Genomic DNA, 144179 nt, shown 5'->3' on the forward strand with positions numbered 1-144179 from the left:
TCGCTCGGCATTGTGGTTAGTTACACACATACATACAAACACACACACACACACACACACACACATATATATATATATATATATATATATATATTATATATATATATATATATATATGTGTGTGTGTGTAATGTGTTGTGTGTGTGTAAACTTACCACAATGCCGAGTGAGGAAAAAATTAGATAAAAAAAGAACAAGAAAAACGAAGTAGGAAATCAAAACTTGCTTCTAATCTCTGGACACACACACACACACACACACCACACACTACTACATACATACATACATACATATATATATATATATATATATTATATATATATATATATATATTATTATTATATTACATAATACTAATATATATAAAAGTATAAATACATGTGTATTTATTTTTTATTTTTTATTTATATATTTATTTAAATCCCACAGGGAAGAAATGAAACACGGACATAGACCCAGACCGGTTTCGGCTTTATTGCTAAGCCATCTTCATAGGACTAGTAAATAAAAATAAGTGTATTTATTCTCATTCAAATCAGTATTCAACTTTTCACCAAGAGACTTACTATATCCGTCTAAATAATAATAATGATAATAAATAATAATAATAACATGGCCTTCTCAAAAACCGAAGCAGTCTTAACACAAGATTATGCTGAGTCAGCGCCTTGTGTCCACAGCGAATAAGATGTCGACAAACATGACGTTTGTTTTCTCTCTCTCTCTCTCTCTCTCTCTCTCTCTCTCTCTCTCTCTCTCTCTCTCTCTCATTGTGAGTCTCGTCACCTGAGCCAAGATCTTGGCTAATTAATTAGGCGACAGTCTTGCTCATTATGGCAGCGCGGATTAATATTGTTTTCTGATAAGGGTCTCGTTCAGCCACGTTCCGATTGTTAGACACGTTCTTTTGAGCCTCTCTCTCTCTCTCTCTCTCTCTCTCTCTCTCTTCTCTTCCTTGCTCTCCTCGTCTCTCTCTCATCTCTCTCTCTCTCCTGGTGGTGTTTTGCATAAACTAACTATTTATGTTTTTATACGTATGGTAATTTTGCAATTATTCTCTCTCTCTCTCTCTCTCTCTCTCTCTCTCTCTCTCTCTCTCTCTCTCTCTGGTGTTTTTCGTATCAGTTTGAATAATTTATGTCTATATTTTCCTCAGTTGATTATTCTCTCTCTCTCTCTCTCTCTCTCTCTCTCTCTCTCTCTCTCCTCTCTCTCTCTGGTGGTGTTTTGCATAAGACTAGCCATTTATGTTTTTATACGTATGGTAATTTTGCAATTATTTTATCTCTCTCTCTCTCTCTCTCTCTCTCTCTCTCTCTCTCTCTCTCTCTCTCTCTCTCTCTCTCTCTGGTGTTTTTCGTATCAGTTAACTATGTATTTGTATATTTTTTCAGTTGATTATTCTCTCTCTCTCTCTCTGGTGTTTTTCGTATCAATTAACTATTTATGTATATCTATATTTTCTCAGTTGATTATTTTCTCTCTCTCTCTCTCTCTCTCTCTCTCTCTCTCTCCTCTCGTGTTATTTCTTATCACTTAACCACTTATGTATATGTATATTTTTTTCAGTTCTCTCTCTCTCTCTCTCTCTCTCTCTCTCTCTCTCTCTCTCTCTCTCTCTCTCTCTCTCTCTCTCTCTCTCTGGCATCATTGCTTACAATAACCACAGAACTCATGACTTATCAATAGAACAGTATTGTTTATCTATATTATCTGTTGATAAGGCTGGCAAATATAGAAGATAAAGTCCCACGAATGAGAATTTTCAATACCTAATAATCCCACAATATTGCCATTTAAGATTATTCCTAATAATCTCATAATTTTCCATTTAAGATTATTCCTAATAATCTCACGATATTTCCATTTGAGATCAATATTAATCTCTCAGTATTTCCGTTTGGAAATTATTACTAATATCACAATTTTCCATTTAAAATTATTCCTAATAATCTCACAATATTTCCATTCAAGATTATTTCTAATAATCTCACTATTTTCCATTTAATATTATTCCTAAAAATTCACAATTTTTCATTTAGTATTATTCCTTATAATTCACAATTTTCCATTTGAAAATTGTTCCCAATAATTTCACAATATTTCCAATTGAAAATTATTACTAATAATCTCACAATTTTCCATTTAAAATTATTCTTCGACTAGATTTACCTATTCTGCTAACAGACATTTAATGAAGAAAGGTATCTCTATTTAATTCCTTGAACTGGACGAATACATTAAAAAATGGACGATTCAAAAAAAGAAAGAAAAAAAAAAGTGCCACTTTCTTGAGGACATGCCTTGAAGAATTATTGTCGGCCAGAGGGACAGAACGGCTTCCTGGGGGAATTTGTCACATAGGTTCGTTCGGGAACTCGTATATTATCGTTCGGAGGAGGGAGGTTGAGGTGGGTGGGTTCGTACAGAAGAAGCGTGGGTTGGAAGGTCTCTCTCTCTCTCTCTCTCTCTCTCTCTCTCTCTCTCTCTCTCTCTCTCTCTCTGTCCATGTTTGGCTTCAAGAGAATATTATCCACAAACCGAAGATGTGTTGCCATTTCACTTGCTCCAAGAATTGTTGCCATTTCATTTGATCCAAGATGTGTTGCCAATCTACTTGATCCAAATGTGTTGCCATTTCACTTGATCTAAATGTGTTGCCAATCCAATTCTTCCAAAATCCTCTCGCACATAGTCCAGTGAAAATGGCTTAGAGGATAATGTTTGACAAGTGGCATTTTATCGTAAGAAATATTGTATTTAGGTATTTTTTTTCTTTCTTTTTATTGGATTTTAATATCGTGAGAAAGTTCCAGTTTCTGATCGCGTCAATGTGTACATTTTTGTTAAACCAAGTTGAAAGTCGGATTTGATACATTCAAAGCAGTCACCTATCGAAGTGCAGTTGTGAAACCCGATAAAAGGGAAAAAAAAAAGAGGAAATGGAAGAATGCGGAAAATTGAATAGCTCGGTCGATAATTAGCTCTGCAGTCGATTTTATTTTATTTTTTATTTTTTTAAGACAGCGTGTTTGTCAGCATCTCCCGATCTTGTGCATCAAGGTTGACCAGAACTTTTTGTTTACATTTTCTTCTTAATTTGTAGAGAAAATCACAGATTTATTTATTTATTTTATTTTTTATATTGTGAATGTTCTTGTTTACATTTTCGTCTTAATTTGCAGAGAAAATCACAGATGTATTTATTTCTTTTATTTTTTTAAATATGAATATTCTTGTTTACATTTTCGTCTTAATTTGTAGAGAAAATCACATTTATTTTTGTGAAGTAATGTAAAAAAGAATATTTACATTGTCGTCTTATTATATTGAGAAATACTTTTTTTTTTTTAAGTGGATTGTGATAGTAATCTTGACAGCACACCTAAAATGGTTCCAATGGGTCCTGTTGTTTCATTTGATTGTAGATCGTTTTAAAGTAGGGATATTTTTGTTCCGATAATGTGGCCTATATCAATACGTTTTTGTAAAGTGTGGGAATCTTGGTATCATTATTAAAAGTATTCCAAGTGGTGATGGACTCTTATTAACAGTATCGTCGATGTCTTGTGACTGACGTCTTGTTTCTTTAATAGTTTTATTATATATTCTGAAATCTTACTTTACTGGTTGATTTTGCGTTTTGATTTGTTATATTTTTTCTCTTTACGTGGTCCTTTTCATTTGAATCTAAGAGGGGATGATTGATTACTTGGTAAGGGCGTTCTCTCTCTCTCTCTCTCTCTCCTCTCTCTCTCTCTCTCCCGCTAATCTCTCACCTCTCTCTCTCTCTCTCTCTCTCTCTCTCTCTCTCTCTCTCTCTCTCTTATGAAAATGACTTGTATTGCTTAGAAATTATGAATCTTGCATCATTTTCTTGTGAAGAATTGAATCGTTGACACTTTGTTTGATCTGCCTTTTTTGGTTTTTGTGTCAAAGCTTGAAAAAAATAGGTTTTTAAGCTTATGAATATAAATATGAAAAACAAATCATTGTTTAGAATTTTTAAAAAGAAGGAAGAGTTTGATGACAACAGTAAAAAAAATATAGATTTTTTTATGGCAGACATAGATAAGTTATATTTTGTTAAAATAAATTATTTTTCTTTGATTTGGTGAAATTAGATGATAATATATTGTTTTGAAGTTTGTAATGCTCAATATTTTTTCTTCATTTCTCCCTCAGGGTATTATGGGCGGTGCGGGGTTGAGCCGAGGGGGGGCGAGGGCGTGATGGTGGGTCGCCCGTAATGCGCGAGACACCCCTGGAGGGAGCCACCGCCCCCCGGAACAAGCAGACGCCCTCCACCCTCAGCGGGGCGACTGCTGGCTCCGCGGGTGCTTCTACAGCTAACACCCACCCACACTCTGCGCCCATCCACGCCCACACGACCAACCACCCACCCGCCACTCACCCCACCCCCGCCCACCACTCGTCGACTTCTTCATCGTCGTCGCCTTCTGCGGGAGGACAACCGCCCTCCATCGGGAGCCACCATCGAACGTCCTCTTCTTCGTCTTCTTCGGGGGCGCCGCCCACGGCCGCCGCCGCAGTCGTCTCCTCTCACCACCACCCACATTACCCTCCGCCCCACGGGAAGGTCGCCGCCGCCGCCGGAGGCGGACCTTACCACCACCAGTCGCCGAAGCACAACGCTTCCTCGTATCCGACGAAGGCGCACTCGAAGAACGCCGCCTATCCGCAGGGCAAGCAGCAGCAGCAGCAGCAGCCGCCCTACGCCCAGCATCACCAAAGTAACAGCAACGCCCCCGCCGCCCATTCGGCCGGCCAAAGGAACAGTAGCAGTAGCAGCTGGGAACAGCAGTAGCAGCAGCAGCCAGCAGGGGCCGCCTTCACAACGAATCCCGCAGCCGCAGGGTTCCGCAGCCTCTGCGTCGTCGGGGGGCGTGTCCTCTGGAGTAGGAGGAGGAGGAGTGGGGGGAGGAGGAGGAGGAGGAGGAGGCGGAGGAGGAGGAGGCGGAGGAGGACATCATCAGCATCAGCAGCAGCAGCAGCAGCCCAACTTCGAGTACGATGACCAGGAATGGGACGTGGGCGTCGGAGACCTAATCATTGACCTCGACGCAGACATCGCCCAAGCCGACCGCGGGGGAGGAAGAATGAGCTCCTCCGCCGTCCCCCCGCCCCCCCAACAACACCACCACCACCACCATCACCACCACCATCATCACCACCAACACGCCTCCAACGCCAACAGCAGCAACGCGTCGGCGACTTCGTCAGGCACATCCTCGACCATTTCCGCTTCCGCCACGGCCCCCACCACGCCTCAGCAGGCGGCGGGAGGGGGAGGGGGAGGAGGAGGAGGCGGGGGAGGAGGGGGAGTAGGACCGGGGCACCACCAGACTCCCGAAGACAAGCACAGCCTGAAGATGAAGATCAAAAGGACGAAGCCCACGACCAAGAACAGCGAGGCAAAGCACGAGATCGTCAAGCCCGACCTGGTCCCTGGACCACCCCCGCCCCACCCCCCACCCGCCTCAGCAGCAGCAGCAGCAGACCACCCACGGAAGCCCTGGGGCGCCTCTGCACCTCCATTCCCAACAGCAGCAGCAGCAGCAGCAGGGCCACAGCAGCAGCAGCAGCAGCAGATACCCCAGCGTCCACAGCCGCACACGCCGCCCCCTAGCCACCATCACAATGGCGCCCACATCAAACTAGAGAATAGCGAAATGAATGGGCGTGCTGGGCCACGCCCCCCTCAGCAGCAGCAGCAGCAGCAGCAGCCCCCGGGCGACTCATAAGAAGGAGAAGAGGCGGCAGGACATCAACGGCACTGTCTCCCCGCCGCCTCCTACCCAGCTGAACACGCCCCCGGGGTCCGCCGCTTCGGGGACCATAGGCCCGCCCGCGGGGGCGAGCAGCGTCGCTGCCTCGCCCCCGCCGCCCTCTCTGGCGGGAGTCAAGTTGGAGCCGAGGGGCGCCGGGGCTTCTCCGAGTCGAGCAACGACGCCTCTCGGGCCCTTCGCCATCAAGAGCGAGACGCCGCCGCCTCCTGCCAAGAGGCTCAAGGTAAGACACGACGCCCTTCAGTCACAACAAAGATTTAATGTCACTTAAAAACATGGGATCGTTTCTGTATTCCATTTTATGTCACTAATTAAAAAATTTTGGGTTGTTCTGTATATTTTTATCTTAATTAAAAAATGGGTTTCGTTTCTGTATCATTTTTATGTCAATTCTTAAAAAATGGGTTCGTTTCTGTATCATTTTTATGTCACTAATTAAAAAAAATGGGTTAGTTTCTGTATCATTTTTATGTCACTAATTAAAAAGTGGGTTCGTTTCTGTATTATTTTTATGCACTAATTAAAAAAATGGGTTCGTTTCTGTATCATTTTTATGTCACTAATTAAAAAATGGGTTCGTTTCTGTATCATTTTTATGTCACTAATTAAAAAATGGGTTCGTTTCTGTATCATTTTTATGTCACTAATTAAAAAATGGGTTCGTTTCTGTATCATTTTTATGTCACTAATAAAAAATGGGTTCGTTTCGTATTCATTTTTATGTCACTAATTAAAAAAAAAAGTTCGTTTCTGTGGTCTATGCCACTCTTAACATTTTTTTGGGGGGGGAATTGGGGAAAAAAAATTTGGGTCGTTTCTGTGTCGTTTTTATGTCACTTCTTAAAAAATGGGTTCGTTTCTGTATTATTTTCTAATTAATGCCTTTACATTCTAGGTCACATGAATATTTCATGTCATCTTTACCATTTCAATCATTTTTCTGCATTTATTGTATATAATTGTTTTAAAAAGAAAAATGTACTATGCGTTTCACCCGAATATTTAAAATTATTTCCTATTCTTTTCTATTTCCATAATTTTCATGCAATTATTTAAAAAAGATAATTATGAATTAAATTGTATAAAGATCTCGATCATACGCTGATAGCTGTTTCCTGTACAAAACTGGTTCTTGATCTTTTCAGTTGATTGCACATTAGCATTTTGATTTCGAAAAACCAGATTTATTCATCCCTTAACCGTATATTTTCGTATATTTTTACGCTAGTAGCAGTTTCCTGTACAAAACTGGTTCTTGATCTTTCAGTTTTATTGCGTATTATATCATTCTGATCTAGAAAGACTAGATTTATTCGTCTCTTAACCGTATATTTTCACACATTTCAATCCTTTAACGAGGTTGTGAACGTCACAATCAACTCGAGGTTGTAAACGTCACAATCAACGTATGTTAAATGTTAACAATGCAGTAAATATTGCAATCAGCTGAGCTGGCTGGCTAAAAGATAGAAAAAAAATATATATATCCTTTCTGTTACCCTCCATTTATTAACAGCTTTCTGTGTGGCTCTTTGATTCCCACAACCAATTTCTAGAAGTAGTTCTTTAGGAGCGGCTGGCTAGTCGGGTGTTACGAGTAAATAGAAGCCCGCGAGGATAGGAAATGTTCTTTCGTCGTAGTTCTCAATTATTCCCCGGAATCGTTAATGGGAGTCGTCCCTTTTGCTCTCTCTCTCTCTCTCTCTCTCTCTCTCTCTCTCTCATTTCTTTGTCGATTGTCTATTTCACTGTTTCCCTCTTTTATTTATTTTTTTCCTCTTTTACCCTCCGCTACTGCTCCTTTGTTCTCTGGTAATATTTCCCCATTTTCCCTGTCCTGTGTTTTCTTCCCCTTATACTTTCTCGTTCCTTTTATCAAGTCTTTTTTTCTCTCTTTTTTTTATTGGCCCGGTGTTTTCCCCTTCCCCTATCCTGTTTTTATTTCTACCTCATCATCATCATTCTCTCTCTCTCTCTCTCTCTCTCTCTCTCTCTCTCTCTCTCTCTCTCTCTCTCTCTCTCTCATATTCCTTCCCATTCTCCCTAGTCCTTTTGTTCTAGGGAAAATCAATGGAACATACGTTGTAGATACTTTTTATTTTTTAATTTTTTTTTTTTTTTTTTTGTGTCCCTCCTCCAAACACACACATAATACATATATATATATATATATATATAATATATATATTTATATATAATAACACACACACACACACACACCACACATATATATATATAGTATATATATATATATATATATATATATATTATATATATTAAATTCATTAGTTTTGAAATCTTGTATTATTTTTATTTCACCTTTCATAACATGATTCGTTTTAACTATGTTTATCTTATTAATACCCGCTGGCAAAATAAGTAGTCCAGTTTAATTATTTCTTTTAATTTTTTTATATTTACATTTTGAAAGCAGGTATATTTATCGTTATTAACTGAACTGTCCACCAGCTGAATTATACAAAAACAACAACTAATTAATAAACCAATAATTATAGTCTTTGTCTTTCCTTAAAAGCACGATGAAATCGCCATGATCGAGTCAACTAATATCGTCTTTTCTTGAAAGCGCGATGAAATCATGATCGAATCAACAATCATAATCCTATTTTTTAACACGACGGAATCGTCATTACCAAAACAGTCATCATCGTCTTTTATTAAAAGCACGATGATATCGTCATTATCGAATCAGTATCGTCTGTTCTTGAGAGCACGATGAAATCATTATCGAATCAACAATTAACCATCGTTTTTTTCTTAAAAGCACGATGAAATCGGCATTAACAAATCAATTATAATCGTCTTTTCTTAACATTTAGCACGATGAAATCGGCATTATCGAATCATCGACTAACCATCGTCTTTTCATAAAAGCACGTCGAAATTCGTCGTTACCAAAACATTAATTATCATCGTCTTTTCTTAAAGCACGATGGAATTGTCGTCATCATCGTCAATTCTTAATAGCACGACAAAATTCGCATTGCAACAACCTAGACAGAAACGTTGCTTTTGTCTAGAGTACTGAAGAGGGTGTTGTTCTCTTCCCTTCTTCTTCTTCCCCCTCTTTGTTTATGATTGGGCTTTGTGTAGTTTTAGTGCGTGGGCGCACTGATGTTTTTTTTTTTTTTTTCTTTTTTCTCCGTCAACTCGCTGAAGATGCAAGGGAGGACCCCCCCCCCCCCCCCCCCCCCACTCCTAACTCCTTCCTGTGCTTGTTCCTTTGTGTGGAAGGCACTCGACTATATGGTAATGAGTTGCCGATATAGACTCATGGTGAGACTGAGATAACTACATCGTGTTTGATTAACATTGTAGAAGGGAGATTTATTGCTAGAGAATATTATTATTTATTATTATAATAATAATTTATTAAGCTTATGACAGACACAGGCGAAACGGCGTCTTACTGTAAGGGAAAATAATTGCAAATTTAAATATAATAGAATGACAATATTTATTCCAAAATATTCTCTCTTTATACCTCATTATTTGAGAAAGTGGAAATAAACGTCATATTTCAAAGACCTCTCGGGTCGTAATCGAAGAGAGAGAACAGAGGAGAGAGAGGAGAATAGGAGAGAGACGAGACGAGAGAGAAGAGAGAAGAAGCAATTTTATTTATTCAGAAATAGAATGGACAAGCTCTTTAACATGCTTGTTCGAGTGTTTAACGGGTGTCGAGTGTCCGGAGCTAAAAGGGCGTACGTGTGACCTGCTACATTATTCAGATACAAGACATAAAACAGCGAAGATTCTCTTTCATTTCGTCCTTTCGTTTTATCAAATGACAAACGTTCCGACCCCATCTTGTTTATGTTCTGGAGAGAGAGAAAAGTATAATGAATTAACGTGAAAGGGGCCTTAGGATAATGTGTATAAACTTTTAGACTTAGCGTTACTTGAAGAGGAGGAGGCGGAGGGTTACGGCTTTCATCCAAGGCCGGACGTGCGTAATTGGCGCTGGTGGCGTGTGTGTTGGAGAACTGGCGATTTGGTTTCGCTGTGGATCGGACGCTTTCCGTTTTTCTTCGTTCGGAATTCCCGCCTCTTCTGTTTTAGACTCATACTCCTCGGCTCGCATCCCGTTGGTGACGGATCTCTCTACTGTATTATGTATATTATTATATACGTCAGATTCTTTTAAAAAAATTCCCACATTCAAGGATAATATATAACACATTTGACTGGATTTTACGAAAACCTCGAAAGACATTGGTTTGCAGAATCGTATCCTGAAATGGTGTTGGAGGGGGGAAAAATAATGCAGTGTTGCTGGAAAGATTTCCAAGTCTTCACTTTTTTAATTTTTCTTTTTTTTTAATACATAATCTGCACTTCCCTTTTTGCAGGTAAATAGGGTTGAATGTGTTAGCAGATCTGATGAGTCATTGAGTTATATAATATATATACAGAGAGAGAGAGAGAGAGAGTTTAGAGGGGACTTGTAGTTATTTAAAATGACATAGTATATACGTATCTGGTAAAAGAAATGACCAGCATGCATTAGATATATATATAATCTATATCATATATATATCTATATATATATATTATATATATATATCAGTGTGTAACCAAAAAAAATGAATTCTGATTCTGGCTTAACTCGTAGTGTTTTGATGCCTCATTTTCCTTCATCTAATTAAAAAAAAATGCGAATAAATTAGATAGAGCCCAAAGCCCGAATTCTCCCCACAAGATAAGACCCAAAATTGTCACCCCCCAAGATGACGACGGGTTTAAACTGAAGGTTCCATCGAGCGGGGAAAACGACTTAACGATCGGGGCATTTAGAATCGAAAATGGTTTGCTCTGTGTGACAGGGGGTTACGCCCAACGTCTGCCGGAGACGTTGCAGAATATGGCCAGATGATAGCAATTCTCTCTCTCTCTCTCTCTCTCTCTCTCTCTCGTCATCCGGGACTAGTCAGAATGGTTGATAATGACAATTATGTGTGCCCAGTGGAAGTGTATTTCCGAGAGATGTGTCCCAGCCATATGTGGATCAAATTGGAGTTTTTTTTTTTTTAACTATAATTATTTTTCTTGTTATTTTTTTTAAATCTTTTTATTCTTTTTATAAAGTATTATGCTTTTCCATGTGATTTTTTTATTTTAACGTTTCCGGCGTGCTGGCGCAAGTTGGACTTTTATTTTTTTATAAGAATTTAATTTCTCGGTATTATTAGAACACCAATTTTCTTTTTTGTTTTTATCTTTTATTTTTTTATCTGAGTTTAATTTCTCGCGATTATTGCCACCGCAGTTTTTTTTCTGCCCTTCCTTGAAAATGACAATTTTTTTTATTTATTTTTATTTTTTTTATTTAATTTTTTATTTGAATTTTATTCAATTTTTATTTTGTATTTTGGATTTCTCATAATTTTTTGTATTTGATTTTTTTTTCTCATTTTTTCTCGTTTATTCTTTGTGGTCAGTATTAATATAGAAATAAAATACACCATGCCCTTTTCAATAAAAATTTTAACAAATTCGTTTCATTTTTTTATTACAGATTGCATATTAAGTAACGTATTTTGTTACTTTAATTTTCATCGCAATTTAAATTTTTTGGTAAAAATGCCCCGTTTACCTTTAATTATACAGATAATTATTAAAATTTCAAAATATTTTTCTTTATAGGGATAGTGAACCCCCCCCCCCCCCCCCCCCCCCCCCCGGCGCTTTCTTTCTCGTTCGTTCATATTTTTTAGAATTTTTTTTTTATTTTTTTTGTTATATTATTGCAAGAACCTGCTAAGAGTTGGTTTATTATTGTTGTGGCAACGCCACGAACTCGTAAATCAATCAACCTCATTGCGAGTATGTAAGGCACCACCTGGGGGAGAGAGAGAGAGAGAGAGAGAGAGAGAGAGAGAGAGAGAGAGAGAGAGAATAAGATCCCGTCTATACGTGTGAAAAAAAAAATGAAGATAATGTAATTTTTTTCAGAGCCAGTCAAGTTCGAGTTTCTCCAATTAGTGTTCAGAATTCCATAACAATTTTGTTTTCATTAATTTATTTTTTCTTACAGCGCGGCATTCTTGCTTCTGGGAGACTAGCATGGAAGTCTCTTTGCTTTTTTTTTTTCTTTGCTTTTTTAATTATAAGTGTTGGTCACTCTTGTGTACATACATAAAAATTGGAATATGTTCTTTATAATATTTGTTTTATATTTTTTTAAGTTTTGCATTGGGAAGTAACACATTCATAGTGACGTCTAATTTAGTAGTATGCAATTAACTAAATTCATCTTATAGACAGTGTGCATTTTGAAGATTCTATATTATTATTATTATTATATTATTATTATTATTATTATTATTATTATTATTATAAATTGTTATTGTTATCAAGTTGAAACCTCATCACACGTTAGAAAATTTTAATGCGGAAACCAAACTCATTTTCTGTCAGAAAAAAGTCGAAGTATATTAGAAAATAAAAATGACTGGTTGTGAAGAGAGAGAGAGAGAGAGAGAGAGAAGAGAGAGAGAGCCAGCAGCCGGTACGGTGGTGGTACCCACCAAGATGGTGGTAGGAATTATGACCCTTGGGGAAGAAGTAAATAAAGACGGGTATCTCGAGACCAATTTTTTTTTTTTCTGGTGGGTTAAGGTTCTTTAGCCTTCCTTCTTCCCTTCCCCCCCTCCCCCCTCCCTCACCCCCTCATTCCATCCGTGGACGAACCCCCGAGATTGGGGTGGGGGTCGTGTTGCCAAGACTCCAGACGTTTTCACTCGATTCCCAGATTGTTTCGTCCAGTTTCTCAGAGGAACTCGGTTTTTTTTCTTTTCCCCTCGAAATATTTATGTGAATTCACTTTGTTTTATAGCTGTCGTTTGAGAGACAGCGAGAAGGGTTGGGGAAAGAGAGAGAGAGAGAGAGAGAGAGAGAGAGAGAGAGAGAGAGAGTTTATTCCTCTCTCCTTGCCCCATTTCTCTTCCGTTATTTATTTCTGGAGTTTTAGGAGGAGCTGAAAGATGATAAACATACTTCATTTTCCCCAAAATGAAGAGAGGAGATTATTTTTGATTAGCGCGAAGGAGACGCTGTGGAAAGAGAAGACTCAAGGAAAATTATTACTTATGATAATAATATTATTTTCATTATTTTTTTTTATAAACCAGTTGACAGGAAATATTGCCAAAGAAATTTAGTTGTTGGTGATGTATGGATTATAATTCTATGAAAGTATTGACCTCTTCTTTTATTTTAATTAGAGACATACAAATATTCAAACCATGTGAAATTATACATTGAAAATTTTTTTATGTTTTTATATGTGATCATCTTAGGTGTATTGAAAACCTTTATGGTCAGACGTGTGTAGTTTTGACCTAGTTGTACATTAGATGTGGTAAGGTTTATTTTTTGACAGAATGACTCCATTTGCCAACAAAGTTTGGTTTTATGGAATGTATGAAATCTTGTCAAATATGTTTTAATGTATGTCATATCATTTTATAGTTTTGTATATGAAAACCAACAATAGTTTTGACAAGAACTTGTCTGGAATTAATTATAAGTTGGTCTTGTATGTGCAGAAAGTTCTACACAAGATATTCATTCACCCTTTCTACTATAGTCCCTAATACCAGAATTAGAACAAAAATAAAATAAAAGTATGCTTACTAGAGAATAAATATTGTCGAATTATGTACGGCAGAAGGCAAAGTTGAACGAGATAAGACCTCAATTTAAGAAATAATCGTGTGGCCTAGATCCATTGGATAGTATCTTACAGAGACATTCTCTCTCTCTCTCTCTCTCTCTCTCTCTCTCTCTCTCTCTCTCTCTCTCTCTCTCTCTCTTCGAGGATGGACTAATAAAGAAATCTTTGAGACATCCTAATCCTTGTAATTCTCTCTCTCTCAGGATGGACTTAATAAGTCTTTGAGACATACTAATTCTTGTAATTCTCTCTCTCTCTCTCTCTCAGGTTAGACTAATAAATAAATCTTTGAGACATCCTAATCCTTGTAATTCTCTCTCTCTCTCTCTCTCTCTCTCTCTCCTCTCTCTTCTTTCGGTCTGTCGGTGTACGTGCGTACGGGTTCTCTTTTCTCCTTCTCTTTCTCCTGGGTTCAGTGTAACGTGCGCTGGAAGCATGGTAATCTATTGAGCGGAAGTTTAAAGCGTCAGAGCATTAAATTAATGTTATTTTTATTCATTCATAAAAAAAAAACACTTTCGTAGTTATAATAAAATACCTCAGGTATTGGAAACGAATTTTAGGTTGTAATCAGAGGATGAAAAATTACTTCTAAGTTTTTTTTTTTTAAACTTCATCCGTTACCATTTTCTCTTGTGTCTCCCCTCCCCCTCCCCCCCCTCTCGTCTCGCATTCCCGGAACTCCCCCCCTCCATTATTCACCCCCTCCACCAAATGTAGAACATTCCTCCCCTCTTATTATCCACATGGAACTTGATACTTACAGACGCCAGAAGACACTAGGGATATATTTTCACGTGGATATATATATATATATATATATAATATATATATATATATATATATATATATATATATCATATATTTTATTTTATTTTATTTTTTGAGGAACCATCTTATATCCACAGGAAACTTGATACTTACAGAGCCAGGAAGGACAATAGGGTTTTCACGTGCTATAATATATTAATATATATTATAAGCTATATATCTATATATAGATACTATCTTATATACATATATATTATATATATAATATATTTATTTATTTTTATTTTTTTGAGGCCATCTTACAAGGAATACTTCCATTCTGATATAGCATTCACTTTAACAGTCTGTCACGCCGCACATACTACGTAGTGCTGAACATACATATCATGGTAGATATCTATTTGCAGAGGCAATGACACATTTCATGCAAGTGGTAAAAGTGCTTTCTGCAAACCCTCCCCCCTCCCTTTCCCAGTGGTATACTCTCTCTCTCTCTCTCTCTCTCTCTCTCTCTCTCTCTCTCTCTCTCTGAATATTCCAAAATGGTTCTAATTCGAATATAAGTATTATTGACAGTCCCTGCCTTTATTTATTTTTTTTATTTTTTCGTGCAGTTAAAATGGTTGAGTTGCGTGCTCGCACGCGCGTATTTTAGTCTGAATTTGACTGTTTGATGTCAAAAGGTCAACGGTTTGTCTTTCGTATTTAAGAACTTGACCAAATGTTGGTTTTAGAAAAATTATATGTTAATGATTTTAATTTTTTAAGAATTCAGGCCATTCAAATGGAATATTCTGAAAATTTTGTATATTATATCAATAATTATTTATTTATTTCATATTTATTATATATATTTCTTAGCCGTGATTGCATGCGTTGTTTCACCTTGAATTTTATTATGTATAATGTATACAGCTATGATTTCACCATAATAGTTACACTCTCACTCTTCAACATGCGTTTCCCATTATAATTCATTGTATATTACGTGCACAGTTATTATTATTATTGTTGCCATCTCTCTCTCTCTCTCTCTCTCTCTCTCTCTCTCTCTCTCTCTCTCTCTCATAATCTATATTTTCTAATCTTCGATTTTTTTTTTTTTCATACAGAAAATGAGTTTGGTTTCCACATTAAAATTTTCTAACGCAGTTTGTTACAATCTCTCTCTCTCTCTCTCTCTCTTCTCTCTCTCTCTCTCTCTGCGGTATCAATTTAGTTTCCCATCACAAAACATTGGTCAAGACTTATTATCGGTTTCACTGAATGTACGGCAGGCATTCTCAGCGGCAGAAAGAAGCAGCGCTCGACCGTAAGGTCTTTGTTCGAACCTCGATGCGTGAGACAATCGACCTTACTGCCTCAGGAAGATTTACGAGTCGGGAATGTAGGATAAAACAGATTCGTGGAATCTTAAGTGAATTTCATTTGTGTAAACGTATTGTTCTCTCTCTCTCTCGTTTCTATTTGTCTCCTGTTGTTGGTGGTAGTAAAGACAGAGAAAGAAGAAAGAGAAAAGTAAAGAGGAGTTTTTGTGTGAATGGTGTCCGTATTGAGTGGAAGATACGTGTAAAAGAAAAAGGAAAGAATATGACATTAACGTTCGGTGGTGGAGTGGCAGAAGAGAGCTTGGTGCGTGCGTGGAGGTGTCTGACAACTACTGCGCGGTAGAGTTGTTAAAGGCGCCCAGTTTATTATTATTATTATTATTATTATTATTATTATTATTATTATTTTGTTTTATTAATTATTAAAATGCTCTCTCTCTCTCTCTCTCTCTCTCTCTCTCTCTCTCTCTCTCTCTCTCTCTCTCTCTCTCTCTCTGTACTCGTAAATATTGTTGGCTGGTTAATTATGAGTTATTTGCACTTATATGAAGGTTGCTCATAAGAAAAGTATATACATTTAAAAGGAAAAATATGTCTCGTGGGTTTGGAAACTGGACTGCATAGTGCTTCCGTTCTGAGAGAGAGAGAGAGAGAGAGAGAGAGAGAGAGAGAGAGAGAGAGAGAGAGAGAGAGAGAGGAATAACCCGGCTTTAACTTCCGCCCACCCAACAACTTCATGATAACCAGGCCTCCTCTGTTGGTGCTGGAGTAGAACTAGTACTATATTGGTTAAGGAAAATCATGCATAGCTATTTCAGACTCATGTCTATTTAGTTTCCAACTTCGCACACCTTCTCGATTGACTGATTGATTGATCGACTCACTCTTCTGTTGGTGCTGGAGTAGAACTAGTACTATATATATTGATTAAGGAAAATCATGCATAGCTATTTCAGACCCATATCTATTTAGTTTCCAACTTCCACACCTTCTCGATTGACTGATTGATTGATCGACTCACTCATCTGTTGGTGCTGGAGTAGAACTAGTACTATATTGACTAAGGAAAGTCGTACATAGCTATTTCAGACCTGTTTATTTAGTTTCCAACTTCTTGATTGAATGATCGATTAACTTCCCAACTCCAATACAGCTCTACTGCGTAACCTTGGAAACAAAACTTCTCTTTCTTGAGGTAGCGAAAGAGCGGTTTTTTTCCCACGTTTTTTTTCTAGACTTTTTTTCCCGTAATTTCTTGGCGATCGTAATTCGTCAGGAGCACTGGGATAACGTGTGTGTGTAATATATCCACAAACACTTAAAAGATAGTAATTGTTTAAAAAAAAATCCAAAACTCCAACTGCCTCACGACGCGTTCACTTATAACACATTAGTATTAGCTGAATAAGACAATTTAAATTCAACAGCACGAGAGCTTAACCCTTATTATTTGTTTAGGACTTCCATTTTTTTTTAAATTCAGTTTTCACATCGTCCTGTAATCGGATATCGATCAGCGCTGAGTGCGTCCTATTGTAATGTGCTGTCAGATTCTATCGGCTCAGGCCTTTTGTATGTAAATAATGACACACACACACACGCGCGGTGACTTTGGAAGCCTGGTCCGGTATATACACAAGTAGTGTAGGCGACTGTCAACATTTTGCCGTTTTATGAATCTCTCTCTCTCTCTCTCTCTCTCTCTCTCTCTCTCTCTCTCTCTCTGTGTGTGTGTGTGTGTGTGTGTTCGTGTGTATTTTCGTTCTCTTCGTCTATTGCTTACTTCCATTTTCAGTCTTGTGCATTGTTTTTATTATTCGTGGTTTATCAAAATGGCTACACACTCTTACTCTCTCTCTCTCTCTCTCTCTCTCTCTCGCTCTCTCTCTCTCTCTCTCAGGCGCCTGTCAGCATTTTGCTATTTTATGATCTCTCTCTCTCTCTCTCTCTCTCTCTCTCTGTGTGTGTGTGTGTGTGTGTGTGTGTGTGTGTGTGTTTTTTGGTGTTTTTCGTTTCTCTTCGTCTATTGCTTACTTCCATTTGCAGTCTTGTGCATTGTTTTTATTATTCGTGGTTATCATGGCTACTTTCTCTCTCTCTCTCTCTCTCTCTCTCTCTCTCTCTCTCTCTCTCTCTCTCTCTCTCTCTCTCTCAGTATATTGCTTTTGTATTGAAATTACGAGCAAATGTTTATCTGAAAAAAAGTGTCCCTATTTATTTTTTTTATCGAATATCGGCTCCATTATTTACAGGCTTTTCTGCTGCTTTTGTTGAGAAAGGATGAGAAGAGAGAGAAAAAATAGATGGGAGAAATAAAAGCCAGAAAATAAGAAGCAAGTCTCGTGCAAGCACCGAATCCATTTGAAAAAATATAAAAAGATTCCCCTCCCCCCCACCCCCCCTTGTGTGAAACCCCGTTCCCCCGGGGCCATCAAGCCGTCATGAGATTTACATACCAGATTATAGTTTGATAGCATTAAACGACTAATTTCAGTCTTGTAAATTGATTAATGATATACATCTGCGATTGTAAACAGGTGGTTTGTTCTAACGGGGTCGGCGGTGACTCGGAGTGTTGCTCCGAGCTTTGCGCGCTAAAAGGGTCTAAGCGGAGGTCGGGGCGCGTCCTTAAGAGCGGGATTCCTATGCGAGTCTCATGGAGGTTCTCGACCGTATGGGAGAAGCCTATCTCTGGAGCGACGACTTCTCGGGTCAAGAAGCGGCTTAGCGACGTGTTGTTGGGCGAACGCGTAGGGGAGGAAATCCAATTGAGTTTTATCGTAATTTCCAACTTTATTGATTTCGGAGCCCGTTTTTGATGTGCCAAGCCCTTGCTAGCTAGCTAGCTAGCTAGCTAGAGACCAGCTCTAGAAAGGGCACATCGCGAGTTTGTTAGAGACCTTAAGGGCGAAAGTTCCCCGGTTAACGAATAGGAACGTCGTCTTCTCTCGTTTTCCCGCGAGTCGCTCGTGGATGGTTAGTCCCGTGTGGTATAAGTTTGTCATACCATTTCTTCTGGTAGAGAGAGAGAGAGAGAGAGAGAGAGAGAGAGAGAGAGAGAGAGAGAGAGAGAGAGAGAGAGATGGGTCTGGTGGTGGTAGGTATGTGACGGAGGAGCGTTGAATTCTGGGTTCGTTGTGGATATCATGGTGGTGGTGGGTACGATAAGAACGCCGTGCCCCATTCTTTGTGGTATTGTTGACCAATGTTATATTCTTAGAAAATGCCAAGGGAAGTTGTGCGTGAAGCTGACGGGAAATTCTGGGGAGATTATGATAAAAAACAAAAGGGGGGCCTTTTGATACTGTTTTGAAGACCGTGATAAAAATATGCACTTAAATTTAGATTCAAGGTTAAAAAAGACGTTCATTTTGAAATCGTGTTTTGATAACTCTTTAAAAACTTTATTTGTATAAAATCATACTTTGTAGATATTTTAAAAACCTATTTTTTATTTTCAAAGCTACTTAGATAAGTAAACACATTCTTGAAGAGATACAAAATGATTTTAATAGTTATTTTGAATACCCGTTAAAAAGTATATTTAAATTTTATGTGTAACAGACGTTCATTTAGAATTCGCGATTTGATAACTAAAAAAAATATTCCGTTAGGCAGAAATCGAAATTACATACAGGAATTTGAAAACCTGATCTTTAGACTAAAAAGATTACATTATGGCTTGTCATGCGTGAAGAGGCGCCTATAATTTTGATAACTTTCCATCACTTTGTCGGACCGAGGAGGAAGAGGGGGAGGAGTAGGAGGGGTCATAAAGTGATAACTTGTTCATTAATATTTAGATGATGATGTGGTTTGGTGAGCTAGTTAGACCGATGCTTTATGCAAAACTGGATAAGCACAAACAAGTGGTCTCCTTTTTTCCAGCCAGAGGTTTTATACTCAATCATAATAAATCTGTAAAGTCACATTTTACGAATATAATGGAATAGTTTATAGACGCGCTTGCTTCTTTGACTTCCTTTGTTAGCCGTCAGGATTGGTTGAACCGTACGTACAATTATGGAAAATGGTCTTCGGTTGTGGAAAATGGCCGGAAAGATCTCTTCCGGGCGCGAGTTTTACTGTCTTTCGTCCCTTTTCCTGTTGGTTTCGTTCTCTGCGTCGCCGCTAGTCCCCGTTGGGGGGGAGGATTTTGTACGGATTAGGCGAACTTTGATCGCATTTAATCATGCAAGATCAGAGGCGGATTGGAAAGGCACAGCTTTGTCCGTGGATTTGCATCGCAGAGAGGATGGATCTGCGGATCTCTGCGTTAGAAAATAAAAATGGGAAAAATAAAAATCTCCCGACAAATTGAAAACAGATAAAATAGAGCGATAGTTAGCCGAACTAATCGCCCGGCTTTGTTTAGCCATTAGATGCGATACAGCGCCAATGCCAATGATGGCAGTTTGAACGAAGATATTTAGGACGTTGAGCGATGCTTTCTGCACACGACGAAGCCTTACGTATACATATATATGACGAGCCGATACGAACCTTAATTGCAAGCGGTCGAATATCAGTGGGTGGATAATACTTAATCTTGTGATTGCTGGCAATTATTTTATTTAAGTAAGGGGTGGGGGGAGGGGCGGAAGAAGGTGGGGGGAGGGATCGTAATTAAGTCGTCATGTTCGGATTGATTTGGGGACTTCTGAATTAATCTGCGGCTAATGGGAGAGCGAAAGAGAGAGAGAAAGAGAGATAGAGTAAGTGGGATGTCATGATGTGTGGTTGATGGAAGCGCTAATTATATAGAACCTAAGTGGAAGAGTGACATGACTCCTGTGACGAGACGAGACATGCTGGTGGCACATTCTCTTCAACGTCTCTTGAAGTGAAGGGCTTACCAAAGAACGTATGAAAAGACTTGGGGACATACTTGTTTTGTTTTGTTTTTTTAATAATGTAAACGAGAGTTTTCTCGGGACATGTTTATTTTTATAAATATCTCAATATAACGAGAGTTTTATCGAAATTAAAAAGGCGCACTTAAGAGCTTAACCATGAAGTTAACCATAATGTTTATGTTGGTAACTTTTTCATATCGAATTTCGTATTTTATGTGGCATTTCCTTACCGTCTTGTTAACCACGCTATTTTCACACTCCAATATGTTGCTATTTCCTTTATCTTGGTCATGTGGCGGATTCTCTCTCTCTCTCTCTCTCTCTCTCTCCTCTCTCTCTCTCTCTCTCATTCATCAGCCAGGACCTGATTTCATGTTGCACGATGCCCCACGAGATGAATGACTTGACGGAAAAGGAAGAGAAAAAGATCACAGACGGAAATCACCCGAGTCTTGCTTTTTTTCTTTTAAGCCAATGAAGGAGTTGGAATTTCCTACATAATGGAAGAAGTTTTCCACTCCTAGGGTTCTCCGAGAGAGAGAGAGAGAGAGAGAGAGAGACTCGACACCCTGGCGTTGGTTTGGTATATTGTCTCCCCTCTCTCCACCTCCCACCCTAGCTAGGCCTGGTACTAAGGGATACATTATATTAAGAAGGGTCCTGTTGTATGCCAATGGATGCTGGTGGTGGTGTGGACCCCATGGATACTGGGATGGGTAGAATGGGTGTGTGGGGTTGGGGGGAGTATCCCTAAGGGGAATGGGAGTGAGTCTGCGATGAAGAGCTAAGCGCCCTGTTTATTTTGCTCTCTATTTATTTTCGTTAACCCGTAACGTTGGATCCCTTTTCAAAAGGAAAGCTGTGGTAGTGAGGAAGATTATATGAATCAACGTGGCTTTGAAGAGACGCCAGCGATAATATATATTATATCTTGGTTTAATCTAATGCTGATGGATCCTAAAGGTTGGTTGCTTGGACTCGCGCTCTCTCTCTCTCTCTCTCTCTCTCTCTCTCTCTCTCTCTCTCTCTCTCTCTCTCTCTCTCTTTTCTCTTTCTTTACGACCCAAAAAGTAAATCTGTTCTTGGACGTTCTCTGAACTGTAAAAAGCGTTGATTGATAAATGATACGTCTTCTGACGTGTATATTTATGGGGTTTGAAAGAGCAGGCGTTTACTTTTAATTTTGTTATTGTAGTTCAGTTTTTTTTTTCTTTCAAGATCGTCTTGAATTGAACTCGTAAATTATCCGGAGAGAGAGAGAGAGAGAGAGAGAGAGGAGAGAGAGAGAGAGAGAGAGAGAGAGATCGTGTATACGAATATATTTAGCAGAAAAGATAACGGGGCTCAGTTATCGCGCATCTGACAAGACACGGACCTTATCAGAAACTGTGATGATCTGTAATCTTAGACGCATGTGTTATTCCGCCATTATCGTTCGCCTTCATTTCACGTTATCATATCGGCGTAATGTGGCGCTGATCTGTTGTTCCATTTCTGCGAGGTTTTTGGTCTTAGTTTCAGCGGCGTATAGAGGCCATGCTCTAGTTTCGGGTTTATTGGTCTAGTTATCAGATAGACCACGCTGAATCTTACCTGTGGCTTTATAGAAAAGTTTTATGAGAGAGAGAGAGAGAGAGATAGAGGGAGACGAGCAGAGAGAGAAGAGAGAAGAGGGGGGAGAGAGAGAGAGAGACTTTAAAGGGGGGAAGGTGCACGGTTCAGCCTTGCTGCATTTTTTTTTTTTTCAAACTTGTAGGCCCCGTTACTTTAGACTTTCTATACTCTGTTTTTTTTCATCTGTCCATCCGCCTGTGGCGTTTTTGTATGGTAACACTGCGTCCCGGGCTTAAGATAGTGACGTTCAGCTTACATTCAACGATTATAATAATATCCTATTTCGAATATTAACGGTGTAAGTCGCATACAGTAAATTATTAAAACACTTTTCAGTTGCAAATGTACACCCAGATATCCTTTTATTTTCCTAAAACTTACACATAGCGTAACGATCTAAAGCCCGGGACGCAGTGTTACCATACAAAAACACCACAGGCGGATGGACAGATGCAAAAAAAAAAAAGAACAGAGTATAGGTAAGTATAATATTTCCTTAAAGCAAGTTGGAATTTTCAGGGATTTACGTAGGCGGAGTTCGCTTTTATTTTTGGTTCACATTCCTACTTCCGTTTCCGTTGGAGTAGTCTCGCTATACGTGTAGCTTAACTATTTATTTATTTATTGTTAGTCTCATATAGCCTCAAGCGTTACGGATTATGTTTCAAGAAGGCAATTCTTATTGACACTATTATTATTTTTTCCCCGCAAGGCCAGGCGATGGAGCATGAAAGGTGATGTCAGCCATCAGTGTTGGCGTGCGAACAGACAATTAAGGAGGAAAATTTGTCATGGGGATTGATTAAAAAGGCTCTCTTGCGCGCTGTCGTATCGGTCTAAACCCTTCGTTTCACATGTTTGAGAGGGGTGAAGAGGATTGTGGAGGGGTTGGGGGGGGGGGGGGAATTAGATATTTGTCGAAGCTAGGCCAAACCGTCACTTCCATCAGGTGTTCAGTTAAGTACTCAGAAAAAAAGTGTTACTATATGGTATTCAAAGACCCAAGGTCTGTGTATCACACGCTAGACCTAGCTACTAGCATTCACAGGAACTCAAGTGTGCTCGAGTCTCTCTCTCTCTCTCTCTCTCTCTCTCTCTCTCTCTCTCTCTCTCTCTCTCTCTCTCTCTCTCTCTCTCTATGAATAATATTTCAACCGAGAGTTGAGATGTTGTGGACGGCGGCTGGCGCGGAATCTGTTCTGTATTTTTATTTTTTATTTTTTACGCCATTTCCCGCTTTTTCGCATGTGTGAAGGCAAAGAATAGGGCGGGGAATTAACTATATTATTGTTTAACCCCCCCCCCCCCTTCCCCCAACCCACACCACACACGCACGCATCCCTCATCAAGCTCGTTAAAAATGAGGTATGGATCTCTCTCTCTCTCTCTCTTCTCTCTCTCTCTCTCTCTCTCTCTTCTCTCTCTCTCATTATCATTTTAACTTCGCTTTTATCCGTCGTTCAGGGTTTGACGTCCAGGACAATAGGAGATCAGGCGTGAGTTATGAATTGACCCTCTGTTACCCCTTTCTATTGTACAGAGAGAGCTCTCTCTCTCTCTCTCTCTCTCTCTCTCTCTCTCTCTCTCTCTCTCTCTCAGAGCTTTCCATCTTCTGATCTTGTCCTGCGATGTGTCATTGTTTTCTAGAGAGAGTCTTCTGTCTCTATTGTATGGTTTACTGTACTATTCTGGTGTTGTGGCGTTCGTGTCTAACTTGATATTTGCAGAGAACCTTCTGAGAATAACCGAAGGAATTTAACTTTAGACCTTTAGTCATAATATCCGTTATATCTACTGTTTAAGGGATGATAAACTTGTGTTTTTAAAGGATACGAAGCGTGAACATTTTTATTTTCCCTTTGTTTTTTATTTTTTATTTATTTATTTATTTATTTATTTATTTTTGCTCTGTAGGGTCATACTGCAGCGGTGTACGTGGCGCTTGGAACGCATGATTGCTCTCTCTCTCTCTCTCTCTCTCTCTCTCTCTCTCTCTCTCTCTCTCTCTCTCTCTCTCTCTCAGCTGCTATATTCAGAAAGTGGCCTGACAAGCATGTTCATGCTTGGTAAGTTAGATCAACAGACATTTAGAACACACACACACACACACACAGAGAGACTTGTGAACATGTAATTATCATAGCTGTAAAATGTCAATATTAGGATAGTTTACCCTGGGAACGACGAAATAGAAAAATTACTTCTATCGTTTTAGATTAAAGCATGTTGAGTCTTTAAAAAAAATTAATAATACAGGTCCTGAAGAAATCGGAGCATATTCTCGACCTAAGAACAAGGCTTGTGATAGGCCTATTCCCCCACCCTCCCTCCCCCCGAATAGATTGGAATGTAGGAAGGGAAGATCAACCTCATTTTTACCAATCAACTCGAATCCTTGTGAAGGCTGAACTGGACCGGGTTTATTAAAGCGCAGGACTTGTGAAACAGATGATTTAGCGGTTTGTAAAGAGCTTGTGATTGATTTAGTGTTGAGATTGTGCTATAAAACTGTGTTGGTGTATGAACACGTACATTGATTTAGTGTTCAGAAATTGTGATATAAAACTGTGTTGGTGTATGCGCACGTAACATACGTACACTTACAAATGTGTTTTCTTAGTCTTATCGACTTCATAGAGTACGTGACGCGGTGGTGTATTATGGAGCACAGCCGTCAAGCCAAACTAGACTTAGAAAGGGATCCATCATTTGCAATTTGCCAACTTCTTCACAACTGCTCTTTGGTCGATGCGTGTTCATTAGGCATAACGAGTCGTTCCAGCTATTAGACGCAATTGTGCTTTTAACTACCAGGTTTTTTTTTTTCCACGGTTCAGCTACGGCGTTGTGGCCACTTGTACCAGCAAAAGAAAATGTAAAAAGATCAAATAAAACAGCGGAAATGGCAGTTGCCTTTTATTGCATAGGAGGAGAACCTGTTGTGTTTGACGGTACATATTCCGTTTCTCGTGAATTCTTATGAACGAACCTCCATTGGCCTTAGACCTACAGAGGATAGATTGTTATGCTTTCCATACGTGAGTAAGATTTATTCCCCATTTCATGACAGTAAATGTTAATGTAGACTTTATAAGTGAATTCCATATGTAACGAGCTCTATTTTCTTGGAGCTAAAGGCTTATAATTATATTGCATTGCATGTGTATAATGTGTACAAATGTTAATTTTCACCATTGCTATAATGACAATCCCACAAGTATTATAGACCTGTCTCCAGAAAGAATATAAAGTGGGTTATAAAGATAAAGTCGCCTATTTATAACCAAGGAGGATTTTTCCCTTAGTTATTACGAATATTCCTTATTCCAAGTGTCATAAAATTATAAATAAATTTATCAGAAATAAAATTTTTATGTCGTATGAGATTTTACTGCACAATGGAATCAAGTTATGAAGAGAAGTAGGAAAGTATTTTCTGAGAAGCTAATCGCGACCCCGTCTTAAGAAGGATATCTAAAGAGAGAGAGAGAGAGAAGGATATCTAGAGAGAGAGAGAGAGAAGGATATCTAGAGATGTCCTAGACCTAATGCCATCCCAACGGAGTGCTGTTAAATAACATGGTTTATACTGCTAACTTAGAGTTATCTATCCGAATAAGGGGTTTTCTCACAACTAATTTGTGTTGGGGGTGTTGTTAGTGATAGCCCCCTTCCCCCCTACACACCCCTCCCCCTCTACCCCCCTCCCCCTTCGTCATCCAACGTTCTCCATCTCATCCACACAGCCCCAACTCTTACTCTTCTTGTTCATTTCGCACGCAATTTCGGTGGCCATAATTTTTATTATTATTTTTTACGTGCACGCGCGCGCGTGTTAGTGTGCGTTTGTACGTGCGCTGTGTACCTGCTCCTCTTTACCTTTTTACCTACGGGGGTACGAGAACACACCTGCAGTAGGAGCTGATAATACCCTGATTACCGACACAAGTTCCATCTATGTAGTGTATGTCTGGCAACCATTGGGGGGCTTACGGGATGGGGGGGGGAGAGGGGGTGGCGAGGCCCTTCGGTAGGGAGTGGGAAGCCGCGGGGAGGGAGGGAGAGAGTGATATCGGCTGGCTGAGGGGGTGAGGGAGGGAGGGTCGGTCGGGAGGAGGTATTGGGGGTGGGGGGAAGAGAGAGAGAGAGAGGAGGAGGAGGGTGAGATCACTAGATTTTTCTGTTTGTATCATGTCGTTTCATTAATCGCTTTCGACGGCTTTTCGTTCGTTTTCGCGGTGTTTTTTGATTGCAGTCGCTTGGGACGCGTTTTGTTTTAGTTTAATTTCAGTTTTGGGGCGGAGTGGAGCCTTGCGTGTCGGCGATTAACGTTTATTAAAGATAATACCGGATACGCAAAAATCGGCAGTGTGAGGAGGAGAGTTCCCGACTAGCGTTTTTCTGGCAGGACTAAAGAGATCGTGCTTTCGGAGGGCGCTAGGGTGTTTGTGTGTGTGTTTAGGCGCGATAGTTTAGCGATGCACTGCCCTCTGCAGTCGTGGAATCGCTGTGGAATAAATGGAAGACGGAGTGGGCTTTTTATCGGAGGAGCGAGGGCGTGCGTGAATGGCTGCTGGCGCCGTGTGGCAAGGAGAAGCCAGCGAGGTAAACGTCGCCGAAACTTTCTCAGGTACTCGAGTACTCCGCTCTTGACGAAGCGCAGTTTCCCACAAATGATCGTCGCTCTAGTGCTCTTTTGAGAGGGAAAACGGCGAGCGTGCCCTTCCACGATGACTTAGTGGGCCACATCTAGTGCCAACCTTCGAACTGAGTGCCTTAGAATCGCAATATGGCTGGGAGTGTCGGCCTGGGACCAGCTTTTCCTCGAGTGTGATGTGGGCTGAGACAAAGCGAGAGAGAGAGAAAGAGAGCTCCCCTGAGCCGTTTGTGAGCTACCATGGTACGGCCATCTCACTCACACACCACGGTTTGTGTGTGTGTGTATGTGTTTCTGTTTGTGTGTGTTTCTGCTTGTCGCTAAATAGTGTTTTGGAACCGTTAGGCTGCAATGCAGCAACCTGTTGAGTAGGAGAGAGAGGCGTATTTATTGCGTTTTGTGTCAAAAATCAACCGCGCAGTGCCTCAGTTTGTGTTGTATACAGACGCGCTGTGTTAATACACTTGTGGCAGTGCTTATTCAATACGTGTTTATTCAATACGTGTGCTAGTGATGAAGTTCGGAATGGGAGTCCTCGAATCCCCCCTACGTGAAAGTTGGGAAATGCTAGTACGTGTTTGTTGCTTTGAAAGCAAAGCTAGTTTATTGTACGTGTTTATTGTGTAGGAAATAACACGGCATTGATGGTGTGGTTTCGCGTATTGATTGTGCTGGAATTACTACCGTATTTTTTTTATTGTGCTGGAATTAATACCGTATTTTTTTATCGTGCTGGAATTAGTAACGTATTTATTGTGCTTGAATGAATACGCAGTGGTGTTCTGGTACGAATTTTCCTCCTCGATCTTCCGAAGTGGATATATTATAGTCAGGGGGTTTATCTGAAAGATTCTTCACACCATAGGACACGATGAGTAACGACATGTGCATTTCCTTTGATGATGATGATGGCATTCTGTATTCTGTGAGAGAGAGAGAGAGAGAGAGAGAGAGAGAGAGAGAGAGAGAGAGAGAGAGAAAATTTAACTTGTTCAAGGGCGTTGTGATCATTGTTTTGTCTGCTACAGTATGCTTATCCACGTATCTGTTGGCATTGTATGCTTACTAATATCAAAACAAGCTTCTTTTTTTTTTCTGTCACTCTGGACACACACACACACACACAAAATAAACTAACTTATTCCCAGCTACAACCAAACCACTCACAAATCTCTCTCTCTCCCCCCCAGTCACACCCCGGCGATAATCATCTTGAGAAGTTAATGACAAACCGTCATTTTGCCTTTTACTCATCCCATTTTTAAATCCCTCTTTCTTCCTCCCCCTTATCACTTCCCTTTTCATCTTGGGGCTAGACCTAGGTCGTGCATGTATACACTATAAAGGCAGGGGTCACTGTCGGCAGTGTTGGTTGGGCCGAGGGCAAAGATTAAAGAAAGTTCCTTGTTGGGGGGGAGGGGGGTCTATGGATATCGGGAACAGTGGGGGGGAGATGGGGATAGTGGTTGGGCACTCCCTACACCTCCACCCACACCCCCCATATTGTTTCTTACATGTGATTTCCTCTCTCTCTCTCTCTCTCTCTCTCTCTCTCTCTCTCTCTCTCTCTCGGCAGGTCAGTTAAGATTTCGCTGTATGCAATAGTTTCCCATAAAGTAACTTGCTTTTTATTCATTATATTATTATTATTACAAATAATAATTATAATAATAACTATACTTTGTAACGTTATTTATATGGAACAAGCCTAGAATAAAGAGCTATTTATAAATCCGAACTCCAAATATTATGGTGTTCATTAAGAAGTAATTAGAATGAAAACTGCATTGCTCGCTCTCTCTCTCTCTCTCTCTCTCTCTCTCTCTCTCTCTCTCTCTCTCTCTCTCTCTCTCTCTCTCATGTTTTTCCCTTAATCTTATCAGATACTGCATTTCAAAGAGAAAGCCTTTGTGTAGCCTATGTGCGAGTGTGGATATCTCCCAACTAAGAGAAAGATAAGGCTGATGGATATCTCTCTCTCTCTCTCTCTCTCTCTCTCTCTCTCTGTCGGCTTATCTCGCCGTAGACACTTGTCGTAGCGATACCAATGACGAAGATGTAATGGGCGATACCACATGTATCAATACACTTTGACTTTGCGTTGTATGAGGCTTCCATGTATTTCGACTAGATGCTGAGTCATCGTACTCTCTCTCTCTCTCTCTCTCTCTCTCTCTCTCTCTCTCTCATCGGATTTCGTAGTTTCGTGACGTAACGACAATTTCGCCTTACCGTTTCCTTTTAGCGATGATTTTATAATTTTAGAGGAAAACATGAAGTTTAAAGGTCAGCTGTTGTATACATTGTATAGTCTCTGATACTTCATACATACAAACGTTCATACACACATACGTGCATGCATACGTTCATACACACAAGCGCTTTGCTGTGATTTCATTTAATCTCGTTCCCAGAAAATTGGAATGTTTTTTTTGTGGCTTTTTTTCGTGGCTGTTGTACTCTAATGGGATCTCTCTCTCTCTCTCTCTCTCTCTCTCTCTCTCTCTCTCTCTCTCTCTCTCTCTCAGTTTTATCGAATTAAATTTCCTGGTTAAGTTTATATAAGGCTGTGGGGATCTGATATTGTTTCATGCAAGAAACGTTATAAATTAAAATTATATGGTATATGTTTATAATTATTGTGGTATGATGGGTATTTGTATTACATTTCATATCTTTATTATATATCTATATATTATATAATATAATATAATATTATACTTGTATGTATATATAATATGTATTAATATATATATACCTATTATATATATATTATAACTATATAATTATAATTATAATATATACTTATATCCAATTTCCAATTTTTTAGGTGGTGGTTAGGTTTTATTACCAAAGGACGTTTAGTACTTTCTTGGAATCTCCCATACTGTTGTCGGAAAAAGAAAATGGTTTTATTTTCAGAATTCCGACCAATTTCCTATTTGGGCCAATTCGCTGCGAGCTCGCTTTCTTGAAGAAAGGAAGGTAGGGCAAGGAGCCCCCCCCCCCCCCCTCTCTCTCTCTCTCTCTCTCTCTCTCTCTCTCTCTCTCTCTCTCAGAGCTATCGATGTCGACAGCAAGCCAGCGACACTTCCCCTTTCTTTCTAAGTGTATATATAATCCAGTTCACCAACCACCCCCCTCCCCCCATCCCCGCACCATTTGTCCCTGGTATTAATATTTGGTAATGGGATTGTAATGAGTTCACCGCCCGGTCACGAATAATGGCCGTTGGAAGAATTAATGGAATCCATTTTGTGAGCATCCACCGTTTGGGTGAGAAAATGGCGAGGTATGTGGCTTAGGCCCTTTTCCCCCGTCCCCGAGTCATCGATGTCAGGAGGAATTCATAAGGAGAGAGAGAGAGAGAGAGAGAGAGAGAGAGAGAGAGAGAGAGAGAGAGAGAGAGCGTTACAACGGTTGGAGATGAGATTATCATTGTCAGGAAATTGAAGAATACGTGTTTATTGTCTCCTTGCTTGTTTGATATTATGGTTAAGAATGGTCTTCATTCGTGTTACTCTGAGAGAGAGAGAGAGAGAGAGAGAGAGAGAGAGAGAGAGAGAGTTACAACGGTCGAAAGTGAAGAATCTTCACATGTGTATTCTCTTCGTTGTTGATGATTTGGTCGAGAACGTTTTGTTATTCGTGCTAATCTGAGAGAGAGAGAGAGAGAGAGAGGTTCCATAAAAATATAACAGTTCCCAAGAAAACACTTGTTATTCTCCTTCCATGGTAGGAAATCCCATTGTCTCCCGATAGGAATTCGACGCTTAAAGGATTTCTCTCTCTCTCTCTCTCTCTCTCTCTCTCTCTCTCTCTCTCTCTCTCTCTCTTCTGCGTCGTCTCTCCATCTCTCTCTCTCTCTGCGTCCGTTTTCTGACCTCGAGATTGACATACACACTCACACACAGGACGCTTGCACGCAAACGTACAGCGGAAGATATAAACACAACCTTATAAAACCGTTTGTATTCATTGTATTGATAATTCACAGAAAATAACTTATATATGAATTTTATATAAACAAATCTATTATCACTTCATTCACTTGACTTTCTATCATCACTTAATAGATCCACGAAGAGCTGATACGTAAAACGGGCAAAAAGGGCGCCAACTTGTTATATATATATATCTGTATAAAAGAAAAAAAGAAATCGCATATAAGCCTAATTGGCAACTCGAGTTATGGGAGCTGGGAGGTGGTTGTCACATGACGATTTTTATGGCGATCCAGGTTTTTTTTTTTTTCCAGTTTTTTTTTTTTCTTTTTTTTTCCCCGCCGGTCTCCCGGTGGGAGAGCAGGGACCATGTAGATTGTTTTTGTGGTTTATTGCTCTCTCTTCTCTCTCTCTCTCTCTCTCTCTCTCTCTCTCTCTCTCTCTAACATTTTGTATCTAATACGTCTTTTGTTTTGGTTAATATGGGTCCTTTATTTTCCTGTGTTATTCTCAACATCACTATGGATTTATCATGTTATCTTGGTTCTTTCATCCTGTTTTATAGGTTAAATTCCATCCCGTTTTTCTGCGTCCTTTATCAGTGAGTTTTTTTCGTTATTGCAGTATCTTAGATTTTAACTTCTTACTTTTATTCCATTTTTGCTATAGTTCATGTTGTATTGAACTCAGATACTTTGTGTAAATGAACCATAACTTTTGACGCGATGGAGTCTTGATTTGTTTGTGCCTTTCGCTTTGTTTGAACTCTTTATTTTGATTTGTTTTGAGTTTAGCGACATTTCTATCATGCAAGGGCGGTAATGGATAATAATATTGTGAAGGAATGGAGAGCAGTTTTGGAACTGTGTATGCTTAGAATACATAGTATGTATGTATGCAAAAATGATCTAATATATATTACAGTTGCATACGTATATGGTAGGAAAAAAGTAACCAGTAGATTCTACATTATATATATATATATATATATATTATATATATATATATATATATATATTATATACACTCCATGTCATTTTGCATTATGTTAATTGCACTACTATGAGAATATAAATTAAATCAAGAGATGGTTATGCTATACAAGTAACATTACAAAGTATTGGCTAAAACGACCATTAGCGTTTTTGTTCTTCTTCATAGTAGAAAAAAAAAAAAAATGAGTTAAGAATTCTTAAAAAATAAAACATTGGCTTAAGTCTATTTTTTTTATCGCGTTATCAACTGGCGTTACTTCCATCGTTGGGGGAAGCGATTGTGTGTTCTGATACTGTGTCGATGTGGTTTCAAAACGGGCTTGGGCTCTCTCTCTCTCTCTCTCTCTCTCTCTCTCTCTCTCTCTCTCTCTTCCCCGCCTCTTGGTGTCGTGTCAAATAACCTCTTGTGTTAGTGTCACTCCCCCAGAGAATTAAAAGAAAAAAAAGATATACACAAACAACTTAGTTTAGTTTTTTTTTCGTATTATGATGAATTTTGTGTGGTATGCGAAATTTTTTTAATACTATAAGTACGTGACGAATTTCTTTTAATTTTTTATTCATTTATAATGGTGAAATTTGTGTTATATGCGAATGTTTTTTTTTAATGTTATAATTACGTGACTAATTTCTTTTTAAGTTATTTTTTATGCTGGAAGTATTAAGTTTCTTATAGTAAGTACTTGACGAAATTCTGTTAGTTTTTTGTGTGTATTTTGTCAGACAAAAGTATTAAGTTTCTTACATTCCAGTCTTGGGAAAACGTGATATCAAATATTGCTAATTGAACAAAAAAATTCATCTAAATAAAAATATGAGAAGTTTCTACATACAAACATACTTAAAGTAACTTGAATGATACTCGCGAATGCGTTTTTGTTCTTGTAGTTTTATAAAGAAAAAAAATATGGTGGTTTCATTACATTTGTATTCCAGTGATTGTAATATTGTAGCGATATTTGTTATTTGTGACGTTATGGCTTGGTAGGCAGTTAGTCTTTGATTCCTGTTCTGTTTTTTTTTATTTAAAATGTTCGTATGATTTGTGAAAGTGTTTTTTATATGTTGATAAGTGCTGGTTGTTTAAAAGTATGAAAGGATATATATTTACATATAACGCCACTTATTGTTGGTGAAAAAACGTTTATGCTGATATGTGTGTTGAGTTAAACATGTGTTGTCTTCAAAGTATGAGATGTAATTAAATGAACAAAGCGTCTTGTGTCTTACATGCTTAATGCAGTTTACGGTATTTATCGAAAGCAAAATGCACTATAAATATGCCATTGACGACCAAAACAGATTCAAGTCAGAACTGATGACAGTGACAAATAAAAACAAAGAAAACGAATGTCAATAGATCCAGCGTTTTGAATAGTTTTGCTTTCTGAGTGCACTTGTGCCACAGACGTTAATTCTAGAGAGAGAGAGAGAGAGAGAGAGAGAAGAATTGGATATTTAATAATAAACGCACATTGAAAGTGAACCACTCTCTCATCGTTGGAATGTTAAATGGCAGCTATTCCCCACAATACGTGCCGTGTATTTACATGGCTGCTCTCTTGCTGTGCCTTGTCCAGGGTTGTCGGACAAAATGACATAAGTTGTCTGTCACACGCGATTGTGTGTGTATATATGGCCTGATGATTGTTCGGTAGTGAGAGACACACATTCGTGTTGATTTTTTTAATTTTTTTATTTATTTTTTTTTTTTTTTGGGGGCCTTTGGGGGGGTTCCTTTGATCGGAAGGCTGGGGTGTGTACGAGTTCTTATTGATTCTCTTTTGTTCCTGTCGAAAAGAGAGAGAAGAGAAAGAGAGAGAAGAGAGATAGAGAGTGCCCTCCTCCTCCAACCATTTAATTTTTAATTTTCGCGACGAAAGTTGAAAGAAATTTATCACCTCCCCCAGTCCTTCTTCCTTCCTAACCGATGGGCTGGCTCTCTCGTATTCTCTATCCCTCTCCCTCTTCCACTTACCCCCCCCCCCACCCCCCCCCCGCCTTCCCATTTTTCCTTCCCCCTTTTATTCCCCCTAGGCCCCCTCCCAACCCAAAAGCACAAACACCAGCAGCAGCTGTACGGGGGGGTTGTTGATACCATCATGAAGTTGGCCCCTTTTCAAGCAAGGCAGCAGCGTGTAAATTGTAGCTGTGATTAATAGGCGTGGGGAAGAGGAGAAGAGAAGCGAGCGGAGAGAGAGGTTTGCCAAATGTCAGTCAAGGTCCATGATAGAGGAACGAATTGAAATATATATAAAAAAAAATATATTATCCAGAGAAGAAGACTTTTGCTTGATGATGTTGGTCGTTAGACCCTTTTGGTATAAAGTCAGTTTTTTCCTGTTTTCTTTTTATAAAGATTAAAAATCAAAAACTATATCTTATCAATTGTTTCCCTACAGAATTATCAGAATCCTTCATTTATAGATACCGGAAAACCTTGAGAATTTTAAATTTCATGATGGATGGAAATACATTTGTATGATCATTCATCTTTTTTATTCCGACCGACGTTTTCTTGTGAATTTATCGTTGGAGGTTTCTGTTCATTCATTTTTCGTTTGTTGTCGCTGATATTGTGTGGAAGAAAATGTTGAGGTGTTGGATCAAAATATGTATTTTTGTATTATGATGTTTCGGGGAGTGGTAGCGGCGATTTGAGTTATTTGTGAATGTGGGTTTTGCTGTTTTTTTTTTTTTTTTTTTTATTTTTATTTTAATCCAAGCATTCCTAGCAAAAATTGGTTTTATGTTACTTAAAGCATAAAAACTCTCTCTCTCTCTCTCTCCTTTCGTCTTCTCTCTCTCTTCTCCTCTGGTCTCCATCCTCTCTCTCTCTCTCCTTTTATAATATTATAATACCATGCGGTGGTAAAGAGTGATTCACGAAGCATCTTGAACGAATTTTGTTTGTTCAGGAAATCGCCTTGATGACAGAGACTGATTAGAGTTAAGATCCAAGCGATTATCTCCAGCGAATGAGTGTTGTGTGTGGTGTGTGGTGTTGTGTGTGTGTTTTGCTTTGGGGGTTGGGGTTTGGTTTATTTGTTGTGGGATGGGAAAGGGGTTTGGGGGGATGATTGTTGGGTCCAGCATTTTTGTTTGTTTGCTGTTTAAACAAACGGAGGGACGCCTCGTTGTGTGATTCAATGTATGTGAGGATGAAGCTGTTGAGCTGAGGATTTCGTGTAAGTGTTGGTGCGGTTTGTAATACGACGGGGTGCACGTTTGTGTGTTGGTGTTTTTTTTTCTACTTCTTCTTCTTCTTCTTCCCGGTGTTTGTGGTTGTATATTTAATTCCCGGTCAGGCGCGAGTTATGGAAGTGTGGTGTGGTGTGTGTGTGTGTTCTGCCAAGCCTGCCATTGATGTCGGTTGCCATTTATCTCGGTGTAACAAGTCACCTTAGATTTTTTTTATATGATTTATTTAAGTCATCAGTTTTATTTCCTTTTTGTTTAGTAAATGGGAAAGGTCCTTTCTTTTAAATTATTCTGAGTTTAACCTATATTTCTAAGGAGGACCTTGGGTATTAACCTAAATAGATTTTTTTATTTATGTACCAGTTGATGTACTACTGAATATTGTTTATGCTCAAATTCCTTGTGATTGAGAGATATGTTATTACTTGTGAGAGAGAGAGAGAGAGAGAGAGAGAGAGAGAGAGAGAGAGAGAGAGAGAGTGGTGGTTATGGCTATATTCGTAGCGTGGAACAGAAAGATGCAATGGTTAGAAGTGGACGTTATTAATAAGGCACAGACTTGTAATTATAAAGGAAAAGGTGACGTGTGTGTGTGTGTGTGTATGTGCAGGTGTGTCCGTCCGTTTGTTTGGTGTAGGTGTAGGTGTTTAGTCAGTTACCACATACAGCGTTATGTATTTCTGAGAGCGGGGTCGTCCATGTGTGTGTGTGTGTGTAGGTATAGGTGTTTAGTCAGCTACCACATAAAGCGTTGTGTATTTCTGAAGAGCGCGGTTTTTCGTGTATTGCCTTCAATTATATCGTACACTTAGAAGCTTTATATACGTATGTATTTATCCTTAGTTTTTGACTACATATGTAGAAGATTATCGGTGGAAGGACAGGTAGTATTTCACGTGGTGCGTCGTCGGGGGGGGGTGCAAAATTTGAAATAACTACGATGAATCGATGAACGTTTTTCCCTTTTTCCCCGAAAATTTTAAAGACGCTGCGTGACCCATTAAACACTAAATGCATCGCATATAGCTGGATGGTAACTTCTAATCATTCACTTTTTGCCCTCTGTGAAAGTTTATATATACTTGTTCTTTCAGTAAAACGCCCGAAAACATTCACACGTATATATTTTTCTGGTGTGATTGTGTATTATTGTGTAATTGTTTTGCTACGCCTTTTTTTTTAAGGTTGAACCCCTTCGCAAGTTTCGACCGCTTAAATTAACGACTTTGCGAAGTAATTGCATTTTTTTTTCAGTAATAAACCTTTTTTCTTTTTTACGTGTACACGTGCGTTTCCTTCCGCTGTTTAAAAGTGATTTTATTCAGCATAGATATTATTAGGAATTAAGTCAATATTCATGAAGTGTAGGAGAGAGCAGGGCAATTGAACACGTGTTATCCAAGTCGACTTTTTGTTTTTGTTTTTTTAATAAATAAAGTCGTCCCGGTAATTGGAACATATTAGTGTAAGAGCGAGCAGACCTTACCTTACCTTAGAACCGCTTACAATCTTGTTCGGGTTTTGCCCCCAGGTCCCTCAAGTGTGGGGAAGGCACCTCTAACTTGTCTACCAATAGCGTTGCTAGTAACATCTTCCGGTATATTTTGTGTGCATCTTCCAACTCTTGGATGGTGGGTTGTGGATGCAAGTTTTAGATATTTTGTCGAGCTTATTCCTTGTAACATCTACTACGACGCTCACTTTAGTTCCTGATAGTGATTCCTCAGGATGAGGCTGGCGAACCGCATTTGAATAGGACGACTGCATTAATCGATGCTGGTGCGTAGTGGATTAATTCCTGTCCTGTGTGCTTTCCTTATTTTTCCTGGTTTTTTTTTATATTTTGGGGCACTATTAATCTACCTCTGCTTGCTCTTTCTGATATTTTATATCATGTGAGCGTTCTCTTTCTCCTTTCCAGACTATATAATTTTGAAGAATTGTAGTTCTTTCCCTGTAGTTCCTGGAAGTCCTTTTAACATTCTTCTATTCCTAGCTGTAAATGGAACCTTTGGTACACTCTCTATTTGTGCAATATCCTTTTGATTAGTTGTGTGTTACCATAATTCATATTGCAATTTCAAGTGACTAACGAACATAGGTTTTTATAAAAGCAATAACATGTGTTTCCAGCTTTTTCGTTGTTTTTGGAAGTGCCGTAACAACATTTCCCTCATTTTTTGCTTTAACATTTTGCCAACAGAGTTTGCCTATTTTGATCATTGCATAACATTTTGTTTCCTATTCATCAATCACAACCAATAAGGTCTTTAACTGCTTCCTTATTTGTGGATGGTCCTCATTATTAGGTTCCCCTTTATATGCATATAGCTTTCTTTTTCCTCTGTCCATCCAGTCAATTTTAATTTTTATTGATTCAAATTTATCAGAGTTAAATACCATCCCTCTATTTTACCTCTGCCCGAATCATATACTTTTGTTAAGGTCTTCTTTGTAGAGGCGTTCCGTATCTTCATCACAAGGTAATTTTTCTCTACTTATTCTTGTGTCATCTGCGAAACTACTCAACTACCGAATCCTTAACAGTTATTGTCTAATGTCTTTCAATCATAATAACGAAACAGTTTATTGCAGCTAACAGACACCAGGGTCACCTTGCGGCACACCGGTATATTACCTTTGGCTTCATGCCGATTTCTCGTCGTTTGCAATAACTTCTCTGTTTTCTGTTTGTTTGTAAAAATTCCTTTTAACCATCTTCCTACTTTAATTCCACGATATTGTGTTTTCTAATTTTTCTTTCCTTCAGGGGGCTAAAGAAATATATTATGGTCCTAACTTTATCAAAAGCTTTTGCAAAGTCTAAATAAAACCCACATCTGTTTTTCATTTCCCGCTTTTCATATTTTTTTGAATATGTTTTCCACACAGGTGGACTAACATGTTTTAGGGTTTGTTGGCTTTTTTCCGGGTACGAAACCATGTTTGTCCTTTATTTAAACCAAATTAATTTTTTATTAAATGTTTCATAACTATTTTTTTCTTTCATTACCCTTTCCATACCTTACTTTCATTATATTGTGATGTTAGACTCACAGGAGACCCTATAATTACCTTTGCCTCTAGTCCTTGATCCCTTTTGAAACTTTGAAGGGTAAGGGGTAATTACGCTAATTTGTGCTCATCATATATTCCTTGCCTTTGTCATGCTACCTTTGTTCCGTTAAATCAATATTGAAAGTGGCTTTGCGATAGAATGAAAACTTACTTTCTTTGTAACAAAATAGCAGGAATTCCCATCAGGCCCTGCAGGCAGCATCCATTTTTAATTTCCATTAATATCCTGCCCAACTATATCAGCTTCATTAATAATATCTATGTCAGCCTAAATATTCACTATTTTTCATTCCCTTACTTGTCTATATCATTATCTTCATTATCTATTTCTAGGGGTGAATTCTCTCTTATTATCGTTCTGGGCCAGGTAAATGTTGCAAATTTCCTTTTTTTCATTTCGTTAATCCCCTTCCCTTCAATTCTCCAGAGGCCTATTTCTAATTCTTCTTTTATTGCATCCTTCCTTCGCATATGAGTATAATAGTTTTGGGGTTTTGCTTGATATTTAATAGGGTTTTTTTCTTCCAAAGTCCCTTTTTTCCCTTTTTTTTTTTTCCCTTTTTTGTTTTTCAATTTTCTTTTGATTGTATAAGATCTTTTTTTTCCTGCATTTTATTCTATCCTTACTTTTTTAGTTTTCTATAACTTTTCCATGCATTTTTTTTCTTTTGACAAGGTGTTTTTACCTTTTTTCCACCTTTCCTGATTTTCTGGCAACAAGATTCTTCTGTCTCTTGGTATGGCATGAATGATTTTGTTTTACATTTTTTCTTCTTCGGTATATATTTGGTCCACTATTATCTCCAATATTTTATATAATATTCCTCCGTATTTACCCGCCTTATGTCCATCACTTACGAAAATGTTTATCCCAATCTTTGTTTAGTTCTTCAATTAATTTCTGACCTCGCATTTTATTTGATTTTATTTTTACTGTAAAGAAGTTGTATTTTTCCCATATCCTTCCCACTTTTTTGATTTCATTTCTTGCTTATCTTCTATTTTCGCTTGCTTTGGAATGAACATGACTTGTTTAATTCTATGACCATTATGGTCTGAAATACTCGCATTATAAAACTATTATTTCTTTAACATAATTCATCTCGTTCAACAAATACTAGGTCTAAAGTATTTTTTTCCCTTTCTTGTTGGCAGGTGTTTATTTGTTTGTTGAATGTTTGTATTCCTAGTAGCAATATCTAATAGCTTTTGTTCAAATTGCCCTCTTATCTTCTGCACTACTATTCCTATTACTCTCTTTTTTAAATTATTGTATAAGTGACAACCACAATCTCCTATTCGTTTCTTTCCATTCTAACGAAAGGAAAAGTTTTGAAGTCACCAGATAGGAGGAATAGTCCAGGATCCTTGTGATTTTCTACATGATATTCCACATTCCAATTTTTCAATTATTAAGTCAAACTCCTTTAGTATTAGGAGGGTCTATATAGTTACTTATGGTTCTATCAATTTTTCAGATTTCCAATTCTACCGGCTATTAGTTTCCACATTCTGAGTTACCTATATTTTCTCATATATTTGTTTTTTCCTTGTTTTTTGTTTTGTCTTTCCCATATATTGGCGGTTACCCCACCCTTGATTCCTATTTTTTCTATCTGATCTATAATTTTGGAACCCTTTTAATTTGATCATCATTCCCAGTCCTCTTGGTAATACCAGGTTTTCCACTTATATTCATTTATATCGTATTTTCTTTTCATTTTGGGTTGTAGTTCTTCCTAAAGTACTCTATTTTTCCTTTTTGGGAGTTACTGCGTACTCTCAAACCCTGCGCATTCATTCCACTATGATGGTTTGCGTGTTTTTCCAAATCCTTCATTTAATACCTGATAGTAAGTAAGGATTTTTGAAACCCATGTCTCTTTCCTTCCTGTTCTGGTATGTTGTTCTTTTTTTTTCATTTTCCAGAAATTCTGACAGGTTAAAAAAATCCAACTTTTCCATCACTATTTTGGATCTTCCTTCATATAACTTAATTCATTTTGTGTTCTGAATCTGGCCAATTTTTCTCCGTTTCTGCAATAGTCCTCTTGCATCTAAATACATTATTTTAATCTCTTGAGTATAAATTTGTTCGGAAGCTGATGCTTTGAAATTCTTTGCTGCACCGACCTTCTGCATATCTCATTGGTGGTTTGCTTTTTCCCTCTTTTCCTCTTTTACCTGATATTCTTGATTTCTTTCTCTTTCTTTAATTTGTTTCTTTCTTATTTTGGAATTTTATTACGTTGGTTGGTTAGTTTATTTGATTTAATGATTCATGGCTACAGGGTGCATATATTTGCATTTTTTTGTCGAAACTTGACAATCCTTTTCCTTCGTTTTTCGGTTTTTACATATTTTTTGGGATGCAGTATTCTCTGCAATCATCCCCCATAATCCTCCATCTAAAGTAATTAAGCACATTTACCATATAATTTCATAAGTTTTGGACATATCTTAGGATGTTTTGTAGTCACATCTTTCCCTCCAAATCTGCAATTCCCTCTTTTGCAAAAGGTTGCAGATTTTGTCTTTCTTGTCTAATTTTTTTTTTTCCTCTTTCCCGTCATTGTATAGACTTCTGGGTGTAAGCCTCCCTTCGGGATTTTTGCTTTTCCTGTTGTCATATCCGTAATTTATTTCTTCGTAGGGTATGGCTGCCTTTATTTGATTGCCTCATATGTAATTTTGTATCAATGAGTTTACCTCTGCATCCATACTTTTATCTTGTTTTTCTTTGTTTTTCCGTTTTCCTTATTTTTTTTCTGTCATTTCATTTTTGTTTCTTCTTACTTCTTCCGTTTTGCCTCTTCTTCTTTTTCTTCCTTCTTCTTCCTCTTCCTCCTTCTTCTTCATCCTCAACTGTTTGTACATTCAATCTTGATTTAACTAAACATTGTCTATCCATGATAGACCATGTTGAACAAAAAATTCTTGTATCTTTTCCTCAAAATCTTGTATTGCCCCACCCAGCCACACTGTGGATGGGTCGGAAATTGTTGCCATGACAGCACATTGTTTTCTGATTAGGTTTTGTTGGTGGATTGACTATGGCTAATACCAAACCTTACCAAAGTTTGCATGCCTTTTTGGCATTTTCTTTTTTCCTAATGCATCAAATTAGTATATATTCACAAGATTCCCACCTTATTCATTTTCTTTGTCGGAATATTTGGTTTTTGGTTTTATGTATAATTTTCTTTATTGGAGTCCTCTTGAACCACTTGGATTTTACTTTGGAACTTCATTCATTATTTTCAAGATTTTTGTTTTCATTATATTTGTTTCCAGTTTTGAAAGGATTATCCCTTCCTCTAATATTCTATGAATGCTTTTGTATCTTTTTTGGTTAGGGACTGTTGCTGATTTCAAATCGATGAGAAATGCCAGTTCCCCTTCCTGCTTAACCTCATCGTATTGCGAATCTGCTAGGTACAACTCCAAATTACGCCACCTTTTTTCCCGCCAGTTTGGAACTTACACTGCCATCTTTTTGTTCTGATTTTATAGTAATTACAACTTGAATAAACTAAACTTAGAAGACGCTTTATCCTAACTATTTCATGCCACTAATCTTATCGACCGATAGTTTCAACGGAACACGTTTCTAGATATTTTCTTTCTCAAATTCCTTAGGTCGATATGGTTAAACTTTGTGATATCTGTTTTGATTATTTGGGTGACTTCGCGCGGGTACGTCTCCAACCAAGCCAAGATGGCTAGCTACTACGAGAATAAGAGAGATAGGAGAGAGAGAGAGAGATAGAGAGAAGAGAGAGAATTAAAGGGAAAGATTGCTTATGGGCATGTTTAGCATACCCAAGAGCACACAAACTCCCCCACCCTAATTGGCTCCCTTGGTTGTTCCAAACAACCCGTGGTGGTTGGTTTTTTTTTTTTTTCCCGCTATAGTAATTCAGACCCAAGCAAAGAGCGTCCTCTTGAATCTATGTCTTGGCAGGTGTGGATGTTCACCAAGTTTACCCAACATCCCAGCTTTTTGTTGTTGCCAGCATCCGCTTGGGAGTGTTCTCTCGTCTCTCTCTCTCTTCTCCTCGTCCTCTCTCTCTCTCTCTCTCTCTCCAACACGCCCTAACGTACAGTCTACCCTTTCCCCATCTCGCAACCACACACGGTTCTAGCGACTCTCTTCCCTCCTCCTCCTCCTCCTCCTCCGTGTACCTCCCCCACCGCCCTCCCCCATAGTGGGTGCGTTCGCGCGCGCTGGGAGAGAGAGAGAGAGAGAGCGTACGAATGAACGCACGCTGCGACTCACTTGAGCGAACTCAAAAGAAAAATAAAAATCGTATTCTCAGCGTTCACTCTCTACATTTCATTCAGACCAGAATTGTCTCCTCGTTTCTGGAAGGAAAGCATGCTGGCCGACCCAACACACACACACACACACACACACACACACACACAACAGTGATAGCAATTTCCTCCTTAATAGGAAGGAACTTTGATACTTAATAATAGATATGTATTTTTCTCATTATCCTTTTGGTATGGGTAAGGTCATTCAAGTTTTTTCCGGTGGTGCAACTTCGTAAAAAATGAAATAAAAGTTAAATTAAAATAAAACTTGAATTTCATAAGGGAAGATTTTCCTAGTTTTATATTTCTTTAAGACCTGGCCTACAGCGTAATTTGTCTCTGAGAGAGAGAGAGAGAGAGGAGAGAAGAGAGAGAAGAGAGAGAAGAGAGAGAGAGAGAGAGAGAGAGAGTGAGAGTTTTAGTCTCCAGTATATAAACAAAAATAGTAGTCACCTTATATGGCAAAATGTTTTTTAAGTATTATTTAAAGCGCCCTTCCCTGTTATTCGGGGAACCTGGGTTCGATCCCGAGTCACAAAAGTATAGTATACATATGCATATATAATATTCTTACTAACGCCACTTTTGTTAGTCATAGCATGTACCCCAATACTTTGGCTTAGTGAGGTTATTTTTGTCGAAAAAGGATCATATGTTATAATATTCCTTATATCTTTTGTACTTCCTACACACACACACAACACACACACACACACACACACACGTGATTCATATACATACATCGAGCTACAAATGTCCTTTATTATCTAATTCACTCTACCTCGGAATTAATATATATTTTCATATATGTTAACCGACGAATTTCTTATCCCTAACCTAAAAAAATTCCCCTTCGGCTAACTAATGATGAAAAGTATTTATTCATTCCTAGGTAAGAGCGAATTGGATATTAAAGGAACATTTTGTTAGCTAGCTCTCCTCTCCTCTCTCTCCCTCTCTCTCTCTTCGCGACATTGACCCTAATGAACGCGTTCAATTCGTGAGATTCGCGTATCGTTCCAAAGTAGAACAAGCATAGAACAAGTATAGAACAGGTATACACACACTGCTATGCCGGGAGGGAGGTTCTGCCATGTTGTTGCTCTTCTTCTTCTTCTGCCCCTTCCCGACCTCATTCCAGATTCTGACCGTCTAACGTCAACCCCCCTATTCTCTTCGATAAGGGACGTCAGATAAAAAAGGAGAGAAAAGAAGGAAGTGGCAAGGGGAAAAAAAAAAAAAAACAAAAAATCCCTATTGGTGACTTCTTGGATTGTGTTCTTTCTTCTTCTTTCTTCGTCCCTCCTCTGAACGTCATCGTGCCGAAGGAAAAAAAATGCCGGTGCGGTCGGAAGGGAGCGGGGAAAAAATAGCGAGGCGAACCGTGCGAAGGAAGCGAAAAGCGGGTTGCGAAGAATGCCGCGGTTTGCGAGAACGGAAAGGCGAAAAGAAAATTTTTTTTTCGTGGCGAGGCCATCTCGGGGGGGGGGCGGGGCGAGGGCGGGGAGAGGTCGTTATCCTTTAGAAGAGGGTTTTTTTTATTGGGGGGGGTTGGGGGGTGTGATTTCATTGTTCTCACCTCGGTGACGAAATAGGGACTTTGGGTATGTCTAATGTTTTTTTTTTTTTTTCTTTTTTTTCTGTGGCGAGAAACAAAACAATGTAGCTACTGTATCTTCAGAGTGCTATGTCGAGTTTTTTTTTTTATTCTTTATTTATCTTTTTTTTTTTCTGTTGTTGTTGAGGTCCCTGTGTTAAGGAGGGATCATTTGTAAATCCGATTTAGGAGCGTTTTGTCAAGATCTTGAATTTAATGAGTTTTTTTGTTTTTGTTTGCCCGTGAATTTTTTGAATTTTTTAAAGTATATTATTTTGTAAGAAGTCCCTAGATTTAAGGAGCTTTTTTTGAAATCCTCCCTGGTAAGGAGGGCGTTTTTGTATAATCCCTGCATCAAGGTTCAAAGGCGCTTTTTTGAAGTCCTCTGTTAAAGAGCGTTTTGTAGAATCCTGTATTAAGGAACTTTTTGTAGAATCCTGTATTAAGGAGCATTTTTGAAGTCCTCTGTTAAGGAGTATTTTGTAGAATCCTGTATTAAGGAGCATATTTTTTAAGTTCCCTGTTAAGGAGCATTCAGTGGAATCCTGCATCAAGGGCCTTTTTGTAGAATTCTTTTTGTGAAGTTTGCTATTCTTTAGAACTCGTGTCAAGAAATGTATCTTTCAAACCGTATAACAGAGATTTAGTGTTTTCCCTCGCTAGATATTTTATTCTGAAAAATCGTACATTATGAAATATTTTTTATTTTGAATTTTGTGTTTGTTTATTTTGAAGAATCCAGCGTTGAGAATAATGTTCCCTGAAATTGCATATTGAAGTACTTTTGCATAAGATTCTGTCCTTTTATTCAGTATAATCTTGAAGGCGATGCATACTTTAGAATCTTAAATTATTAAGTAATTTAGTAAAGGAGACCCATACTTTAGAATCTTAAATTATTAAGTAATTTAGTAAAGGAGACCCATACTTTACAATCATAAATTATTAAGTAATTTGATGACTTATTTTCCCCTCCAGAATACCTACGGGAAAAAAATGCACAATATTTTTAAGATGAAAAATTTGAAATGGTCTTTGCTTAAAGGGTTATATCCCTCGAAATCATATTAAAAAACTCCACGCTAACTGACAGACATATTTTCTTGTGGGAAATGTCGACACAGCTGTGTAGGTTGCACCATGTCTTGTAAGACTTGTTTTTAAAAAGGAAAAAATGAATTATATGTTGGCGAGTTTTGCTTGTAAGTTGAAATAAGAAAAAAAAATGGACGCAAGAATTTAATTTCCAAGTCATTACTGTGAGTTGCATTTCAAAACTTGAGCTTTTAGAACGACTAAACACACACACACCCCTTCATGTTCGAACCCTCCAGTATCTCAAATGTAATGTGAAATGCCAGGGCAGCTACCAGTTGACCCACAATTTGAGAGACTGGTTTGGTGTTCGATTCCGATGTGAGTCAGAATTTGATTTGATCGTGTGAAAGGACGTGTTGATAATGTATTCATTATTTATTTATATATTTATAAAGTAAAAATAACTAGCTATAATCACTTAACACGTGACCCCGTTGTGCAAAAGGAAAAAAGGCCAAGTAGGAAGTGTTGAAAAAAATATATGTATATTAACGGCTTTAGATTACACCGTTCCCCCAACACCGGAAATTAGAATGTGCCAAAGTCATGGAGAAATTTAGCAGAGGTGGGAGTTAATAAGCGTCTTTGTATCCCCCCCCCCCCCCCCCCCGTCACTTGAGAAGGAATGTGTATCCCCCTGAACAAACAGTATGTGTATTGTTACTGGCCTGTTTGTGATCGGACGTTGAATCGTTCTTAATACGTATATTTCCTAATGAACAACTTATTCCTTGGAAGCTAGAAATTCAAGTTAATAATAATAATAGTAATAATACGTTTTGGCTGTATCTTGTTAATATGTATCTCATATGGTCTCAATTATGAAATCCTCGTCAGTTTGCCTTGATTCTCGTATACAGTTACAATCTGGGACAGGCTGCATAAAGGCACGCGGAACAATGAAATAATGATATATACACTTTAAATTTCTTGTTGAATCTAAATTTCTTGTTGAATCTATTGTTACAGTCACTGGGTTTATGCTGAGTGCAACGTGAAGAGCGCGAACGACTAAGTATTTTTGTTCCACACTTTCTCTCCTCAATTTGTGTTATGTTAGTTTATAATAAGTTTTGTGTGTGTGTTTGAGAGAGAGAGAGAGAGAGAGAGAGAGAGAGAGAGAGAGAGAGAGAGAGAGAGAGAGAGAGAGAGAGAGCTTTCTGTACCATTCTTACGCGTGTTTGTATATGAAGAGTGTTTGTACCAGTCTTACGCGTTTCTGTCATGAGTTTTTCTACCACTTGAATGTGGGTGTATGAATTTTTTTACCTTTCATACTTGTGCAGTTATATTATAAATTTTGTATACTAGCCGTACGTGTGTATATGTTTGAGATATTTTATGCTGTTTTGACGTGTGCTATGAGCTTTTTGTACCATTATTATGTGTCTGTGAGATTTCTGTACCATTCTGAAGTTTGTTTGTTTTTTTGTCATGAGTTTTTGTACCATTCTTACGCTGTCGAAACCGTGATTTTATGAATTTGTAGTACCAGTCTTTCATCCATGAAAAGAACCATCGTCTTTAAAAAAAAAAACAAAAAAAAAAAAAAAAAGATTAAAAAAGAATCTGCCATTTCTAGAATACCTTCCAACTCGTAAAGTTGATTGTGGGCGATTTACTTAAAGAAATAGTTTCTCCCCATTTTTATTTTCTTTGCTTTGTTTGTGTAGTCTCTTCTTCTCCTTTTTATCCTCGATGCGACTGAAAGCAGATCAGAGAAACATGGAAGGTCTGTGATGGCGTTTCTTTTGTGCTAGCCAGAACACCGTGTCAAGAGTGTGACTCTCTCTCTCTCTCTCTCTCTCTCTCTCTCTCTCTCTCTCTCCTCTCTCTCTCTCTCCACCACACAAACGGCGTAAAAAAGGAAGAGGGGAGAGAATCTCTCACAGTACAGTACACAGTTAGAGAGAGAGGCGATGAGAAGAGAGGAATGAAAAAGAGGAAGAGAGAGTGGAGGGATGAACGAGAGAGAGAGAGAGAGAGAATGTCTCACACACAGTAAAAAGAGAGAGAATCTCTCAAACACAGTAGAGAGAGAGAGAGAGAGAGAGAGAGAGAGAGAGAGAGAGAGAGAGAGTCTCACATACACAACAAAATGGAAGCGAGAAAAAGAGAGAAAATCTCACACAGCAAAGAGAGAGAGAGAGAGAGAGAACCTGCAACAATTTATCTGTTGTCGAGTCTTGGTAAATTCGTGATGTGGTACAAGAGATGATGGCGGCTGGTTTCCGGCGTTACCTTCCCAAGTCAATCAGCGGAACAAGAGAGAGAGAGAGAGAGAGAGAGAGAGAGAGAGAGAGAGAGAGAGAGACTTAACTGACTGACTAGAGACGTCTTGGGTGTTCGCGGTGTATCGAATACTGTCTTTTAAATTGAAACATAAAAATAAGGGTTTTTAAGGGTTCGTTGCTAAATTTAGTGTATTTTGCTGATACCATTTTAAACTTGCATCAGTTCTTGTTATTGTTTTTTCTTGTATTTACAAATTTCCGTTCCAATATTATTTATTTTCATTTTTTTTTATAATCAGTTTGGTCATATCTTTAAAGGCGTTTATGTTGAAGGGGGTAATAAAGGGCTCTCTCTCTCTCTCTCTCTCTCTCTCTCTCTCTCTCTCTCTCTCTCTCTCTCTCTCTCTCTCTCTCTGAGCCTGAGAATTGTCTGACTTCATTTTTGGAGCTGTATCTCATTGTATTTGTAACACGTACGTATGTTGTTTCTCATTGTCATTCTATAATTATAACACGATGAGGAACATCCAGGTTTGACTATTTTGTTGTTGTTGTTTGTCTTTGGTAAAACTATTTATTATTATTATTATTATCATCAGAAAGATAGAGAAGACTCTTTGTAAGATTAATAGTGCTGAAGCAGCAGTCATTTTTAACAAAACATGTCTACGAGAGGGTCTCCTTCCGAAATGTTATTATTATTATTATTTATTATTATTATTATTATTATTATTATTATTATTATTATTATGTGGGGTAGCTTGAGAAAAAAAATCGTCGAATAGTATTGTCTGCAATCATGCTGTTAGCACCTAATATATTAATATATATATATATAATATATATATATATATATATTATATATATATATATATATATATATAAACTGAATCACGAAAGTTTGGAACGTGATAAATCCATAAATAAAAGGTATAAGCCACGAAGGAAAAAAGATCTTGCAGAAAATCCGTAGTTTATTTTTCCTTCGTGGCTTATACCTTAATAATATATATATATATATATATATATATATATATATATATATATATATATATATATAATAATTTTAATTTTACAATTATATTAAGACGTAGTGATTTCAGAATAAAGCAGAGCTGACAATCACGTCCAGTTAGTTTTTCCAAGCGTTAAAGTTAGAATGAAAAAAAAAAAAAAAAAAAAAAAATCTCCGGAGGCAGAATGAAACAAACAGCTTAAGGAGGTTGTAGATGCATATAGTTTGGGGTTGGTGGCCCGGGTTTGCTGTGGGGGGGGGGGGCTTTGGGGGGGGGGGGGGGGTACGTGTCCTGAACCTCAATCGTTGGCCAAGTCGGCTGTGAATATATACATTAGAATCAGAACCGAATGCTTTAATCGGTAATATCAATGCTGAGTGCAGGGTTGATAGCTCTCTCTCTCTCTCTCTCTCTCTCTCTCTCTCTCTCTCTCTCTCTCTCTCTCTCTCTCTCTCACACGTGTTAAGCAGCGTACATTTTTTACCTTGTTTACAACCATTAAGTTTTGCCATCTGTTGTGTCTCTGAGTGTTCAGATAAATTATTTTGTAATTTATATATATTATTTCCTTTGTGGAATTGTTTTTCATAAAATATCGCAGACTACAAATAATCACTTTAATTAATTACATTAATAATTTCAGCTAGACTTTTGCATATTTTGTTGTAACAAGACGTTAAGTTTAAAATGAGATGGCAAAGACTGAAGCATTTAAAAAAAATGTCATAGGTGAAATTTACCTCGTGGTGACAAATCCACAAGCCTTCCTTACCTCAGGTCATATTTTGACCCATTACTCGTATAAAATCCATTGTATAAGTTTCTAACCAATTCATCTTAATGACTTTACCCTTTGATATTTGAGTTGAGTGTGAGTGAACTTTATCCTTTTTATATTTATTTATTTTTTTCATAATATTAGTTGGAGTTTCTCTTTGTATTTTCAGGTTTAATCTTCACAGGTTCGATAATAGAATATAGCCTTTGTATCAAGTGTTACAGGTGATTACAAAATGCTGTTCGTTTTTGCCCTGGTATTACGCCGTTTATGACGTTGTCTCATGACGAATCAATGGCTCCCCTAATACGTTTGTACCGTTATCGATAAGCTTTTTTATTTAATTTTAAAAAATCTTTTCTTAAAAGAACCTGTCTAAATGTGATGCGAGAAGCATTTATATACTTTTCGCATGGAAATCTTATTGTTCGTACAATAGGAACCTCTGTACGGAAATCATATTGCTCGTACCTACAACAGGAAATTTGTCTTCTCAACTCAACGGAAATGCATTTGCTCCTACAATAACTTCTGTACGGAAATTCTCCCGTTGGTACGGCAGGAACTTTGCATTCTGTACGGAAATCCTACTGCTTCTCGTACAATAGAAAATTCTGATAACGAGCTGTACGGAAAAAAAACTCATCTTGCTCGTGCAACGGGAACTTTCCTGCATTCTGTGCGGAAATCCTACTGCACGTACAATAGAAACATTAACATTCTGGACTTGTGACGGCTCAGATCCGAAGGCCGGTCTCGTAATGGAGAGGGAAGGCAAGTAAGGGGGTTTGGGATGTTGGTGGGAGGAGTCAGAGGAAGGGATAAGGGGGGGGGGGGGAGTCAGAGGAAGGGATGTGTGTGGTGGACGTTATAATTCATAGCCAAGGTGTCATTAAACCTCTTCGGTTAGATGTGGCGGCTAAGGGTTTTAACTAGCCATAACTCCACCTGTCTTGATATTATATAGACTCTCAGGCTTCAGAAAGACCTTCAGTCCTGCCTGTAATTGGTGTTGCGTCTAATTGATAAAGTTCGCTCCTCAAGAATTCTGGGTGATTATTCGTTTTTTTTTTTTTTTTTTTTTTTTTTTTTTTTTTTTTTTTTTTTGTTTTTTTTTTTTTTTTTTGTAGGAGTAATGATAAAGGTTGTGAATCTCTCTCTCTCTCTCTCTCTCCCTCTCTCTCTCTCTCTCTCTCTGTCTCTGGATCTATATATATAAAATATATATATAATATATATATATATATATATATATAAACTACTGATAAAAATTTTGAACAGATACCTACGTCATATCTCTCTCTCTCTCTCTCTCTCTCTCTCTCTCTCTCTCTCTCTCTCTCTCTCTCTCTCTTCATAAATAATAACCGCAATGGTCATGATTTTGTTACTGCAATTTGTAAGCGATTCAGCGTATGCTATTGTTTTTGTGTGGAGGAGGATTCTCTCTCTCTCTCTCTCTCTCTCTCTCTCTCTCTCTCTCTCTCTCTCAATCAATAATTCAGGAATGGTTGTATTTTGAACTCCTCAAACGTATACGTGATTTTTGTTGTTGAGAGAGAGAGAGAGAGGAGAGAGAGAGAGAAGAGAGATTTCTGTGGTGACACCAGGAATATAAAATCCCGCTAATTTTAACTGGCAATTAAAAACGGAAACCTCAAAATAAATAATTAAATAAAAAAAGATACGGCGATACAAGGCAAGAGCTTTTATCCGGATATACAACACAGCGGCGCCCTTGTTGTATGACGGGGGGAGGGGGAGAGGGGGGGGGGTTGAGGTGGAGCAATTCAGCCTTATAAGAAAGAAAGAGTCTTGGTTTCGGAGGAAGGGCGAGGAAATAGACCGGTTTAATAGCTGAGGGTCGTTCGTTTTGCTGGTTTTAAGTAGACATTCGGTGGTCTCCGTTGGTCTCGTAATTATGACGCTGATGGAGGTTTCTTTCCCCTCCCCCCCCCCCACCCCTTGGTGGGGGTGGAGGTTTAGGGGAGAGGAGAGGGCCTTGTGGTAGACATTTAATAAGTGCCAAAAGATTGGTGTGAATTGGAAGAAGATTACATTTGATTATCTTGGGGGATTGTACTTTAGAATGGTACTACACAAGAATTTAGATAGAAAGTATGAAGTGAGTCTAATAATCTTCTGTATCGTTTCAGCTGAAGTTTTACTGTATTTTGAGAGAGAGAGAGAGAGAGAGAGAGAGAGAGAGAGAGAGAGAGAGAGAGAGCTCTTGTTGCTAAGTGTGGTTTAACAAGCTATCAGTTTTGTCAACTTTATGTTTCGTATCCTACACCCTTTTTTTTCTAAGTGTTAAGAAATTTTATAGAATGCGCATACTATCATACTTATTTGTATATATATATTATATATATATAATATATATTAATATATCTATATATATATATATATATATATATATATATATATATATATATATATAATTTTTTTATATCGCGTATCACAGAATGTAAACATTAAACCCCTAAGACACATCGGAACACCCAACAGATAAAGAAGAGGAGAGAGAGAGAGAGAGAGAGGAGAGAGAGAGAGAGAGAGAGAGAGAGAGAGAGGAGAGAGAGATTTCCGTCTCACGAAGAAGTCAAACCATCGAAAATTCAACTCAGGCGGGGAAGGGAGAGGGGTGGCAAGGGGGGGGGGGTAGGAGAAGAGGAGGGACCGAGCATCGTCCGACCCCGTTAGAGCGACCTCCCGAGAGTCACATGTCACCACACAGAGCATAGCATCTTTCTCTCTCTCTCTTAGTCAGTCAACGGGAAAAAGAAAAAAATTAAAAAAAAAGGAAAAAATATAGAAAATGGTGATGACGCAGCTGTTCGCCAAGCAATTGCCCATTGCACGAAACACCTGCGTCAAGATTACCATACACACACACACACACACACACACACACATAAAACAAGTGTTCTACGGTCTATCAGCGAGGGAGAGGTTTGAGAGACTGGGTTTGGTGGGGTGGAGACTGTAAGACTGGGTGGTGGATGGGTTGGTGTATTGGGAGTGGAAGGGGGGGTGGAGGGAAGGAGAGGTTGTCAGAGAGAGAGAGAGAGAGAGGCAAAGGCTTAAGCGAGTGCAACGTAATGGGTTGATGTCAGCTGGCGAAATTAACTACCATTTTCGTTAGGTTGGCGTGTCCCGTGCTGCAGTTATAGATCAACTAAATATATATATATATATATATATATATATATATATATATATATATATATATATATATAGCGTGTCTATTTGATAATAACATTTGAAACCCCTAGTACGGAAGTTTAAGCCACTAATAACTAAATACTATCGATTTTTATCTTACCTTGGGAATGAATAACTTACACCAAAGGGAATACACACTCATATATATACAGTATATATTATCATGTGTCTGTGTGTATAATTATCGTTTATTGCTCAGGTGGGCTCCCTCGCAATTATTTTTATGAGGATTTTGTTTTCTTTTAAACTCTTAGACTAGAAATTATTTTTAGTTTATTATATTGTTCCAAATTTATTTTGATATATTATATTGTAATTGGTTTTTTTCCAGTAGCAGTAGAGTATCAGAGGAAATATTTTTTGCAAATATTTTTCAAGTTGCAGAAATACGAATATGAATTATATTTTGTTCTTGACGAGTAGTTCATAGGCCTAATTGTAATACTTGGAAAGCTAACTAAATAATGTAACATTGCGTAACTCGCATTTGCTCATATTTATGTAATTTTTTTCATTTTATCAGTTTGGTTGTTGTTAAATGTATATATATAAGAACACCTTGTGAGCTTCCTCTAATCAGACCATATTTGGTACATACTTGGGCCATGTTTCTATGGCCTCCTTATAGGCCTATGTGGCTCTACATAGAAGCAGCCTCCTCAGCTTCTAAGGAAGCGCTGTTGTAGCATTCCCGAGACTTGTAAAAATCAAACGCCTAGTAGTAGTACTACTTTCCTACCCCTGTTTCACCCTAATACTGATATGGGTCTCTGCGTTAATTGACGGGTCTGCTGCAGAGGCCCAGAATGTTAAACACACCAACCACAACATTCAACATTCCTTCTCGTCTTCGTACTAGAAGTCTTCACGAGGCGTCTCTTGTCACACAGTTCCTCTCGTGATAAGGTATCACACACACTTTTAGGCCTGCCTGCGTCTCTCTCTCTCTCTCTCTCTCTCTCTCTCTCTCTCTCTCTCTCTCTCTCTCTCTCATAATCAGGAGACGGTAAATGTCTCTATGGCAGAAACTTTGCCGTAGATTTTATGATTTTCCCGCCAAACACTTTTACAAACTCATTTAATGAGTTGCGGTATCGAAGTGCAGTAATACGGCCGTGTTTTTGTCTTAATTTTGCTTTTCGAAAGTGAAATAAAAACTAATATACACGTTTTTACTTATAAGGATTCACCATCCGATTGCTTCTACGTATGTTCCCGGCCATGACAAAAACATCATTATTTTCCTTTCGAGTAATTTGTTCTTCCTGACCAAGCCACGATTTCTTCTTTCCTTGATGGCGTTAATTAAGATAATGGTCGTTGCTGCAAATGGCTGCTGTTTATTGTCGTAGTAACGAGGAAGATTATCATTATATTTTATTAGATGTTGTTGTGGAAATAGTACTAAAGTCGATGCTGACAGAGTGATTATTTTGTGTGAGCATTTTCGGGATTGTATGTGTGTGTGCGTGTATGTATGGGAAGTATGCGTGTATGTATGGATGTATGTGTGTGCGTGTATGGATGTGCGCGTGCGCGCACTAAAAGGGAACATATTGAAAGAAACGGTCCCAACAAAAGCCCGCTCCCGCTGATGTTATGGTTATGGCAGCTGCTGGGAGTCTCTCTCTCTCTCTCTCTCTCTCTCTCTCTCTCTCTCTCTCTCTCTCTCTCTCTCTCTCTCGACGAAGTCCAGCGTGAAAATAAAGCATGATAGATTGACGCTTTTTCCGAATACGTCATTTTTCATTTCATTTTGTTCCTTTTCTGGCGCCTTTTTTTTCCTTTTTGTTAAACGTTTGCAGTGGGAAATATCGGAATGCTCACTGAGTGGCCCCCCTCCCCTTCCCCTTCCCCTTCTACAGGGCTCTACCAGGAAATACACATCTCACCCCCTCCTTCCATCTCCCTCCTAATTCCCCACCCATCCTTTCTCGCCCCTGAACGAGCGTGACGATTTGGGGGAAAAGAGGCGGAGTCTAGATTATGCGTGATGATGTCTATCAGGCATCTGCATAACTCTCTCTCTCTCTCTCTCTCTCTCTCTCTCTCTCTCTCTCTGGGGCTTGTTGTGGTTCGTGTCGGGCAATGTAATATTCATTCTCGAGTTATGTTGGGCTAATAAATGACGGTAATTACTTTGAATGGAAAGGTCGCTTCATTGTGTAGTCCTGGACTTGGAGGAAATAGAATCTCTCTCTCTCTCTCTCTCTCAAAAGTTACGTTACATACTGATCTTGAATTGTAGCATAATACATATTATTTTTATGTACCTGAAAATGCACCATCATCGTATACGAAGATCAAATCGATAGGCCTAATTTTCACGTGATAGACTGATATAGTATAACCATTTATCTCCCATCTTCTGATAGCGAGCAGGAGATTATAAAGTCTTCGTGTTACTCTTATTTCGACGCGACCTTTAGTCGCCATGGAAGAATTTATCGAAGTAGTAGATTTCGTATATTTGGTTTATCACCATTTGATAAAAGTGGGTCACGAGATGCAGGGATGAACTGGTGTCTGTGAATTGGTAGAGGGAATTTCGACCAGTTCTGATAGAGGGAGGAAATATGATGGAGAGGAGAGGATAGTTTTGCTATTAATAAGGTTCATTAGACCTATAGTAGAGGCATAGTCTCTCTCTCTCTCTCTCTCTCTCTCTCTCTCTCTGTAAATCCTTTTGTATTCTCTCTTCCAGCCTCTTCTAACAGTTAATTCGTAGCGCAACTGCATCGAGGTTTTCCTCCTGTTACACCTTTCAATCTTTACACAGTCAATTTCCTTTTCAACGCTGAATGACCTCGTAGGTCCCAGCGCTTGGCCTTTGGCTTAATAAGTTCTACATATTCAGTTCAGTTCATTTCGTTCTGCAAAGTAGATCCAGTTGCACTTGATTGCATTTAAATTATTTTCACAACATATAGAAAGCATATAAGTGGGTTAAAGTTGATGCACTCTGTGTGTAGAGAGAGAGAGAGAGAGAGAGAGAGAGAGAGACTCTCTCTCTTCTGGCCTTCGCCATTTGAGAGAAACCAAGTCACACAGGCAGACCCGGAGGTTGTTTGAAAGCAAGGCGACCTTCCTTCCCCTTATACTTCTGACCTTTTGCCAGTGACTGAGGTCACCTCAGACCATTCATGCAGTGTCGGATTCGTGCATGATTAATTTGTACAAATGTCACATGCGCAAGCAATCTTCAAAACAGTATAATTATTTACTGGTGTGTGTGTGTGTGTGTGTTACCAACCAGTATATTATTTACTTTTTTGGGGGGGTAGGGTCATAGGATTCTATTTAATGAAAGTTTTAAAAGGAGACTTTTAGCATTTATTTTTATATGAGGCACAAAAGTCTATAAACACAAGCACAAGCAGAATATATGTTATATATGATATTGTAATACAAACACAAGCAGAATATATGTTATATAAGATATTGTAGTGTAGCCTTTTGTTTAAAGTATGTGAAATATTTTAAAGGTTTCTAAGTTAATGAATTTTTTATTCACATTTACCTTTGATGTAAGGAGCATTTTATAAATCATTATATTATAATGTATTTTGTAAGCATAGTGGAATTTTGTATTCACATTTACCTTTGATGTAAGGAGTATTTTAAATCATGATATTATAATGTATTTTCATTAGCATAATGTTACTCTGATCCTATAATGCACATTTGTATTGTTACTGATGTGTTTTCGAACCCCCATCTCTGCACCAGTCTCACGGTCCTCCTTGTGTCCACAGGGTGATGAGGGCGTTTCCAGGCGTGACGTGTGCGTAGGAACCAGCGTTGCTACAATCACTGACCCGGACTGTCTTGGGCCGTGTGAACCTGGCACCTCTGTCATGCTTGAAGGCATCGTCTGGCACGAGACCGAAGGAGGTGAGATAATAGACATTTGACCTCTTCCTTGATCGTTGCAGTGATTTCGAGCTGGTTCCTCAGGCAGGAAGTGACCTCAGAGGAATGAGAAAACCTTGCTCAACACGAGACACTACACACCCCACACAGAAGGCTCATTAATGGCATGTTGAACCTCTGTACTCTCATGCACCATTTGTCTGTGTTATTGCCATTATAATAGCGGCTCGGTGGCGTGATCGGTATGGTCTTGGCCTGTCACATCGGTGGCTGCGAGTTCGATTCTTGGGCATTCCATTGTGAGATATGTGTATTTCTGGTTAAAGAAGTTCACTCTCTGGGGATGGTTAGGAAGTCACATAAAGCAGTTGGTCCTGTTGCTGAATAACCACTGCTTCCATGCAACGTAAAAGCACCATACAAACAAACAGTATTATTACGTATAATTAGCTGGTTCCCTGGTATATATAGTGATTAGTGTTGTGGAATGTCACATGTTGGACAAGTACGTTGTATGTTTGCTGAACAGCGGCACCAATATGCAGCAAATGTACCTCACTATCTAACTTCTTAGTTCGAGAGATCCTTTTTTGCCTCACATTGTTGGACTGGAACAGCCTCCCAAGGATGTTGTGCAATGGGACCTTAAGAAGTTCAAGCAAAAATGCAATGCATTACTACTCTAATACTAATCTGCTTGCGTTTTAATAAATTTTTAACTATATTTGCTTTTATAGATCTGTGCTGAAGAGTATTTTGTGACTGTTCTTTTATACTAAACCAAATTCATGGTATACGAGTTTCCCAGCTGATTGACTTTTCAGCTGAAATATATATTTTGGGTTTTATATTGAGAGAATATAGCTAGGCCTCTTTACATTGAAGATGTGTAACAACAAACCTTTGGTTATAAAGGATATTTATACTTTCTTTGCTTTGTAAATCGTAAATCAGTATTGTGACTCCATATTTTTGACAAATCTTATTTTATTAGAGAAAAATTCCCAGATTTTGTGTAACCCCATCAAGTGAAACTTTCGAAATAGTTGCAAATTGCTTCCAATGTCTCAGAATTTTATTAATATTATTCATCCTTTGAAATAAAATAATTTCCACATTGAAATTAAACAGGCTTATTTTACCGTATATGTAGTAATCAATTTGTTATACTACTTGATTTAAGGAGTACTTTTGGAGTTAGTTACCACTAACTCCAAAAGGTCATCAAGGTCAATTTTTTGCAGTTGTCAAAACATATGTTATTCTTAATATAAATTCGATGAAAATGTACGAACAAGCCCAATACCCAAACCAAACACGATAAGAGAAGTTCCGTCTTGCCTCTGTTTACCAGTCATTTTCAGTCTGACTTACATTTAATGTATACGTTTAATGTTGTCATAACCAATATTCTAAAGATATTTGCCTTCCACAGGAGTGCTGGTGGTCAATGTAACTTGGCGTGGCAAGACTTATGTGGGTACCTTATTAGACTGTACCCGGCACGACTGGGCACCTCCAAGGTGAGAAAGCATACTCTGTTGGATACTTGCATGCTGAGCTACAAAACATCCTCATGGAGACAGTAGGGTATCTTTTGAGTAAAATGTGAAACAGCTCTTATATTGTGTCAGTCTTTGGATATGAAGTTTTTATTCTTCAGACTTAGAGTCATTGATGTGATTATTCTCATGACATACTGTAATTAATTATATGTAAAAGACTTTCATGAATTTTGTTAAGAATTATATATTGATATTTTTAATGTCTCCAATGCCCATTGACTAGATTGCATTAAAACTTCCAATGGAAAAAGGTTTCAAGGTAAATTTGTGGTATATTGTATGATTAAAGAGATGAGGCAGTGGAAAGGTGTGTTTTGTAGCTCTCCTAAAGATCTTGCTCTACCTGTATCTGTAGGTGATTTCTTTTCCTCTGACTGAGCATAAAGAAAGGTATTTGTGGTGTGTGGGGCGAGTGGCTACTGTGTCAACTGACCCGCCTCTCTCCCCTCTCTTCCTGGCAGGTTCTGTGACTCGCCCACCAGTGACATAGAGTCTCGCACGCCCAAGGGTCGGGGCAAGAGGGGTCGTGCCTCCGTCGGCACACCGACTGCCACCACCACTACAACTACCACCACGACTACCACCACCACAACTATAGACAGTGTTGCCGAGACACGCAGTGGTAAATTACGGAATGCCAACGTTCCTAAAGGACGGAGAGGGAATGTCACTCCTGTGCTGAACCCTCCTCCTAGTCCAGTTAAATCTGAACCAGGAGGAACAAAGCGCAAGGGTAGGGAGCCCGAGACAACCGACACTAAAAATTGCAAGAGGTCGCGCGGATCATCACGAGGAACACCAACCAATGGTACCACCAGTCCTGGGCCAGAACAGCCTTCATCTCCTCAGCTGATAGAGTGCCCCGAGCCTAACTGTAACAAGAAGTACAAACATATCAACGGGTTAAAGTATCATCAGAGCCATGCTCACAATAGTGTTACTAATGACGACGAAACAACCAGCACTGAAGGTAGAGCGGAAAGCGAAGTGGAGGAAAGCAGACCGCCTTCACCCTCCCCAGTCGCTGAGGCTCCAGTTGACAAGACAGATCAGGATATTGTCAAACCTTCTGTCTTGAGATATACAGGTCCTCCTAAAACACCCAGTCCTGGACCTACAGAAGAATTAGATAAAGGACCAACTCCCTCTCCTCTTCCTCCTCCTACTTCTTCTTCCTCCTCTAATTCCTCTTCCTCATCAACCCCTTCTTCCTCCACTTCTTCCTCATCCTCTTCTCAACCAAGTGTTATTCAGACCCTCGTTCCACAGCCCCAACCCCAGCCGCAGCCGCAACCTCAGCCAAGTCAACCCTCTGTTTATATGTACACAGGATCAGGTGGAGTAGTGAGTCCACAGCATCCTCAAGTAGGATCTCCAGCTCTAGGTGTGTCTCCAGTCCCTGGCAGTATCCCGCAAGTGAGGCCTGGACAGATGAGACCAGAAAATCGACCCGAGATGATGATGCGTGTAAATCCCGTAGGTCCTCGGCCACCAGTTGGGCAAACTCCACCTGGGGCTCCAGGGACTCCAACTATGCCATTGCCCCCTCAGGGCACTCCCTTATCCAGCCTACCGGGCAATTCCCCTGGCTTGATCAAAGTCAAACAGAATATTGTGGAACCTGAGAAGGGGAAGCCCAAGGAACTAGTTAATGGTTTGGTGAGTAAAGACAGTAGAGAGGAAGAATCCTCTAGAAGAGAAGATGCTCGTAGTCCAGCATACTCTGATATATCAGATAATGAACCGGCATCTGTTCTAGATGGTGAGAACGATAATAAAGATTTACCAGACGATAAAAAACCAGAATTACCTTTGGGTGCACAGCCGTACCCTCCGTATGGACTGGCGTATTATGGGCATTACCCGCAGCCCACTCCCTTATTTATGCCTCCATTACAGCCCCCTCCTCCATCTACAACTCCTGGTAAAGAAGGTGAAAGTAAAGACTCTAAAGATAAATGTGATAAGGATAAAAATATACCTATACCTGGTGGTAGTGAATATTTAAGTAAAATTCCACCTCAATATATATATGCCCCCCCTCCTTACTTATATAATCCCGCCTATCCTGACCCTTATTTACGAGAAGCACCAATATACAAAGAAGCAGAGAGTAAAGAACTACCTCCTGGGTTAAGAGAAGGAGACAAAGGGCCTACAGACTTATCTAGATCGGCACCAGGTATTATGAGTGGTGTTGCACTCTCTCCTGCGTTACCCAAAGAAAAAATAAGTATAGTTAAAGATAAACAGTCAGAAAATCATGCAATAATCAAAGAAGCCATTGAGCTGAAGGGTCAGTTACCGGGAGATAAGAGGCCGTACGAACCCAGCATTGCTTATCGCTATGCGTTTGATCAACGGCCTCCTCCGCAGACACTGCCACCTCAAGAAAAGCCCAGTGAAAAGCCAGCTGGGTTACCAAAGCCATCACCTCCCATTTCTATTTCTAGTCCGAGAGTTGAGTCTACTCCACCTGCAGGCCCAGCAAACAAAGATGATAGAGGGGAGAAGAAGCCTGAGACCAAGAGTGAAGGGGTGAAGCCTACCATGGAAACTACTGGCCCACCACCGCCACCAACGTCGTCTGCGTATTACCCTCAGTTTCCTTATGGGGCACTAGCCTACGATCCCTATCGACCCCCAATGGTCCCTCCAATGTCTATGACGACTGGTTTTCCCCATTATCTCGCTGCCCCAGGAATTGTACCAAGATTTTCTCTTGGTCCAGCTGTAAATAATGCACCCGAGGACCTTTCCCGTGGAGGGTCTAGCGGTACCATGATTCACCCGTCACACCTTTACACCAATCATAAAATAGTTGAACTTCAGGAACGAGCATTGAAATCACCATTGTCGCCTGCTGGCTTGGGAATGACGTCTCCAGTTCAGTCAACTCCCCAGAAGGTTGGATCTCCTTTGACAAACAAAGAAGGTTTGACCTCAGTGGCCACAACAAGCTCCTCCTCCTCTTCCTTGGCCCATGGAGGGGTTATGGCCGTGGGAGGAGGGGTAGAGGGGCGGTCTCCCCCCACAGCTCGGCCCCCCACACACCCACACCACCTGCATGATAGCTACTCTCACTACCCGCTCCTCCCTCCGTATCATTATGCAGGTAAGAATTCGTATAGCTTTGCACTTCTCATGCTTGTTTTGGTGTTGGTAGCGTGACAGACAGTTTTAGAACAATTTTGAAGAACTCCTTTAACATATTAAACTCAGTCCCGGTGTTGATAGCGTGACAGACAGTTTTAGAACAATTTTGAAGAACTCCTTTAACAATTAAACTCGGTCCCATAATTTTGTCGTTTCAATTTTGGAGAATCGTTATCAGTATCCCTTCTTAGTTCTTAGTTCTGTATCAGTCAACTAAATGCAAGGCTGAGCGTTTGGTACATCTCTGAAGACTTTCTGGTTTCAAGTTTAGATTTACAATGAATTCTGAGATTTTATCTAGCTGTTCTGTATTGAGAATGCTGTATATTTATATTCATATATTTTGCATGCTGATGACTTCTCTATTTGATGGGCAGTAATAAACGGTTCTTTGGGTTTCTTTGGAGTCTCTGGCCTCAGCTCCTTTGCTGTCTTACTTTTTGTTCATTTCCTGTAGTTTCTTCTCACCTAGAAATCCAATTACGTTACTTTCCAATCTTCACTCATTTAAAAAAAACTCTTTTAGGACAGTTCAGTGAATCAAAAACTAATTCCTTATTGGTAAGCAAACTCCACCATTGTCAGAAATAATTGCTTGAATGGGGTTAGTTCCTTTTGATGTAGTGTGTTTCTTTTGTCCTTGTTAAGTTTTATGTCATTCTTTATTAAAATGTTTAGATTAGTGCTTATACCCAAAAAGTGATCTCATGAGTCATAAAACTGATAATAGACTTACAAAACTCAGGAACGAGTACTACATGTACCAAGAAATCCAATGTGGCTGCTTTTTGCTAGTTTTCTTAACCCTTTTAACACTCGTATGCCTACAAATGTTTCCTGACCTTTTTGACAGACTTATAAGCATGGCAAGAATTTGTTTTACGTAGTTTACAATCACATGATTTTGAAGAATCTAAGGGCTTCAACAGCTGGAGGTGACAGTTTAGGTAGTTGAGGGTAGTGTACCATTCACAGGTCCCTATACAGCATATTTATCCTATACAGCACATTTTTTTAAGTGATCAGTACTTGCATTGAACATGCATCAATACAGTATACTTAGTCTGTTTGATGTTAAATGACCAATTATTAGGCGTGATGAAAATTATTGTTACATTTGTGGGTGAATGGGAATCTCTTCATTATTAATAAAGTTCATTTTTGCCAATTTGATCATTTGATTTAATTCTTTGCCTGTCAAGTTATGTAAAACATTCATAAGGAAAAGCTGTTCAGTATTAACTATAATCTTCCAAGAATATACTGTAGATTTGTCAGGCCTCTTTTGTGTTTGTTTAGTCAGTGGCTTTAATTACTTCTATTGGCAGGATTTCATCTCATGAAGTGTATTTAAGTTTAGTGCATTTTAACTTTAGCTAATGTAAAGGGAACATTGTTCATTCAAAAAGATAATTAACCATAGTGTGGCGTCGGTGCTTTTTTATATAAAGAAATAAAAGCATTTTAAATTCCCTCTGCTGTTATTATTATTTTGCCTTGACTTTGCATCAAATTAAGTTCACAGGTCAAGTATGTCTGATTGCTTCTAGAAACAGTAGCTCCTCACCTTATCAGAAGTTTTTACTTATCTACTGCATTAATGTTTTGGCTTTTTACCTGGCTAGCTTTTAGAAGTACTATAGTGTATTGATGGTCAAGTTTCTTGGAATTTTAATGGTAATGTAAAGTACAAATTGGCTTCGACAACAAACTATAGACTGTTGGCTGTAGGGATATCTTAAATGAAGTGAAAGTTTGTTATAAGGGTCTTTGTTAGTAGATTTTTCATTTATTAGGTCAGACCCTGAAATGTCTGATAAACTGAGAGGTTACTGTATTTTTAAGCATACCACATAACATTTGGAAGTTGCTTATTGATGTTTTTTCTTTTATATCTTTTGTTTACTTTTCTATTCTGGTTTAGTATGTTATGTTTGCCTTCATTTATTGGACTGGAAGGTTGATGTGGTGAGCCTTGAAATATTTATTTTTTTTGTAAATTATAGAGAACTATTCCTCTCTACTTTAAAGTAAGATACTCTTGTTAAAACATAATCTTATTTGTATGTTTGCTAGAAATAAAATTTACCTGGCAGACAGAGCCATCGTTTGGATTTTACTGACTCACGTTAGTCTTTTGCAGCTCTGCAGGCGGGACAGACGCCAGTACCAGCGGCAGCACCCTCAGGTCTACCTCCAGCCAAGTGAGGTTGAATAACCTTAGTCGCAGATGACCCAATGGGTGGATTTGTCAAGAGCCGAGACAAAGAAGAAATCGTGCCAGCCCCGTGTTAAAAGATGAAGGGGCTTAGACGTGGCATATTTCATGTTTGATTCTCGTCGCATTTGTTAAGATTATGAAGACGGACACTGTTAATGTCAGTGAAGTGGAGAATACCTCTTGAAACAAGAGATTTCTCCCAAGTGACTTATATATGTATATGGATTTCCAGAAGGCATTCCATTCCTTTGGAACACAAAACGAGTCAGAAGGCCTCCTAAATGGTCTGATGTGGTGGTTGACCGAACTTTTAAAAGTTAACAGGATGGTTGCGGGATAGTACAAAAGCACACAGTGATGAAGTTCGTGAAAGCGGGTGTAGATTATCAGTGACAGGAAGAGACCTAGTGAACCTAATTAGTGATAATTGCAGACATGGAAGTAAGCACCAGCAAAGTCTTTTATGCATCGCCAAAAGAAAACTAATCAGAATCTATGTGACAAAATTCTAATTGGTGTTATAGAATCGGAAAATAATCGGATGAAATTTGGATATTATTTCTGTCGTGATTGGCAGGTATTTTATGGAGTCGGTAACTGTGGGTAGAAGGAAGGTCACTTGTGGCGTCGGTGACAGAAAGACTTGATGTAGTGAGAAAAATAAACAAGTGACTGCTGGAGCAGATTCTCTTATTACTGAATCTGGTTTTACCTCAGAGTCATTCTAGGGGGTGTGGTTTTGCCTCATGTGATAATTAATCTAATAGGCCTATGGACTGATGAAAATAATAGGCAACATTCGGACTGGCATTATGCTTGTGATTTAATAGAACTGTGTTAATTACCTTATTTTTATAGATAATTGGTGACAAATTGGTGTCTTTCATTACGGAAGCTGTATTGGGTATCGTGTAGGTGAGTTTGATATGCAGAGTTTCGAGAAAAAACAAAAAAGCAGTACCTCCCATAAGTGTTCACACCATTAGCCTTTGTGCAAGAAATTAGTATTGTGTTAAGCTCAGGTATGTCATAGGGAACATTATGAAGCAAGCTTAGGCTAGGTGTAGTACAAGTGACACAGCTCAGCTGTAGTAGGGTGACACTGCATTGACTTTTTTCATAGTTATTTCTCTGTGGATGGACAACTAATTGAAGTGGTTTGTAGTTTTGTTTAAATCTCTTTAGGTTTGGTGTGTTGCCTTCATTTGAGAGAATGACTGGGAATGCTATTACGGATGAGGCTATTATTTATATGGGAATGAAATAGCAGCTATTTTTTCACTTTCTTCCAGGCAAAATTTTGAGCGTTTAGACCTTTTCTTTCATTTTGGTTGTCCTTCAGCTGTGATCACTTCTAACCCAAAACATACGCTGGTCCAAGGCAGAGTAGTTGTCTGTAAGAACATTGGGTTTGAGGCTATGGTCTGTAGTGTGCACTGTAGGGATATTGAGCAGTGGTTTTTTGGAATCTGAGCTTGAGAAGTTACTAGTGAGGTTATGGAATATCGATTAGAAAATTTAGTGAGTATCTGGTGGTGATTTTGGTACCATTGACTTGAGACAAATTTCTGTTGTACATCAGGAATCACTAGTACCTCTGTAAGTCATTATTTGAGATTCCTCCGTCACATGAAGACTAGCTGGTGTGTGTGTGCGTGCATGTGTATACACTGTGTTCACCGTCATCAATCATCATGATCATCTGTACATGTGTTCATACTGTGATCACCATTCTGTGGAACCCATTTCGTACTCTTTTTCTGGCCAATCTGTGATAGGGTCAGCAAACTCAGGGGCCGACACGTTGATAGTTACTTGTACGAATTTTACAACCCACCAATAGGCAGTGTCGTTTCTTGTAAGGTTATGAAAAAGAAATTATAAAGCGTTATTAACTGCACTCAGTCCCTATTTTGTTTTTCTCCTGTGAGCAGAGTTGGTACTTGAATGAAGTAGAAATTTCATCAGCATTCATTCCCATTTGGTCACCATTCCATTACCTGATTATTGTACTGTAGTACTTCTTTGCAGAACATGTCTTTGTTGAACTTAATCTGTAAAAACTCTTTAGTCTCTTTTCACTTAACTTTGAGTGGTTAGAAATTTGATTCTTGGCCTCTGATTTTATCATAAAATGTCATTTATTTAATAATGGCAAATCATTCAATAGACTTAATTTAAATTAGAGCGGTTTATTGTTGTTATTGATGACGTTCAATACTGTATCCATTTTATTTCCAAGTGTAATCTTATAAAGTAACAAAGGCAGTTTTGCAGCGATAGTTGTCAGATGTGGAGGATTATTTTTATATTGAGGGTAGGCTGTAGGGTAGTAAGCCAGTGCCATGGCAAAGTTAGGTCTTCATTCATTCTTGTTACCAAATGCTGTGCTGCAGTGAAATTGTGAAAGATATCATAATTGATCATTTACATTTGGCTCGCATCATTAGAAATACGGTGGAAAATTTTTAGCATTTGTATAATGTATTTGGGAAATGACGTCAGAATCGTACTGAAAGGGTACATTGCATATTGTCTGGTTACATAGTAGTGGGTTTTGGGGATATTTATGTCTTGGCCGAATCATCTGTTAGGGCTGAAGGTGGTTATTTATGATGATGTCACCTGTGATTGCTCATATGTTGTTCTGAATGGATATGTTAACCCGTGATTGGTCAGTGTGACCCCCTCCCTTATTATTATTATTATTGTAGAGGTAGCTGTGATCGTGCGAGTAAATTCTTTAATATTTATACGTACTGCAATTTCAGTGACGGCCTTTAGTAATCCCCTGCTCTCCTCTCGATCCCTCTTCCCCCTTTTCCCTTTCCCCTGAAGAAGAGATGAAATTTTTGGAAATGTTATCAGTTGGTCAGTGCGTGATAGAACATCATTTTGCTGTACAAATGTTAAAAGGAACACAGGGCACGGGTATGCCTGATGCTCCAGTGTACATTATGATTTGGCTTCTTACGGAATAAAATACTTTTATTGTAAGCAGATGTTTTATTTTAGTACCTGATATTATATAAAAAAAAATTACTATTAAGCTTCAACACGGTAGAGTATTTTCATCAACTATGTTATTGATATAATGTCTACAAGAAGTGCATTTAGTGGATTTCTTTATGAATTGGTGTTGTTGAGAGTTGTAATTTGTATTATACTGTATATTTATGTACTGCATTGATTTTGTTTATTTTAACTCTACCTGTGATTAATTGTAATTTTTAAAATGATAATTTTACAAGCTTGTTAGAAGAAAAACAGCTCTTTCATTATGTTGAGGGGTAAATTATAACCAGCTGTATGTTGTTTACATCATAGTAAATCCATTTGCTCACAAAAGGTATTGCAAATGTTTCTTCTAGTTAGGCTCACATGAGCAAATGAAAAGTACCGTAGTAATAAATTGAAATAAATTCAAGTTATGTGCACTATTGATATCAAATTGAAATTGTTATTCTACAAGAAATGAGTAAGGATGTGAGAATGTGTACTCATGATAGTTCATATTTCTGTGACAACGATTAGATCATTGAAAAGAACAAGGTCATGAAGTTTGGGTAAGAATTATTGGCATGAAATATGGGAAATAAATCTGGCAAGGGTATCGGCAATTATATTTGGTATTGACTGCAAAAGTGAAACTAACACAAAAAATGTAGCTGAAAAAACTGCCTTGAAATTATCTATTCTGTAATTGAAAATGCCTTGGTCTGAAGCAGGTCTAAATGTGACTGTTTACTTTGTGAATGTGATAGTATTTAGATTTGTCTGATTGTATTTAAATGGAATACAAAAATCTTATGTTAATATTTCAAAGACTTGGCCTTTTACATTATTTTCTATGTTCATTGTAGATATTTCTATACTGCTTACAGATCTTTTTCGCAAACTAATATAAAAAAAAAATAAAGTTATTTTTTATAAAGTGGAATTGGTAATCAGTGTAGAGATTCTAAATTATGGTTTTATTCGTAGTACTATCTGAGAGTGGCAAGTTGCTTTACAGATAATTGGTTTTGGACAACACGTGTCTTATGAATTAGCTACTGAGTTGTTATAATTTAATTATTACTATTCTCAACTTTTCTCTAGGAATTTTTTGGTATATGTAGACTTGCACGGTTGTGGTTCTGTAGTGTGTAGGTGGTTTTGATGCAACGTATGGTTGTAGAAATTAAATTTTTTGTGTAATACAACTTTTGGTTGAAGTCGTGTAAAAAAGAATTATGACGTTGCACAGTCTATTTATACTCTGTTGCTTTGTGGCAAGATAATCATTATGCAATTATTCTTATGTAGATAAGTTAGCTTAGTAAGGATCTTTGTCCCTTACTGAAAATATTTCTTAAATTTTATGTATACTTACTAGTTAGTTTTCATAATGACCACTTTTGTTTTGAAAGTATTCCAGGAGAAGCTGAACAAAAGACAGAATCATTTAAATTGATAAATGTCAGTAAGTTTGATTTTATGCATGAGAAGTATATTATATGTAAAGGAAGCTGTTTAGATTTGTAGGTCTTAATACAGTAACAGGAACTCTTAAGTGAAAACTTGCAGGTATATTAACAGTTTTAAGAATTGCATTCATCAAGCTTCAATACAGGAGTTATTTTTTATCACAAAATGGAATGAAGCAACAAAGTAGCCACCACCACTTAAAGCATTCCTAAGTCTAGGATAAATGTAAGGAATTCCGTTGTTGAATGTTAAATGGTGAGCCAAACCCCCCCGTAATCAGTTCGATAATTAGACTTACGGTAATGCTCGCTAATCCCAATGCATAAAATATAATCGAACTTTGTTGTTTTGAACTAGCAATGTCATATTTGACAGACAGGAAATAAGATTTCGTGAGGAATTTTGAGACTAAAGCGATCACCAGTGGAAACCAATATGATGCTCCTGTGAGTGTTTAATACTTTCCCGACAAGAGAAGGTTATAAAGTGATAACGAATCAACTTGACAACAGATTAACTGATCGTCGAGAGATAAACCACAAAAGGAAATAGAAAATAAAACAGGTATTCTGTCGGATAATGCTCATTTCTCACTTTTTTGGTCCTTGCCTGAATTTTCTGTAAACTAAACACCTCTCACTCTCTACTGGGCTCCTGTTAGTGACTTGTTAGTGAAAAACGCGTAATTTATGGTAAGAACCTAGAATTTGTGTGTGTCTTTTTAGCTTTGGTGTCCAGCATTCGCAAAAGTTTTGTCGTTTGTGAAACCTCGTTGTCTTAAAAGTAACGTTTTAAGGTTTTATTTGAAAAATTCGATTTGGTTTGATTTTTTTATTAGGCCTTAATGGCCCAAAATGGCGGAAAGTCTTCTGGTATAATAGTGGTGCTAGGCCTATCTTGGACCCCAGAGTTCTGGACCTGGTATGTGAAAGAAGCGTAAGTTTAATGGTTAACTTTGGTATATCGGTCTTAGCAACCATGCTTTTAAAAGATGTTTGTAATCATGTTCATAGGTACACATACACAAGGGCACTATACTACACTGCAAGTGGTCTAGGCAATGCTAAATTCCCCATTATTTCAACCCAATCCTATGTAAATTAGGTATTTATAGTTATTCACTTGATTTGTAGATGAGATTAGTGAAGGTAATCCACCAATTGAGGTATACATCTTTAGATACCAATAGGCACGAAGGCAAACTCCCACAGTTTATTTAGTGTAACTGGGAAAAAAATTCAAAATTATAAACTTTACTTTCGTGTATGGTGTGGTGATAAGTTTTAATGGGAATTTAAAATGCATGAGACCGTGCGAGCCATAGGTAGGCCTACTGGCTTAAGCTACATGTGCCAGGTGTTGGGTATTTTTTTGTAAACTTGGCATACTAAATAGCATAAATTAAAGCAGGTTTCACATGCCTGATCTGTTGTCGTAAAATTAAGTAAATAAATGAAAAAAAAAAAAATGTTACGAATAGAGTAGTTAGGGGTTCAGTAACCGTTAGTTCGCATACATGAAAAATATTTTGATACCGTGAACTTGGTAACGTGTAAAATTAAATGAAGTGGGTTTATCATATTTTATTTTTATTTATCATGAGGACCATATTGTGAACAGTGTAACCTACCCTAGAGAGGTCTTTAGCCTCTAGTGCCTTTGTCATTAGCCAGGTTTTAATTATAAATTTTTATCATACGCGTGCCATTGAGATTAGGGTTCCTCCCCTGGGGATTTGGTTGAGGTTGGGAAATGTTTGCAGACTTGGGTAAATTTTTTATTTTGTGAGTTTGAAGAACACTATCATTCCCTGTGTATTGTGGTAGGCATTTGCATAACAGAAAGGCAAACTATTTCATATTCAGGCGGTATAGCGGATTCTACTTCCTTTCTTGCGCTTTGTCGGAAGTTTTAAAAGTGAAGGTTACAAATGCCTAACGTACTCATTTTGTATGCTGATCCTGCTCAAGTTAGTGCAATGCTAAAATAGCCATACTGCAAAAGATGGAAAACTTACGATTGGATGATGTTGACTGGTATCCTGTGACTAATTAAGTTTTCCTGTTGAGAAAGGAGTTGGTTCTTATTTTAGAATGTTTGATATGTGCATGCACTTCATTTATGAACAGCACTAATTAATTGCTTAAGTGCGATGGCTGCCTCTTTAAGCGGAAATTGCTTCAAACATTTTTAGGTCTGGGTTATTAACTGTCCAGCTGCGGTAACCAGGATGGTATTAGTTCAACATAGTGTTTCCTCAGATAAAAAAAGTGAGACTTGCTCATGTCGACAAATGTCCATTCTAAAAGTTTCTTTGCAAAATCAATCGAAGGATGATAAACGCCAGGCCTATTGATATAATTTCTGCAGGCTAAGGAATCCGTAACTGAAATTCGCTGTCTCGGCTTCGTGAATCAAACACTTAGGCCTAGCCAATGGTGCGTGTTTAGTCTTCCTTTTTTCCAGTTTGGTATTTGTTCCACATTCTGGCAAACTTATTGCATGTTGTAATGTTAATGAGCTTTAAATACAGCAACAGACATAATTGAATTTTAACGGTAACTGCTGCTGCCGTATCTGTTGATTTTGGTAAGCTATAAACCAAAGTACTTTACTGTAAACATTGGTTCAGTTTAGTCTTACAACTTGGGAAGGAGATTATATTTTGAGTGTTTTAGTTTCGACGCAAGCACAAAAGGTGTTTGGCATACCCAGACAGTTTTAAAACATTGCAGTGATTAAAGTGTGTAGATCCTTTGTTTGCTCACCCCGCCCCCCACCCACTTCTGCAAGGACACGTTCTTGTCAAAATAATGTTTTGGCAATTACAGTAATGGGCGGGCTAGGTCACTCGTGGCTCAGATTTTTTTTTTTTTTTTTTTTTTTTTTTTTGCCGTTCTGTAATGCTCCATGTTTATGGAAATTACTCGATTTCAGTCTCCATACCCTGTAATTTAGTGAAGTCCTTACATGAGCTGAATAACGACTGTAGGTTGGTCTAGTCAGTGCCATATAAGATGGCCTGTGCATTTGCCCTGTCTCTTTTATCGATTATTGAGGAAAGCCCTAATATTTATCTTTCATTGCACTAAATATTAATACTGCCTCCTTTGGTAACATTTAAATGGGTTTGGATTGATATCTTCACGTGGTGCACTGTAGGCAAACTTTCTACTTCCTTACCAAGAACTGAAATCTAAACTTAACAAATTAAATGCAATTAACACACTCGAAGTGAAGTTTTGTTTTTCTGTAGTGATTGTTCTTTTACTCAAGAAATGTAGATATTTTCCCGTAGTGATTTTTTTTTTTAACTATAGTTGTGTAGCTGTCCTGTGTAATGAGTATTACAAAAACCTTATCGGCCTAGGTCTGCAAGACTGCTTATCCTGATAGCCTTAGGAATAGGCACTTACTTTAGGTAGCGGTCTTGTTAATTTTGATAACGCAAATGGTTTAATTAACGTTAAGTAAGGTATGTTAATAAGGTCTAAAATACTCCTTCAATAATTTATTGCATAAATAGTCAGAATTAATGGTTCACGGCCAACATTACAACACTGGGTAATAAGGTAGGACTTGTTTTGACGTCAGATGCAAATGGCCGTGCTTTGGTCACTGTACCCAATTGGATACGGCCGCTGTAACCGTATCATTACTTTCCGTAACCTCCAGGTCGCCTCCTGGTGGGCAGCGTTCCTGCCCCAGTGGAGGCGAAAGCCTGGAACTGCAATGATGGATGGTGGTCGCCGTTGAGACCCACATTTCCACTCTGGCTTGTTTCTATGGCGTCCGCCTCCTCGAGGGCGCCGTCTGGAATACTGCGCTTGCCGTAGCCGCTCGATCTCCTGCGGGAGACGACGGGCGGGGGCAGTGCTGCCTGTATGGGGAGGAATGGGTTCGCTGGTGGGGCCTTCTCCTCTTTCTTACCTTCCTCTTCTTTATGATCGGCTCTCCCAGCCATCAAGAGTGAGGTGAGAATTACCACCTGAAAAATGAGAATCTTTTAAATCGCGATTGCTAGGTAATGCCTGTTTGGGACGTTAAAATTCATCAATATTTTGTAACATCTTATGTAAATTAGATGTAATATTTTTCTAATAGATAAACAAAATCCATCTAAGTATTCGATAGGTGATTTGAATCGTACGTGAACTTAATAACAATTGTTACTTAAGCAGGAGTTTAAAGTCTCTTATATTGCTCGTTACGGAATTTATATTATACAAAGCAGTTTGATGTTTATAATGGTGAGTTCACTGGCACAGTAGACCGAGTTTCAAATTCAACTTCCACGTGCGTGTATTTTTGCAGCAGCCCCACACTTTGAGCATAACAGAACCACCGTGAAAGTAGTTAAAGCCACTTAAAACGAATGACCGTGTATTTTGACAAGTGTACAAAAGTTTAAATATAGCCGGTAAACCGGTGATAATGGGATTCAGGGGACGGTAGTTTTTACACGATCTTCAGATGCCTAATTTAGGATGTGAATTCGTACGAACTTAACTCGTTTAGACCCGCTATGTATAAAATATACCACTTTCACAGAGGCTCCTTTGGGTAATTGGCTTTGGGTTATGCACACTTCCCCAGTAAAATCGGTTGGGTAATCAAAGATGAACGAATTGTGTTGAAGACTGACATGAGTTTATTTTCATTGATCAAAGTTTTCGAAAAAATAAATTTGATATGTAAATATTGTAGAGTGAAATATAGTTGAACTATTTTCATACTAGGTATGACACAATAAGGCCAGCGATAATCTGGAGAGAGAGAGAGAGAAAGGCATCTCGTAGCCATAGACATTTTACACTTTAGGCATAACAGAACCACCGTGCAAGTAGTTAAAGCCACTTATAACTAAGGACCGAGTATTTTGACAAGTGTACAAAACTTTAAATATAGCCGTTAAACAAGTGATGCTGGGATTCAAGAACATACTGTAGTTTTTAACGATCTTTGATGCCTAATTTGGCATTTGAATTCTTACGAACTTAACTCATTTAGACCCGCTATATATAAAATATACCACTTTCACAGAGGCTCCTTTGGGTAATTGCCTTTGGGTTATGCACACTTCCCAGTGGACTACACAGACTTGAGTAAAATCGGCTAGGTAATCAAAGATGAACGAATTGTGCCGAAGACGACATGAATTCATTTTCATTGATCAAATTTTTTGAAAATAAATTTGATATATAAATATTGTAGAGTGAAATATAGTTTTAAGTATTTTCGTACTAGATATGACACAAATAAGGCCAGCGATAATCTAGAGAGAAAGAGAGAGAGAGAGAGAGAGAAAGGCATCTCGTAGCCATAGACATTACTCACAACAAAGATAGACCCCTTCATATTGGTCTAGAGATACGGTCCAGTTGACGCAGAAGACAGAACTAAGTGTTCATTACCTCAGACCACGGTTTTATACCCTGGGCATTTTTGTACCCCACCCCTCCTACTTCCTCTTCCTCTTTTTTTTCCGGATCTTCCTCTCGTGCCTTGTATCAAGGTAAGAAGAAAGCTAGCTTTGTGTTGCTTTTAACTGCGTGAATCGTGTTTATACTGGATTCTCAAAGAAACTGTTTAGTATGCAAAACAGTTACATAAACAGTGTACGATGCATGAAGTAATTTACCAATTTATAAACACGCAAATCGATCAGTATTTTCTTTTAGTTTAACCGCCTTCAGGAATCATTTAGTTTTTTAGCCAGAATATCTCGATAGACTGTTGTGGTGGTTCGTAACAAACAGATTATCATTAATATTGTATAGATTTCAATATCACCATGCACGTACTTACATTGTTGGTGTACCTATCATTGTGAATGCTCGTTCAAGTACCAGAGATGAACATTTTACCAAGAAATACTTGTATATTTGGGCTTTTTGAAGATGCAGCTGTATTCTGGAACATTTTCACCAACACATTTCTTGCAACGCGAGGTGCGCACGACATAAATTATTAGCCATGGCATGTCTGCTATGATACTTCGAGATTGAACGAATTTTAAATAAGTTTTTTCAAATTTGATAGAGTACTTTTAGATTTGACGCCTTAAAGAATTGACAGTCTTTCTTTCAACAGTCATTGTTTTAAAATACATATTACTGGTAACGTAAGACATCGGGACAAGGATTTGTATTAACCACACATTCTTGTCTTGGTGTATTTACAGTTAATCACAGATGTCCCATTTCTAACACACTACTGTTTTGGTCGTGGATCAGGGTTAGCTTATACACGGCTATCATCAAGTAACGTCCTCCGGAGATACTAAAGTCTTAGAGACATTTTCCACAAATTCTCCAGAAATGCACAAATTCCAGGGAATTCTCAGCATTTAGGCATGTGTGTTTAGGTCGCCGAGTCCATCGTCTCAAAGTACAGCCCCAGGAATAATTTATCCTTAACATTGTATGATGACGAGTAGCTAAAAACATCTTGAAGGTTAGTCTTCCTGGTGTCCTCCTGGAATCGAGAGACCGGAACCTTGTCTCCCCACTCTCTCTCTCTCTCTCTCTCTCTCTCTCTCTCTCTCTCTCTCTCTCTCTCCTCTAAATACCTTAGAACTGGTCAAGACATTTGTCATCCATCAGAAAGTAAGATGTAAATATAGAAAGTTTTCTTTAGGAGTTAGAGAAATTGTTGCATCCTTGAGATAAGCACTCTGAGAAAAGGTTTATAATGGTCAGTTCTCGAGACAGAAAAAAAAAAAATGGCAGTGAAATTCGTGGACGTCCGTGAGGTTGCTACAGCAACTACATAAGCAAAGGTTAAGGAGAATGTTTCCTTTTGTAATTATACACACTCGGGGTCGTAAGGTTATTTTTTATATAATAACAGTTTAAGCCAAGGTCGAATGTTTTAGATTCTGGGAATGGTTACTAATTAGCCTTTTAATCCTTACATTATAAGGAAGTTAGTGTTCCTACAGTTTACCAGAAGCACTTTGGGGAAACTAATTCTCATTTTTCCAGTTCTTTAGACCGAGGCAGTTTATCGTATAAGCCTAGCGTTTGATACACCGTGAAGTAGCAGGCTATTTTGATTCTGCAGTATGACGGTGTTAGTGTGTTCCTTCAATTTACCAGAAATACTTTGTAATCAGTTGGAGAAACTTATAATTTTTTCTAGTAATTTAAACTCTGGCAGTTATCATATAAGCCTAGCGTTTGGTACATCATTATAGTAACACGGTTTTGATTGTTGTATAATTATTGCAAGTGAAAGGTCGACAATGCGCCTGGAGAATACTTTTTTTTTATGAATGCAAGACATGTTCTCGGAAGGGCCAAGTGTAAGGCTAGTTATGTCTGGATTCTAAGCGGAATTCTGCCTTCCGGGGTCTGGCTCTTGAATCTGAGTTTCGAAATAAGTAATCGTACGTCTGGAAGCCATGTTTGGTCTAGCACCATGCCGGGTGGGTTTGAGACGGCAGTAGTGGAGTAAAAAGATTGAAATAATAGAAAAAAAAAAAAAACTACCTGATCCATTAAATAAAAGCATGCAATAAGCTTATAGCTCCGTAGAAATGACAAATACCAGCTTAGAAAAAATCTTTCGAAAAAATATTTAACGCTATTTAATAAAAAGTTGAGGTTGAAGTCACTCATTTTTTTTGTCAGATCTTTTATGAGTTTTTGGGAATTCGACCAGATGTTTTCAGAGGTATCGATTGAATCCGACTCAAAAAAAAAGGAAAAAAAAACAAACTTAAACTAAAGTTTGACAGACTAAAGTTTAAATAAATTTAAATTGAGCTTTATGACAAATACGCCTTTTGTGTAATTTCATCTCGTGTACCACACTTTACCTAACTCTTACTAATACTTAACTTTCCAAACTATTCCCTACCAAGGTTAGCTAGCTAACTGCCCTCACTCTTCTTTCACCCATCTTACCTACCGGCTAAAAAAAAAAAAAAAAAAAATCTCGTGTTGAAATAACTTGGTTTGTGACAAATTTGTTGCATCGTCTGGAGCTTGGCTCCAAGGTCTAGGGTTTGGCTGTTGGGAGACGACTGATTAGTAGTAGTGCTAGGTTGCTCCCCCATCCTCTCCCCAATAATGAAGGACGTGGCTCTCTGATAAGTAAGTGAGGGTAGGTTAGGATCATCCCATATATATATATATATATATATATATATATATATATATATATATATATATATATATATATATATATATATATATAATATATTATATATATATGTGATATCGTAATATATATGATATATATATATTATACTGAGCTGTGTATGTGTGTATTAATGAGCAAATGTAAGTAATGATGAAAGCTCTGCTGTGGTCCAATATTCGTTTTGCCGAAAAGGTATACGTAGCTCATTTCCAGCAACACATCCCCGTAACACAAGACAATGACAGTTAAGTAGACTCTAATATATGATGTTCAAAGTAAAAATAAATTGCTTTGGTTAGATTATCAAACCTGGTAGTGTCAGGTAGCAATCGCAAAAGTATTAAATGTAACTTGATTTGTCCCTTGTTTTTATACTGGCACTATGCATAGTCAGGAGGGAGGCAGATGAACTATCTAGACCAGTACATTAAGGATACTTCGTTGCATTCAGAAAAGTGTTTAGTTTTATCATCCGATTTATATAAGTTAATAAAGCTTCCTCTTTTTTTTTCTCTTTGCCGGTGATTTCCGCAGAAAGAACGTAAGACATTTCGCTGAATTCTGATCACACCAAGCAGGTTGATGGTAGTTACTCATCCAACAGATATTTTACAGATACTGCGAGCTACAAAATACATAATTACAGACATGAACGAGAAAATCATACAGATTATGATACATGACGTGGAATACATCTTGGTTAGAAAAGAGAAGATTGTTAGCCGTAAAAGGTTCGATATGAGATAAAAAAAAAAATGAAAGAAAGCTATCTCCAGCTTTCATGAAAAGATGCTGCTACTACAAATATGATCTCGCGAACCGTAGCCTAGTATTATAACAGTAATTTTTATTTAATGGTTCAGATGATTAAAAATCTCGAAAAAGCGAAAGTGTTGAAAAGTATTGTAGGTCAGATGACGAATCATTGGGAAGCTTAATAATAAAGCTGGATAGTAAAATAGGCGGGAACCTTTAAGAAGAATTTTTGAAATAAACAGTATAACACCAGAGACTGTAGATGAAAGTTATAAACTCCTGAAAATATTGGGGAATAATGATGAACTAGAGGAACCTCCATTGAGATGATTGAGGAAATCAGAAAATGAATAAAGCTACGGAAGGAACTAAATAGAAAGTTCTTAGATGGTGAACGGAGGGGAAGGGTCGCATACTTTGGTGCAAAGCGGAACAGAAAAGTATAAACTTTGACATTAAAAGAAAAAAAAAATTGTAAAGATGCACCAATACAGTATAAGGAAGATGCCATAAATGGGAAAACCAATGTGAAGATACCCGTACACTGTGAAATTGGAAAACAGACGCAACGAAAAATAGTACTACTTGGTACCGTACCATAGATGAAAAAGCAGGCGATACAATATTTTAACAGTGGAAGCAGATGCACGGAAAATTACACCAACTTTGAACAATACTGACAGGAAGAAACTAACATTGTAATGAAAGTGTAATGAGAATTTAAAACACGTAACAGGAAGTGTCGTGTTAGCCAATCAAGGGGAAATAGTATATAAATGGCAAGCCAAATTGCGAGAACACATGAACGTGGGTTCCACAGCAGCCAACCTAGTATTGCCAACGACGTGCCCAAAGGTAAATGCCAGCTAAGGAAAGTAGAACATGAAGACAAAGCTTAGCTTATGAACTGCATAACATACAGCCTGAAATCTACAGTCTTGAAACTGTAAATGATATCTCGGATGGAGGCCAGGTAGAGCAGGATTCACCAGGAGAAGTCAGCTCCTATACTATAGAGGATAAGTTTTTCATATTGCAAACCTGCAATGCTTTACGGTTTCGTTTTGTATTCTAATATTGCAATGTTTTATGGGGAACACTTCAGACACATTTCATAACCTGTAAATTATTGCTATTAGAGCTAAGATCTGTAAATTTAGTATTCGACCAGAAATGTATACGTAGAAGTTTCAATTAGCTGTAGTGATGAAATTTTAACTTGTCTTTAAAGGCCACTGTAACCACACCATAGAACCTGAAGTCTTATCAAAGCTTCTCTAGAATTGATTGATTGATTGTGAGTTATCTGGCACAGGCTTCTCTGTAATACTATAGATGGGATTCTTCTCAGATTTCAAGAGGAACTTGTGGCCATAAGAGTAGTTTGAAATTGAGGGGTCCATGAAAGTTTAGTTAAAGGTTTGTAAAGGTGAATGTCAGTTTTTTTTTTTTACATGAAATATTTCTGATAATTCGCCAGCAGTATTTTCAAGCAGTAAGATCTTGACTGGATCTTGACTGAATTTCTTCTGTGGACTGATATGGGATATCATTGAATACGTCATTACAGAGAAACCCATTTAGCAGTTAAAATATCCTTTTAAGTGAAATTCTACTATGCATCCTCCATTCAATTAGAGTAGTTGCAGAGCTGACATTGCAGATTTGGAATTAACATCTGGCTATAAGTAGTACTTCAATTCTGAGAGTAGAATCCCATTTATATATCAGGGATGGCTATTATTGAGTTCATCAATACAGCCCTAAGTCTGTTTTGAATCATTGATTGCACAATAAAAAAAAAAAAGGGTAGTTGGCTGTACTGTCACTTTAAAAAAAAGTCTAAAGTATTCCCCATGCAAGTAAATAATTTCCGTTTTCTATGAGATTAGTAGTGAGCTTCAAGTATAATGTTTTAAACAGTGTCTTTATATGGTTTAATGTATTTGGTTTTAGCTCTTGTAAATATCTAAAGGTCCCTGATGTAGGTTTATTATTATGGAGGGGTGGAAGTCATGTGGAATTTTGCATTTGATTAATCTTTTAAGGAATTTCAATTATAGATGGACTGCATTTGGAAATTAAAATACCTCTCACATCAGTGTTACCCCTCATAAACCATGTGCTCCTCTCTTTGAGAGGTAATTCTGCAGTTGCAGCCAGAACTGGCCATGCAAACTGTGCCTTTCTAGAATCCAGATGGATAGGCCAAACAAGGGTGGGGACAGACTCACTCGCCTGATATGAATTTAAACTTTTGCTGAGGTAGCAGACTACTTAGATATGAAGGAGTATTCTTTGGGGAATTGATTATGATAGTGCGATAGAAATTCATCTTGGGATGGAGTCAAAAATACGGAGCTATAGGTTTAGTATATAAATATAGTAAAATTGAAAATTCAGAGCAAGTGGATAGACAGAGTTGCAGCTTTAAGAACGCCTTAACAAAGATGGCAGTCTGCTAAAGTAACAAGTAGTTTCAGGTACCGATTAAACCAGGAATAAAATAATTTTATACTTAAGATTGCATAGTAGTCTTTGAATTCTTAAAGGTCGAAGGTCTGAAGAGTTCAAATTTTACCAGCTATATTTAAATTTAAACAGTTAATGGCCAATCCAAGGAGTAGTGATTTTTTTTTTATCTTCCTCTTCTTCTCGGCAGGTCTGTTGGGAAAAGGTTTTTAGTCCTAAACCATTTTCTGGTCGTAGCCCACCACAGCTAACTTTTATGACATTAACAGTTAGTTACTGTTGCCGAGAAAGAATTGAATTTCAGAAAAATAACCTTGAATAAAACTTTAGATTTATACAATGTTCAATATCGTCTATGCCATTCTCAGTAATAAAGACCTTTGCATATGATGGTAGAGGCCTGGTTGTAAAAATTCTCAATTTTCTACAGTTTGATTAATCCGTATATTGTCTTCCAGGTGATCTGCAGCTTGTGAGTTCTTACAGTACAATAATCTACACATTTTTAAAAAGGAAAGTACCCTAATTAACGTATTTTAAAGAAAAAAGTAATTAACACATTCTAAAGGAGATAATCAAAAGCAGCTGTGTATCTATGTAAACAAGGTAAGATTTTAATCAATTATTATATAATTAACTTAGATTTAAATTTTCCAAGCTACCCTGGGGGCCCCTGGTGGCTTGGGGGCCCTAGGCAATCGCCTAGTCCGCCTATAGCTAGAAACGGCCCTGAATAAAGTATACTTTTTATTTTGGTAAACCAGATTAACACTTAAGATCCAGTTAGGTTCAGTGAACTTTGCATTGCAATCAACATTGACTGTAGCTGTGACTAAATAGGAATTTAGTGGTGTCCCTGATGATATGACAGATGTTCAACACTGACTTAAAAATACCTGACACATCTGTGCTTCTTGTAGTGATGGTTGTCCAGGTATGGCTGGGTAATTATATCCTTCTTTTAACCTCTTGGTTCTTATTTCAGATAATCTAAAGTTGGCAGCAAGTAAAATATCAATCTGGAAGAATATTACAAGATTCTGCTATGACCAATCAACATTTCTCAGCACCTTTTTTTTTTTATTACTCAAATCTTAATATAATCACTATTGTTAATGGTATTGAACCAACTTGAAAATCAGCAATTAGATGGTTAAATGTGTCAAATAACATAGCTTTTAGCCTAATATCAGTGATAGCTCATACATGTTTCATGATGCGTGGTTTTTACGCATATTTCTTACACATTTTGATATGTTAAGAGGTAGTTCAGTTTAGTATTAGCCATGGATGAGAATATATTTGTATACGTAGGTAATGTAAATGTCCTATTACTCAGTTAACAATCAGGTGGCTTAACGCGTCTCCGGATACACAGTTCTTTATCTAAATATGCTATCAGCTTCATATGTAGACCATCACGGGACAGGACCATCAAGGAGCAGGGTTTAAATTGGGATACTCGACTTAGCTATTAAATAGCTGATTAATATTTAATGAACTACAGTATTAATATCAAGCAGTTTCATAGGGCAACAAGGTCTTAAGAAATCTCCTTTCCATATAAGGATCCCATGAAGGAGTTAGTGAAAATTGGAATAAATTTTAGTACAAGAAATTGGATGCAGTAGTGTGGAAAGACTTATGGAAATCTGTGGAAAGTAATTGGGAAATACAGTATTTAGTAGCACTTAGGCTTTCCATGCAGATATACTTTCCCTAAGTGACTATACGAAGCCACTTAATTAGCCATGTTAAGTAGTATAGGTGATGTAATACACTTGTAAAATTTTGAATAGTTATCAAGATTGAAATTTCAACTGGAAAGGACTATCTTGACTTAAAACAGTCATTAATATTCAAGTTTGCTATATGAATTAGGTCTTATGAAAATGAATAACTTGAGTTTGTACTGAATTTCTACATGCATTGTCTTCAAGTGAATAACTTTAGAAATGTGTCGACTCGTTTGGAATTACAGATTTTTGTCAACTTTAAAACTCTTGATGCTGCAGTGTCTTAGACATATGAAGTACACATTTCTTTTGTAGATTAGGGTTAGGTTTTTTTTTCAACTTCTGAGTGTAGACCTGCTACATGAAGTTCCCATTGAATGTCACTGTGGTCAAAGCTGGACTTGATTTAGATACTGGGAACATTTTGTGATGCCAAATTGTAAATTTATTTAGTATGACATTTTGGGATGCCAAATTGAAAATTTATTTAGTATGACATTTTGTGATGCCAGATTGTAAATTTATTTTGTTCGACATTTTGTGATGCCAAATTGTAAATTCATTTTGTACGACATTTTGTGATGCCAAATTGTAAATTCATTTTGTACGACATTTTGTGATGCCTGATTGTAAATTTATTTTGGTCGACATTTTATGATGCCAAATTGTTAATTTATTTTGTACGACATTTTGTGATGCCAGATTGTAAATTTATTTTGTACGACATTTTGTGATGCCAAATTGTAAATGTATTTAGTATGACATTTTGTGATGCCAAATTGTAAATTTATTTAGTATGACATTTTGTGATGCCAAATTGTAAATGTATTTAGTATGACATTTTGTGATGCCAAATTGTAAATTTATTTAGTGTGACATTTTGTGATGCCAGATTTCTTTTGTATTTCCATTGTACGACATTTTGTGATGCAAATTGTATTTAGACAACTTTTGTGATGCCAAATTGTAAAATTTTATAACGACATTTTCAAATTGTGATTTTGCTTTTATGTAAATTATTTTGTACTTACATTTTGTGATGCCCAAATTGTAAATTGATTTTGACCAAAGTGTTTTTGATGCCATATTGTAAAATTTTGTACGAACCAAATTGTATGCCATTTTTGTATAATTGTACTTTTACCAAATTTGTGATTTTCGCATTTTGTAGAAATTGTAAATTTATTTTGTACGACATTTGTGATGCAAAGAAAATGTATTTTATGTAAACGACATTTTGATGCCATTGTAAAGATTTTAGACACCAAATTGTAAATTGCATTTTGTATGTGATGCCAGATTTTGCATAAATAAATTGCTACGAACATTTTGTGATGCCAAATTGTAAATTTAATTTGATTTTGTACCGTACATTTTGTGATGCCATAAATTTGTATTTATTTGTTACGACATTTTGTGATGCCAAATTTGTAAATTCCTTTTATTTTGTACAAAATTTGTTGGATGCATGTGATAAATTAAATTATTTTGTACGACATTTTGTGATGCCATAAATTGTATTTATTTTGTACACTTTTGTGATGCAATTGTTAAATTTATTTTGTACGACATTTGTGATGCCATTATTGTTTTAAACAATTTGATTTGTACACATTTGTATGCCAAAATTGTAAATTATTTTGTACGACATTTTGTGATGACATTGTAAATATTTTGTACAACATTTTGTGATGCAAATTGTGTATTGATGACGACATTTTGTGATGCCACAATTGTAAATTGTTTTGTACGACATTTTGTGATGCCAAAATTGTAAAATTTCTTTGTACGACATTTTGTGATGCCATTGTAAAAATTTATTTTGTACAATTTTTATGTTGTGAAAATTTTTTGCCATTTTTGTAAATTGTAAAATTTTGTTTTACGACATTTTGTGATGCCAAAATAAATTGTAAATTTTATTTTTGTACAAAATTTTGTGATTTGCAAAAATTTTGTAAATTTTATTTTGTTAAACGACAATTTTGTGATGCCAAATTGTAAATTGGATTTTGTACGACATTTGTGATGATAAATTGTAAATTGATTTGGTACGAACATTTTGTGATTGCCAAATTGTAAAATTGGATTTTGTACCGAAACAAAATTTTGTGATGCCAAATTAAATTTGTAAATTTATTGTGTTACAACAATTTTGTGATGCCAAAATTGTAAATTTATTTTTACGAATTTTGTGATGCCCAAATTGAAATTGATTTTGTACGGCATTTTGGATTGCCAAATTGTAAATTTTAATTTTGGTTCTATTTTTTGTGACCAAAATTTTGTGATTTTGCCAAATTTGTAAAATGATTTTGTGACACATTGTTGTGAATCCCAAATTTGTAAAGGTTTTGATTTTGTTAAACCGACATTTTGTGAGCCCAAATTGGTAAATTTATTTTGTACGACATTTTGTTGATGCCAAATTGTAAATTGATTTTGTACGAATTTTGTGGATGCCCAAATTGTAAATTTGAATTTTTGTACGACATTTTTGTGATCCCAAATTTGTAAATTGATTTTGTACGACATTTTGTGGTGAATGCCAAATTGTAAATTTGCATTTTGCTACGACATTTTGTAGATTGCCAAATTATTGTAAAGTTAATTTTGTACGAACAATTTTGTTGATGCCAAATTGTAAAACTTGAATTTTGGTTACGACATTTTGTTGATTGCCAAATTGTAAATTGATTTTGTACGACATTTTTGATGCCATTCCCAAATTGTAAAATTTGATTTGTTACGAACATTTTTGTTGCCAAATTGAAAATTGATTTTATACGACCCAATTTTGTAAAATCCAAATTGTTAAATTTTTGATTTGTACACATTTTGTTGATGCCAAATTTAAATTGATTTTGTGCGACATTTTTGTGATGGCCCAAATTGTAAATTGAGTTTAGTACCGCATTTTGTTGATGCCCAAATTATTGTAAATTTGATTTTTGTACGAACATTTTGTGGATGCCCAAATTTGTAAACTTGATTTTGTACGACATTTTGTGATGCTAAAAATTGTAAATTGGATTTTTTGGAAACGAAAAAAAAAAAAAAAAAAAAACATTTTGTTGTATCCCAAATTGTAAATTGATTTTGTACTACATTTTGTTGTGATGCCAATTGGTAAATTGATTTTACGACATTTTGTGACATTGTAAATTTGATTTTGTCGACATTTTGTGATCCCAAATTGTAAATTTGATTTTGTAACACATTTTGTGATCCCAAATTTTGTAAATTGATTTTTGTACGACATTTTTGTATTCCAAATTGTAAATTTTTTTGTACGACATTTTTTTGTGATGCCAAATTGTTAAAATTTGATTTATTAAGAATTACGACATTTTGTTGATGCCAAATTTTGTAAATTAATTTTGTACGACATTTTGTGATGCCAAAATTGTAAATTTTTTGATTGCACGACATTTGTGATGCCAAAATGTAAATTGATTTTTTGTACGAACATTTTGTGATGCCAATGTAAATGATTTTGTAACGAACCATTTGTGATGCCAAATTGTAAATTGTTTTGTACGACATTTTTTGTGATGCCAAATGTAAATTTATTTTGTACGGACATTTTGTGATTTGCCAAAATTGTAAAATTGATTTTGCGACATTTGTTGAGGGCAAATTGTAACATTGATTTTGTACGACATTTTGTGATGCCATATTGTAAATTTATTTTGTACAACATTTTGTGATGCCAAATTGTAAACTGATTTTGTACGACATTTTGTGATGCCAAATTGTAAATTGATTTTGTACGACATTTTGTGATCCCAAATTGTAAATTGATTTTGTACGACATTTTGTGATGCCAAATTGTAAATTGATTTTATACGACATTTTGTGATCCCAAATTGTAAATTGATTTTGTACGACATTTTGTTGATCCCAATTGTAAATTGATTTTGTACGACATTTTTGTGATGCCAAATTGTAAATTGATTTTGTACGACATTTTGTGATGCCAAATTGTAAATTTATTTTGTACGACATTTTGTGATGCCAAATTGTAAATTTATTTTGTACGACATTTTGTGATGCCAAATTGTAAATTTATTTTGTACGACATTCTGAGATGCCAAATTGCAAATTTATTTTGTACGATGACTTCTGCACTTCTGCTTTTTGATCAGTTCTCAGTCTCTTACACCTCATTTTTGTATGGAACATAACTACGTTAATTGTTAGTTCGTTCATGGCACAGTAAATGAAGCCTAAGAATGAGTTAGACTCTGGTAGGAGCATCATAATTCCACAACGTTCTTTAGCAATATCTAATATTGTAGAGTAACACCCTCCTGAGAGCTCTTGATACGTTCCATACACAAGGTGCCTTTGCTGTTTCAGATTTCCACTTATTTCTAATTTTTAAGGACTTCACTTTTGCCATTCTTAGCTTTAGTTGTTCCATGATAAGTTACTACGGGTCTTGGGGTGTCATAAGAACTTGTTGCAAAACCTTTATTATAAAGTTATCGTGTCCGTCACAAAATTCTTAAATGAATTCTGGAGTTTGTTGTCAATTTTAAGTGACTGAATGCGTTTTGCCATGATTCTGAAGTTGCCGGTTGCATCTTAATTTTGTGAATGCACGCCTTTTGCCTTAGGTGGTAAGGACAGACTGAGAATTATTTCAGTAACTTAAACTTAACTTTGTAGACCTGGGAGTTTAAAGATGAGTATGAAAACAGCTGATTATGGGAACGAAAGTTGAAGTGCAGAAGTCATCTTTATTTATACACTGTTACACCGTGTAAAGGAAAGTGGAGCTATTCAAAATAAAGGACTCGACTCCTTGGAGCCAGCATTTGCAGTGCTCAGAGGAGGGGAGTTCCATCAGCTGGAGGTAACTCGTCAGTTATCAGCTTGAAACTGAGTCAAGAGATTTTTTTTTTCAAATCTGATGGCTGATTGCCATGATAAGGAAGAGCCGTTATACAGTACTTTCCTTGTGCTTTTCCATTCATGTATTCCCATTTTCTGTCTTGTTATTGGTGAAGAATGTTGTATCCTTTCTGATGTGAAAGAAAACTTGGTCACAGGAAATCCTATGTAGGTTAGGGGGAGGTGAGGTTATCACTCGAGATAAGCCTAGGCTTACACTTGACTGTCATGGCTGTGATTTTGTTCTTTGGTGAATGCTTTCCTGACGCGTAGTCTTATGGTGATATGGTGGTACCTGTGGAATTTCAATGCCAAAATTTTGTGCTTGAAGTTTAATGGCCAAAGAAACTTCTAATTTATTTTTCCTGTAAATAACATGTAAGAAAATCTACTTTTACCATACATCTCGACAGTGAGTGTTTTCAGTTTTCTTTTGATATTCAACACGAGACTTTCAAGAAGTCTTCTTACAGAGATTGAATTTCGTATTTAATCACTGAATCAATGGAACAAGAAGCAAAAGATATGAGGGCTACAGTGTGTATTTGAATGTATTGCCCATTATGCAATTGACTTTTTAGGGGAAAGAATTCTTCCTTTAGGTTATACCGATCAATTTACTCGTAAATATTTAGTATAGGGTTATTTGTCTTCAGATATCAAAATTTATAGGCGTGGCTCATTTTCATTGTTTAATTCGTATTATTTAGGTTATCTAAATATAAAAACACTCCTTATAACTTTAAAGTTCCAAGAAAATTCTTATGGAGGAACTTTAATATCTGATTAGTAGTTGATCATTGGTTCGTTTTTTCAAATATTTCCTGACAGTGACCATGACTTAATGTTATAGATATCAGCTCGTAGTATCCCCTCTTAATATTATGAAGTCTAAGGTTATTCATAACTATTGAATATGAATTATATCCTACCAGATGTCTTTTAATTATAGATTTGCTTAAATTAGATAGAACAGAATACTGATATACAAATAATCCTTTTAGTAGAGTATATAACAATACACTTAATTACGTTTCGGACACATGCTGCTTTTCAAAAGGTGGTACCAGCTTGGGGCTTAAAAGCCTCTTCGTCTTAGGATGGCATTACATTCGTGTATTTGAAATAAAAGATCGGATAAATACCACGATGGCCGTTTGAGGAAGTTGTGTGAGAAACCCTACAAATTCATAACATGGTCAGTAATTAGACGTAAATGGGCGTGAAAATATGAAAATGAGGTAATGTGATAGTTTTTTTGGTTCATGGTTGACAAACCTGTTTTGACAAATATAAAAAGGAAATTTTGTCTTGGTGTACTATTAGAAGGCCTGTTGTATTGGAACAATTAGTACCTGGACGAAAAAAAAATGTTTTGTGTGCAAGATGAATTCCTGACTTCTGTCGATGGAATGAAGAAAGTGACATCATTTTAATGTTTACCTTCCGAAATGAAAGTTTATAAAACCTTCCTAAATGAAAGTTTAATTTTATAGGAAGTCCTATGAAAAGCTTTGTCAAATTTTTCGGATGAGAAAGAAGCGATGGAAAGGTTATTTGCCATGTCCATACATTAGTCATTAACATTGTCTGTTTTTGGAAGTTTTACCTCAGCTGATGGTGGTTAATTGATTGATAGCAGGTGGTCACAAGTTTCCTCTGAAGAGTTGTACTTAAAATTAAAGTGTTCTGTTGGATAACTCAAATTGTGTCTGTTTGTACAGTTGAAAGTTGTGGGTCTGCAGAATTGGAAATTCAAGCCTCTTAAATTATGTGAGGTAGCTATATGATGGTGGTGCAGTTTTAAGATGCATTGTGCCTTGTAATATGTGAAATACTTAATTTTGTCATATGTTGATAATTAGATATATTGCTCCAAAATAGTTTTGATGGGCTTTGAGTCATGATGATGGTAAGAAATTTTCCAGCTTTTAACACTGATGGGTAGTTAGCCCCTGTACAAATCCACTGGCATCTTGAATGATAAAAGTTAATAATATTTATGTAGTAATGGCATCCAAGGAGCCTATTTTCTCATGGTGATGGTTTCGCTCTTAATCTAAATCCTTGCTCATGATGCGTTGGTATTCAAAATGTTGTCTTACGGTAGTTAAGCCTTGGAATAAGAAATTTATTAATGAGGTTTTATATATAAAAGTATTAAGTTTGGTTAATGGTGGTTTTGATGTTTCTAACTCGTGATAGTGAATTTTGGTGTAAAGGAAACCTTTTATAATATCTAATCTGTAATTGTTACAGGTAATTGAATTTGCTTTGTTTGCTTTGTGTGTGTGTGTGTTTTTTTTTTGTTCTCTCCTGAAATTCATAAAATGTCATTGTGTGGTGGTCTAGTTCTGGATTATGCAAAAGTTTCATGACAAAGGCCTACAGAATATAAACAATTACTGGTGCTGGGCTTTTTAGTTTGTGATTATCTGGTGTTCGGAGTTGACCTTGTAGCTATTGTTCTGTCTTGATGATAAGTGGTGACATTAGATTTGGAGTTGGGAAATTCATTGGTATTAAGGAATTTTTTGGTGCCAATTGATTTTAGTTTTCTTAAATTATTTTGAGACAAATTTGGTGTTGTAATTCGGTATCATTAATTCAAGGCTGATGGTTCGTAACATATGTTTGGCAAGCATTTGTTGCTGATATAGTTTAAAGGTTGCAGTTCATTATTATAATTGGACTACAGTAGTACTGTACTTATGATAGTTTTTGATCTTTTTCTTATTGCTTGGCTATAAAATTCCTTTTTCTTCGTCAGCTGACGTTTGGATTTGAGAATTGAGTTTTAAGGTCAGGTGGGATTCAGGAAGTGTTTGTTCTTGGAAGATTAATATTAGTCTAGAGTTTCTATTTTATGATTTTAAGGTAGTTAATGTTTTAGAAAGTGTTATGCAGTGATACATTAGAAACCAGGAAAGGTTTTGGTTTATCCATTGATACTTTGTGTTTTGGAAGTTTGATTTAAAGTGATACTATTTTTTTTTTAAATAATGAAATTGGGATTTTTTTTTTTATAATTCTGTTCAGTAAGTGTCTTGCTTTATAATAAGAGTTTTGTCTTCAAAGTCTTTCTGTAATATTCTTTCCGAAGAAAATTTTAATATGAAATGCGGAGAATATTTTCATTTAAAATCTGAAGAAAATGTTAATTTGAAATGTGAAGAAAATTGTAATTTGAAATGTGAAGAAAATTGTAATTTGAAATCTGAAGAAAATTTTAATTTGAAATGTGAAGAAAATTTTAATTTGAAATGTGAAGAAAATTTTAATTTGAAATGTGAAGAAAATTGTAATTTGAAATGTGAAGAAAATTGTAATTTGAAATCTGAAGAAAATTGTAATTTGAAATGTGAAGAAAATTGTAATTTGAAATCTGAAGAAAATTTTAATTTGAAATCTGAAGAAAAATTTAATTTGAAATGTGAAGAAAATTTTAATTTGAAATGTAATGCATTTTGCTAGTCTTGTTTGTGTTGGTTTTGCCTCGGGGACGTCTGTTAGCTTTGATAATCTAGAATTCGTATTGTGTTGTTTGTGAGTTGTTAGTTTATTTGTCTTTGAGCAAAATCTTAGGTTATATTTTTTACTCGTGAATATGTCAATGGGTAATGTTTTTAGCCAGACCTTTAGTTTTGTGTGTAATTTTGCTAGGAAGTATTCTATGCTCTGTTGAAGAGTATGATAGTTTGGGATGGTTTAAAGTTAACGGGACCTATTAACTTTTAAACTGTAGTCTTATTAGCTTGAAATTTATTTTTTGTCTATTTATGACTTATTGACTTAAAATATTTTATAGGTCCCGAGTTTCTTGCGCAGAAAATCAGAACTCTTTAGTTTCTAGTTTTCGGTTAAAAGAATTTATTTTTGGTCGGGAAGATGTGTGCACCAGAGTTTGGGAGTTAGCTATATGTAGTGTACTGTTAGTTCATGAGTTTTTTGGCTTGAAGGTCATAGTTTTGCCTGAAAAATATAAGTTCGTCACAACGTTTGTTGACGAGATAGCTTATTGAGAAAGTGGTATCCTGGGATGTTTTTTTTTATTCCATGAAGTGATTAGAACTGAACTGGGATGGATTTTAGCTTATAAATTGATTTTGGGAGGTCATTTTTTGCTTAGCAGGTCTTTTATCTTGGGAGGTTTTCCGATGTATGTGTCCTAGTTTGGAGTTTTGTCTTTTTCTAGAAAGTGATAGTTTAGGGGAGTTCATTTTGGCCTCCAAGTAATTGTTTGGAAGTTTGTATTGAAAGTTAGTCTGATTTCAGGAGCTAACTTTTTTTAACGAGAATTGTGAAGACTAGACAGATTGTGGATTTGTAAGTTTAGCACTGATAAATGGAAAATTTATCTTTTTGCTTAGGGTGTGTTTGTTTGCCTAAAAAATTTTTAGTTTGGAGTTTTCTTTGTTAAAAATTTTAGTGACGTAGCTTACACCAGAAAACTGAGTTTTTCTAAAAAAAAAAGAAAAAAAGAAAAAAAGTGCTTTAGTCTGTAAGTTTTACTTCCTAGTACATAATTTCTTTTTTGCCATGAAAATTTTTTTGGTTAGTATTTTCGTCTAGGAAATGTAAGTTTGATCTTTGCACTATTGCTTTTCAAAGTTTGTATTGGAGTTATTTCTTTCTTCCAGAAAGTGTCATTTCTGAAGCGTATTTTTGCCCAATAACACCAGTAAAGGCCTGATCGGCGTGCTCCGGGGTTGACGGGCAAATTCTGGCGGGCTTACCCGTGAATGTTGTCCACAAGGGTGAGGCGATGGAGAGGTGGGCGTGTCCGACGATGCCAGAAGTGTGTTCAGTGCGGCACGGTAAACATGGTGCCTACCGCAAAGAAGAAGGTATTGTGTAGGATGATAATTGCTTTGTGTGTGATGAAAAGAAGAAAAAGAAGAGAATACGGTGCAAAGAATGGCTCAGTAAAGAAATGTATACGGTTAACGTAAGTCTGCCAGGGTCGAAGCTCAAGCCATCGGACACCACAATGGTGATTTTGCTACAGGACCCATCGGGCAATTTGACGGTTTGCCCGTCATGTGTACCCGTTAGAGGGGAGGCCCACCGATCAGGCCCGATCGTATGGACAGGCCTTTAGATTTGAGGTTTAGTTTTCTCTTGATTCCAGTAACTGAGGGAAAGTACAATTTAATTACGGGAACAGGACTAAGCATAGGCTAAAATGGACCTGACAATGATAATTTAAACTTAATTTGTAAATTTCTTCAAAATTACATGACACTTTTTAAAGGCTTTAAGAACAAAGATGATATTTGAATAAATAGAGTAATATTAATGAAATAATTTGAACATGGTCTGTGAGAGCATTATTTGATAGTCTTCACCGGGTCATAACATTTTCCAGTCTTGTGTTTGGCGTGAAATATGAATTTATTAGTCTTACAGGCTAGTTTTGGTAATCACTACAAAGCTGGGAGGTTAGAGATGTGTCTTTCTGGTGATGGAAGTTCACTCTCGACGTGGTTCGGAAGTCACATAAACCCGTTGGTCCCGTTGCTGAATAACCACTGGTTCCATGCAACATAAAAACACCATTCAAACAAACGACTACAAAGCTATGGTGTTCATAGTCGAAAGAAGTTGAAGTTGAAAGATTTGAAAAGGTACTCAAACTCGCAAAAACACCTGGAGGAATGTTCCAATCTGGGCATTCTCCTCTAATTACCTGGCAATGGTATGGTTTTGTAGGCGATCACACAACAACCTGAATTGGCCTGGTGGTCCATGTGTACAGTGAAGGCGACCTTAGTCCGACCTGCTGTCCTGCTGGGGGAGGAAGAACTCGGGGCAGGAGGACATTAGCTTTGCACGTCTCTGACCATTTACCAGACTCAGTCACTTAAGGTGCGTCCACACGGTCGAACAATGTCCGACGGACAAACATTGTTACCATAATCATAGGCGAAGCAGGATGACGTCATAAGCGTGGAAACGATGGAATTAGATCTGGCAACAAACAGTGGTACCAGATGAGGTTGTATACCACTGCTTTTCCTCTGCTCACAAGACAAAGACCGACGAACAATTGTTAACTGGTAACAATGTTTGTCCGTCGGACATTGTTCGACTGTGTGGACGCACCTTTACATTGAATGGTGTCAGGCCATAAGACGATCAATATTAGGCATTTGGGTCACTTGTCTGCTTTTGGCGAGACTGTGTATGTGTCTTGGTGTAATTAAATGGTATTGTTGTACCGAAGACTGAAGGATGACTTGTAATTTAAAATTAAAATTAAATTTAACTAGCTTCTGTTTTATTTTCTTGGAGTTCCTGTAATTCTCTTTGTTCAGAAAGACTTCTGGTAATATAGATAAATATTCCATGATTTGCAATTAAAGATGAAATTGTCATTTAAACTGAAAACATGCCAAATTTAAGTTTTAATTTAATTGAATTTAGTTAGTCAAGGATCTAGTTAACTAAATATTTAGTTGAAATATTTTGGTGCATGAAATTTCAATAGGTTAAGCCTTAGAACAAGCAGTCTGTTTTGTCGTCATTATTTTGGGTCTGCTTTAGTTATATGACCCATACGACAATTCTTCACTCTTACCTGTAGGTAGAGGGAAAGATGGTGTTTTAGTATTGGAGGTAATATTCCATTTCTCGTCGCCGAGGTTCCGGGATGAAGGGCGATAATAAAGCAATATCTTCTTGCTTGAGTTTATTGGCTAATCTACATTGAAGAAGGCGGGTAGTTGAATATACAAAATACAATAAGCGTATATAATAGAATCATAACAAACATATGTAAATTGAAATTATTTTGGAGTAAAATTAAAAAATAAAAACTAAAGTAAATTAATTGTAAATTACTGGTCGAGTGCTGTAAACCTAACTTTATCGAAAATAAATCTTAAAACTGCATTGGACCATAAAATTTACATGGAAGGAAGGGAGGTAGAGTATTTGAAGGAACGAAATCTAATAATAGTGAAAAGGGCTTGTTTCATTTTTTAATAATTTCAAGTGGTAGTAATTTGAAAACTTATCGGAGAATCTGAAGCAACGCTATATAGAGCATTTCCACACCGGATGGGGTTTCATTGATAAAAGCATTTTACCGTTAAATTTGATGTCAAATGGGTAATTTTGGTGAAATTGAAGTCTCCGTGCTTGTAACAATGTTAACACGTAAAAATGCTTAAGTTGCAAAGAACAGGCTGTGGAAAGCACCTAAAATATCCTGTTATTTGAATAAAGTCCGTATTAATAAGAATAAATTTCTTGTATAAAACATCCAAAAGAGCTGAATAGTCGTCATATCAACCAATATTTGCGAGTAAATCATCCTCAACAACAGTAAGGCAAGAATTATGTTATGTAAAAAGTCAGTCATATGGGAAATACGCTCGAAATATATTTACCTTAGTTAATGTCTTTTGCGGAGTGTTTTACAGTTTTCTATTATGGTTCAATGATAAAACCATTTTCTATGGGACGAGAGAGATTCTTACGTCGTCTGAACATAAACGAAAACGGAAAACAATGTCGGAATGTGTTATAAAACTGTAGAATTTCTTGTATGTTATCCATAAGGGAAAATAGACTTTGGATTTCTTGGCCGTTATGCTTCGGAACGATGTTTTTTTGCATTTAAAACTGTGGGTATTTCACGCCATGTTTCATTGGAATCTTCGTGACAGGCAAGCGTTTACCCCTACGAAATCACAGCCAGTTAGAGTGAACGTAAGCAGAGGCTTGTCTCACAGTAATCTCCCCCTACCCAAAAAACCGAGGAGACCCTGTGAATAACAGTTTTCTTTTACAAATGGAAGGCATTACCATTCTTCACCAATAACATAGAAAATGGGAATACATTTGGAAAAGCATAAGGGACATATAAGGGCTTTTCCTGTCTTGACAGTCAACTGTCAGATTGAAAAACGTCATTGAAATCTGTTTCGAAGCCGGTAACTGACTGGGTTACCACCTGCTGATAACCATCCCTCACTCTGGGCATTGCAATGCTGGCTCCAAGAAAAAAAATTTAGCGTATTTTGAGTTTAAATAAAAAAAATCGAGCATTGTCACAGATATTCATGGTAAACTCGTCTCTTTACGAGACATTATTACATCAATATGTGAATCTATATAGAAAATGGTCCAAAGTTCTAAAGGCCCATCGGTGGCCGCGAGTTCGATTCTCGGACATTCCACTGAGGGGTAAGAGATGTGTATTTCTGGTGATGGAACTTCACTCTCAACGTGTTTCGGAAGTCACGTAAAGCCGTTGGTCCCGTTGCTGAATAACCATACTGGTTCCATGCAACGTAAAAACTCCGTACAAACAAAATTCTAAAGGTCCGTCACACACGGTCGAGCTCTTACCAAGTTCTAAATCCCAATATGATATGGTGATGTGACAGAACAGCAAGACTCAAAACAGAACACTATTTCGTTTTAGGTTTCTCAGCTGCATACCCTACTTGAAAACTAATGCCACTACATTCTGTGCGTACTTTGTATTGGATTCCCATGGACACATGGGTATAGGCTACCTTCTGACACAGAAAGAAGTAACTAGGGACCCGGAAAAGGAGTTTCCAATAAAGCCAGTAACAGGTGTTAGTAGCAGACAGGCTCAGGAGGAACTGTAAAAAAACAATGCAGACTGGAAAGTGCGAGACTTCATTAGACTATAAACTTTGTCTTCGGTTGGGGTGGAGGACAAATGAATGATTTTAAGAGCATGATGGAGACCAATACAATAGTTATGAAAACAAGTGATAAATAAATCTATAGCAACGGAGTTATTAAAAGCGGTAACAATTAGTTTGTAAATGGACACAAAGATAAAAATTCTTAGAAATAGAAGAGAACAAACAAACTAAAATAATGATGAAAGATAACTGACACCGAATTGAATAAGAAAATGTGAATGCGAAGCAATTGTGAGGAGAAAAACGAAGACTAAAGACAGATCACAGAATTCATAATTGCAAAATCTTAACGAGTGAAAATTTTAATAAAAGTAGCAGGCTATGGAGCCAGATAGTTTTCTACTCAGCCATGAGGACTAGACACTTTCAAGTCAATACTAAAAGCCTGTCCACATGAGCGGGCTTGATCGGCGTGTTCGGGGTTGACGGGCTTACCCGTGAATGTTGTCTACACGGGTGAGGCGATGGAGAGGTTTGCGTGCCCGAAGATGCCAGTAGTATGTTCAGTGCGGTACGATAAACATGGTGCCTACTGCGAAGAAGAATATATTCTGTAGCATGGTAATTGCTTTGTGTGTGATGGAAAAGAAGAAAAAGAAGAGAATACGGTGCAAAGAATGGCTCAGTAAAAGAAATGTATATGGTTAATGTACATACTGCAAGGGTTGAAGCTCAAGCCATCGGGCACCATCATGGTGATTTCGCTACAAGACCCATCGGGCAATTTGACGGTTTGCCCGTCAAGTGTGTCCGTTAGAGGGGAGGTCCTCCAATCAGGCCCAGTCGTGTGGACATGAGTGGGCCTGATCTGCGTGCTCCAAGTTGACGGGCAAATTCTGGCGGGCTTACCCGTGAATGTTGTCCACACGGGTGAGGAGATGCCAGTAGTGTGTTCAGTGCGGTATAATAAATGTGGTGCCTACCGGAAAGAAGAAGATATTGTGTAGCATGATAAGTGCTGTGTGTGTGATGGAAAAGAAGAGAAATTGATGCAAAGAATGGCCCAGTAAAAGAAATGTATATGGTTAACGTACGTTTGCCAGCCAGGGTCGAAGCTCAAGCCATCGGGCACCACCATGGTGATTTCGCTACAAGACCCATCGGGCAATTTGACGGTTTGTCCGTCAAGAGCGCCCGTAAAGGTGCGTCCACACGGTCGAACAATGTCAGACGGACAAACATTGTTACCATATCATAGGCGAAGCAGGATGACGTCATAAGCGTTGTAACCATGGATGTTGATCTGACATCGAACTGTGGTACAAGATGAAGTTGTATACCAATGTTTTTACTTTGCTCACAAAGCAAAGACCGGCAGACAATTGTTAACTGGTAACAATTTTCGTCCATCGGACATTGTTCGACCGTGTGGACGCACCTTTAGAGGGGAGGTCCGCCGATTAGGTCCGGTCGTGTGGACAGGCCTTTAGACATAGGAACACATTGCCAAGAACTGGCCAATGATTACAGCATCATAACGTTGACAAGTGACCTTACATGGCACATGCTACAGAAATACTCAAAAGCTGCAAGAACCAAGCATATCGGTGATAATAGGGTTGATGGCAAATAAAGCAAATGCCTACTGTGGTCAGCGTAGCCCAAAATCCAATTATTAAAGGTATGAAAATAAAATAAATGAAAGTGTTCGAGCAACGATAAGTACAGGATTACACCAGATCTAAAGATCTCTGAGCAAAGTTAGGTCAAAAGTGAAATCTGTATGAATAAGCACAACAAATCTAAGATGATTGTGACTGGTGTGCGTGTAGTAATTCTGCTGTTTGTAACATCTTGTACTATGAAAATGGTGAAAAAATTAGGCAATAAACTTAGAATTAAATATGATCGTCGTGCAGTTTACGGATAATTGAAGCCACTGCAAATAAGAGATGAATAACTTGCAAAACACATCATAACGACGAGAGAGAGAGAGAGAGAGAGAGAGAGAGAGGGGGGGGGGGGGCGTTTACATACAGGTTAACAAAACACATTAAAATTTTATTTTAAAAAAAATAAAACTGAAATACTTCCCAACAGTAAACTCAAAACGAACTTCACACATACGTATGTAGCACACTCTACCACATTTTTTTCAAAAGAATAAAACACCTTACCTAATTATACGGTGATCTTGAAGGAAGAAAAACCGCAAGAACACTCATTCTTGCCTTTCCAAACATGCTTGGAAGGGCTAATTAACAATCTTTACAACTTCGTGTTCCTTTTCACAATAGTTTCGTGGCCCAAAAGGTACCAATTACATTGGGTATATATTAAGACTCCATAATCACTTGAATCAGTGGTCTTTAACTTGGGGTATCTGTACCTCTTAAACCTGGGGGTACGAGACATGATAGCCTGTGCAATGTTACTGTATATATATCACGAGAAAGTAAAACATCATTGTCTCAATGTTTTGAAGTTAGTGCTGTAAACAAATTAATTACGTCTGGCACTCTCAAGGAAAGAGCCTCGTTTGAACATCATTAATGAATAACGACAATGATATAGCCGCTAAAAATGTGTTGTGAACTAAAAATGTGTTGGTGTGAACTAAAAATGTGGTTGTGAACAGAAATGTGTTGTGTGAACTAAAAAATGTGTTGTGAAACTAAAAATGTGTTGGTGGGTGAACTAAAAACCAAATGTGTTGTGAACTAAAAATGTGTTGGTGTGAACTAAAAATGTGTTGTGAACTAAAAATGTGTTGTGAACTAAAAATGTGTTGGTGTGAACTAAAAATGTGTTGTGAACTAAAAATGTGTTGGTGTGAACTAAAAATGTGTTGTGAACTAAAAATGTGTTGTGAACTAAAATGTGTTGGTGTGAACTAAAATGTGTTGTGAACTAAAAATGTGTTGGTGTGAACTAAAACTTTGTTTTGACCTAAAAATTTTGTTTGTGAACTAAAAAATGTGTTGTGAAGCTAAAAATGTGTTGTGAATGAACTAAAACAATGTGTTGTGAACTAAAAGTGTTGTTGTGAACTAAAAACAAAATGTGTGAACTAAAAATTGTGTTGGTGGAACTAAAAATGTGTTGTGTGAACTAAAAATGTGTTGTGAACTAAAAATGTGTTTGTGAACTAAAAATGTGTTGGGTTCAACTAAAAATGTGTTTTGTTGAACTAAAAAAATGTGTTGGTGTGAACTAAAAATGTGTTGTGAACTAAAAATGTGTTGTGACTCAAAATGTGTTGTGAACTAAAAATGTTGTTTGAAAACTGTGAACTAAAAAATGTGTTGTGTGAACTAAAAAGAAAAATGTGTGTGAACTAAAATGAAATGTTTGTTGGTGTGAACTAAAATGTGTTGTGAACTAAAAATTGTTTTGTTTTGAACTAAAAAGGTGTTTGTGTGTGGGGAACTAAAAAATGTGTTGTGAACTAAAAATGTGTTTGTGTGAACAACTAAAAATGTGTTGGTGAACTAAAAATGTGTTGTGAACTAAAAATGTGTTGGGTGTGAACTAAAAAATGTGTTTGTGAACTAAAAATGTGTGGAACTAAAAATGTGTTGGTTGTGAACTAAAAATGTGCTTTAACTTTTAACAAAAAATGTGTTGTGTGAACTAAAAATGTGCTGTGAACTAAAAAACAAAATGTGTTGGTGAACTAAAAATGTGGTTGTGAACTAAAATGTGTTGTTTGAAAATAAAATGTGTTTGGTGGTGAACTAAACAATTGTGTTGGAACTAAAAATGTGTTGTGAAACTAAAAATGTGTTGTGTGAACTAAAAATGTTTTGCTATTGTGAACTAAAAAATGTGTTGGGTGTGAACTGAAAAATTGTAACTGTGAAACTAAAAATGTGTTGGTGTTAAACTAAAAATGTGTGTTGAAAACTAAAAATGTGTTGGTGTTAAAACTAAAAAATGTGTTGTGAACTAAAATGTGTTGTGTGAACAAAAATGTTGGTTTGTGAACTAAAAATGTTGTGTGAACTAAAAATGTAAAAATGTGAACTAAAAAGTGTTGGTGGTGAACTAAAAATGTGTTGGTTTGTGAACTAAAAAGAATGTATTGTGAACTAAAAATGTGTTGTGTGAACTAAAATTGTGTTGGTGTGAAACTAAAATGTCATTGTGAACTAAAAACAAAAATGTGTTGTGAATAAAAATGTGGTTGGAACTAAAATGTGTTGTGACTAAAAATGTGTTGGTGTGAACTAAAAATGTGTTTGTGTGAAAACTAAAATGTGTTGTGACCTAAAAATGGTGTTTTGTGTGAACTAAAAAATGTGTTGTTGAACTAAAAATGTGTTTTGAACTAAAAATGTGTTTGTGAACTAAAAATGTGTTGGTGAACTAAAAATGTATGTGAACTAAAAAGTGTGTTGTGTGAACTAAAAATATGCTGTGTTAACAAAAAATGTGTTGTGAACTAAAAATTGTGTTGTGAACTAAAAATTGTTTTTGGTTGTTGACTAAAATGTGTTTGGTGTGAACTAAAAATTTGTAATTGTGAACTAAAAATGTGTTTGTTAAAAAGAATTAACTAAAAATGTGTTGGGTGAACTAAAAATGATGTTGTGACTAAAAATGTGTTGGGGTGAACTAAAAATGTGTTGGTGTGAACTAAAAATGTGTTGTGAACTAAAAATGTGTTGTTGAACTAAAAATGTGTTTGGTGGTGAACTAAAAATATGGTTGTGAACTAAAATGTGTTGTGTGAACTAAAAATATGTTGTGAACTAAAAATGTGTTGTGTGTACAAAAATATTGTGAACTAAAATGTGTGTTGTGGAACTAAAAATTTGTTGTGACTAAAAATATGTTGGTGTGAACTAAAAATGTGTTGTGAACTAAAAATGGTTGTGAACTAAAAATGTGTTGTGAACTAAAAATGTGTAGGACTAAAAAGGTGTGTGAACTAAAAATGTGTTTATGAACTAAAAACTTGTTGGTTTGTGCAAACTAAAATATGTTGTGAACTAAAAATGTGTTGGGTTAACTAAAATCTGTTGTGAAACTAAACCTGTGTTTGTGAAAAACTAAAAATATGTTGGACTTAAAATATGGTTGTTAACTAAAATGTGTTGTGTGAAACTAAAAATAATGTGTTGTGACTAAAAATATGTTGGTGTGAAACTAAAAATGTTTTAAAAATGAACTAAAACTGTTGTTTATGAACTAAAATTGTTTGAACTTAAAAATTTTGTTATGAACTAAAAATGGTGTTGTGAACTAAACTGGGTGTTGGGTGTGAAACTGAAAATGTGTTGTGAACTAAAAATGTTTTGGTGTGAAACTTAAATTGTTTGTGAACTAAAAATGTGTTGGTGTGCAAACTAAAAATGTGTTGGTGTGAACTAAAAATGGTGTTGTGAACCTAAAAATGTGTTGTGAACTAAAAGGTGTAGTTAACTAAAAATTGTGTTGGTGTGAACTAAAAATTGTGTTGTGAACTTAAAAATGGTGTGGTGTGAACTAAAATGTGTGGTTGAATAAAAATGTGTTGGTGTGAACCTAAAAAAAATGTGTTTGTGAAGCTAAAACAATGTGTTTGGTGAACTAAAACTGTTGTTGGTGAAGCACTTAAAATGTGTTGGTGTGAACTAAAAATGGTTTGTGAACTGGAAAAATTGTGTTTTGTGAACTAAAAATGTGTTGTGAAGCTAAAATATGTGTTGCGACTAAAATGTTGTTGGTGTACTAAAAATGTGTTGTGAACTAAATGGGTGTTGTGGGGAACTAAAAATGTGTTTTTGTGACTACAAATGTGGTTGTTGTGAACTAAAAATGTGTTGTGAACCCTAAAATGTGTTGGTGTGAAACTAAAATGTGTTGTTGTAACTAAAATGTGTTGTGAACGAAAATTGGTGTTGGTGTGAACTAAAAACTGTGTTGTTGTGAACTTAAAATGGTGTTTGTGAACTAAAAATGTTTGTGAACTAAAAATTTTTTGGTTGCACTAAAAAATGTGTGTGACTAAAAAATGGTGTTGTGAACAGAAGAAATGTGTTGTGAACCAAAGATTGTTGTGAAAAACTAAAAATTTGTTGGTGTGAACCTAAAAGGTTGGTTGTGAACTAAAAATGTGTTGTGAACTAACAATGTTTTGGTGTGAAAAACTAAAATGGTTGGTTGTACTAAAAATGTGTTGGTGTGAACTAAAACATGGTTGTGAAAACTAAAAATGGTGTTGTGTAACTTAAAAATGGTGTTAGTGTGCAAAACTAAATAAAAATGTGTTTGTGGAACTAAAAATGTTGGGTTGGTGTGAACTAAAATGTTTAGTGTTCAACTAAAATTATGTGGGTTGGGGTAAACTTAAAAAATGTGTTGTGGTAACTTTAAAAATGTGTTGGTGAATCTAAAAATGTTGTTGTAGAACTAAAAATGGTGTTGTGAACTAAAAATGAGTTGTGGGAAGCTGTAAAAACAATGTGGTTGGTGAACTAAACAATGTGTTGTTGAAACTAAAAATGTGTTTTGAAATAAAAATGTGTTAAGTGTGAACTAAAAATTGTGTTTGTGAACTAAAAAATGGGTGGTTTGGTGTGAAACTAAAAATATGTGTTGTGAATCCTAAAAAAATTGTGTGAGTGAACTAAAAATGTGTTGTGCAACTAAAAAATGGTGTTGTGAACTAAAAATGTGTTTTAAGTGTGAACTAAAAAATGGTGTTGTGAAACTAAAAATGTGTTGTGAGCTTAAAAATGTGTTGTGAAACTAAAAATGTGTTGGTGAACTAAAATGGTGTTGTGAAGCTAAAAATGGGTGGTTGTGAAAGTAAAATGTGTTGTGAACTAAAATTGTTGGTGTGAGCTAAAAATGTGTTGTGAAAAACTAAAAGTGTTGGTGTGAACTTAAAAATGCGTTGGTGTGAACTTAAAAATGTAATTGTGAAGCTTAAAAATGTGTTGGTGTGAACTAAAAATGTGTTTGTAACTAAAAAGTGCTTTTAAAAAATGGGTTGTGAACTAAAATGTTGTTGTGAACTTTAAAAATGGTGTTTGGTGTGAAACTAAAAATGTGTTTTGTGAACTTAAAAAATTGTTGTTTTGGTGTGAACTAAAAATTTGTTGTTGAACTAAAAATCTTTGTGAACTAAAAATGTGTTGTGAAAACTAAAAACGTGTTTGTGTGACTTAAAAAATGTGTTGCGAACTAAAAATTTGTTGTTGTGAACCTAAAAATGTGTTGTGAACTAAAAAACAAATGTGTTGTGGAACTTAAAACTGTGTTTGGGTTGTGAACTAAAAATGTTTTGTTGGCACTTGAAAATGTGTGTTGTGAACTAAAAAATTTGGTTGGTGTGGAAGCTAAAAACAAAATGTGTTGCTGTGAACTTAAAATGTGTTGTTTGTAAAAACTAAAAAGCTAAAATGTGTTGTTTGGTGAACTAAAAATGTGTTGGTTGAACTAAAAATGTGTTGTGAACCTAAAAATGTTGTTGGTTGTGAACTAAAAATGTGTTGGTGAACTAAAAATTTGTTGTTGTAAGAACTAAAAATTGTGTTGTGAACTAAAAGGTGTTGTGAACTAAAAATATGTGTTTGTGTGAAACTTAAAAATGTGTTTTTGGTGAACCAAAAATGTGTTGTGAAAACTTAAAAAATGTGTGTTGTGGAACAAGAAATGTGTTGGTGTGAAAAACTAACAATGTGTTGGTGGAACTAAAAATGGTGTTGTGAACTAAAAATGTGGTTGGTGAACAAATGTGTTGGTGTGAACTAAAAATGGTGTTGTGAATAAATGTGTTGTGAACTTAGAAAGATGTGTTAAATGAACTAAAAATTGTGTTGGTGTGACTAAACTTATGTGTTGTTAAACTAAAAATGTGTTGGTGCGAACTAAAATGGTGTTTGTGAACTAAAAATGTGGTTGTGAAACTAAAAATGTGTTGGTGTGAAACTAAAAAATGTGTTTGTGAACTAAAATGGTGTTTTGTGAACTAAAAATGTGTTGGTGTGAACTAAAAATGTGTTGTAAACAAAATGTTTGTGAACTAAAAAATGTTGTTGTGAACTAAAAATGTTTGGTTGGGTGAACTAAAAATAATGTTGTTGTGAACTAAAAATGTGTTGGTGTGAACTAAAAATGTTTTGTTAACTAAAATGGTGGTTGGTGTGAACTAAAAATGTGTTTGTCAAAACTAAATGTTGTTTGGTGTGAACTAAAAATTTGTTGGTGTGAACGAAAAAGTGTTGTGAAAAACTAAAAATGTGTTGGTGAACTAAAATATTTGGGGTGAAACTAAAAACTGTGTTGTAAACTAAAAATGTGTTTGGTGAACTAAAAATGTGCTGTGAACTAAAATATGTTGGTGTGAGACTAAAAAGTTGTTGGTGAATAAATTTGTTGGTGTGAACTTAAAAATGTGTTGTGAACTAAAAATTGTTGGTTGTGAAATAAAAACGTGTTGTGAAAACTAAAAATGTTGGTGTGAACTAAAATGTGTTGTGAAGCTAAAAATGGTGGTGTGAACTTAAAAAATGTGTTGTGAACTAAAAATGTGTTTGGTGTGAACTAAAAATTGTGTTGTGAACTAAAAATGTGTTGTGACTAAAATGTGTTGGTGTGAACTAAAAATTGTGTTGTGAACTAAAAAAGGTGTTGTGACTAAAAAATGTTGTTGGTGTGACTAAAAATGTGTTGGAACTTAAAAAATGTGTTGGTGTGAACTAAAATGTTTGGTGGAACCTACAATGTGTTGGTGTGAAAAAACTAAAATGTTTGGTTGTGAACTAAAAATGGTTTGTGGAACTAAAATGTTTGGTGTGACTAAAATAATGTGGTTGTGAACTAAAAATGTGTTGGTGTGAACTAAAATGGTTGTGTGAACTGAAAAAGATGTGTTGTGAACTAAAAAACATGTGTTGGTGTGAACTAAAAATGTGTTGTAATACAAAAATGTTTGGTGTGTAACTTTAAAAATGTTGTTGTGAATAAAAGTGTTGTGTGAACTAAAAAATGTGTTGGTGAACAAAATGTGTTGTGCAAAACTAAAAATGTGTTTGGTTTGAACTAAAAATGTGTTGTGAACTAAAAATGGGTTGGTGTGACTGAAAAATGTGCTTGTGAACTAATGTGTTGTGAACAAAATGTGTTTGAAAAACCTAAAAATGTGCTTGTAACTAAAAATGTGTTGGTGTGAACTTAAAAAGTGCTGTTGAACTAAAGTGTTTGTGAACTTAAAAATTTGTGTTGTAAACTATAATTGTTGTGAAATAAAAATGTGTTGGTGTGAACTAAAAATGTTTGTTGTGAACTAAAGAATTTGTTGTGAACCTAAAAATGTGTTGGTGTGAACTAAAATATATTGTGAAAATCTAAAAATGTGTTGGTGGTGAACTAAAAATGTGATTGGAGAACTAAAAATGTTTTGGTGTGAACTAAAATGTTTGTGAACCTAAAATGTGTGGTGTGAACTTAAAAGAATGTGTTGTGAACCTAAAAATGTGTTGTGAACTAAAATGGTGTTGTGAACTAAAAATGTTATTGTTAACTAAAAATGTGTTGGTGTGAACTTAAATGTGTTGTGAACTAAAATGTTGTTGGTGTGAACTAAAAAATTGTTGGTTGTGAACTAAAATGTGTTGGTGTGAAATCAAAATGTGTTGGTGTGAAAAACTAAAAATGTTTGTTGGTAAAATGAAAAAACTAAAAATGTATTGTTACCTAAAATGTTTGGTGTGAAACTAAAAATGTTGTTGGTGTGAACTTAGAACTTGTAAAAAATTGAGAACGAAAAATGTTGGTTGGTTGTGAACTAAAAATTGTTGGTTGGTGTGAACTCAAAAATTGTATTGTTGGAACTAAAAATGGGTGTTTTGTGAACTAAAAATGGTGTTGTGAAACCTAAAATGTGTTGGTGTAAAAACTAAAATGTGTTGGTGACTAAAATGTGTTGTGAAACAAAAAATGTGTTGGTGTGAAAAACTATAAAATTGTTTGAACTAAAATGGTGTTGTGAACTAAAATGTGTTGTGAAATAATAATGTATGGTGAATCTTAAAAAATGGGTGTTTGTGAACTAAAAATGTATGGTGAACTTTTTAAAAATAGGTATTGTGAACTTAAAAAGTGTTGGTGGTGGGAAACTAAAAATGTGTTGGTGTGAACATAAAAAATGTATTGTGAACTAAAAATGTTGTTGTGTGAACTAAAAATGTGTTGTGTGAACTAAAAATGTATTGTTGAACTCAAATGTGTTGTGAACTAAAAATGTGTTGGTGACTAAAAATGTAATTGTGAACTAAAAATGTGTTGTGAACTAAAAACAAATGTGTTGTGAACTAAAAATGTGTTGGTGGAAACTAAAACATGTATTGTGAACTTAAAATAAAATGTGTTGTGAACTAAAAATGTGTTGTGAAACTTTAAAATGTGTTGGTGTGAACTAAAAATGTGTTGTGAACTAACAAATGTCTTGTTGGAACTAAAAATGTGTTGGTGTGAACTAAAAATGTGTTGGTGAACTAAAAATGTGTTGTGAAAACTAAAAATTGGGTTCCGGTTGTGAAACTAAAAATGTGTTTGGTGTGACGAAAAATGGTGTGAAAAACTAAAAATGTGTTGTTAACTAAAATGTGTTGGTGTGGAAACTAAAAATGTGTTGGTGAACTAGAAATGTGTTGGTGTGAACTAAAAATATGTTGTTGAACTTAAAAATGTGTTGGTGTGAACTAAAAAATGTGTTTGGAAACTAAAAATATGGTTCGTGAAAGGGGTGAACCTAAAAATTTTTTATGGTTGTGAAACTAAAAATGTGTTGTGAACTAAAAATATGTTGGTTGGTGTGAACTAAAAAGAAAGTGTTATGAACTTTAAAAATGTTTGTTAAGTGAACTAAAAATGTGTTGTGAACTAAAAATGTTGTTATGGACCTAAAAATGTGTTGTAACTAAAAACTTGTTGGTTGGTGTGAAAACTGAAAAATGTAGTTGTTGAACTAAAAATGTGTTGGTGTGAACTAAAAAATTGTGTTGTGAAAAACTAAATGAATGTTGTTGGTGTGAAACTAAAAAATGTGTTGGTGTGAACTAAAAATGGTGTTGGTGTGAAACCTAAAAAGGTTGTTGTGACCTAAAATGTGGTTGGGTTGGAACTTAAAAATGTGTAGTGAACTAAAATGTTGGGTTGGTGTGAACTAAAAATTGTGTTGGGAACTACAAAGGTGTTGGTGTGAACTAAAAATGTGTTGTGACTAAAAATATGTTGTGTGAACTAAAAATGTCGTTGTGAAGCTTAAAAATGTGTTTGTGAACTAAAAATGTGTTGGGTGAACCTAAAAATGTGTTGTGAGCTAAAAATGTGTTGTGAGCTAAAAATGGTGTTTGAAACTTAAAAATGTGTTTGGAACTAAAATGTGTTGGTGAAGCTAAAATGTGTTTGTGAACTAAAAATTGTGTTGGTGTGAACTAAAAATGCGTTGGTGTGAAAAAACTAAAAATGTATTGTTGAACTAAAGAATGTGTTTGGTGTGAACTGAAAAGAATGTGTTGTGAACTAAAAATTTGTTTTGAACTTGAAAAATGTGTTGTGAACTAAAAATTGTGTTTGGTGTGAACTAAAAATGTTGTTGTGAACTAAAACTGTGTGGTGTAACGTAAAAATGTGTTGGAACTAAAAATCTGGGTTGGGGTGAACTAAAAATGTGTTTGTGACTAAAATGTGTTGGTGTGAACTCAAAAATGTTTGTTTGCGAACTTAAAAATTTGTTGTTTGTGAACTAAAAACAAATGTGTTGTGAACTAAAAATGTTGTGTGTTGTGACTAAAATGTGTTGTGAACTAAAATGGGGTTGTTGGAACTAAAAATGTGTTGGTGTGAGCTAAAACTGTGTTGGTGTGAATCGAAAAATGTGTTGTTGTGAACTAAAAATGTGTTGTTGTGACTAAAAAATGGGTTGGTGTGAACTAAAAATGTGTTTGTGAACTAAAATGTGTTGTTGTGACTAAAAATGTGTTGTGAACTATAAAATGTGTTTTGTGAACTAAAATGTGTTGTGAACTAAAAATGTGTTGTGAACTAAAAATGTGTTTTGTGTGAACTAAAATGTGTGTGAACTGAAATGTGTTGTGCTAAAAAATGTGTTTTTTGTGATACTAAAAAATGTGTGTGTGTGACCTAAAAATGGTTGTGAACTAAAATGTGTTGTGAACTAAAATGTGTTGGTGTGAAACTAAAAATGTGTTGTGAACTTAAAATGTGGTTGTGAACTAAAAATGTGTTGTGAACTAAATGTGTTGGTGTGAGCTAAATGTGTTGTGAACTAAAAATGTGTTGGTGTGAACTAAAAAGTTGTGTGAACTAAAAATGTGTTGTGAACTAAAAATGTGTTGGTGTGAACTAAAAATGTGTTGTGAACTAAAAATGTGTTGTGAACTAAAAATGTGTTGGTGTGAACTAAAAATGTGTTTTAAAACTAAAAATGTGTTGTGAACTAAAAATGTGTTTGTGAACGTAAAAATGTTTGGTGTGACTGAAAATGTGTTGTGAATTACTAAAAATGTGTGTGTGAACTAAAAATGTGTTGTAAACTAAAAATGTGTGTGGTGGAACTAAAATGTGTTGTAACTAAAATATGTGTTGGTGTGAACTAAAAATGTGTTTGGTGTGAACTAAAAAATGTGTTGTGAACTGAAAAATGTGTTTGAACTAAAATATGTTGGTGTGAACCTAAAAATGTTTGTAAACTAAAATGTGTTTGAACTCAAATGTGTTGTGAACTAAAAATATGTTGGTGTGAACTAAAAATGTTGTTGTGAACTAAAAATGTGTTTTGTGTGAACTAAAAATTGTTGTGAACTAAAATGTGTTGGTGTGAACTAAACGTGTTATGAACTAAAAATGTTGTTACTAAAATGGTTTGTGAGCTAAAATGTGTTGGTGTGGGGGGAGGGGGGGGGGGGGGGGGGGGGGGGGGGGGGGGGGGGTGAACTTAAAATGTATTGTGAACTAAAAAGGTGTTGGTGTGAACTAAAAATGTTTTTGAACTAAAATCGTTTGTGAACTAAAAATGTGTTGGTGTGAACTAAAATGTGTTTGAACAAAATTGTGTTTTGAACTAAAATGTGTTGGTGTGAACTAAAAATGTGTTGTGAACTAAAAATGTGTTGGTGTGAACTAAGAATGTGTTGTGAACTAAATGTGTTGGTGTGCCTAAAGAATGTGTTGTGAACTTAAAAATGTTTGTGAACTAAAATGTGTTGTTGTGAACTAAAATGTTTTGTGAACTAAAAATGGTTGTGTGAACTAACAAATGTTGTTGTGAACTAAAAATGTGTTGTGAACTAAAAATGTGTTGGTGTGAACTAAAAATGTGTTGTGAACTAAAAATGTGTTGGTGTGAACTAAAAATGTGTTGTGAACTAAAATGTGTTGTGTGAACTAAATGTGTTGTTGAACTAAAAATGTGTTGTGAACTAAAAATGTGTTGGTGTTAACTAAAAATGTGTTGTGACTAAAATGTGTTGGTGTGCAACTAAAATCGTCTGTGAACTAAAATGTTTGTTAACTAAAAATGTGTTTGTGCACAAAAATGTTCTGTGAACTAAAAATGTGTTGGTGTAACTAAAAAGTGCGGGGTGAACTAAATGTGTTGTGAACTAAAAATGTGTTGTAAACTATAAATGTGTTGTGAAATAAAATGTGTTGGTGTAACTAAAAATGTGTTGTGAACTAAAAATGTGTTTGAACTAAAAATGTTTGTTGGTGTGAACTAAAAATGTATTGTAACATAAAAATGTATTGTGACTAAAATGTTTGGTGTGAACTAGAAAAAGTGTTGTGAACTAAAAATGTGTTGGTGTGACTAAAAATGTGTTGTGACTAAAAATGTGTTGGTGTGAAACTAAAAATGTGTTGGTGTGACCTAAAATGTTGTGTGGTGTGAACTAACAATGTATTGTGAACTAAAATGTGTTGGTGTGAACTAAAAATGTTGGTGTGAACTTAGAAATGTATTGAGACTAAAAATGGGTTGGTGTGAACTAAAAATGTATTGTGAACTAAAAATGTGTTGTGAACTAAAATTGTTTTGTGAATCTAAATGTGTTGGTGTGAACTAAAATGTGTGTGATAAAAATGTGTTGTGAACTAAAAATGTGTTGTGAACTAAAAATGTATTGTTGAACTAAAAATGTTTGTGAACTAAAATGTATTGTGACTAAAAATGTGTGTGAACTAAAAATGTGTTTGGTGTGAACTAAAAATGTGTTGGTGTGAACTAAAAATGTATTGTGAACTAAAAATGTTTTGGTGTGAACTAAAAATGTATTGTGAACTAAAATGTTTTGTGACCTAAAATGTGTTGTGACTAAAATGTATTGTGAACTAACATGTGTTTTGAACCTAAAATAGTGTTGTGACTAAAAACGTTTGTGTGAACTAAAATGTGTTGTGAACTAAAAATGTGTTTGTGAACTAAAAATGTGTTGGTGTGAACTAAAAATGTGTGTGAAACTAAAAAGTATTGTGAACTAAAAATGTTTGGGGTGAACTAAAAATGTTGTTGTGAACTACAAGTGTGTTGTGAACTAAAACATGTGTTGGTGTGGACCTAAAAATGTGTTGGTGTGAAACTAAAATGGTGTTGTGAACTAACATGTGTTGTGAACTAAATGTGTTGTGTGAAACTAAAAATGTGTGTGAACTAAAAATAGTTTGTTGTGAACTAAAAAGTGCTGTGAACTAAAAATGTTGTTGTGAACTAAAAATGTGTTGTAAACTAAAATAAATGTGTTTGTGAAATAAAATGTGTGGTGTGAACTAAAAATGTGTTGTGAATAAAAAGTGTGATTGTGAACTAAAATGTTTGGTGTAACTTTTAACTAAAAAAATGGTTATTGTGAACTAAAAACAATGTTTTGTGTGAACTTTAAAAATGTATTGAAGAACACTAAAAACACTGTGTTTTGGTGTGAACTAAAAAATGTGTTTGAACTAAAAATGTTGGTTGGTGTGAACTAAAAATGTGTTTAAACCGTAAAAATGTGGTTTGAACTAAAATGTTGTTGTGAACTAAAAAATGTAATTGTGAACTAAAAATGTGTTGGTGGTGAAACTAAAAATGTTCGTTTGACTAAAATGGTGTTGTGTGAACTAAAAATGTGTTTTGTGAAACTAAAAATGTGTTGTTGTGAACTAAAAATGTTGTTTGGTGTGAACTAAAAATGTGTTGGTAATGAACTAAAAATTTATTGTTGAAACTAAAATGTGGTTGGTGTGAACTAAAAATTGTGGTTGGTGAACTAGAAATGTATTGAGAACCTAAAAATGTGTTTGGTGGTGAACTAAAATTGTTGTTGGGTGGTGAACTAAAAATGTATTGTTGGAACTAAAAATGGTTTGGAACTCAAAATGTGTTGTGAACTAAAAATTGTGTTGGTTTGAACTAAAAATGTTTGGTTGTGAACTAAAAATGTGTTTATGAACAAAAAGGTGTTTTGTGAACTTAAAAAATGGTGTTGGTGAGACTAAAATGTGTTGTGACTAAAAATTTGGTGTTGTGAACTAAAAAAATGTATTGTTGGAACTAAAAATGTGTTTGAACTAAAATGTATTGGAACTTAAAAAGGTATTCTGAACTAAAATGTGTTGGTGTGAACTAAAATGTTGGTTGGTGTTAACTAAAAATTAAATTTGTGAACTAAAGTGTGTTGGTGTGAAACTAAAATGGTGTTGGTGTGAACTAAAAATGTATTGTGAACTAAAAATGGTGTTTGTGAACCAAAAATGTGGTTTGTGAACTAAAAATTGTTTATTGGTGAACTAAAAATGTGTTGTGAACTTAAAAAATGTTTGTTGGAACTTAAAAATGTGTTGTGAACTAAAAATGTATTGTTGAACTAAAAATGTGTTGTGAACTAAAAATGGTTGTTGTGAACTAAAAATGGGTTGTTTGTAGTGAACTAAAAATGTGTTGTGAACTAAAAATGTATTGTGAACTAAAAATGTGTTGGTGTAACTAAAAATGTGTTGTGAACTAAAAATGTGTTTTGTGAACTAAAAAAACAAAATGTGTTCAGGGGTGAAGCTAAAAATGTGTTCGTGTTAACTAAAATGTGTTGTGAACTAAAAATGTGTTGTTGAACTAAAAATGTGTATGGTGTGAACTAAAAATGTGGTTGTGAACGTAAAAATGTGTTGGTGTAACTAAAAATCTGTTGTGAACTAAAAATGTTTTTGTTGTGTGAACTAAAAACTGTGTTGTGAACTAAAAATATGTTGGTTGGTGAATAAAAATAGGTTTGAACTAAAATTTGTTGTTGAACTTAAAATATGTTTGGTGTGAACTAAAAATGTGTTAATGCACTAAAAATGTTGTATGAACCTAAAAATTTTTTTTGGTGTTGTGAACTAAAAATGTGTTTATGAACTAAAAATGTGTTGTGAACTAAAACTGTGTCTCGGTGTGAACGGAAAATGTGGTTGTGAACTAAAAAAGGTGTTGGTTGTGAACTAAAAATGTTGTTGTGAACTAACAAGGTGTTGGTGTGAAACTAAAAATTTGTTGGTTGGTGTGAACTAAAAATGGTGTTGTGTGAACTAAAATGTGTTTTGAACTAAAAATGTGTTGTGAACTAAAAATGTGTTAGGTGAACTAAAAATGTGTTGGTGTGAACTAAAAATTGTGTTGTGAACTAAAAATGTTGTTGGTGTGTGAACTAAAAATGTCGTTGTGAACTAAAAATATTGTTGTGTGAACTAAAATGTGTTGGTGGGAGCTAAAATGTTGTTGTGAACTAAAATGTGTTGTGAACTAACAATGTTGTTGTGAAGCTAAAAATGTGTTGTGAGCTAAAAATGGTGTTGGGTGAACTAAAAATGTGTTTGTTAACTGAAAAATGTGTTTGACTAAAATGTGTTGTGAACTAAAAAACTGTGTTGGTGTGAACTAAAATGCGTTGGTTTGAACTAAAAACTGTATTGTGAACTAAAAAATGTGTTGTGTGAACTAAAAATGTTTGTTGTGAACTAAAAAATGTGTTTGTGGAACTAAAAATGTGTTGTGTGAACTAAAAATTTGTTTGGTTGTGAAAACTAAAATGGTTGTTGAACTAAAATTTTTTTGGTGTGAACTAAAATGTGTTGTGAACTAAAAATCTGTTGTGAACTAAAATGTGTGTGAACTAAAAAATGTGTTGGTGTGAACTAAAAAATGTGTTGCGACTAAAAAATTTGTTGTTGTGAACAAAAAAAATGTGTTGTGAAAAACTAAAAATGTGTTGTTGTGAACTAAAATGTGTTGTGAAACTAAAAAATTGTTTTGTTGTGAACCTAAAATGTGTTGGTGTAGCTAAAAATGTTTGGTGTGAAAAACTAAAAACATGTGTTTGTTGTGAACTAAAAATGTGTTGTTTGTGAACTAAAAATGTGGTTGGTGTGGAACTCAGAATGTGTTGTGAACTAAAATTTGTTGCTTGTGAACTAAAAAATCTTTGTTTTGTTGACTAACAATGTGTAATGTTGTGAACTAAAAAGGTGTTGTTGGACTAAAAAGTTGTTTGTGAACTAAAAATTGTTTTGTTTGTGAACTAAAAATGTGTTGTTGAACTATGAAATGTGTTGTGAACTAAAAAATTTGTTGTTGTGAACTAAAAATGTGTTGGTGTGAAACTAAAAATTGTTGTGAACTTAAAAAATGGTGTTGTGAACTAAAAATGTGTTGGTGTGAACTAAAAATTGTGTTTGTGGAACAAAAATGTTTTGTGAACTAAAATGTTTGTTGGACGAAAAATGTGTTGTGTGAACTACAAAAAAAAAAAATGTGTTGTGGACTAAAAATGTTGTTGGTGTGAACTAAAATGTGTTGGTGAACTTAAAAATGTTTTGTGAACTAAAATGTGTTGGTGGTGAACTAAAAATGGGGTTGTGAACTAAAAATGTGTTGTGAACTAAAAAAATGTGTTGGTGTGAACTAAAATGTGTTGTAAACTAAAATGTGTTGTGACTAAAAATTGTTGTTGACTAAAAATGTTTTGGTGTGAACTAAAAATTGTTGGTGAACTAAAAATGTGTTGGGGTGAACTAAAAATGTGTTGTAAACTAAAAATGTGTTTTGGTGTTAACAAAAATGTGTTGTAAACTACAATGTGTTGTGTGAACTAAATGTGTTGGGTGTGAACTAAAAATGTGTTGTGAACTAAAATGTGTTGTAACTAAAAATATGTGGTGTGAACTAAAAATGGTGTTGTAAACTAAAAATGTGTTTTTGTGAACTAAAAATGTGTTGTGAACTAAAACTATGTTGTTGTGAACTAAAATGTGTGTGAAACTAAAAATGTGTTGGTGTGACTAAAAATGGTTGTGAACTAAAAAAATGTGTTGGTGTGAACTAAAGACGTGTTTATGAACTAAAAATGTGTTGTGAACTAAAAATGTGTTGTGAGCTAAAATGTGTTGGTAGGTGAACTTAAAATGTATTGTGAACTAAAAATGTGTTGGTAGTGAACTAAAACTGTGTTGTGAACTAAAAATGTGTTGTGAACTAAAAATGTGTTGGTGTGAACTAAAAAAATGGTTGTGAAACTAAAAATGTGTTGTGATACAAATGTGTTGGTGTGAACTAAAAATGTGTTGTGAACTAAAAATGTGTTGGTGTGAACTAAAAATTTGTTCTTAAACTAAAAATGTGTTTGGTGTGAACTAACAATGTGTTGTGAACTAAAAATGTGTTGTGAACTAAATGTGTTGGTGTTAACTAAAAAATGTGTTGTGAACTAAATGTGTGGTGTGAACTAAAAATGTGTTGTGAACTAAAAAATGTGTTGTGAACAAATGTGTTGGTGTGAACTAAAAATGTGTTTGTAACTAACAATGTGTTGGTGTGAAACTAAAAATGTGTTGTGAACTAAAAATGTGTTGGTGTGAACTAAAAATGTTTTGTGACCTAAAAATGTGTTGTGAACTAAAACTGTGTTGGTGTGAAACAAAAATGTTTGTGAACTAAAATGTGGGTGTTGGTGTGACCTAAAAAAATGTGCTGTGAACTAAAAATGTGTTGTGAACTAAAAATGTGTTGTGAACTAGAAAAATGTGCTGGTGAACTAAAAATGTGTTGTGTGAACTAAAAAGTGCTGGTGAACTAAAAATGTGTTGTGAACTAAAAATAATGTTGTTGTAAACTATAAAATGTGGTTGTGAAATAAAAATGTGTTGGTGTGAACTAAAAAATGTGTTGTGGCCTAAAAAAAAAATTGTGTTGTGAACTAAAAAAAAAATGTGTTGGTGTGAACCTAAAAAATGTATTTGTGAACTAAAAAAAATGTATTGTGAACTCAAAATTTTGGTTGGTGTGAACTAAAAAATGTGTTGTTGAACTAAAAATGTGTTGGTGTGCACTAAAAATGTGTTGTGAACTACAAATGTGTTGGTTTGAACTTAAAACAAAAAAACTTGTGTTTGGTGTGAACTAAAAATGTGTTGGGTGTGAACTAAAAATGTATTTGTGAACTAAAAATGTGTTGGTGGTGAAACTAAAAATGTGTTGGTGTGAACTAGAAATGTATTGAGAACTAAGAATGTGTTGGTGTGAACTACTAAAAATGTATTGTGAACTAAAAAAATGTGTTTGTGAACTAAAAAATGGTGGTGTTTGTTACTAAAAATGTGTTGGTGGTGAACAAAAATGTGTTGTGCTAAAAAATTTTTTTGTGTAGTTTTGTAACCTAAAATGGTGTTTGGTAACTAAAAATGTATTGTGAAACTAAAAATGTGTTGTGACTAAAATGTATTGTGAACTAAAAAAATGTATTGTGAACTAAAAAATGTGTTGGTATTTTGGTTGTGAACTAAAAAATGTGTTTGGGTGTGAACTAAAAATGTATTGGTGAACTAAAAATGTGTGGTGTGAACTAAAAATGTATTGTGACCTAAAAATGTGTTTGTGAACTAAAAATGTGTTGTGAACTAAAAATGTATGTTAACTAAAAATGTGTTTTTGTGAAACTAAAAAATGTGTTTGTGAAAACAACAAATTAAAAATGTGGTTTTGAACTAAAAATGTTTTGTGAACTAAAAATGTGTTTGTTGAACTAAAAATTGTGTTTGTGTAACCTAAAAAATGGGCTGGTGTGTTGTGAACTAAAATAAAAAAAATTGTATGTGAACTAAAATGTGTGGGTGAACTAAAATGTGTTTGTGAACTAAAAATATGTCTAATAGTGTTTTTTGTGAACTAAAAATGTGTTGTTGGTGAACTAAAAATGTGTGGGGTGTTAAACTAAAAATGTGTTTGTGAACTAAAGAATGTGTTGTGAACTAAAAAATGTGTTGGGTGAACTAAAAATGGTTGTGAACTAAAAATGTGTTGTGAACTAAAAAATGATGTTGTGAACTAAAAATGTTTGGTTGTGAACTAAAAATGTGTTTGTGAACTAAAAATATGTGGTGGTGAAACTAAAAATATGTTGTGAACTAAAAATGTGTTGTGAACCTAAAAATATTTGGTGTGAACTAAAAATGTGTCATGAAGTAACAATGTGTTATGAACTAAAAATTGTTGTGAACTAAAATGTTGTTATGATACTAAAAATGTGTTGTGAACTAAAACTGGTGTTGGTGTGAACTGAAAATGTGTTGTGAACTAAAAATGTGGTGTGTGAACTAAAAATGTGTTTGTGAACTAAAAAAAAAATGTGTTGGTGTGAACTAAAAATGTGTGTTGGTGTGACTAAAAATGTGTTTGTGACCTAAAAAAATGTGTTGTGAACTTAAAAAAAAAATGTTTAAGTGAACTAAAAAAATGTTGTTGGTGTGACTAAAAATTGTGGTTGTGGAACTAAAAAAAAAAAAATGAATGTGTTGGGGGTGAACTAAAAATGTGTTTGTGAACTACAAAATATGTTGGTGTTCACTAAAAATGTGTTGTGAGCTAAAAAAAATTGTGTTGTGAACTACAACAATGTGTTGGTGAGAACTTAAAATGTGTTTGGTGGTGAACTAAAAAATGTGTTGTGAACCTAAAAATGTGTTGTGAACTAAAAAAAAATGTGTTTGCGAACTAAAAATGTGTTGGTGTGAACTAAAAAAAATGTGTTGTGACTATAAAAATGTGTTGTGAACGAAAAAATGTGTTTTGGTGAACTAAAAATGGTGTTTGTTGTGAACTAAAAAAAAACCTAAAAATGTGTGTTGTGAACGTAAAACATTTGTTGTGTGAACTAAAAATGTGTTTTGTTGTGAACTACAAATTGTGTTGTGAACTAAAATGTGTTGGTGTGAACTAAAAAGTGTTGTTTGTGAACTAAAAAAATTGTGTTGTGAAACTAAATTTTTTTGGTGTGATCGTAAAAAATGTGTTGTGAACTACCAAAAACAAAAAATGTGTTGTGAACAAAAATGTGTTGTGAACTAAACTAGAGAGCTAAAAAGAAACAAATTTGCTGTGAACTAAAATTTGTTGTGTGAACTAAAAGGTGTTGTGAACTAAAAATAATGGTGTTAGTGAACTACAAAAAATGTGTTTGTGTTAACTAAAAATGGTGTTGTGAACTAAAAATTGTTTTGGTGTGAACTAAAAAACATAGTTGTGATACTAAAAAAATGTGTTGTGTGAACTAAAAATGTGTTAGTGTGAACTAAAAACAAATGTGTTGTGACTTAAAAAATGTTTAGTTGGTGTGAACTAAAAAATGTTTTTAGTGTGAACTAATATGTGTTGTGAACATAAAAATGTGTTGTGAACTAACAATGTTTTTGTGCGCTAAAATTGTGTTGTAAACTAAAAATGTGTTGTGAACCAAAAAAGACTGTGTTTGTGAGCTAAAACTTGTTGTGAACTAAAAATGTGTTGTAACTAAAAATGTGTTAGTGTGAACTAAAATTGTGTGGTGAACTAAAAATGTGGGGTTTGGTGTGAACTAAAAATGTGGTGTGATTCTAAAAATGTGTATGTGAACTAAAATGTGTTGTGAACTAAAAAATGTGTTGTGAAACTAAAAACACATGTGTTAGTGTGAACTATCACTAAATTTGTGTTTATGAACGGAAAAATGTGTTTGGTGAGCAAAAAAATGTGTTGGTGAACTAAAAATGTGTTGTGAACTAAAAATGTTTGTTGTGGCTAAAAATGTGTTTGTGAGCTAAAAAAATTGTTTGGTGTGAGCTAAAAATGTGGTTGTGAACTAAAATGTGTTTGTTGTGAACTAAAAATGTGTTGGTGTGAACTAAAAATGTGTTGTGAACTAAAAATGTGTTGGTGTGAACTAAAAATGTGTTGTGAACTAAAAATGTGTTGGTGTGAACTAAAAATGTGTTGTGAACTAAAAATGTGTTGGTGTGAACTAAAAATGTGTTGTGAACTAAAAATGTGTTGTGAACTAAAAATGTGTTGTGAACTAAAAATGTGTTGGTGTGAACTAAAAATGTGTTGTGAACTAAAAATTTGTTGTTGTGAACTAAAAATGTGTTGTGAACTAAAAATGTGTTGTTGTGAACTAAAAATGTGTGTTGTGAACTAAAAATGTGTGTGTGAACTAAAAATGTTGTTGTGTGAAGCTAAAAATGTGTTGGTGTGAACTAAAATGTGTTGTGTGAACTAAAAATTGTGTTGTTGTGAACTAAAAATGTGTTGTGAAGCTAAAAATGTGTTGTGTGAACTAAAAATGTGTTGTGAACTAAAAATGTGTTTTGTGTGGGAACTAAAAAATGTGTTGTGAACTAAAAATGTGTTTGTGAACTCCAAAAATGTGTTGTGAAACTAATGTTTGTTGGTAAAAAAGTGAACTAAAAAATGTGTTGGTGTGAACTTAAAAACAAAATGTGTTGTGAACAAAAATGTGTTGGGTGAACTAAAAATGTGTTGTGAACTAAAAATGTGTTTGTGAACTAAAAACAAATGTGTGTGTGAACTAAAAATGTTTTGTGCAAAAACTAAAAAACAAATGTTTGTTGGAAACTAAAAATGTGTTGTGTGGAACTAAAATGTGTTGTGTGAACTAAAAATGTGTTGGTGAACTAAAAATGTGTTGTGAACTAAAAATGTGTTGGTGTGAACTAAAAATGTGTTGTGAACTAAAAATGTGTTGTGAACTAAAAATGTGTTGGTGTGAACTAAAAATGTGTTGTGAACTAAAAATGTGTTGGTGTGAACTAAAAATGTGTTGTGAACTAAAAATGAACTAAAAAGGGTTGGTGTGCAAAAACTAAAAATGTGTTGTGAACTAAAAAGAAATGTGTTGTGTGAACTATGTGTTGTGAAACTAAAAAATGTGTTGTGAACTAAAAATGTGTTGGGTGTGAACTAAAAATGTGTTGTGAACTAAAAATTGTTGTGAACTAAAAAATGTTGGTTGGCTGAACTAAAAATGTGAACTAAAAATGTGTGTGTGAACTAAAAAACAAAATAATGTTGTTAAACTAAAAAAATGTGTTGGTGTGAATAAAAATGTTTGTGAAAACTAAAAATGTGTTGTGAACGAAAAATGGTGTTGGTTGAACAAAAATGTTGTGAACTAAAAAAGTGTTGTGTGAATAAAAAGGTGTTGTGAACTAAAAATGTGTTGGTGAAACTAAAAATGTGTTGGTGTGAACTAAAAATGTGTTGTGAACTAAAAAGTGTTTTTGTGAACTAAAAATAAAATAGTGTTTGAATAAAAATGTGTGGAACTAAAAATGTGTTGTGTGAATAAAAATGTTTGTAAACTAAAAATGTGTTGTGTGAACTAAAAATGTGTTGTGAACTAAAAAACGTGTAAAAAATTTGGGGTGGGGGGGGGGGTTTTTTCTTTTTTTTTTTATGTTGTGAACTAAAATGTGTGTGAACTAAAAATGTGTGTGAAATAAAAATGTGTTGGTTTAAAAAGTCAACTAAAAATGTGTTGTGAACTAAAAATGGGTGGTGAACTAAAAATGTGTGGAACTAAAAATGTGTTGTGAACTAAAAATGTGTTGTGAACTAAGTGTGTGTGTGAACTAAAAAATGTGTTGTGAACTAAAAATGTGGAAAATGTGTGTGAACTAAAAATTTGTGTGAACTAAAAATGTGTTTGTGTGAACTAAAAATGTGTTGTGAACTAAAAATAAATGTGTTGGTGTGAACTAAAAAATGTGCTGTGAACTAAAAATGTTTGTGAAACTAAAAATGTGTGTGTTGTGAACTAAAATGTGTTGTTTTGAACTAACTAAATGGTGTTGTGAACTAAAATGTGTGTAAAACCAAAAATGTGTTGGTGTGAAGTAAAAATGTGTTGGTTTGAACTAAAAACAAAAATGTTTTGGTTGTGAACTAAAAAACAAAAATGTGTTGTGAACTAAAAATTTGTGTGAACTAAAAATGTGTGGTGAACTAAAAATGTGTGTGTGAAACTAAAAAATGTTTAATTGTGAACTAAAAATTGTTGTGTGAACTAAAAATGTGTAATGAAACTAAAAATGTGTGTGTGAACTAAAAAATGTGTTTGAACTAAAAATGTGTTGGTGTGAACTAAAAATGTGTTGTGTGAAATAAAAAATGTGTTGGTGTGAAATAAAAATGTTTGTGAACTAAAAATGTGTTGGGTGTGGAACTAAAAATGTGTTGGTGTGAACTAAAAAAGTGTTAAAAATTGGAACAAAAAAGTGTGGGTGAACTAAAAAATTGTGTTGTGTGAACTAAAATTGTTTAATTGGTGAACTAAAAAGTGTTGGGTGGAACTAAAAATGTGTGTGAAACTAAAAAAATGTGTTGTGAACTAAAAATGTGTTGGGGGTGAACTAAAAATGTGTTGTGAAACTAAAAAAATGTGTTGTGAACTAAAAATGTGTTGTGAACTAAAAAGTGGTTGACACTAAAAATGTGTTGAAACTTAAAAATGTTTTGTTGGAACTAAAAATGTGTTGTGAACTAAAAATTTGTTGTTGTGTGGAACTAAAAAAATTGTGTTGGTGAACTTAAAAATGTGTGTGTGACTAAAAATGTGTTGTGAAACCTAAAAAATGTGTTGTGAACTAAAAATGTGTTGGGTGGGTGAACTAAAAAATGTGTGTAAAACTGTGTTGGTGAACTAAAAATGTGTTGGTGTGAACTAAAAAATGTGTTGGTAAACTAAAAATTTGTTTGTTGTGAACTAAAAAATGTGTTGTAAACTAAAAATGTGTTGGGTGTGAACTAAAAATGTGTTGTGAAACCTAAAAAATGTGTTGGTGAACTAAAAATGATTGTTTTGAAACTAAAAAATGTGGTTTGGTGAACTAAAAAAAATGTGTTGTTAAACTAAAAAAATGGTGTTGGTTGAAACTAAAAATGTGTTGTGAACTAAAAATGTGTTGTGTGAAACTAAAAATTGTTGTTGTGAACTAAAATTGTGTTGAAACTAAAAAAATGTGTTTGGTTGTGAATAAAAATGGTGGTTTGTGAACTAAAAATATGTGGTGTGAACTAAAAAAAAAGTGTTTGTAACTAAAAATGTGTTGGTTGTTGAACTTAAAAGGAAATGTGTTGTGAACTAAAAATGTGTTGGTGTAACTAAAAAATTTGTTTGAACAAAAATGGGTGGGTTGGTGAACTAAAAATGTTGGTTTGACTAAAAAATGTGTTGGTTGACTAAAAAATGTGTTGTGAACTAAAAAGTGTTGGTTGTTGACAAAATGTGTGTGGTGAACTAAAAAATGTGTTGAACTAAAAAATGTGGTGTGAACTAAAAATGTGTTGTGAAACTAAAAAATGTGTTGGTTAATTGTTGGTTTTGTGAACTAAAAATGTGTTGGTGAACTAAAAATGTGTTGGTGTGAATAAAAAAGTGGTTTGTGAACTAAAATGTGTTGGTGTGAACTAAAAAAAATGTGTTGTGAACTAAAAATGTGTTGTGAACTAAAAATGTGTTGGGTGTGAACTAAAAATGTGTTGTGAACTAAAAATGTGTTGGTTGAATAAAAAATGTGTTGTAAACCTAAAAATTGTGTTGTTAAATAAAAAAGGTTGGTTGTGAACAAAAAATGTGTTGTGAACTAAAAATGTGTTGTGAACTAAAAATGTGTTTGGGTAACTAAAAAATGTATTGTGAACAAAAATGTGTTTGGTTGAACTAAAAATGTTTGTGAACTAAAAAATGTGTTGGTGGTGAACTAAAAAAGTGTTGGTTGTGAACTAAAAATTGTGTGTGTTGGAACTAAAAATGTGTTTGGTGGAACTAAAAATGGTGTTTTGTGAACTAAAAAATGTTGTGAACTAAAAAATGTGTGTTTTGTGTGGGAACTAAAAAAAAAAAATGTTAGTAAAAACTAAAAATGTGTTTTGTTGTGAAATAAAAATGTGTTGGTGTGAACTAAAAAGAATGTGAACTAAAAAGTGTGTGAACTAAAAAATGTGTTTGGTGTGAACTAAAAATGTATTTGTTGAACTAAAAATGTGTTGTGAACTAAAAATGTGTTGGTGAACTAAAATGTGTGTGAACTAAAAATGTGTGGTGTGAACTAAAAATGTGTGTGAACTAAAAAAGTGTGGTTGAACTATGTTTGGTTGTGAACTAAAAAATGTGTTGGTGAACTAAAAATGTATTGTGGAACTAAAAAATGTGTTGTGAAACTAAAAATTTGGGTGAACTAAAAAAAAGTATTGTGAACAAAAATGTGTGGTGTAACTAAAAAGTTTTGGTGAACAAAAATGGTAAAAATTGGTGAACTAAAAAAAATGTGTTTGAATGAACTAAAAATGTGTTGGTGTGACTTGGTGTTGGGTTTGTGAACTAAAAAGTTTGTGAACTAAAAATGTGTTGTGGAACTAAAAATGTATTGTTAAACTAAAAATGTATTGTAACTAAAAAAATTGTTGGTGTGAACAAAAAAGGTGTGGTGAACTAAAAAATTGTGAACTAAAAAATGTGTTGTGAACCTAAAAATGTGTTGGGTGAACTAAAAATGTGTTTGTGAACAAAAAATGTGTTGTAACTAAAAAATGTATTGTGAACTAAAAAGTGGTTGGTTGTGTTAACAAAAATGTGTTTGTGAAAAACTAAAAATGTGTTGTGACTTTAAAATGTGTTGGTTGGTTAACTAAAAATGTGTTGAACTTAAAAAATGTGGTGTGAAAACTAAAAATGTGTTGTGACTAAAAATTGTGTGTGAACTAAAAATAATGTGTGGAACTAAAAATGTGTGGTGTGAACTAAAATTGTTGTGACTAAAAATGTGGTTTGTGAACTAAAAATGTTGGTTGGGAACTAAAAATGTGTTGTGAACTAAAAAATGTGTTGTGAACTAAAAATATGTTGTGAAACTAAAAATGTGTTTGGTTGCTTAAAATGTGTTTGTAACAAAAATATGTGGTGTGAACTAAAAAATGTGGTTTAACTAAAAAATGTGTTTTGAACTAAAAATGTGTGAAACTAAAAATGTGTTATGAACTAAAAAAATGTGTGTGAAAACTAAAAATTGTGTTTGGTGGTTGAACTAAAAATGTGTTGTGAACAAAAATGTTGTTGGTGTGAACTAAAAATGTGTTGAACTAAAAATGTGTTGGTGTGAACTAAAAATGTGTTTGTGAAACCTAAAAAATGTGTTGTGTGAATAAAACTGTTGTTGTTAAAAACTAAAAAATGTGTTGTGAACTAAAAAATGTGTTAAGGTGAACTAAAAATGTGTTGTGCGGAACTAAAAAATTGTGTTGTGAACTAAAAATGTGTTGTGAACTAAAATGTTTGGTGTGAACTAAAAATGTTGTGAGCTAAAAATGTGTTGTGAACTAAAAATGGTTTGGTTGAGGAACTTAAAATGTGTTGGTGTGAACTAAAAATGTGTTTTTTTGGAACTAAAAATTGTTTTGTGAACAAAAAGTGTGTTTGAACGAAAAATGTGTTTGGGAACTAAAAATGTGTTGTGAACTAAAAATGTGTTGTGAACTAAAAATGTGTTTGTGAACTAAAAAATGTGTTGTTTTGGTGAACAATAAAAAGTGTTGTGAAACTAAAAATGTGTTGGGGTGAAACTAAAAAGTGGTTTGGTTTGTGTAAAACAAAAATGTTGTTTGCTAAAAAATGGTGTTGGTGTGAACTAAAAATGTTGTTGTTGGAACTAAAAAATGTGTTGTTTGAACTAAAAATTTTTTTGGGTTTTGTGAAACTAAAAAAGTGGTTGGTGAAACTAAAAATGTTGTTGGAACAAAAAATGTGTTGTGAAACAAAAATGTGTTGTGAACTAAAATGTTGGTGTTAACTAAAAAGGTTGTTGTGAACCTAAAAGGTGTTGTGAACTAAAAATGTGTTGGTGAACTAAAAATGTGTTGGTGAACAAAAAAATGTGTTGGTGCTAAAAATTGGTTTGAACTAAAAACATGTTGTGAACCTAAAAATTGGTGTTGGTGATGAACTAAAAATGTGTTAGGTGTGAAACTAAAAAATGGTGTGAAACTAAAAAGTTGTTGGTGAAACTAAAAAACTGAAAGTTAAAAAGTGTGAACTAATTTATGTTGGTGAACTAAAAAATGTGTTGTGAAACTAAAAAATGTTGTTGTTTAGCTTAAAATGTTGTTGTAAAAACTAAAAAATGTGTGAACTAAAAATGTGTCGTGCAAAGCTAAAAATACATGGGGTGTTGTGAATAAAAATGGTTGTGAACTAAAAATGTGTTGTGAACTAAAAATTGTGGTAGTGGAACTAAAAAAATTGGTTGGCGAACTAAAAAATTGTTTTGGTTGTGAAACTAAAAATGTTTGTTGTGAAAGCTAAAAGTGTAGTTTGAATAAAAATGTGTGTGAACCAAAATGTGTTGTGAACTAAAAAGGTGTTAGTTGTGAAACTTAAAAATCGTGGTTGTGAAACTAAAAAATGTGTTGTGAGCTAACATGGTTGTGAACTTAAAAACGTTGTTGTTGAAACTAAAAATGTGTTGTGAAGCAAAAAAGTGTCGTGAAAAAGGACTAAAATGTTGGTTGTGAATAACAATGTGTTGGTGTGAAGCTTAAAAAATGTGTTGTGAACTAAAAATGTGTTGGTGTGAACTAAAAATGCTGGTGGTTGGAACTAAAAATGTATTGTGAACTAAAAACTTGGTTGGTTGGTGTGAACTAAAAAATGTGTTGTGAACTAAAAATTGTTGTGAACTGTTTGTGAAAAACTAAAAATGGGTTCGTTGAACTAAAAATGCTGTTGGTGTGAACTAAAATTGTGTTGTGAAACTAAAACATTGTTTGGTTGTGAACAAAAAGTGTTGTGAACTAAAAATGTGTTGAACTAAAAATGGTGTTTGAAACTAAAAAATGTGTTGGGTTCACTGAAAATTGGTGGGCGAACCTAAAAATTTGTGTTGTGAACTAAAACGTGTGTGAACTAAAAATGTGTTGTCGTGAACTAAAAATGTGTTGTGAACTAAAAATGTGGTTGTTGTGACTAACATGGTGTTGTGTGAGCTAAAAAATTGTGTGGTCTGAAAAATGGAACTAAAATGTTTGTTGTTGTCGAAGAAAAATGTGTTGTGTGAAACTAAAAATGTGTTGGTGTGAAAACTAAAAATGTTAGTTAGTTTGAACTAAAAATGCTTGGTGTTGTGAACCTAAAAATGTGTTGTGAACTAAAAAATGTGTTATGGTGAACCTCAAAATGTGTTGGAAACTAAAAAAATTGGTGCTGTCGAACTTAAAAATGTGTTTGTGTGAACCTAAAAATGGGTGTGTGAACTAAAATGTGTTGTGAAAACTAAAAAATGTGTTGTAAGTGAAACTAAAATGTGTGGTGGGACACTTAAAAGAGTTGTTGTGAACCTAAAAATGTGTTAAAGTGTGACTAAAAATTGTTGGAACTAAAATGGTGTTGGTTGCCTTAGTGAATAAAAAATGTGTGTGAACTAAAATGGTGTTGTGAATAAAAAAGTGTTGTGAACCTAAAATGTTGTTGGTGTTGAAACTAAAAATGTAAAAAGTTGTGAACTTAAAAATGTGTTGGTGTGAACTAAAAAATGTGTTGGTGAAATAAAAATGTGTTGAATGTGAACCTAAAAAAGGTGTTGGTTGCGAACTAAAAAATGTTGGTTGGAAAACTAAAAATGTGTGTGAACTAAAAATGTGTTGGTGTGAACTAAAAATGTGTTGTAAACTAAAAAGGTTGGGTGTGAAACATTACAAATGGTGTTGTGAACTAAAAATTGTGTTGGTGTGAACTAAAATGTGTTGTACCTAAAAATGTGTTGTGAATTAAAAAATGGTTGTGAACGAAAAATTATGTTGGTCGGTGAAATAACATAGGTGTTGTGAACTAAAAATAAATTGTGTGGGTTAGAAACTAAAAATGTGTTGTGAACTAACAAATTGTTGTTGTTGTGAACCTAAAAAACGTTGTTGTGAACTAAAAATGTGCTGTGAACTAAAAATGTGTTGTGAGCTAAATGTTGGTGGTGTGTGAACTTAAAAATGGCCCTGTGAACTAAAAAATGTGTTGGTGTGAACTAAAAATGGTTTTGTTTGGTGAACCTAAAAAAGTGTTGTAAACTAAAAAAGGTTGTTTGGTGTGAAATAAAAAATGTGTGGAACTAAAATTTGGTTGTGAAAACTAAATAAAAATTGTTGTTGGTGTGAATAAAAATGTGTTGTGAACTAAAAATTGTGGGTGTGAAACTAAAAATGTTGCTGTGAACTAAAAATGTGTTGGTGCTGGGAACTAAAAATGTGGTTTGTTGAACTAAAAATGTGTTTGGAACTAAAAATTGTGGTTGTGAACTAAAAAAATGTGTTGGTTGGGAAACTAAAAAATGTGTTGGAATAAAAATGGTGTTGGTGGAACTAAAAAGGTGGTGAACTAAAATGTGTTTGTGAACTCATAAATGTGTTGGGGTGAATAAACAATGTTGGTTGTGAACTAACAATGTGTTTGCGGTGAACTAAAATGTGTTGTGAAACTAAAAATGTGTTGGTGTGAACAAAAATGTGTTGTGAACTAAAAAATGTGTTGTGAAACTAAAAAGTGTTGGTGTGAACTAAAAAAGTGTTGGGTGAACTAAAAATGTGTTGGTGTGAACTAAAAATGTGCTGGGAACTAAAACATGTGTTGTGAACTAAAAATGTGTTGTGAATAAAACAATGTGCTGTGAACTTAAAATGTGTTGGTGTGACTAAAAGTGATGTGAACTAAAAATGTGGTGTGAACTAAAAATGTGTTGAAAACAATATAAATGTGTTGTGAAAAAAAATGTGTGGTGTGAACTAAAAATGTTTGTGAAACATAAAAAATGTGTGTGAACTAAAAATAGTGTTGGTGTGAACACAAAATGTATTGGTGAACTAAAAATGTGTGGTGATTGAACTAAAAAGTATTGCGAACTAAAAATGTGTTGGTGTGAACTAAAAATGTGTTGTGAACTAAAAAATGGTGTGCTGAACTAAAAATGTGTGGTGAACGAAAATGTGTTGGTGTTAACTAAAAAAATGTCGTTGTGTGAACAAAAATGTATTGTGAAACTAAAAATGTGTTGGTGTGAACTAAAAATGTGTTGGTGTGAACTAGAAATGTATTGTGAACTAAAAATGGTTGGGTGAACTAAAAATGGTTGTGAACTAAAAATGTGTTTCGTGGTTGTGAACTAAAATTGTGTTGGTGTGAACTAAAAAGTATTGTTGAACTAAAATGTGTGTGAACTAAAAATGTGTTGTGAACTAAAAAATGTGGTTGGTGAACTAAAAATGTTGTGACTAAAAATGTGTTGGTGAGCCTGTGAACTAAAAAATGTGTTGGTGTGAACTAAAATGTGTTGGAACTAAAGAATGTGTTGTGAACTAAAATGTTTGTGAACCTAAAAATGTATTGTGAACTAAAAATGTATGTGAACTAAAAAAAAATGTTGCTTGGGTGAACTAAAAAGTGTTGTGGACTAAAAATGGTGGGTGTGACTAAAAATGTGTTGGTGTGAAATAAAAATGTAGTGTGAAACTAAAAATGTGTTGGTGGAACTAAAAATGTGTTGGTAGTGAACTAAAAATGTGTTGGTCGGAACTAAAACTGTATTGTGAACTAAAATGTGTTGTGAACTAAAAATGTGTGTGAACTAAAAATGTATTGTGAACTAAAAAGTGTTTGCTGAACTAAAAATGTGTTTGTGAATCTAAAAATGTGTTGTGACTAAAAATGTATCGTGAAACTAAAAATGTGTTGTGAACTAAAAATGTGTTGTGGAACGGAAAAATGTGTTGTGTGAATAAAAATGTGTTGTGAACTAAAAATGTATTGTGAACTAAAAATGGTTGGTGTGAACTAAAAATGTGTTCGTGAACTAAAATGTGTTAGTGAACTAAAAATGTGTGGTGTGAACTAAAATGTGGTATTGGTGTGAACTAAAGTGTTGTGAACTAAAAATGTGTTGTGAACTAAAAATGTGCTTGTGTGAACTAAAAATTGTTGTGAACTAAAAATGTTTGTTGGTGTGAAAGACTAAAAATATGTTGTGAACTAAAAATGTGTTGGTGGAACCTTAAAATGTGTTGTGAACTAAAAAGAGCTGCGATGTGAACTAAAAAATATGTGGTGCACTAAAATGTGTTGTGACTAAAACTATGTTGTGTGAACTAAAAAAGTGTTATGAAACTCAAAATGTGTTATGAACTAAAATGTGTTGTGAACTAAAATGTGTTGGAACTAAAATGTGTCTTTGTGAACTAAAATGTGTGGTGTGAACTGAAAAGGTGTTGTGAACCTAAAAACGTGTTGTGAACTAAAAATGTGTGGGGTGAAATGAAAAATGTGTTGGTGTCGAACTATAAACAATGTGTTGGTGTGAACTAAAAATGTGTTGTGAACTAAAAATGTTGTATGTGAACTAAAAATGTGTTTGTGTGTGTGAACTAAAAATTGTGTTTGTGAACTAAAATGTGTTGGTGTGAAACTAAAAATGTGTTGTGAACTAAAAAATATGTTGGTGTGAACTAAAAAATGTGTTGTGAGCTAAAAATGTGTTGTGAACTAAAAAGTGTTGGTTGAGAATTTAAAATGTTGTTGGGGGGGAACTAAAAAGTGTTATGAACTAAAAATGGTTTGTGAATAAAAGGTGTTGCGAACTAAAAATGTGTTGGTGTGAACTTTAAAAAGTGTTGTGAACTACAAATGTGTTGGAAACTAAAAATGTGTTGTGAACGAAAAAATGTGTTGTGTGAAAATAAAAATGTGTTGTGAACTAAAAAAAAAGTTTGTGGTGGTGTGAATAAAAATGTGTGTTGTGAACTTAAAATGTCGTGTGAACTAAAAATGTGGTGGTGTGTGAACTAAAAAGTGTTGTTTGTGAACTAAAAGTGTTGTGAACTAAAAAAATTTTTTGGTGTGAACTAAAAGTGTTGTGAAACAAAAAATGTGTGATGAACAAAAAATGTGTTGTGAACTAAAAATGTGTTGTGAACTAAAAAAATCTGTGGTGTGAACTAAAAGGTGTTGTGAACTAAAATGTGTGTGAACTCACAAAATGTGTGGTGTGAACTAAAAAAAAAAAAATGTGTTGTGAACTAAAAATGTGTTGCGTGTGAAACTACAAAACATGTTGTGAACTAAAATGTGTTGGTTGTGAACACTAAAAATGGTTAGTGTGAAATAAAAATGGTGTGAAACTACAAAATGTGTGGTGTGAACTAAAAATGCTGTTGAGTGAAACTAAAATATGTGTGTGAACTAAAAAATGTGTTGTGAACAAAAATGGTTGTGAGCTAAAAATGTGTTTGTAAACTAAAAATGTGTTGTGACTAAAAATGCGGTGTGAGCTAAATGTGGTGTGAATAAAAGTGCTGTGACTAAAAATGGTAGTGTGAACTAAAAATTGTGTGTGAACAAAAATGTGTGGTGTGAACTAAAAATGGGTTCGTGAGCTAAAAAGTGTTGGTGTGAAACTAAAAATGTTGTTGTTGTGAACTAAAAAAGGGTTGTTGTGAACTAAAAGTGTTGTGAACAAAAAATGTGTTGTTGTGAACTACAAATGTGTGGTGAACTAAAAATGTGTTGTTGTGAACTAAAAATGTGTATGTGAACTAAAAATGTTGTGTGAACTAAAAATGTGTTGTGAACTAAAAAATGTGTTGGTGTGAACTAAAAATGTGTTGGTGTGAACTAAAAATGTTTTGTTGAACTACAAAATGTCGTTGTGACCTAAAAATGTGTTGTGTGTGAACTAAAAATGTGTTGTGAACGAAAAAGGTGTTTTGTGTGAACTAAAAATTGTTGGAACTAAAAATGTGTTTGAACTAAAAAATGTTGTGTTGTGAACAAAAAATGTGTTGGTGTGAACTAAAAATGTGTTGTGAACTAAAAATGTTTTGTGAACGAAAAATGTGTTGGTGTGAACTAAAAATGTGTTTTGTGAAACTAAAACGTGTTGTGAACTAAAATGTGTTGTGATGAACTAAAAATGTGTTGGTCGTGAACTAAAAAGTGTTGTGAACTAAAAATGTAGTTGGTGTGAACTTAAAAATGTCGTTGTGAACTAAAAATGTGTGGTGAACTAAAAAATGTGTTGGTTTGAACTAAAAAAATGTGTTAGGGAACTAAAAATGTGTTGTGAACTAAAAATGTGTTGGTCAGCTGAACTAAAAAATGTGTTGTGAACTACAAATTTGTTGGCGTGACTAAAAATGTGTTGTAAAACTAACAATGTGTTGGTGTGAACTAAAAAGATGTTGTGAAATAAAATGGTGTGAACTAAAAATGTGTTGGTTTGAACTAAAAAATGTGTTGTGAACCTAAAAAGTGTGGTGTGAAAACTAAAAATGTGTTGGAACTAAAAATGTGTTGTGAACTAAAAAGTGTTGGGAGTGAAACTAAAAATGGGTTGTGAACTAAAATGGTTGTGAACCTAAAAATGTGTTGGTGTGAAATAAAAAAATGTGTTGTGAAACTAAAAATGTGTTGGCTGTTGGAACTAAAAATGTGTTGAAACTAAAAAATTGTGTTCGGTTGTGAACTAAAAATGGGTGTGAACTAAAAAATGTTGTTGGTGTGAACTAAAAAATGTGTTGTGAACTAAAAAAGTGTTGGAAACTAAAAAGTGTGGTTGAACTAAAAATGTGTTGTGAAAAACTAAAATGTGTTGTGAACCTAAACATGTGTTGTGAACTAAAAATGTGGGTGTGAACTCAAAAATGTGTTGTGAACTAACAATGTGTTGGTGTGAAAATAAAAATGTGTTGTGAACCTAAAAATGTGTTGGTGTGAAAACTAAATGTGTTGTGAACTAAAATGTGTTGTGAACTAAAAATTGGTTGTGTGAAACTAAAAATGTGTGTGTGCAACTAAAAATGTGTTGGGTGAAACTAAAAATGTTGCTGTGAACCTAAAAATGTGTTGTGAACTAAAAAATGTGTGGTGTGAACTAAAAAGTGCTGTGAACTAAAAAATGTGTTGTGAAACTAAAAATGTGTTGTAAACTATAATGTGTTGTGAAAATAAAAAATGTGTTGGTGTGAACTAAAAATGTGTTGTGAACTAAAAAATGTGTTGTGAACTAAAAATGTGTTGGTGTGAACAAAAATGTATTGTGAACTAAAAATGTGTTGGTGTGAACTAAAAATGTATTGTGAACTAAAATGTGTTGGTGTGAACTAAAAATGTGTTGTGAACTAAAAATGTGTTGGTGTGAACTAAAAATGTGTTGTGAACTAAAAATGTGTTGGTGTGAACTAAAAATAAATGTTGTGTGAACTAAAATGTAATTGTGTGTGAACTAAAAATGTGTTGGTGTGAACTAAAAAGTAATGTGAAACTAAAAATGTGTTGGTGAACTAAAAATGTTGGTGTGAACTAGAAATGTATTGTGAACTAAAAATGTGGGTTTTGGTGGCAACAAAAATGCGTTGTGAACTAAAAATGTGTTGTGAACCTTAAAAATGTGTTGGTGTTACTAAAAATGTGTTTGGGTGAACTAAAAATGTGGTTTAGTGAACTAAAATGTGTTGGTTGTGCAAGCTAAAAAAATGTGTTGGTTTGTGAACTAAAAATGGTGTTTGTGAATCTAAAAATGTGTTTTGACACTTAAAAATGGTTTGTGAACTAAAATGTGGTTTGGTGTGAACTAAAAAGGTGGTTGTTGGAACTAAAATTTTTGTGAACCTAAAAATGTGTTTGACTAAAAATGTATTGGTGAACTTAAAAAATCGTGGTTTGGGTTTTAACTAAATGTGTTGTGTAACTACATAAAAATGTGTTGTGGAACTAAAATGTTGTTTGTGGTGTAAACTAAAAATGTGGTTGTAACTAAAAATGGTTGTGGTGTGAACTAAAAATCTGTTGTGAACTAAAAATCTGGGTTGTGAAAGTGGCAGAAGAGACTAAAAATGTTTGTGAACTAAAAATGGTTTGGTTGTTTGACTAAAATGTGTTGTGAAACTAAAAATTGTGTTGTGACTAAATGTGTTGGTGTAAACTAAAAATTGTTGTGAACTTAAAAATGTGTTGTGTGAACAACATGGTTGTGAACTAAAAATCTGTTGTTGAGACTAAAATGTTGTTGTGAACTAAAAATGTGGTTGTGTGAAACTAAAACGGTTGCGAAAAACTTTTTTAAAAATTTGTTGTGTGTGAACTACAAAATGGTTTTAACTAAAAAATGTTGTTGTTTGTGAACTAAAAATTTTTTTAACTAAATGTTTTGGTTGTGCAACTTGAAAATTCTTTGTTGTGAACTAAAATGTGTTGTTGTGAAACCTAAAAATGTGTTGTGTGAACTCCAAAAATGGGTTTGGTTGTGAACGAAAATGTGTTGTTACTAAAAATGTGTTGGTGGGAACTAAAAATGTGTTGTTGTGAACGTAAAAATGTGTTGTACTAAAAATGTGTTGTGAACTAAAAATGTAGTTGGTGTGGAACTGAAAATTGGGGTGGTTGTGAACCTAAAAATGTTTTTGTGAACCTAAAAAAATGTGTTGTTGTGAAACTAAAAATGTGTTGGGTGTGAACTAGAAACTGTTTGTGAACGAAAAATGTGTTGTGAACTAAAAATGTTTGTTGTGAACTAAAAATGTGTTGTGAAAAACTAAAAATGGTTGTGGTGGTGACTAAAATGTGTTGTGAACTAAAATGTTTGTGAACTAAATGTGGTTTGGTTGTGGAACTAAAATGGTGTTTAACTTAAAAATGTGTTTGTGAAGCTAAAAATGTTGTTGGTTTGGAACTAATGTGTTGTGAACTAAAAATGTTTGTTTGAACTAAAGTGTTGTAACTAAAAATTGTTTGTGAACTAAATGTGTTGTGAAACTAAAAATGTGTTGGTGTGAACTACAAAATGTTTGGTTGTGAACTAAAACAAATGTGTTGGTGGTCAACTAAAATGTTTGTTGGAACTAAAATGTGTTTGTGAACCTAAAAATTATGTTTGGTTGTGAACTAAAAATTGTTGTGAACTAAAAGTGTTGGTGTGAAGCTAAAATGTGTTGTTAACGAAAAATGTGGTTTGAACTAAAAATGTGTTGTGAACCTAAAAATGTTTGGGGTTGGTGTGAACTAAAAATGTGTTGTGAAGCTAAATGTGTTGTGACCTAAAAAGTGTTGTAACAAAAAATGTGTTGGTAACTAAAAATGTTTTGACAAAAGTTTTGTAAAACTAAAATGTGTTTGTGGAAACTAAAAATGTGTTGTGAAACTAAAAATGTTTGTTGGAACTAAAGTGTGTTGCTAAACTAAAAATGTGTTGTGAAACTAAAATGTTTTGAAACTGAAAATGTTTTGTTGGTGTAACTAAAAATGTGTGTGTAAACAAAATTTTGTTGGTGTGAACTAAAATAGTTTTGTTGTGCACTAAAAATGTTTTGTGAACTCAAAATGTGTTGGTGTGAAACCTAAAAATGTGTTGTGAACCTAAAAATTGTTGTTTGTGAACTAACAAATTGTGTTTAAACTAAAAATTTGGTTGTGAACTAAAAATGTGGTTGTGCTAAAAATGTGTTGGTGTGAACTAAAAATTGTTGGTTTGTTGCTAAAAATGTGTTTGGCGTGAACTAAAAACAAAAAAAATGTGTTGTGAACTAAAAATTGTTTGTTGTAAACTAAAAATTGTTGTGTTATAAAATGTGAATTTTGACTAAAAATTGTTTTTGGTTGGTTGGTGGAACCTAAAAAAATGTGTTGAACTAAAAATGTTTTTGAAACTTAAAATGTGTTGTGAACTAAAAAATTGTGTTGGTGAAACTTACAAATGTTGTTGTGAACTAAAAATGTTTTTGTTTGAACTAACAATGTGTTGTAAACTAAAAAGATGTTTGTTTGAACAAGTGTGTTGTGAACTAAAAATGTGTTTGTAAAACTAAAATGTTTAATTGTTAAAACTGACAATTTGTTTTGGAACTAAAAATGTGGTTTGTAACTAATGTTTGTAAAAACTAAAATGTGTTGGTGAACTAAAAAGTGTTGGGACCGAAAATGTTGGTTGGGGTGAACTAAAAATGTGTTGTAACTAAATGTGTTGTGTGAACTAAAAATGTGTTGTGAACTTAAAATGTGTGTGAACTAAAAATATGTTGTTGTGGAACTAAAATTGTTGGTGTGATACTAAAATTTTGTGACTAAAAATTTGTTTGGTGAACTACAAATGTGTTGTAAACTAAAATGTGGTTGGTGGAGTTAAATGTGTTTGTGGAACTAAAAATGGTTTGGTTGTGAACTAAAAATGTGTTGGAACTAAAAAGTGTTGGTGTGAACTAAAAATGTGTTGTGAACTAAAAAATTGTTTGTTGCAACTAAAAAATATGTTGTTGGTGAGCTAAAAACAAAATTTTTGTGTTGTGAACTAAAAATGTGTTGGTGTGAACTAAAAATGGTGTTTTGTGAACTAAAAATGGTGTTTGTTGAACTACAATGTGTTTTGAACTAAAAATGTGTTGGTGTGAACGAAAATTGTGTTTTGAAGACTAAAAATGTGTTGGTTTGTGGAACTGAAAAATGTGTTTTGTTTGTGAACTAAAAAGATGTGTTGGTTGTGAACTAAAAATTTTTTGTTTGTTGAACTAAAATGGTGTTGTGTGAACGAAAAATGTGTTGGTGTGAATTAGTATTACTTATGATTACTGCTATAATGTGCATTCATTGTATCCTACTAATTGACACTTTTCATTTGAAATAAAAATAAAGTACCTCCGTTCAGTAATTGAATACATCTAACAATTTCTCAGCCAGGTTTATATCACTGATCTTTTTATATGCTTGTCTGGTATTTATATTGGATGGGGTTACGTCCTGGGATATCAATGGGTACAGGCACTGAAAAAGTATAAGAACTAATGACTTAATTAAACACAGCACATCTCTTTCAACTGTATATAACATTTGGCCATTAATTGACTAGCTTACACCAATAAAAATATCCAATAACGTTACATTTTACTAAAACAACCCTCGGAAAGTGTTAGTTAGTGAGAAACTTCAACAATTTCTCTTTGCACTGCAGTTGAGAATTTTATCGTGGTAAAAATAACAAAAAATAAACAGCTATCATAAAGAGGCACATGACAAGGGAGAAAGCAGGTAACGGGAAACAGGAAACTTACACAATGAAGGGTTGGGGGTTCTCTCTCTCTCTCTCTCTCTCTCTCTCTCTCTCTCTCTCTCTCTCTCTCTCTCTCTCTCTCTCTTTGCTGGTTTCATCCCCCTCTCATGAACCCAGTCTCTCTGCCAGTGCTGAAAGCTAAGTCACAAATAACAATAAAAGGTCCGTAACTTGTATGAATTTACATGAATTAAATAATTAATTAAGCTGGTCTTGTAACACGGCGTGGGAGGCAGCCGTTGAAAATTCCAGACTAATCTCCTTTAACTATCTTGAAGCATCTTGGGAAACTCCATCGTGAACCTCAGAACCTGAAACGAGATCATAATTTAGAGTCGGTAAATTTGTAATCGTCAAACCACTGTAAATGGTATTTTTAAGAACCGTAAATGCTGTACAGTCAATAGTTTTACAAAGGTGACAAGATATTAATCCACAAATGCAAATACACCTGAATTTTCTTCAAGACTCCTACAAAAGTTTACTAACAATGTTAATTACTACGTATTGTTAGTATTAGTTCTCTAACTAGTACAGTATACAGTAGCTCAGCTAGACCATTTGGCTCTATCATCCTACAAATCAGCAGCAAAACTGCGTCTAGGGATGGAACCTGGTAGTGCTGCTGATTTAACAGGTAAACCTATGGGGCTCTCAAACCTCCCCACACATCTTAGCCCCTAGCTAAAAAGAAAGGGTTTAAAGGCCTTATTCTTGCCAAAGAAACCTATCAATCAAGCTATGAGCTGGGTTTCAACTGAAGCCCACCCAGGTTAAACTGACCAAGCCAGCACACTACTATGAGATTCAGGGCCTCTGTAACACGGTTTTTTCGCAATAACTTTTTATCTATGTATTTCATAAATATAACGCTTATTCAGAATACATATTATATCTACACATAAATTTTGACTGTATTCTGCATTATGTAGGTTGAATAAATTTGGTACCTATAATGTAAAAGAGACTTTTTTTTGAAGACGGGCCAACTTACTCAGAGAAAAGGTTTCGAACGCACTCGTTACGTAACTTATGACAGCATTTCTTCCCTCTTTCTCGATGGATGATTGGCTATACGTAACGAAGGCTAAACCTCTGGCAACAATGACATACAAATTTAAATACAAGCAAAGCAGTAGCTACACCTTTATGAACACTGGAACCTCTCCACTGATAATTGTCATAATGAACAAATCAACGAAATATGTTAATAAATACAAAAACACTTAGATTATTAGTCTAACTCCCTAAATAGGTTTCCCAAGAAATTACAGTCTACTTTAAAGGTCGCAATTAGACAAGATGTAGGGAATAGTTGGTAATTTTCAAAAACATAGCAGACAAGCTTGATTTGATAACTGCTATATCCAATGTCAAGCAATTTTTATTTATTGGCTATCTACCTATTTATTGAAAAAAAAAATAGCCGGTACCGTATATTGGCTTTAAACCTTCACCAATAATTATCGTCAGAATGATGACTTCATGAGGCTCCACCCAATTTCGCCTCGTTATAATTCAGGATAACACTGAAGGCTACCATTGGCATTGTTGGATTAGAAAATTTAACTTCTGGCTATAAAAACTAATTTCTCGAGTAGTTGTAAGAAGTGCTAAATGATCCTCAAGGATCCCAGCTGTTGGCCTAAACGTTTAATTCATGTATATTTTAGAATGGCGGGTTATCTGAAAGAATAGATCTACATATTAGACCATTGTCCGCATGACAAATATCTTGTACAAAATGTTCACCACGGGACATAGCATACTAGAAGATCCTATACTTCCTTCTACAAAACCTATCTTCTAGATTATTCCTTCAGAATTGCGGGCTATCTGAAAGAATAGATCAAGATATTGGACCCTTGTCCATATGACAAATATCTTGGACAAAATGTTCACCAAGGGACATAGCATACTAAAGGAAACTATTCTTCCTTCTGAAAAGCCCATCTTCTAGATAATTCCTTCAGAATAGCAGAATATCTGAAAGATTAGATCTAGATATTGGACCCTTATCCGCATGACAAATATCTTGTACATTATGTCCACCAAGGGACATAGCATAATAGAAGAACCTATTCTTTCTTCTGCAAAGCCCATCTTCCCGATTATTCCTTCAGAATATGGGGATATCTGAAAAAAAAGATCTAGATATTGGACCCTTGTCCGCATGACAAATATATTGTACAAGATGTTCACCAGGGGACATAGCATACTAGAAAAAAATTATTCTTCCTTCTGCAAACCCCATCTTCTAGATTATTCCTTCAGAATGGCGGGTTAACTGATAGATTAGATCTAGATATTAGACCCTTGTCCGCATGACTAACATCTTGTACAAGACGTTCTCCAAGGGACATAGCATACAAGTAGAAACTATTCTTCCTTCTGCAAAGGCCTTCTTCTCGATTATTCCTTCAGAATGGTGGGTTATCTGGAAGAATAGATCTAAATATTGGACCCTTGTCCGCATGACAAATATCTTGTACAAGATGTTCACCAAGGGACATAGCATAATAGAAGAAAAAATTCTTCATCCTGCAAAGCCCATCTTCTAGATTATTCCTTCAGAATGGGGCGCTATCTGAAAGAATAGATTTAGATATTGGACCCTTGTCCACATGACAAACATCTTGTAAAAGATGTTCACAAAGGGACATAGCATACTAAAGAACCTATTCTTCCTTCTGCAAAGCCCATCTTCTAGATTATTTCTCCAGAATGGCGGGTTATCTGAAAGAATAGATTTAGATATTGGACCCTTGTCTGCATGACAAATATCTTGTACAGGATGTTCACCAAGGGACATAGCAGGCTAGAAGAAACTATTCTTCCTTGTGCAAAGCCCATCTTCTAGATTATTCCTTCAGAATGGGGGGCTATCTGAAAGAAAATCAGATCTAGATATTGGAACCTTGTCCGCATGAACAAATATTCGTGTACAAGATGTTCACCCAAAGGGAACACACAATAGCATAACTAGAAGAAACTATTCTTCCTTCTGCAAAGCCCATCTTCTAGATTATTCCTTCAGAATGGGGGGCTATCTGAAAGAATACATCTAGATATTGGACCCTTGTCCGCATGACAAATATCTTTTACAAGATGTTCACAAAGGGACATAGCATACTAGAAGAAACCATTCTTCCTTCTGCAAAGCCCATCTTCTAGATTATTCTTTCAGAATGGGGGGTATCTGAAAGAATAGATCTAGATATTGGACCCTTGTCTGCATGACAAATATCTTGTACAAGATGTTCACCAAGGGACATAGCATACTAGAAGAAACTATTCTTCTACTGCAAAGCCCATCTTCTAGATTATTTCTTCAGAATGTGGTGCTATCTGAAGGAATACATCTAGATATTGGACCCTTGTCCACATGAAAATATCTTGTACAAGATGTTCACCAAGGGGCCATAAGCATACTAGAAGAATCCTATTCTTCCTTCTGCAAAGCCCATCATCTAGATTATTCCTTCAGAATTGGGGGCTATATGAAAGAATACATCAAAGATATTGGACCCTTGTCCGCATACAAAATATCTTGTACAAGATGTTCTCAAAGGGAACATAGCATACTAGAAGAATCTATTCTTCCTTCTGCAAAGCCCATCTTCTAGATTATTCCTTCAGAATGGGGGGCTATCTGAAAGAATACATCTAGATATTGGACCCTTGTCCGCATGACAAATATCTTGTACAAGATGTTCACAAAGGGGCACATAGCATACTAGTAGAATCTATTCTTTTTCCTTCTGCAAAGCCCCCATTTCTTAGATTTTATTCCTTCAGAATGCGGGGCTATCTGAAAGAATACATCTAGATATTGGACCCTTGTCCATATGACAAATATCTTGTACAAGATAATGTTCACCAAGGGACATAGCATACAAGAAGAATATTCTTCCTTCTGCAAAGCCCATCTTCTAGATTATCCTTCAGAATGGGTAATTGAAAGAATAGATCTAGATATTGGACCCCCTTGTCCGCATGACAAATATCTTGTACAAGATGTTCACCAAGGGACATAACATATTAGAAGAAAACTATTCTTCCTTTCTGCAAAGCCCATCTTCTAGATTATCCTTCAGAATATGGGGTAAAAATATAAAGATAATTAGATATTGGACCCTTGTCCGCATGACAAATATCTTGTACATTATGTTCACCAAGGGACATAGCATAATAGAAGAACCTATTCTTTCTTCTGCAAAGCCCATCTTCCAGATTATTCCTTCAGAATGGGGGGATATCTGAAAGAATAGATGTAGATATTGGACCCTTGTCCGCATGACAAATATCTTGTACAAGATGTTCAACAAGAGACATAGCATACTATTATGGTATGTCCCTTGGTGAACATAATGTACAAGATATTTGTCATGCGGACAAGGGTCCAATATCTAGATCTATTCTTTCAGATATCCCCATATTCTGAAGGAATAATCTAGAAGATGGTCTTTGCAGAAGGAAGAATAGGTTCTTCTAATATGCTATGTCCCTTGGTGAACATCTTGTACAAGTTATTTGTCATGCGGACAAAGGTCCAATATCCTTCTGCAAAGTAAAGCCCATCTTCTACTTTATTCCCTTCAGAATGGGGGGGATATCTGAAAGAAAAGATCTAGAATATATGGAACCCTTTTGTCCACATGACAAATATCTTATACAAAGATGTTCACCTAGGGACATAGCATACTAGACGAAACTATTCTTCCTTCTGCAAAGCCCATCTTCTAGATTATTTCTTCAGAATGGGGGTGCTATATGAAAGAATACATCTAGATATTAGACCCTTGTCCGCATGACAAATATCTTGTACAGGATGTTCACCAAGGGACATAGCATACTAGAAAAAATTATTCTTCCTTCTGCAAGGCCCATCTTCTAATTAATTCCTTCAGAATGGGGGGCTATCTGGAAGAATGCATTTAGATATTGGACCCTTGTCCACATGACAAATATCTTGTACAAGATGTTCACCAAGGGACATAGCATACTAGAAAAAATTATTCTTCCTTCTGCAAAGCCCATCTAGATTATTCCTTCAGAATAGCGGGTTAACTGATAGATTAGATCTAGATATTGGACCCTTGTCCGCATGACAAATATCTTGTACAGGATGTTCACCATGGGACATAGCAGGCTAGAAGAAACTATTCTTCCTTTTGCAAAGCCCATCTTCTAGATTATTCCTTCAGAATGGAGGGCTATCTGAAAGAATAGATCTAGATATTGGACCCTTGTCCGCATGACAAATATCGTGTACAAGATGTTCACCAAGCGACACATACTAGAAGAAACTATTCTTCCTTCTGCAAAGCCCATCTTCTAGATTATTCCTTCAGAATGGGGGGCTATCTGAAAGAATACATCTAGATATTGGACCCTTGTCGGCATGACAAATATCTTTTACAAGATGTTCACAAAGGGACATAGCATACTAGAAGAAACCATTCTTCCTTCTGCAAAGCCCATCTTCCAGATTATTCCTTCAGATTGGGGGGATATCTGAAAGAATAGATCTAGATATTGAACCCTTGTCTGCATGACAAATATCTTGTACAAGATGTTCAACAAGAGACATAGCATACTAGAAGAAACTATTTCTTCCTTCTCCAAAGCCCATCTTCTAGATTATTCCTTCCTTCAGAAATGGGGGGATATCCCTGAAAGAATAGATCTAGATATGGACCCTTGCCTCCGCATGACGAAATAGTCTTGTAGCAAGAGTGTTTCAGGCCAAGGGACATAGCAGTTCTAGAAGAAAACTATTCTTCCTTTTTGCAAGCACATGTTCTAGATTATTCCTTCGGCCAGAATGGGGGGCTATCATCTGAAAGAATACATCTAGATATTGGACCCTTGTCCGCATGGAACAAATATTTTGTACAGGATGTTCACAAGGGACATACAGGCTTAGGAAGAAAAACTATTCTTCCTTTTTGCAAAAGCCCATCTTCTAGATTATTCCTTCAGAATTGGGGGTATCTTGAAAGAATAGATCTAGATATTGGCGGTTGTCCGCAAATGCCCAAATCTTGTAACAAGATGTTCACCAAGACATAGCCAGGCAGAAGAAAACTTATTCTTTCCCTTTTGCAAAGCCCATCTTCTAGATTATTCTTCAGAATGGGGGGCCTATCTAGAATAATTTTAGATATTGGACCCTTTGTCCGCATGACAAATATTTGTTTACAGGATGTTCACCAAGGGACATAGCAGGTAGAGAAACTATTCTTTCCCTTTTGCAAAGCCATCTTCTAGATTATTCCTTCAGAATGGTGTTATTTTTAAAAGAATAGATCAGATATTGGACCCTTGTTCCCATGACAAAATACTTGTACAGATCACCAAAGGCATAGCAAATAATTGAAGAACCTATTCTTCCTTCTGCAAAGCCCATCTTCTAGATTATTCCTTCAGAATATGGGGATATCTGAAAGAATAGATCTAGATATTGGACCCTTGTCAGCATGACAAATATCTTGTATATTATGTTCACCAAGGGACATAGCATAATAGAAGAACCTATTCTTTTTTCTGCAAAGCCCATCTTCCAGATTATTCCTTCAGAATGGAGGGATATCTGAAAGAATAGATCTAGATATTGGACCCTTGTACGCATGACAAATATCTTGTACAAGATGTTCAACAAGAGACATTATGCTATGTCCCTTGGTGAACATAATGTACAAGATATTTGTCATGCGGACAAGGGTCCAATATATAAATCTATTCTTTCAGATATCCCCATATTCTGAAGGAATAATCTAGAAGATGGGCTTTGCAGAAGGACGAATAGGTTCTTCTAATATGCTATGTCCCTTGGTGAACATCTTGTACAAGATATTTGTCATGCGGACAAGGGTCCAATATCCTTCTGCAAAGCCCATCTTCTAATTTATTCCTTCAGAATGGTGATTATTTGAAAGAAGAGATCTAGATATAGTACCCTTGTCCGCATGACAAATTTCTTGTACAAGATGTTCACCAAGGGACATAGCATATTAGAAGAACATATTCTTCCTTCTGCAAAGCCCATCTTCTAGATTATTCTTTCAGAATATGGGAATATCTGAAAGAATAGATCTAGATATTGGACACTTGTCCGCATGACAAATATCTTATACAACATGTTCACCTAGGGACATAGCATACTAGAAGAAACTATTCTTCCTTCTGCAAAGCCCATCTTCTAGATTATTCCTTCAGAATGGGGGGCTATCTGAAAGAATACATCTAGATATTGGACCCTTGTCCGCATGACAAATATCTTTTACAAGATGTTCACAAAGGGACATAGCATACTAGAAGAAACCATTCTTCCTTCTGCAAAGCCCATCTCCTAGATTATTCTTTCAGAATGGTGGGCTATCTGAAAGAATACATCAAGATATTGGACCCTTGTCTGCATGACAAATATCTTGTACAAGATGTGTACCAAGGGACATAGCATACTAGAAGAAACTATTCTTCTACTGCAAAGCCCATCTTCTAGATTATTTGTTCAGAATGGGGGCTATCTGAAAGAATACATCTAGATATTGGAGCCTTGTCCTTATGACAAATATCTTGTACAAGATGTTCACCAAGGGACATAGCATACTAGAAAAATCTATTCTTCCTTTTGCAAAGCCCATATTCTAGATTATTCCTTCAGAATGGGGGCTATCTGAAAGAATACAACAAGATATTGGACCCTTGTCCGCATGACAAATATCTTGTACTAGATGTTCACCAAGGGACATAGCATACTAGAAGAATCTATTCTTCCTTTTGCAAAGCCCATCTTCTAGATTATTCCTTCAGAATGGGGGCTATCTGAAAGAATACAACAAGATATTGGACCCTTGTCCATATGACAAATATCTTGTACAAGATGTTCACCAAGGGACATAGCATACTAGAAGAAATTATTCTTCCTTCTGCAAAGTCCATCTTCTAGATTATTCCTTCAGAATGGTGGTTATTTGAAAGAATAGATCTAGATATTGGACCCTTGTCCGCATGACAAATATCTTGTACAAGATGTTCACCAAAGGACATAGCATATTAAAAGAACCTATTCTTCCTTCTGCAAAGCCCATCTTCTAGATTATTCCTTCAGAATATGGGGATATCTGAAAGAATAGATCTAGATATTGGACCCTTGTGCACATGACAAATATCTTGTACATTATGTTCACCAAGGGACATAGCATAATAGAAGAACCTATTCTTTCTTCTGCAAAGCCCATCTTCCAGATTATTCCTTCAGAATGGGGGGATATCTGAAAGAATAGATCTAGATATTGGACCCTTGTACGCATGACAAATATCTTGTACAAGATGTTCAACAAGAGACATAGCATACTATTATGCTATGTCTCTTGGTGAACATAATGTACAAGATATTTGTCATGCGGACAAGGGTCCAATATCTAGATCTATTCTTTCAGATATCCCCATATTCTGAAGGAATAATCTAGAAGATGGGCTTTGCAGAAGGACGAATAGGTTCTTCTAATATGCTATGTCCCTTGGTGAACATCTTGTACAAGATATTTGTCATGCGGACAAGGGTCCAATATCCTTCTGCAAAGCCCATCTTCTAATTTATTCCTTCAGAATGGTGATTATTTGAAAGAAGAGATCTAGATATAGGACCCTTGTCCGCATGACAAATTTCTTGTACAAGATGTTCACCAAGGGACATAGCATATTAGAAGAACATATTCTTCCTTCTGCAAGGCCCATCTTCTAGATTATTCCTTCAGAATATGGGGATATCTGAAAGAATAGATCTAGATATTGGAAACTTGTCCGCATGACAAATATCTTATACAACATGTTCACCTAGGGACATAGCATACTAGAAGAAACTATTCTTCCTTCTGCAAAGCCCATCTTCTAGATTATTCCTTCAGAATGGGGGGCTATCTGAAAGAATACATCTAGATATTGGACCCTTGTCCGCATGACAAATATCTTGTACAAGATGTTCACCAAGGGACACAGCATACTAGAAGAAACTATTCTTCCTTCTGCAAAGTCCATCTTCTAGATTATTCCTTCAGAATGGCGGTTACCTGAAAGAATAGATCTAGATATTGGACCCTTGTCCGCATGACAAATATCTTGTACAAGATGTTCACTAATGGACATAGCATACTAGAAGAAACTATTCTTCCTTCTGCAAAGCCCATCTTCTAGATTATTCCTTCAGAATGGGGGGATATCTGAAAGAATACATCTAGATATTGGACCCTTGTCCGCATGACAAATATCTTGTACATTATGTTCACCAAGGGACATAGCATAATAGAAGAACCTATTCTTTCTTCTGCAAAGCCCATCTTCCAGATTATTCCTTCAGAATGGGGGGATATCTGAAAGAATAGATCTAGATATTGGACCCTTGTACGCATGACAAATATCTTGTACAAGATGTTCAACAAGAGACATAGCATACTATTATGCTATGTCCCTTGGTGAACATAAAGTACAAGATATTTGTCATGCGGACAAGGGTCCAATATCTAGATCTATTCTTTCAGATATCCCCATATTCTGAAGGAATAATCTAGAAGATGGGCTTTGCAGAAGGACGAATAGGTTCTTCTAATATGCTATGTCCCTTGGTGAACATCTTGTACAAGATATTTGTCATGCGGACAAGGGTCCAATATCCTTCTGCAAAGCCCATCTTCTAATTTATTCCTTCAGAATGGTGATTATTTGAAAGAAGAGATCTAGATATAGGACCCTTGTCCGCATGACAAATTTCTTGTACAAGATGTTCACCAAGGGACATAGCATATTAGAAGAACATATTCTTCCTTCTGCAAAGCCCATCTTCTAGATTATTCCTTCAGAATATGGGGATATCTGAAAGAATAGATCTAGATATTGGACACTTGTCCGCATGACAAATATCTTATACAACATGTTCACCTAGGGACATAGCATACTAGAAGAAACTATTCTTCCTTCTGCAAAGCCCATCTTCTAGATTATTCCTTCAGAATGGGGGGCTATCTGAAAGAATACATCTAGATATTGGACCCTTGTCCGCATGACAAATATCTTGTACAAGATGTTCACCAAGGGACACAGAATACTAGAAGAAACTATTCTTCCTTCTGCAAAGCCCATCTTCTAGATTATTCCTTCAGAATGGCGGTTACCTGAAAGAATAGATCTAGATATTGGACCCTTGTCCGCATGATAAATATCTTGTACAAGATGTTCACTAAGGGACATAGCATACTAGAAGAAACTATTCTTCCTTCTGCAAAGCCCATCTTCTAGAGTATTCCTTCAGAATATGAGGATATCTGAAAGAATAGACCTAGATATTGGACACTTGTCCACATGACAAATATCTTTTACAAGATGTTCACCAAGGGACATAGCATACTAGAAGAAACTATTCTTCCTTCTGCAAAGCCCATCTTCTAGATTATTCCTTCAGAATATGAGGATATCTGAAAGAATAGATCTAGATATTGGACACTTGTCCGCATGACAAATATCTTGTACAAGATGTTCACCAAGGGACATAGCATACTAGAAGAAACTATTCTTCCTTCTGCAAAGCCCATCTTCTAGATCATTCCTTCAG

General features: G+C 35.5%; 2 protein-coding genes across 2 annotated transcripts; one reads left to right on the forward strand and one right to left on the reverse strand.

The window, feature by feature from the left end:
• Nucleotides 1–4253: 4253 nt before the first annotated feature.
• LOC135209529 (zinc finger protein 609-like) lies at nt 4254–66033 on the forward strand (the record flags this gene model as incomplete). Its single annotated transcript, XM_064242181.1, is given in 6 exon segments — nt 4254–5738; nt 5740–6033; nt 55977–56115; nt 57530–57617; nt 58121–60774; nt 62959–66033. Coding segments are annotated over 6 exon segments (4725 nt in total), but the record flags the coding sequence as incomplete, so codon positions are not given.
• A 4969-nt stretch (nt 66034–71002) lies between these two features.
• On the reverse strand, nt 71003–72975 carry LOC135209874 (uncharacterized). Its single transcript, XM_064242632.1, has 2 exons — nt 72844–72975; nt 71003–71494 (listed from the first exon to the last, which is right to left on the reverse strand). Exons 1-2 carry the CDS (start codon nt 72862–72864, stop codon nt 71162–71164), a joined length of 354 nt encoding a protein of 117 aa, XP_064098702.1. The 5' UTR covers nt 72865–72975; the 3' UTR covers nt 71003–71161.
• Nucleotides 72976–144179: the final 71204 nt, after the last annotated feature.

This window comes from Macrobrachium nipponense, chromosome 38 (genome assembly GCF_015104395.2).
Source record: "Macrobrachium nipponense isolate FS-2020 chromosome 38, ASM1510439v2, whole genome shotgun sequence".
In the NCBI taxonomy this organism is placed as follows: domain Eukaryota; kingdom Metazoa; phylum Arthropoda; class Malacostraca; order Decapoda; family Palaemonidae; genus Macrobrachium; species Macrobrachium nipponense.

Excerpts from the sequence above, each read along its gene's own strand:
- LOC135209874 (XM_064242632.1), bottom strand. The coding sequence starts at position 72,864 with ATGAAGGGGTCTATCTTTGTT. Across the intron at positions 71,495-72,843 it reads TGAAGGGGTCTATCTTTGTT|GTGGTAATTCTCACCTCACT; the intron begins GTGAGTAATGTC and ends CTCATTTTTCAG.